Source organism: Lytechinus variegatus, chromosome 5 (genome assembly GCF_018143015.1).
Source record: "Lytechinus variegatus isolate NC3 chromosome 5, Lvar_3.0, whole genome shotgun sequence".
Classification (NCBI taxonomy): Eukaryota; Metazoa; Echinodermata; class Echinoidea; order Temnopleuroida; family Toxopneustidae; genus Lytechinus; species Lytechinus variegatus.
In genome coordinates this window covers 47389332-47515405 of record NC_054744.1, presented here as the reverse complement: position 1 = coordinate 47515405, position 126074 = coordinate 47389332, and the positions used below count along the sequence as shown (strand labels likewise).

At 34.7% G+C, this 126074-nt stretch overlaps 5 protein-coding genes across 5 annotated transcripts; 3 read left to right on the top strand and 2 right to left on the bottom strand.

The window, feature by feature from the left end:
* The first annotated feature begins 5840 nt into the window (after positions 1–5840).
* LOC121416327 (parkin coregulated gene protein homolog) lies at positions 5841–9047 on the top strand. The gene is made up of 3 exons (XM_041609889.1): positions 5841–6460; positions 7221–7403; positions 8519–9047. Exons 1-3 carry the CDS (start codon positions 6113–6115, stop codon positions 8834–8836), a joined length of 849 nt encoding a protein of 282 aa, XP_041465823.1. The 5' UTR covers positions 5841–6112; the 3' UTR covers positions 8837–9047.
* Positions 9048–13580: 4533 nt separating this feature from the next.
* LOC121416326 (neo-calmodulin-like) lies at positions 13581–22697 on the top strand. Its single transcript, XM_041609888.1, has 6 exons — positions 13581–13808; positions 18894–18921; positions 19794–19937; positions 20669–20798; positions 21079–21194; positions 22316–22697. Exons 1-6 carry the CDS (start codon positions 13668–13670, stop codon positions 22345–22347), a joined length of 591 nt encoding a protein of 196 aa, XP_041465822.1. The 5' UTR covers positions 13581–13667; the 3' UTR covers positions 22348–22697.
* A 5455-nt stretch (positions 22698–28152) lies between these two features.
* Positions 28153–73168, top strand: LOC121416325. Its single transcript, XM_041609887.1, has 13 exons — positions 28153–28842; positions 52435–52489; positions 58624–58714; positions 59977–60140; positions 61604–61652; positions 62447–62831; positions 64084–64244; positions 64884–64994; positions 68369–68584; positions 69447–69526; positions 69937–70143; positions 70660–70772; positions 71168–73168. Exons 1-13 carry the CDS (start codon positions 28450–28452, stop codon positions 71291–71293), a joined length of 2151 nt encoding a protein of 716 aa, XP_041465821.1. The 5' UTR covers positions 28153–28449; the 3' UTR covers positions 71294–73168.
* Positions 73169–77624: 4456 nt separating this feature from the next.
* LOC121416324 (serum paraoxonase/arylesterase 1-like) lies at positions 77625–90725 on the bottom strand. The gene is made up of 8 exons (XM_041609886.1): positions 90369–90725; positions 86663–86733; positions 85044–85099; positions 83437–83605; positions 80838–80961; positions 80068–80268; positions 79450–79534; positions 77625–78400 (listed from the first exon to the last, which is right to left on the bottom strand). Exons 1-8 carry the CDS (start codon positions 90431–90433, stop codon positions 78092–78094), a joined length of 1080 nt encoding a protein of 359 aa, XP_041465820.1. The 5' UTR covers positions 90434–90725; the 3' UTR covers positions 77625–78091.
* Positions 90726–98301: 7576 nt separating this feature from the next.
* On the bottom strand, positions 98302–115914 carry LOC121415489 (decapping and exoribonuclease protein-like). Its single transcript, XM_041608689.1, has 7 exons — positions 115866–115914; positions 115560–115674; positions 106528–106721; positions 105736–105943; positions 104526–104688; positions 100231–100316; positions 98302–99053 (listed from the first exon to the last, which is right to left on the bottom strand). The coding sequence occupies exons 1-7, from the start codon at positions 115912–115914 to the stop codon at positions 98882–98884; spliced, it is 987 nt and encodes a 328-aa protein (XP_041464623.1). The 3' UTR covers positions 98302–98881.
* Between the last annotated feature and the right edge of the window lie 10160 nt (positions 115915–126074).

Genomic DNA, 126074 nt, shown 5'->3' with positions numbered 1-126074 from the left:
TACATTATGAAGGGAACAGTACTGCATGAGATTATGAATTGCTGTGCACAGAAAATGAAATGAGTTTCAAGGAAATGATAGTTAAAGAGAGAGGAGGGTGCTATTTTATTTGATAAATGTAATCTAATTCAATTCAATTCATCTTTTCAAAAAATTTAGGACCAACATACAGAGAATTCTCAAAGTTCCCTTTTTTATACATTTCTTCATTATTCCTTAGTTACGCTGAACAAATAATCTCAAATTAACAGTATTATCAAAAGGATATTACTATTGCATGAAATTATTCCCAAAATAGCACCCTCTTCATTTTTACTATCTTGATTTGGCTTTATTCACAAATCATTGACCTTCTGCTAACATACCAGTACTAGAATTGTTATTTTTTGTCATGTATAAACTGTATTTATATGATGCTTACAACTGCTTGAATCCCATCTCTCTTTTCACTATACCTATTGACGGTTCTGAAATGTTTGGAACCTAAATTACTCCAAAGTGTGAATTTGTTATTTTGTTTATAAATCCAATACAAATTGAGCTTTTATACAGAATTCATAAATATATCATTATTTCTACCCTTGCTGATTAAACTTGTATATAATTGGAATAAAACTTGCTGAAATATCCTTTGAAAAAATAAATAAATAAAAACAAAAGAAACACATAAGAATTTTTGTTTAACATTGTGAAACTATTTTATTTTATTACATTTGATCACACTTCTGCGAAGAATCTTTGAAAAAAAAATCAGTTAATTAGAGCACACTTTTGATATGTGAATAATTTAAGCTTAATTATTTATCAGATTTTGGGGAGAATCACATAATTCAGTATTTTAGGCTTTCAAAAAGCTCAGTCTTTTTAATGAGGAAGATGGGATGATGGAGCTTCATTGAGTTAAATTCCTCTTAATGTCTCATTTTTTCCATTACAGTATTCAACTATTCATGTCACGATTTATGCCATTACCAAGTGCTAAACAATCCATATGGAGTGTTGGTTTTTTTTTTTTTTTTGGGGGGGGAGATGGGTTTACTGCGATATGTATTGCATTACATTGCCATTCTTTATCTTTGTGGTTAGTCTGAGACAATCGTCTGCACAATGAGCAGTTACTGCATTTAAAAAGTAGTTAATTAGTTATTTTGACTAAGAATAAGAGTAAAGACTAGGTAACTTGGTCCATTGTAAATTATAAAGGTTGTATCCTCTTACTTATGTGAATCATAGTAAAGAAAACTTGACATGTTAAATGGTGGTTTTTGTTTTATCAGAATGTAGATTTAATAACTGGATTATGATTAAGTTTTATTTTTATGTTTATGAAACAAAGTCATTCCCTTTCACCATTTTATACAAAGATAGTTGACAGTCACTTGAAACCATTGTATATCATTTCTATTGTATTTAAAAGATATTCAAAGCAATTAATGTAAATAGTTTTGATGATGCATTGCATAATTTAATCTTTCTTATTTTCTTTCATGAGAATTCTAGCTGGCAGATCAGTTCAATTGAATACTTGTAGCATATTAAATCAAATTAAGTAAACAATTTTGTTGAAATATGTGAAATGAATACAGCACTTCAAATTTTGCATTGTAAAATTGTGTAAGTTCACTATTTTTTCCTTTATATTGTGTCATACATGTACAATATCCCATACATTTCATTACAAATATATGATGAATCTTTCTATAGTATGATTAAAATCAGCTCGTATTTTAAGAAAAAAATAACCTCAAGATTTTTTCTGTAGTAATGCAAGTTCCAGAACATGTATTTTGTATTTCTGTTCAATTGTGTGTTTCAGTTTGGAAATGGGTTGGATTGTAAATATAATGTACAGGATTTGAAGAAGAAAAAAAAAGAAACACAATTATAAATATTTTTGTCAATGAAGCGTCTTTAAAATGGATGTTTGGTGTTTTTGTCTCATGCTATTGCAATTGAAGTTAGATGCTGTAACTATACTGCATTGTATTTGATTAGTTCTTCGTTGATTTGATGGATACTATTGTAAATCCACCCAAATATCTAGATTGGTGTTTAACTTATATTGTGATAAAATATATTTTTGTACTAGATCTTGATTTCACAGTAGACGTGCCACGATGCCCTTAGCAGAGAATATATATTGTGTTTACATTTTATTTCCTTAAAATGAATCATATTTATTTATTCGCAAGTATAGTTTTACTTAATTGCCATTGTTGACTGGATGCATCGATGCCTATTTTAACTTATTTTCTTGGCTATTTTTTTTCTTGAAGCATGTTTTGTATGAAGAAAAAAGTTTTCTTCATGCTGACTTTTTTTCTGCAAGCTTTGCTCGAATTTCCTATCCAAAAGACACTTGATATAGTCTTTTTATTTTGGTTACATAGCACTGCACACACACTACTTCATGTTTGGGTCACTAAAACAACACCTCAGAATGATCAGCTTAGATGATCAAATTTCTCATACCACAGCATATTTTTTAGTTAATTTACACAATACAATTTGTTGTTGTATGATGCACATTTTGATTTACAACTCAGATAGGTTCAGGAAGGGAGGTGTCATTCACTAAGATATATTTTAAAGTTAAACTATTCATTGCAATCAGAATTTTAACCCTTTTCAATGTAATAACACCTTAAATGAACATTCCAACCAATAAAATGTTGGAAATCAGAATAGAGGTGGGACTATTGAAATTGAAATTCAGTCTTTGAGCCTCTTTGTAGGAATGAAAGCAAGTTCAATTTCAAATTTTAATGATTTTACTATTCCTAACATTATACTTCTAAAATAATTTTACTTATCAGAACGGTCAAATTTCAAGCAAAATCTGATTTATTGGATCATGTAGTGTGGGCTGGGTTTTCAAGAGATTATAATTGTGTAGCAAAGACATCTAAATATGTTTTGTGATCTGAATAAAATCACACTTTTTATTGAATTACAATTGAATTGAAGATTCTGTTTCATATACAAGGTTAGAGGATTGAAATCCTGTGTTGTCGAATTATCCAATATGAATTGAGTACAATGTATTAGTATTTATTCCATGCAAATATGTATTATTCCACCAAGTTTAATACAATGTTTAGAGTTTTGGCCAAACACGTCTTCTTATTTAATGCAATATATCCTTCTCTCAGGTATAATAATGTCCTTTAAAACATGTTAAGTTTACTGTATGAGGACAGTTTAAAGGCTGATATTGACAGAATTTACTCAGTTCAAATATGCAAAATATTGAATCTCATAGTCCCATTGTAATACACATTTCTTATATCTTATCAGTGCAGTAGTCCTGGCAAATGAAAAAACAAATGACAAGGTAAGCAAATTATTGGTGTCAATTGAAATTGGAAGAAGAGTGACAAATAATGAATTTTAGGAATTCATAAAGTTTTGGACTTTCCACGGAGAGATTAGATTGAGTGTATTATGCAAATGTATTTATTTTAATATAGAATATTTTGTGCTTATTTGTATATCTTGGTTTACCCTTGCCATGCTGTGAACATTGGTGTTATTATTTGTAATGCTTAAATTGGTGTCTATGCTTGTATGTGCTGCTTTTGTAACAGTTCTATTATTATTTGGGTATAGGATTATTATAGATTTGGAGGATTATGTAAACTACACAGAATATATGGGAAGATGATTGTCTTCAGTCAAAGGATACTTACAGGTTCTTTGTCATTATCTGTTGTGTTTTATTGTGTACATGACTGTGTAATAGATCAAATGAAGTGACTGATAAGAGAGAGGAAGAAATGACTAAGCGAGAGAGACACATTCCAGTGATGTACCCCAAATTAACACACCCTCATAATATATATTTCATTGGGAAATTGCCAGCGTGGCTGAATGCGTTCTTCCACTTTTGGTGAAGTCAGAACATTTATATTTTCTTATCAGATGTGCCCTTTTAAACACATTTAGCAAGTCATTTTTAAGTATTATAATGAACTTGGGAGATATCAAGCCTATTAAAATCGACCCGAAATTATAATTATTTTTATCTATTTGTAAGGGAGGGGTAAAACTATTTTTTTTTTCTTTTTAATTCATTGTTTAGCGAGCCTTTATATATCTAAGTATACATGAAACAAATAAACAGTAAAAAATACAAGACATGTCCATGTAAAAGAAGGGGAACGGTTGTTCGCGTGGATCAAACCTTATTGACACTTACGGCCACAATGCGCTGATTCGTGATTTTGTTTTAATCCATATATGGGGATGAGACGATCCTCTCTCCTAGGCTCCTGTACAAAATTTAAAAATCGATGTACCCCTTCCCCTATCGCCGCCAATCCATTCGGTACACTAACAAAATAATGGGAAGTCAACGGATTAATATCCTTCAGAAAGATATGTAATAGTGTGTGTGTTGGTATAGCTTCTCTAATTTGTTTGTCATTAGTGTGAAAACTATGAGAAAGGAAAAAAAAATCATTTCTATGGCACTAGCTTGTATCAATCAAGAAACGAACATATCATTCAAAATCTTTCCTTTTGCATCTTTCCACCGTAATAGTTTACCAAATTCATCCAACATATGCGACACTTTTTCCAACCCCTTGTCTTTAATAGTTTATCTATCTCTTGCAATATACTATTCCGTATTAAATCGTTCACATGTTTTTTTTTCTGAAAGCAAAATGTACTCGAATAAGAAACTTTCCTTCCATCTTCTCTCTGTTTCTGGTTTCTTTTTTTCTACCTCTGAATACATGCAGGATATATCATCGTAGAAGTTTTACCTTATTTTGTCTTTTATTCCATTGGATTTAAGATAGGGATATGGTTCCTCTACTCCCTTAGAATTTAGAGTAACAAGGGGCGGTGGTGACAGTCACTGCACCTGCAACGAAGCCCCCAATCCCGATATTATTTTCGAAAAGAAAAGGGAATGTGAATAGAAAAAATGAGAAGGAAAAGTAAATTCACCCCCCCAAAAAAAAAAAAAAATAATAATAATAATAGATAAATAAATATATGAATAAATAAATAAAAAAATAAAATAAAAATAAGTTGTGAATATTCTATATTAAAAGAAGGCCTTACCCAAAACAAAGTCGGAGACTTATTTCATTTTCTAACTTAAATGTGATGAAATATCACATTTACTTTGGCGCCTTACTCAAGAGGGGTAAACACAGAACTTTTGCTTTCCCGGCTTACTCATTTTAACCGCTTTGAATAATGTGACCTTGTTAGATGTATTAATAAAACAAATTAGAGCATCCATAGTCATCCATTATGACTACTTTCTGTCTTCTAAAAATGGGATGAGAGAAAATGGCGGGAAAATGGACAGAGAAAGTGATGGGAGGGAGACAGAGAGGGAGTGAGTGAAAGAGAGACGTGTTATTTCCAAGCGGGAGATTGGCAGGACAAAACATTCAAGATACCTTCTCTTTTTGCTAATGTTTTATGTTGATGTAGGCCTCCTTAATAGAGCGATAAACAAACGTCAGGCGACAAACATACCGCGGACAAAAGAAAGAAATCATATTATGCCCGTTTTATGTTTTGTCATAGTTTTAATAATTTATCTTTGCCAATATCTCTTGAAGTGCACATTAAGCAAACATTGCATCCCATCACTTTATAAAAACAAACAAGATTTGAGATAACTTGACTACACATTGGGCAAAGGTCAGTTTGTTGTATGTGTGAAAACATTATTTTAGTAAACTTTGATATCATAATGTGTGGTAATAAAGAGAGTGAGAAAGAGATGGTGCTAGTACAGCTTTGTTATACAAGGTATGTCGTTGCTATGGCACTAACCGTCTTCACAACAAATACTGACTATAGCATGGTAGAGCATGAGATTAGTATATTAATACAGCTATTGCCTTTCAGCATACACCATACAAATGAAGAAGTACTCTACGATACACAAATAGTGTGTATCCCTCAGCAACCATACACTGGAGAACGGCAGTTCCTCCGCCGCAGCTGTGAGCTGTGATTGGATTTAGCAAGGCCATCTTGAAAAGTGATTGAAACTCGTATTTTCTGGTGGATTTAAGTATTTCGTCTTTGCATTTAACAAGCTTTGATCTCAGTATAATATAATTAAATTCAAAATTACAGTATGTCGACTCATACCACACGCTTATTGAACGGTACTACCTCAGAAGTACATACGCATCCTTGGAAAGCTCATTCATCGTCATCATCATGTTCACAGACGACTCGTCAAAATGGCGCGAAAAATGTTGGTGCTATGCATTCTATTGGAGGAATAAAGGGAAAGACTGTCCAAGCACCAGCGTTCTCGCCTCTTTCCAGGAGGGATAATGCTGTCGTCGTACCTCCACCGAAAGCTGGTGCGTTTCAGGAAAAGATTCCCCCTCCTTCTGATTTCAGTAAATTCTACGATAGAGGTGACTTTCCAATCATGGTTGAACATGATACAAGTCATAATAAAATAGCATGGAAGGTAAGTATGATCTCAAGAAGATGTTAAAATAGTCATGCTCCAAAATAAAGATTTATGAGACTTTTTTTAATTGTTAGATATTCATTGATATCGAAGATCAATTCAATAAAGTATATGTCTTGTCATGTTATCATAATAATAATCACGTTCTAATGCCATCATACTCTCATCTGCTCAGTGTCAGAAAGAAAACATCTCTGTAAACACACCATATACACCGAAAATAACTTGTTTTTTATCAAACAGTCTCAGGGTTGAGAAATCCAACAGCAGTTGCCATAGCTTCGATGAGATTATAATTTTGCTACGTTCCCATGACAACTGCCACGATCTTTATTGTGAATCCCGCTGTGAAGTATTACATGCCTGGGTGATTGCATGCTGCATGTTTGTTTTTAATATTAATTCTCATTATGCAATATTTATTGCTTGGAACCCACTATCCACTTTACACTACTTATTCTACAGTATAGTGATAACAAAACAAATCCGAAGGTTTATGCTTTTTGTCAATCAAAACTGTTTACTCAAAGTTACTCAAAATTTCGACGCTCCCAATGTCTTCATAAGGAGTAAATGACATTAATTTTTCATTGGCAAAAAGCATTCACTTTCGGATTTATTTAATTACCAGTGTATTAAGCCATAGCAATATACGTAAAACAATAAGGTTTGGACCTACTTCCACAATGTACACTATTTTTATTTTACGGTAATTTGTTTTTCATGAAATTAATTATTTTAAAATCTCTGTTTACAGGTTGAGATTGAGAAGCTAGACTTTCACCATTACCTTCCTTTATTCTTCGATGGTTTATCAGAAACACGTCATCCATATAGCTTCTTCGCTCGTCAAGGAGTACATGATATGTTAACACATGGCGGTCATAAGGTACCACCAGTCATCCCACAGCTCATCCTACCTATTAAAACAGCTCTTCAGGTATTTCAAAGATTTAATACTTTTTTATGGATATCAAGATACACAAATTATTAGGGCCTACTATCTTAAAATTTGATCCATCCTTAAATGGTCGTGTCTCACGAAGTTCGATTGTGTTAGCCATTTTCATTTTTAAAATGAATATTACAATATTTAAGTAATTTCTTTGTAAGCCAATGTATGGAAGATAAAACTGTAGGCCAGTTTTTAAAGCCGCATTATACTCTATCGACGTACCACTACAGAGCTCAATTGACTTAAGAATTATATCAATATTGTATTTTATATATTTAGATACATAGCTTGATTTTTATTTTGGGGGCAAAGTGTGTAATTACTATACGAATTCATGAAATAGTTTTATTTGAATATAGTGAGATTCCATGAGAATCAAACTGTAGGCCAACAAACTCAGGCCTATAAAAATGTGAAAATATTTAATTCAACATAGCTTAATCATATCTCCTATATACATGCATTTGATTGCATTGTTATGTTGATGATGTGAATATCATCGATAATAGACAAAAAATTTAGTGCAAATACATGTAGTATAATGATAATATATATACATTGTATATATATATATATATATATATATATATATATATATATATATATATATATATATATATATATATATATATATATATATATATATATATATATATATATATATATATATATATATATATATATCCGTATATATATATATATATATACATATATATATATGTATGTATGTATCTATACATTTTTTCGGCATCACCAATTTTTCCAAAGGGCATGAAGCCGAGATAGCTCTGGGGAACCTTGATTTAAGCTACGCCTACCATACTTCTCTTCATCCGTTTCTTTACAGTATTGAAATAAAAGAGTTGCCAAAGCTGTTGTATATAACTTCATTCAGTTATGTATGTATTATTTTCAATATAATATTTTGGATTGTGTTTCTTTTTTCATAATGTTTTTTTTTCTTCTTTATTTATCTTATTTTCTTTTTCTTCTCCCTCACTTTTTCTCTTTCTTAAATTCGTCCTCGTTATCATTTTATTTTCTCATTTCTTCATTTGCTTTTTGCTTTTTTTTCTTTCAATTCTCGCTTCTTTTCGCAGACGCGGAATGCTGATGTAATCTGTGCTACGATGCGTTTACTTCAAACCCTTGTAACATGTTATATGAACGGTGGTAAGCAGACATTGATTGGTGAAGCATTGGTACCTTATTATCGACAGATATTACCCATTATGAACATTTTTAAAAATAAAAATAAGAATATTGGTGATGGTATTGAGTATGACCAATGGAAAGGTCAGAATGTAGGTGACCTAGTCAATGAAACACTTCAGGTATTAGAACGTTATGGAGGACCTGATGCATTTATTAATATCAAGTATATGGTGCCAACATATGAATCTTGTATTATGAATTAAGAAATACATTTGTCAATAATATGATATTGATGTACGGTGCACATGTGGTTGATTTAACGATGCAATCTTTCACGTTAGACATGCTAAAGATCTATAGTCAAGCCAACATGAGGTTATGTGAGGTTCATCTCTTTAAGTGGAAAAAAAAAGAAGGGGAGATCGGGGACAATCGTAACAAAATTTACTAAATTTGAATTATCAAATGACAGCTTTGTTTTAAAAATCAAATGTTTCCACTTTTTGGACAAAATCAATATTTCTTTACTTTGGAAACAATCTTATAAAATTCGGAATAGTGTTTTATTCAGATGTCATGTGTAAGAAAGATGTATTTCCTCTTTCAATTTACTCCCTTATATACCCTCTCTGTATAGCTAATATATCAGTGTCTAACATCATGAACATAGGGATATAAGCTACTTTTATTACCATCCTGTGTATATATATTATATTGAATTTTTAACCTATAAAGATTCATGTAATTCAGCATTCCTCTGCAAGTTTGATTTCATTATAGTGAACATATATTATTTATCCATCATGTTCGAACTTATTATTTTTTATGATTCTGAGCTTATAAAAAATGTTACCATATTCAACAAATCATTATAATCATGATAAGATTGACAAAACGTTATCATGTTTTAGCTTATCGATGAGGCTACTCTGTGCTGTGCTTGTATTTCCAACTATCCTATACTCAGATTTACAATTTTGATATTTGAAGAACAATTGTCCCCGGTCTCTCACTACTCTATTGACCCCTGAGGTAACTCCTCCCGAAATGAAAAGTGGTCATGGAAGTACAATACATATTGAAAGTATATTTGATATTTAGGAAGGAGGGGTTCTTCAAATTCATATGTCGTTATACATTCGCTCGTAAATAATTCGTTATTGATGTCACTCATTGGCTCTACAAAGGAAAAATACATTTTGAAAAATTACTTTTCTTTAGAAACTGTTACAGAATCAGTTATGCACAAATAATATATAAGATTTGTATAGCGCACGTATCCACTTTTACTGGTTCTAAAGGCACTCCCATATTACCCTGGTTTAGGTGCTCACAGTGATGGGCATCGCCCAGCTATAATCACTGTAAAACATAGTGAATTCAACAGGCTTTCAATTATGATAATGATCTTTGCATACTCTTTTGCAATTACGCGTCTTTTGCACAAGTGAAGAATTACGAATGAGAAATGTAAGTTATTTTTGTGCGAATTGTTGCCTGAAATGTAATTTAGATTTGAATGTAATCATATCTTGTTTTCTTTAAAAAAAAAATAATGATTTGGTTATTATATTTTGCAAGTAAAATATTCATTATCTAAATAAATCAGATATGAAGAAAGTTTAGAAATTTTTTTTGTTGATTTCTTAAAGATTTTACCCTAACGAGACTACGTTCTGGAAATTATTTAATATTTGTTATTTTTTAATATTAATTGTTAAACATTTTTACTCATAAATCATCTAATTATCATGCACTTTTCGCTTTATCAATCTGAATTGAAATATTGATCTAAAACCAATATAATTGATGCTTATGATTAATGTGTCAATGATACAAATAATTTAGTTGCCAACATGTATATTTGCAGGTAAAACACTAATTCGCGCTATTTATTATTCAACTTTAGCTTTAAAACTTGCCCAACTCAAGCCTTTTATGCGTCTCTACGATCACCTCAATGAAACACCGTCATGCAACAGTAATTTTGTAAACTTATTGCTATTATTGTATGGTTTAAACCCCCTATACTAATGTTAAGTTCCTGAATTAGTGTCTTGTAAATTTAAGAAGTGAAGTAAAAGATGGTAAAATGTGGAGATAACGTGGAAGTCGGACGTTCAAAAAAGATTATTTTCAAGGAGGCTGCTTGTGTACACAAAACTAAATTATAAACAGCTTCTACTAATTTTAGATAACCTAATTCTAATGGGAAAATGACAGAATTACTGCAAAACCAAAGCGTTAAAAGATCAGACAAACGTGATAAATGTGATATATATATATATCGAGTATTGTATTACCAAAGAAGTTTTTTTTTTAAGTAATTTAAGAAGAAGTCATTTTTAAAAAGGTCTGATTGCAAGTATTGATAGTGTTATAAATAAGACAAAAGGTAACGATATCTCAATAATAAGTGTACATGATTTTGTCCATTAAAAAAAATATTGATGTTTTTCCAAAGTAATCTATTCTTAACATCGGATCGGGGGGGGGGGGTATTGAGAGCCATATAGTCAATATTTTTGTTATGAGAACTTATGTCGTTCATACTCAAATGAGGACCTTGTTCTTCTTCTTCTCTTGTTTTCTGCTTGTCAAATTTTCCTCGGGAAAATGTGCCCCCACCCCTTTGGAAATTTCGTATCCGCCCTGATTGTTAAGCCACAGTTTATACCAAGAACTGAATAACACGATGTTGATTTGGGTTTTTATTTTAGGTAAGTATTATATTGAAGTGTACATAGAAAATATTGTACATAGAAGAAAGTCGACACTTTTATATCTAAATATTCTTAATATCAGCTTGCAAAAAAATCATTATACCAGATATTTTTGTTATTTTTACGAATATAGTGTATGTATTGTTTGATAGTTTTTACTTATTAAATGAATGATGTTACCACTGAACATTAAAGTGCTAAACGTGTTTTTAGTGTATCATGTGTCTTTACATAGGCCAGCAAAATCATTCTGTCGACATATTTCGTATACGAAGAAGAAGAAAAGAAAAAGAAATCGAAAATGAAGAAATAGACAAAGAAGAAGGAGGAGGAGGAAGAGGAAAAGAAACAGACGAAGATCGAGAAAACAATATCAGATATAATAGAAACATTGGAAATAAACCTTAATGGTCATTGAATTTCAATCAGCCTTTAAGACAGGCCCACCCCCAAAATAATAATAATAATAATAATAATGATAATAATGATAATCATTATAAAATTAATACAAAATACATAATAATGATAAATATATAAATAAATAAATATAAAATTAAAAAAATGAATAAATATATAAACAAATAAATAAATAATAATTCATGTGACTTATAAAGTGCCAAATCCACTCTGTAGAATGCTCAAATCGCATAAAGAAATTAAGAAGTAAAAAATGTTTTAAGAACATTTTGAAAGACTCAACAGAGCTACAATTTTTTTATGCCTTCAGGAAGTTTGAAATAAATCAACAAAATTGCAAGTCTCGCCGTCCGTGCCATTGTGGGTATGGTGTATGATAAGGGATATTGGTCGAGTTTCTCGTGGCATGTCACATCTGCCATGTCTGCGGTTGGGATGTGAGGGTGGGTGGGTGTATATGAGTGTGTGTTTATAGTAACAAAGTGAAATGTGCACACACTTAAAATGTTGGACAACATACAGTCCACTGTGTTGAGTAATGTATGTTGGTAAAAGAATATTTATATTCTGGGCAATCATTATCCCTGTGAGCGAATTTAAAACCCAATACTAGCTTTTATTACCTAATTTGGACAAACTTTAACCAATAGTTGTGTGGACAGGGGTGGACAGTATGTTGCCCATGGTTGGTTAAACGTTCGACATTTTTCCCACTTATTTTAAGAGTGTATTGGATCCGATATTCTATATTATAACCAGTTTAAAATCAGTGCATAAATTGGACGATAAACTTTACAACAAAGAGTCTCTTCGAAGGCCGGTGCCTCTAATGGCGCCATCATTCGTCTTACATTCGGTCTATTTTTTTCGATTTTTCAGTTTACTTATTAATTTTTTACTTTATTTCTATCCGATTTAAATGATTAAGTTACAATGATCTGATGATGGAATTGAAAGGAATGCAGAGAATATGATAAGCCATGCTAAATCAAGGTATTTTTGTCTATAAAGAAGGAAGGGTCGGTTGGCATGATTGGTGAGATAATAATTACGAGGATTGATATATTAAAAAGAATGAGAGAAATAAAATGATATGAGGTACCATTTTACAAAATGATAGATGCAGACTGGCAGAGAACGAGGCTCTTTTTTCATATTCCTTTCTGTAGAAAAAAAAATGTTTTTACTAATCATTTCCTATAAAAAAAAAAGGTTAATGTAATTTGTAAGAGCAGCTCGCCTATGACGTCACAAATAAAAATAAATAATCAAAAATTCATCACTCTCTTAGACTTCAAAAACAACTGAGGAACACAACACCATGCAGTTAAAAAAAACAATGGGAAAATCGACCATCTTTCGTTTGAATAAATATTTGCTTTTGGAGTATTGTCCTCCAGTGTGTCACCAGCACTAAGGTCCCCCCCCCCGGCCCTCTCTCACCCACTCCCCTCTGTCTGTCTCTCTGTCTCTCTCTTTCTGCATATTCCTTTCCTATTCACCTTATATCCATATCATGATTTTTTTTTTCACATAATACATAATACACGATATATGTAGGTATTGTATCATTATTTATGAAGGAGAATTATCTATAAAACAAGGAATCCCCTTTCTATTGTTAGGTGTTTTTTTTTATTCTCGCTTCCTCATGACAAAAATAGCTCACTAATTTCCTTGTAACTGAGACATTAATAGGTTTAGACGATTTCGCTTTCAAGCCCTCATCAGTTGTGCTCATAAAACATGCGCATACCTCTCTTCATGAACAAAATCAACACCCCTCTCCCACAAAGTCATCCCCCCCCCCCCCCCCCCCCCCTCTCTCTCTCTCTCTCTCTGTTTCATAGAGGCGTGAAACGCCTGACATTGGCTTGTGAACACTGCCTGCTGATATGTACTCTTTTCTATTGACAAATTCAATAATAAGCTTTCAATGTGAACGTTGTTTTGAATGATTCATCATTCGATAGGTCGTTATTGTTTGTACGAGGCCTGTATTCTATACATAAGATTTCTGCATTTCCTATTTGGATTTCATTTGGAAAGGTGTCATACTGGAGACAGATCGCAGGCAAATATTTATTACAAAATGGTAAGTCGGAAATTTAATATTAGCATGTAAGTTTTTGCAGTTTGTTTATATCATAGTTCCGAACAAGGGGTGACCCCCTCCTTTTTTTGTTTAAGAAATAGGAAGGGTGTTCCAAAGTGGGGAGAGGCAAAAATTATTTGCATCAAACAAATGGCTTTGTTGTAAAACTATATCATGCCCTTTAGAGTTACCTCATAAATTCTAGGATCGTTCACCCCCCCCCCCTCCTTATCATTGTCAGTTATTTATATTTATAGTATATATGTGTATACATTTTTATCTTCTGTTTTTATCATAAAGCAAATGAAATACATCTGTTTTCAAAATTTTACCACTCATTCGCACGATACACATTCAACATAATTCATGTTTAAAATATTAGTATTCACATTATATATCGCAATTTTAGTAAACGATTCTTGTATAGATTTAGATGTAGATTCAGGTATATCAAAAGATTTTCAGTCCTTATAGAGCAAGCAAGACGATCATCTGCTATTGGCTGTTTTATACCGAAATTCGAGGGAACACCCCTCCCCCAGGAATCGCCGTCAAGAATAGAAGAATGCATCACGTGTATATCTATTATTCATTTTTCAGGTGGTGGTAAGTAATGTAACAAATTTATGGGCGATCGAATAATAAACGCAATAATATTCAATTACAGTTAATTAAAATATGTTTATTCAGCTGTTCTTTCAGATAAACCCCAAAATTAGATAATATATCTAAACATCTTCTAAAATCACAATTATGAATATATTTTCCCAAACAGTAGGGTGTTTTATTCAATAAAGCTTCAGTTTACATTTGCGTTCACCACGTTCACAATCAATATATAACAATAATCAGCTAGTGAGTGTTGAACAGTGATACAACAATAACTGATAATAAACAATCTTGTCATGAAATAAATCATTTACAGTACAAAAAAATCATATTTTGAAAACTCATCCAAAATATGTATAATTGAAAATCTTTTTAAAGAAATGCTATATATTCTAATTGGTGAGGCCAGGAGAATAATTCAATTCAGTTCAAATTATTCCAGACATAACTGCATAAGCAAAGGTCCATATAAACAAACATCGTAGTATACATCAAGACAGACATACAAAGATAAAACTAGATCAGTCAGAGTACATATCATTTTGCACAGTATATAGAGTATAAGCATGGAGCTATTAATAGCTCTATGGTATAAGAAGGTATAAAATACTCACACTAAAATGATACTAGAAATGGATACACAAAACGAAATGACAGCAATGTATAAAAAGTACAATGGAAATATTTACAAATGACAATATGAGTAACTTAATGATCAACTTGCATTAATGGCCCTGGGGCATGTGGAAAGGGGTTGATGTTATCATGGACCTATAGGTCCATGATGTTATACACCATGATCCTGATGATAGGCAGCACCACTGGAAATCTAATTGGTATGTTGAAATATTTACAATTTACCAAATCAACTTCATTTTGGAGTGAAAGTATCTTTTTTCTTTAGCAAGTTTGCTCCTTTAACAAGCACCTTCTTTTAATAAAATCGTTCCCAGCCCCCACGGTCGATTTATCAAGGATTTTCAAATTCTATTACAATTTGCTTCCAAGACGAATCAGAATTCTAAAACATAAAAGTACAAACTTCAATCATAAGAATAATTGTAAGAGAAAATTACATTCTTCCTCATCGTCTTCTTAATATTCTTTTACTGATTTATTTAGTATTAGTACGAACGCTACTAAAAAAATCCACAGAGGCTTACCTATTTAATTATACAACATTTGGGTCCAATGTAAAAGATACATATTATTCATTCACTTTTATCAGCTTATATAAATCACAAATAGGGGTAGAATGTATCAAATGAATCAAACCAAAGAAAAGACAAATGAAACTCGGATAAAATATAACATGCAAAAATATATAGGCATTTTAAATATCAATAAACCAAATCGAATATAAACGATGACTAATGAAATATGCATTTATAAATATAAAATATTATTCTGCCTTGTAATAAAATGAATTTGGTAAATTATCAATTGAAAAAGAATGAAAATAAGTCTCGTATATTATGATATCTATGGTTATCGTGTGTGTTTACCTTTTATATATTGTGTAATTTATTTAGTGTAAAAAGCATCCATTACCCTTCAATTATAATATCATGGTCCATTTAACAGCCATTATTTTCCCATATGGATTTCTACAAAACAAAAATATGTCATGGCCTTCAATATATTATGACGTATTTCACGAACAATTAACTAACGGTGTGCCATTGTTTGGCATGTAGTTCATATTGAGGACATTGGTGTCATTTCTGCCATAGTATGTCCACGTTCCTACCTTGCTTGTATAGACTAAGTCATAGTAGAATAAATTTTGTATGAGTTTCGGGAGAAGGGACATTCGGAAAACGAGTATAGACTGGTCATTGGAGTAGGGGAGCTCGCTTTCAAACATCCTAGACATCAGGGAGTAACGGCCGGGGGAGGTGGATTATACCTTTTATCGTGGCCAGTCGCGCAATCGCGAAACCCGACCATTCGAGATGGGGCCCCTTATAAATTCCTGAAAAGTCAGATTCAGTTTACCCGACGCTTTGTGAAAATTATCAGTCTTAATGTTCCGGTCCAATTTACCGTATATTTTGTGACAAGGTTAAGCCAAATATACAAAGAGTAGGGTAAACTCGGCCGGACCCTTTGGGAAATTAGGGGTCACTTATCTCAATTTTTCGTTATTTTGTAATAGTATTTATTAAAATCATTCAGTTCAAAATCATGTTAGTGATAAGTACATTGCAAAATATAACCAAAAATGTTACAATATCAGCAGAAACACTGTTAACAAAATTCAAATAATTATTCATAATACAGAAAAAATGTTTTGAAGAATATCATAATTTGACATATTTATACAGGCGGGTAATTTTCTTTTGAAAAAATGAAAGCATTAAGGCATTTATATGAAATCACAAAATCATGCATCAATTGTTTCGCAGAAAAATCATTGCTCAACGTTAATGAAACTGAATGATATATATTGTTTTAATAGTCCTTATTGAATTACTCACTTAGACATAATCTAAAGCACATACAAAACACATAATATAATAGAATATTACCCCTCCTCCACAAAAATAGATTACAAAAAATACAGAATATAACATTCAAATCATCTAGAACTAGGTAAATAGTCTAGAAAATATTCATATTTAATATAAATGTATATGAATATATTTAACATTAAATTGTTTACGAAGAAGTCGAATGGTGGCATTATCGCAATTGGCCGACGGGACCCGATAACCCCCATACCCTGAACGCACATAATGGGGGGGGGGAGGTTGCATGGTTATTATACATATATAGATAATATTATATTACTTTTCTCAACGTTTCTGTTTCTACCTTATGTTTTATGATCATTTTTAAAACAGGTGTTGTATTCTACTATTGCTCTTTGTGCATTTTATTTCAACACTTTACTACTGATTCAGACGATTATATTTGATTGGAGGGTTTATTTGGAAACAAGAATTTCATGTATAACATGAAAATGTGTTTGTTTTTAATGATATTAAGATTCATTCTATGCCACAAATCATCTTTCTAAACAGGGGAAGTTTTCCACAGAAAAAGTGATTGGTCCTCAAAGTTCAGGAGGGGACAAATTCAAAGCTTTCCTTATGACTAGGGAGTTTATTCCCAACTCCCTGGTATAATATGCATAGATATACATATACTGTAGTAATAAAACAATAATAATGGTGCTTTATAGGATACGTTAACACGACAAACCCCTTATTGGTTTGGATTAATGATGTCCATCATATCCAGCATAACAGAATGACACGAATAAAGCAACAGTAAATATGACTTGACAAACCAACCCTGCCTGTTTACTTGGTAAAGAAAGAGTGCCACGCCCACCTCTTTGTGTATGAGCTATAATGACAAGGCAAGCATGGCAAGGTATGAGCTATAATGATACAAAAAGGCAAGGTACATGTATGATCTACAATGACGCACCAAGACGTGACCTCTGGTTTTTGGAACCACTTTCGTAAAGATGGGGGCTTGGCTTTTAGGATATGGCCTCAAAATGTTTCACGACCATTAAATAGAAGAATGGAATAAAAGGGAAGGGGAAAAAATGAAATGTTATACTATTTTCTAAATATATTGTCAAAATCCATTACAAAACTTGCTCTTTGTATATGATATAATATAATGTATATGTAAATATATGATTTTGATAATGCGACAATGATAATAGTAATAACAATACAAATTATAAAGAAAATCATTAGAAAATAGCGTTAATAGTAATAACATGAGCAACTATGATGATGACACCAAATAACAACTGTGATAGTAAATAATACATACTTGACGAGAGCAAGTAATGATAATTTGAATGCCTCAAATCAAAATGACACATATAATTTAGAAAATTTCACTTTATGAATTACTAATACCTCGTTCCCATTGTCGTTTATGAAAGCCACGGTTGGCCTTTCGTATGATCGATCTGATATGATCTGATACGATCTGATAACATCAATACGATTGCTCCACGATTAATTATGCCGTTTGAATCGTGTCGTATGTCGTGACAGTGTGAACCAGGTATTAAGACGCATGGAATGACAAAGAAATATCATAGAAAACATAAATATCCATTTCGTATTGGTTCGCAGAACTTGTGTTTCAGTTATGATAGCTCTCTATTAAATGTAATAAACCACTGGCCATTAATTACCATGATGTGTTTGTTGATATTTTGTCCTTGATTATATTGTTCTCTCCTTTTTACAGAGAGAAATATAGTGAATAAAACAAGACGATAATGTATTCTATGGCATTCTAGAGGGTAGTTACAGTAAAGCAGTTCATCCCACTCCTAATATGTCCCTACCTTTTATTCAAAACCCTTTAGAGAAATGTGAAGCGCTTTTTAATAAACATTTTTGCATATCTTCCTGTATCCCATTCTCGTTGTGTTTTCTGCACACCTCCCATCTTTCCTTCTCTTTCTTCCTTTGTTTCACATGTTCATCATCTCAGTCGTCGCCAACAGAGAGTCAAATGAAAGGTAAGAGAATATTTATCACCCCTTCCCTCCCCACCCCTCCTCCCCCTTACCAAATAGACCTCTTCAGTCGACCAGCATTATTACTATCTTCTCATTATGTCAGTGTTATTATGTGGTTAAAGAAATTTCCATAACTCAATGAAAAAGTGAGAGAAACGCAAGAATGGGACGAGGGTTAGTTTTTTTCATCAAGTTTTAAAGAGCACCATGAAAAGGGAAATCCATATAATTCGATTCCTAATTTTAAAAGACTGTATGGTTACGATTTATGCGCACTCTTGAAACCCATTCTTTATTTTTGAACACAGGGGTATAGGTAACATTTTTTCTGGCTCTCATTTTTCTTTCGATGCAATGCCATTTTATCCATGAACTTTTTCTTGACATTCATGCTTTTTTTTCAATCTAATATCGTTTCATTTGTTTTTGGTTTTACCTAAGTGGAAGAACAATAGCCAGAAACCCATTTCGAATTGAGAGTGATTTTGAGTATACTCGTTAAATGAGATAAAGTTGAATTTGAATTATTGTAAAAATAACGTTGGTTGATAAGTTCTCTCTCCTATTTTCGCCGGCGTTCATCAGTATTTTTTAATCAATTTTGAGATAATACTAAATAGGTTCATTATTGCGGATTGAAATAATCGCTAGAGGGTATTCATTTTGAGATATTTGGGCAGAAAATCAAAGTCCTACTTTACTCATAATTAGATTTCTTGGCAGCAATTTATTTTAGTTTCTGAGATATGTGAAGGTGATGTCATACAATTTTTTAAATATCATATTATGTTTACAAATGAAATACGGATTTACATCATTTCTATTTGTATTTAATTGTTCAACTTATTTTAAAATTTGTCTATTTGATTCAGAATTCAAGGAGGCATTTGGTCTATATGACAGGGATAATGATGGCTTCATCTCTACAGATATACTTGGAGAGGTCATGAGGTCATTAGGTTCATGTCCAACGGAAGCGGAAGTGGAGGAGTCAATTAACATGGAAGACCCTCATGGTTAGTGGAAAATTGTAATACTTCAAAATCATTATTCAAGTACCTCATCAATATAGGCTAAGTCCACTCCATGTTGATTTGTATAAATATACAATACCTCATCAAAATCCAATGTAGAAATAGAATTATATAGCAGGTTTCAATCTTGCTTTTTCCAAAAAGGCGCAACAAAAATAGTGTAAATACAAATAAATTAATAATATTATTGAAATTAATCAAAATTATAATTACTCAATAGGCTGCATATCAAAATTCGAGAAATTTGGCGCCACTTGAAATTAATCAATTTCACATATATTCCTCTTTTGAGTAATTTACAGAAAATTATGTGTCGTAGCTTTAATTTTGGGCTAAACTGAGAAATTAGTGGTAGGCCTACGTTCGGCAAAAATGAGTTATATCTTTCCACTTTTGGATCCAGATATTTAAATTCTATTTTTGTTCAATGTTGATTTTGGGGAAAATTCTTCGTTCTTGAATTGATTCTCCTCTTCGTTAGTATTATAATGATTAAATGAAAAGATCATTTAAAAGATACAAAGCCAATGCAGAATAAAAATATACTACAGGAACTAGTCCTCATCGTAGGCTTCAAAATGATTAAACATTAGCTTGCGTTTGATCATAACTCTTTCTGCATTTTAACTTCAGAATATTAAGAATTTTGAATGCAATAACAGTTATGACAACGAATCCGTCCTCGTCATTATCTTTCTTCTTCTTGTTTAAAGGTAAAGGCAAACTGGACTTCAGTACATTTTCTCGAATCATGGCCCATCATATCAGCCAATCACAGGTAGATGCTGAAGAATTTAGAGATGCATTCAGAATATTTGATAAAGATGACACAGGAACACTTAGGTATGTCTTTATTTTGTTTTATGTAACATAGAATGTGTATTTCATTACCGCATGTCATTTGTTTTGTAATAACTTTGGGGGAGGATTCACGGAGATTATTTTCAAAGATAAGGGGCAAATGATTGAAAATGATTATGCCAGTCTGTTTTATGTGACAGATGAAGTATAATGTGAAGATGTAGAACGGAGAGAGTACGTTGTTCTCTGGTGCTGAAAGGGTTATAAATATAACGAGGAAATGTGGTAGACGGTTATATATTTTTGTTTCTTAACCAATCAGCGCAGCTGAATTACGTCATGTGATGACAACTCTTGGTGAGAAATTAACAGATGCTGAAGTTGATGAGATGATACGAGAAGCTGACGTTGGGAGTGACGGAAGGATTAATTATGAAGGTATTATTTTATTGCTATATAAAATGCATTTGATTAAATTTCGAATGTACAATCTGTCAAAATAAAACGTGTTGAAAATAATCTATACAGGCTTAATTCGGCAATTAAGGCCTTTGCACCGCACACCCTAACCTATAATCATGTTGGATCCTCCAGATCTGTTCTTTGCCTATATACGAGTTTGATGCTATTACGCAAAATGTCAGCAAAATACGTCTGATGCGGAGGACTACGAACAGTGAAAAGTAATATATTGACCGGTTGAAAGCCAAACCAAACAAAGAAGAATAAGTAGTCTGCGTTGTCTTCAGACGTATCTGTAAAACTACAGTCTCGCCTAGATTATAGGCTACCTACCGCATGCATTATAGTTTATCATCTGATCTTGGGACAAATCGCATTTTGCTTATTTTCTGAAAATATGAACGAATAACACTTGTTTTTTATTGTTTAAGGTTAAAATGCACAGTAATGATCATATATACTAATAATAAACAGTTCTTGTATAGTGCATATTACGTTATGATATAACGTCTCTATGCGCGTCCAAACAACTTGGATATTAATACCCCGACTTTATAGCTTGGCTGCAGTATACTTGCAGCGCACACGCATTTCAAAGAATTAATTCCTACCGGTATTTACCTTACCTGGGTCGAACTGTGGATGAATTCCTTGCTGAATGAAACTACGCCTTGGCTGGGATTTGAAACCACGACCCTCTCTTTCAAAGTCCGGAGACTAATCCACATGGCCACACCGCTCCACAATAATGCTTAAATCGAATTTTGACTAATTGCAATGAGCTAATTTATTTTGGAGTAAAGGCACTTTTATTCAAAATCGTTGCCAATCGTATGATTGTTATATGATGTCACAATAAGATATTGAATTAACTTTTATTATAATAAGGACACTCAATTGCGTTTCATATAGAATTACCACTTATATGTATAATGACAAACATAGTGAATGATCTTCCATAATGTTACAAGTGAGTAAACATGTCAATAAAACGTGATTATTATTTTCATTATCATTATTATTCTTTTGATTTTTTTTAGTTTGTGACAGCATTATCTGACATGATCTTTTATTCTTCTTTCTTCTCTTCCATGCAGAATTTGTACAAATGATGGCTCAGGCGCATTGAGAAAACGCATTATAGCCTACACAGTGCGTATATTAAAATATTCTTATGATACATTTGTAATATTCTAAACCTTTTCCACATGCACATAATTATTGCAGGTCTATTGACTATCGGCAAATCTTTCGTATGAGTGAGCAACATTTCATTTTTTTTTAAAGTTCGTGAAAATGATTTGCGAAAAAATAATCAAAGCAGACTTAAATCACGAAAAGCGCCAATGCCCCCCCCACACACCACACAAAGCTAGATCATCGTGATGATTTACATGTAGCAGTGTTTCTCATGAAATCGGATTTGGCACGGAGTTCCTCTTCACTGTCATGCCTGAGAAATGTGTGAAGAAACAAGTATTAAGTTAAAAAAAATACAAGTCCCCTTAAATGACAAATATTCTGAAGATATCTTAAATAAACTTATATTTACATTGTTTTGCTTCATGTCTGATATCGTCAGAACCATCTGGCTATATAGGGTTGAAATATTAATTTGAGAGGCAAAGTTGTTACAAAATGTTGAAATGTACATTACCAAAACGGATAGTGCTCACTAAAGTGTTACATTCTGTCAAAAAATTTTTACTTTCATTAAAAATATATGTGAAAGAAATATCCACATGTATATTTTTCAATTCCCAGGGCTTTTTCCCGTGTAAACTTTTTTATTAACACGCACTGTATAGTCATTCAAGATGTGGATTATTATACATAAAAGGGTAATCTATTTAAAACCTTAAAAATGGTAGATACTATTAAGTCATGTATGCCTAATGAAACAGTATATTTACCGCAATATGAACTTGTGCATCTATGACTTACCACACTCTAAGTAAAATTGATTTATTTTGTTAGGTGTCTACTAAGTGTATATAAAAATGGAAGTGGACGTAAATCTACACTTCATTAAATTTGCTTCTCTATATTTTCGAATATTGTTGTTGTGTGGGATTTTCATAATGTATTGTCTTTCGTTTAGTGTGTGAAATGTAAAATCATCTTTTAAAGGAGCTCTCTCACGTTAGAGCCCCGGAATCCTTTAAATTTTATGAGTATCGCTCCTTCAAATTCCTGCGAAACTAGATAATCATCTCCGTGAGTCGAGGGATGGCAAGAATTGTTTTTTAAAGAGGTTTACGTTTTGGGCATATTGATCATGTTAATTATGCATGTATGTACTATTATTCAATAATGTTGTTTTCACTATACATGACGTTAGATGGAATTCGTATTCTTTTATTCGTAAGAAGACGAGAAATAATGGCCATTTTTTTTTACATTTCCAATCAAGTCGTCATATCGCCCTCTGTTGACGTGACTAGATGTAGTTCGTCCTCACTACAATTTGGCACGTTGATCCACATCATTTTCCACCAACATACATTTCATGAGCCTTTTTCTAATATAAGTTACTATTTTTCGGATTTTCAAATACTGGAAATGAATATCGCATCGTTTCTGTTTGCGATGGCTCATTGATTTTGTAAAAAACAAAAAAAGTTTAAAAACACATAACATTCGACTGTCAATTATAGAACATACCTAAAGTAGAATTTTGTTTCCAAAATATATTCATATACTAAGAGTTTACTTGCAGAAGGGGTTAGGTCCATTTTTCATCAAATTTAATTTTCTTTTTTTTGTCTCAATGTACAGATTTTTAGTAGCTATAAGATGACACCAAAGAAAAGTTGAAATTGCCATTAAAAATTGAGATAAAGTGGCAAAAAAAAATACTTTTTTTTAAAAAGGGGTTAAGTTCATTTCAGTTTGGTTGCAAAAGGGGTTAGGTCCAAACATATTTTTTTTTCATAATACTTTAAAAATATGAAGACAAGTATATTTTTTATATCTAAATTTTATATTCTCTTCGTTGGGTATCATGAAAATTTAGTTTCACATATGAATATTGCAATATGGGAGAATTTAAAAAATGATTTTTTTTGGGGGGGGGTGGACCTAACCCCTTTTGCAACCAAACTCTTCTAAAAGAGCCCATTTGTCAAAAGAGGTTAGGTCCATTTTACATAAATTTTATTGTTTTCTGTCTCAAAACCTCCGAATTTTTAATCGCTCCGATGATACGAAGGAAAATTTGAAATTCAATAAAAACATGAACAATAGTGGCACAGCAAAATCACTCTTTTAAGTAAAAGAAATTGGATTCATTTCAGTTTCCTCGCAAAAGGGGCTATGTCAACAATGATGTTTTTTTAATATATAGAAAAGAATTAAGACAGATACAACTTTTTAAAACTCAATTTTATGTTACATGAAAGGGTAGTACATCATGACAATTAGGTTTCTCATAAAAATATTGCAATAAGTGAGAATAAAAAAAAAGTTTTTACTTGGAATTGTCCAAAGTGGACCTAACCCCTTTTGCAACCAAACTCGTCATATTATATTATATATCTAGGGTTAGGGTTAACCCTAACCATATGTCGAATTTTATGTGTTTTTCAACATATTTTATTTAAATAATCCAATAATGTGTTTACATTTATTGCCAGAGTGAAAAGTTGTTTACATGTATATGATGAATAAACCTAATAAAATTAAACACATCTTGCGTTGTATGTTCATTTCGGGTGATCAGTCGTTGATTAATGACCGAGTGGGTAGGAATAAGGGCTCAATATTATCAGAGATGAAAAAAATGGTCTTAAACAGATTTTCGCCATTCTTACGGTTCTTTCCCCCTCCCACCCCATCTATCGCTATATCTAATATCACATACATGAATGTTTTGTCGTTGTTCATTGGCTCAAGGATTAACCCTATTGATATCAAAATAATTAGGATTATGCTGTATACCAAACCACTTCAAGCACGCAATCGACTTAATTCTATTCAGATGTAATATTGTTGCTAGGTAACCGGTATGACGGCATTGAAATGGAATGGTGCATAATGTTAGAGGAGAGTGAGGGATATGAATGAGATAGAGGATCGTGGAGAATGCCTGTGATATACAGAAGGGGCGGATAAGGGCCCCATTTTTCATTCTATCACTCTACAGTGTACTGCAGCATTGAAATGTTCAAAAAGACAATCGCACTTTTTGGCATAAAATAACCGAATTCCGATAGAATCCCCACACTCCGTCCCCAATAAATAGGTAAAGAGGAAGGATGATGAGGATGTGAGGAAACCTATTCTGGGTCATAACCAAGACCGTATTCATGCATCATAAGATTACACGAGGGATATTATGAAATGAAGTGTTGTGCTGCAAATGGAGTTGGCGCGAAGCGCTAGCTGAAATTTTTATATTCCACTCTGAAAAGCGGAAAATTTTAGCACGATTTAAATTAAGAACGAGTTGTGTATCTCAATCTTGCTTCCCCATTTCTGTGTAATATTATCATCTCTTTTTTTTCACATCCAGAATTATGGGGGGGGGGCAAAACGTTATGTTTGCCCCCCCCCCCCAATATTTTTATTGTTGGGGCGATCGCGCCCTGCCCCCCCCCCCCCCGGATCGAGGCCTCTGATTTATGCATTCCTTGGACAAAATCAGAGTAGAATTAGAAGAATAGCTTTCAGATATTGTATAATTCGATACTATTTCTTTTACTTTATTAAAATAATTAAAATAACTATAGACGTTGAATAGATAATTATTCCCGTATTGCCAGTGACTGTAGAGTGTACATGTGATTAGTGTTTTGGGACAAGACAAGCATGAAACTATTACGGAACAAGCCACATATTACTGATGGTTGTTTCATTGACTATCTTTTCAATGTCATATTGAAAGCCCAGATCGCTGAGCCCCGTTAACGTGCTTTATCAGATTTCATGAATGCCACCTGCTCAACAGAGAGTCTTGTTTCTAAGGACCACGGATGTCGATGATAACCAAGGGGAATTATTAAGTTTCATCATGTTTCCATGATTGAGAGAATCAGGAATGGACTAATGGGGAGGAAGTGAGAAAGAAATAAGATGACCTGTATCCTTATCCGTTGTGTTAAACTGAAAACCAGTGTCACATAGCCGCCCCCCCCCTCCCTTCAAAACTACGTGGACGCTACCCATGTCGAAAATAGAAAAAAAGTGCAATGTTCAGTAGAATAATACAAACGTAGCAATATGTTGAAGATAAGTAAGGTCTATGATTTTTTTCTTGTAGTCCTTTAATTCGAAAAAGGAAATATTCAAAAATTAAAGTAAAATTGTCGACATGTTTACAATACATGTATATGCACTAAGTTAACGAAAATAAATCGTCAATTATAACTTACGACAAGTTGGAATCTTTGAATTATATAACTTAAGGTTTTCGCTTTTTTAAGCGTCATAATTTTAACTCAATATATTCATTAATGTAATCTCCACACTCAACATAATCTCAAAGGGTTAATTTTTTTCTAAAAGTAAAGATATATCAACGAAAGGCATTAATCAGCTACGTAATTTGTCTGTAAATACGGTTGTTATTTCAAGAAAAATAAAAAAAAATCAATATTGCAAAGAGAATAAAATCTAGTACAAACATCGCGTTTGATCATGATTTCCATTGTAGTAGCTAGAAAACGTACTCATCTAATCAGATCAAGATAACACTGTGTTTATCCTACCATCTAGGTATACTGTATCATTTATGCTCACCCCCCCCCCCCCCCCCCGGAAGATACCTGAAACTTTGTACATGAAGGTATTTAGCAATGTCATTGGCTTTATGGCTGATCTTGGATAATGCCATAATTCGTTCTCGTTTTCCCAACTTTATTCATCGGGTACACGAAGGAAGCTTGGCTGACTACTTGCTCTCCTAAAATAACTCATCCCGCTTAATTTTCCACACATCCGATGTAGCACCGAACCCAATGCATCATGATGATCACTGAAATTTGATCGTGCCTTTAGGAGGAGGAGTGACGTCATCGTGAAGACCTGTTCGAGCGGTTTAAACTAGTTTTGTTTCGCAGACCATTCATCAAACATACCGGAAACACACATTTTATTTTATCATTTCATGTTTGTTTCTTTTTAATTTTAGGAGTTTAATAATTTGGGGCTGGTCCAGGATTTTCCAAGGGGGATGGGCATTTTCGTTCATATAGTAAAGGTATTCACTCCAAAATGAAGGTGATTTTTGTAACCGTACGAAGAAAGTGATAAGCAGAAAGATAAGATAAGATTGATTTTATTTATACACGGTTAAAAAGCCCAAATAGTTCACAGACTGATTTCCATTGGGGCCGTGTGGAACACAATATACAATTGACATAGTAAACATTTTAAAACCAGTGTTTAACGAACAATATATATGAAAAGAATATGTTAACCTAAACAGAAGCATCAATGAAATATTACAAAGGAATCATTGAAACGTGAAGAGGGGGGGGGGGGGAAAAAAAAGGAAGATGAAGAAGGGAAAAGTGAGGAGAAGAAAAAGATTACAGAGAAGATATTAGAAGAAGAAAAGAAGAAGAAAAAAGGAATAATAATGATATAAGAAGACGAAGAAATTATATACCGTGCTCAAAAAACATCAATAACATACAACATGAAATATCTAAAGCAAAACAAACAAAAACATAGAAATATTTTTTCATGCGTGTGGACGTAATTTTCCAATTTTAATAAATAAATAAGTAAATAAATAATATACAAATTAGGGTTATCAAGGAGGGGGGGATACTGGTCTGAAGTTCATCCAGCTGGATTGATATTTCGTTCTTTTATCAGTTAATAGTTGTGCGGTACAGGATAATGTCTCAATATCAAGACTACAAACCCTAATTCGACAGAGCTGTGGCCACTGTGCGCAGACAATCCCTCCTCAACCAATGCGATCTTCATTAGATGCCGAGTTGTTTACAGAAAACCACCCGCATATAATCGGTCCGGCGTTTCGCTCGTTTTCTGTAATAATTCACCATACCTTTTTCTAAAACACGTCGATTGCAATCATCAATTACATATGCCAAACGACCAAAAGATTTTCGTGTTGGTTTGCATCTGTTTTGACTACTCATAAAGGACAGGATTGTTCTCCATCTGTTTTAAGAGACTCCATCTGTTATAAGAGTAGGGAGGAGAGGATAGCATCACTAGGGAGGTCATCTGACCAAGCAATCCTATTGTTCCTCTGTGCATGCACGTAGGCTCTGATTGTGCACTACTTAGCTACGCTCATAGCCTGCATCTCACAAACATGGTTTCATCTACTCCAAAATGGCTGCTGGTCGGTGGTTTTCTCATAGCGACTCTCGCCACCATCTCTTACCGGGAAGCGTGGGCGGAGGGAATTCGGGCTGTGGATGCGATGGAGGCAATCAACTCTGGGAGACAGCAATTCTTACAGGGGCTTAGGGGGGCCTTAGCTGCTGTAGCTGCTCAAAAAGATAATCTGGTAGAAGAATTACTTGCTGATGTTGAAGATGAGGAAGAAGATGTGGTGGAGAAAATTGAAGAGGAGTTGGGTGTCTTAGATCCTCCTAATGTAAAAACAGTTGAGATACGCCTACCCAATGCAGATATACCAGAGGTTAGTTATCAACTACCTTTATCAAATTATTGATGTAACCATGGTAGCCATAATATATCCAATATGGAAAATACTACTTTTCCGTAAATAATTGCAATCTTACTGTAAATATTATTACTGTTATTCTATCAGTCATCTTCACCTTCGTCATCTTCATCACCATCATTTTCAGTATCATCATCATCACTATCGACATCATCATTATGATCATCATTATATTATCACATGATTATAAAAACCCTTATATTTTCTGCATTCATCTGCAATCTTTTTATTATTTCTGATCGTCATCATCATCAACAACAACATCATCATCATAATCGTCAAGACATCAACATCAACATTAATAGTACCACCATCATGATCATACCATTATTATGACCACCATTACCGTCATCACGATTCATCACCGCCATCAACGTCGCCACTATACCAACACCGTCATCATTATAATCATCATCATCATTCATTCACTATCAACATCATTTTAATTTCCATTGTCATCAACATCTATATTACTATACCATTACGGTCAATATGACCATCATTGTCGTGAGGGTCATCATCACATTACATCACCGGTATCACCATCATCATCACCACCAACACACTACTACCACCACCATCATCGTCATCATCATCATCACAACCGTCATCATCATCACCATCATCGTCACCGTCATCATCATCATCATCACAACCGTCATCATCATCATCACCACAATCATCATCACCACCATCATCATCATTATCATCATCATCACCATCATCATCATCCTTACAACCGCCATCATCATCATCATCATACTGTATCATAAACGCCCTCATATTTTCTGCATTCGTCTGCATTTTTTTTTATTTCTGATGAAAGTATATATTTTCATGAGCATAGTTTCTTCTTTCCTCATTCTCTCCTTACCCCCCCCCCCCCCCCCCTCTCTCTCTCTCTCTTGAACTTAAATTGTGTTGACAACCAAAAAAGGAAATATTATCGTTTCATTTCATTACGAACGGAAAGACATTGGGATATACATGATCCCTTATATTTAGCAATAAGCAAAGTGTTATTCTTATACCACAATGTAATATACATTAGCAATTAATGTTTTTATTACAATCACTGGGAGGTGCAAGAGAAAAAAAAGGTGTGGAGTTCACTCGGCTCGTATAAGTTTACATGATAACTTTCCCAATGCTTAGGATAATACTACATTTATAATATATATTTTCCGCATTTTTTTACACAATATACTGAACTTTGGGACCAATCATATTTGATGTGCAAACTGTGACTTCTGTTCATATTTTGGAAGTGCCCCCCCCCCCCACCTTGATAGAAAAAAGTGATGGTTATGGTGCATGGTTGTGTACTTTAACGATGTTGTCTAACTATTTTTTTTTTCAAAATTAATTCGTTTTTTTACCAAACAATAACCACGGAAAATGAAAAATATCATAATCATTTTGCGACTGCATTTCTTTTCTCTTGTAGTATAGCCCCTATCGAAAAAGATAAATTTATTCAAGTTCATAATTATTTCAAACCTCAAGTTTCACCACAAATCGTATTAACTGTGTTTAAAATCTGACTGCAAATATTTTTGCTTCTCCTTGGTGTCATGTTGCAGTCTGTGTGTGTATACTTTACATAGATAGCGACAAACAATGAAAGACTGCGCAGCATATTAAATCAACCCACCAGTTTGATCGTATTAATCATTGTTAAGTCCCTCTTTTTAATTTCTAACATAAGTACACAGCTTTTTATTGCACTCTAGATTTCAATATCAGGCGTTAAGCTGATAAAGGATGCTGAGACCATTGGCATGTATGGAGCAAAATCTGATGTTCATTAAGTCCCCACCGCTAAAATACAAAAACATCCTTCCCAGTTTCAGGTGGAAATACTGGTCTTAAAATGTCAGATATTCATGGTAATTGATATAAAGGTCAATCAGCATTAACTATCAATAAAATTCTTTATTCATGGCTTTCATTTTGAGCAAAGCAATATTGGTCTTTGCGTGGGCAAATTTATTGATTAACTAATCAAGATGATTTAGTCTTGTTCTTTACGCACCTGTCACCATGTGATGCTAATTGATGCTGAATGATAATAAACGCGTTTGACGTACTAAATACGAAATAATGGTCTTGGAAATAAACCGCTTCAAAAACAAAGCAGTTTTTAATTAATTAGATAAGATACAAGTAGTTTTGGTAGTCTCTTTAATATTGTATTATCATAATCATCGTCATTATCAGCATCACCATCATCATGTTCATCATCATCACCACCACCGTCATCGTTATCACTATCACCATCATTTCGTGTTAAGAAAAGATTACAGGGCAATCGTCTTAAAGCCTCTGCATGAAAACCGAACGATCTCTTTACGATATTGCAAGGTAGACCGCAGGGCTACTGTACGATTCCTTTACGAACATGCAGCCTATATATGTGCATGCTTTACTGCCTACCCTCGTATGGTCCATAAAAGGTAAGTAAGCCTAATTGGAACACATATGCCGGAACTATCAACGTAATTAATATGTCCGAGGTCAACTATGACTTACAAGTGTAAAATTAAGTGATAATTTCATCGGACAGTCCATCTCTTTCACCAATAACTTCATATAGTTTCACTAATATTTCGTATTCTCCAACTATACTGACTATGGGGCCTCCCCATTCACTTTAGATACATCGTATTTTAGTATAATACTCCCCTTCTCTCTCTCTCTCTCTCTCAAATTTCACCTCTTGAATCTTGACCCCCCCCCCCCTCCCACTCTCTAGGTTCTATCCTCTCCTTCACATTCATATATCTTTTTAGAGTTAATTTGCTGCTGTAATGCAAGGCTATATCGAAGGTGAACCTAAATTGAAGGAATATGAGCTTTCAGGGGGGAAGCTAGATTGAGATGCAATCCATATTGTGATATGACAAACACCACAGGCACGTTAACAAGTGCCGTGACATTAGGGATAGTCAGCCATATTTCCGGACACAATTTAATCGAGAATTATTTATCGTTACACCTGTACACCGCCTGTCAAATTGATAATTGAAATTAAATGAGTTATTGAGAAAGAAAGTCACGTATCATAACAAAGTGATCCTACTACATTCTTTATTTCATGAATGTGGTAATGGTGTAAACTCACAGGGTGGAATACGAATGTTATAAATAATCTTGCTCAATTCGTCTGGTCTCTGCCAATAAATTTAGAGATATTTTACACTTTAGGACCTCACTCGATCACGTTTCATAAATTATAAATAAGACCTGCAGTTAAAATGAGCCAAATAAACCTTCTGGTTAACGATCTCATTTGAGTTTTTTTTTAAAGATGGCTTTTTCAAAGAGGAAATATCATCATGATTAGGTTACAATTAAGATTTTCATAAGTTCAGCTGATTATAAAAACACCGATTTAGCAATGGAGTTCTGCGAGAAATGAAAATTATTCAAATTGGTAAACATGTAACGTAAGCAAGATTTCTCACTGTTTTGAAACACAGTGAAACGAAGAAAAACATTCACTGACTGCCTATAAAAAGAAGAGATTGCTTTCGAGTCAACATTGAACTCTAAAAATAGTATTAAGAACGAGCCAGGCATTAAGATCGAATGCTCTCAACTCAGTTAAGCTTTTACCCGACATGCCATGCAGAGGTTGAGAAAAGCTTGAATCTCTCTTCCCGTCAAGGTACATGTAGCATTCTCCCCCCCCCCCCCCTCCCTCTCTCCCTCTATGTCTATTTCATGTTTTCTTTTTCGGTCCCATCTTTATTCCCCGCACACATAAATTATCTTACGAATAATAGAACACATGGGAAAGGAGGTGGTGTCGCAATGTATATACATAATTCTTTGTCTTTCAAGAGTAGAGCTGATATTTACTTCCAACAGGAAAGTGCAGAATCTTTTTTTATAGAGGTTGAAAATATAAATGGAAAAAATCATATTTTAGGAGTATTATATAAACCTCCCAACACGAATAATGATATATTTTTAGAAGAATTAGAATCATTACTTTCATACATCACTAGAGAGGGTAAAACTCTTCATATATTAGGGGACTTTAATATTGATTTATTGTCAAACGAGCGAATACCTCTTCAACTTGTTACTACTCTTTATTCAAATTCACTCGAACCTCTCATAGATAAGGCAACTAGAATAACAACACAAACAGCTACCCTCATCGATAACATTTTTACGAATATTGATTGTGATCTGATTTCTTCAGGCATTATATACTCAGATATCTCTGACCATTTACCTGTTTTTTACTATCTTTTCTGAAATCAGCCAACGTAATAGATCACGTTACAAAAGAAAGGACACCAAATTAATACGTAAATATACTCCTGATAACATTTCCAACCTTAATTCAGATCTTAGCTTAGAGACTTGGCAGAATGTAATATCAGAACAAAGTGCGGAACAGGCGTTTAATACCTTTATGTTAAGATTTAATTACTACTTTGACAAAAATATTCCCAAAACGAAAACTAAACTTTACAGACGAAATCGTCCAAATAAACCCTGGATAACAATGGGATTGTTGAATTCTATAAAAAAGAGAAATATATATTATAAGGCTAGTATAAAATATCCTACTATGAACAACATCAATAGATATAAAACTTATCGTAATAAATTAACATCTCTTATTAGATTATCGAAAAAAACATATTACGGAAGAAAAATAGAAAATAATAATGGTAATATATCGACAACCTGGAAAGTGATTAATGATATTCTTTGTAGATCAAAAGACCCTATTCCTACAAGTAGGTTTTCTCATGAAAATAAAGTATATGAACAACCTAACGATATTGCAAATGCTTTTAATTCATTTTTTGTAAATATAGGGCCTGAGCAAGCTTCAAAAATACAGAATACTACTGTAGATTTTAAACAATTCTTAAAAACACCTTGTGATTCTTCCTTATTTTTCACCCCTACAACATTCATTGAAATTATTCAGATAGTCAATTCCTTTAAATCCAGTGATTCGATAAGTCATGATGAAGTCAGTAATAATCATTTGAAGAAAATAATTTTGAATATCGCTTCACCACTTACACATGTAGTAAATTTGTCATTAAGCACAGGAGTTTTTCCAAGCAAAATGAAACTTGCAAAGGTTATTCCTATATATAAAAAAGATGATCCTTCTTTAATGAGCAATTACAGACCCATATCTATTCTTACAAGTTTTTCCAAGATCATTGAAAGAGTCGTTTATAATAGATTGTATAGTTTTTTAATGTCAAATAATTTACTAGCCTCTTCTCAATATGGTTTTAGAAAAAACAATTCATCAGATATAGCACTTATTGAACTTTGTGATAAAATATCGGCTTCTCTTTCTAGGAAAGAACATGTAATTGGTGTATTTATGGATATAAGTAAAGCTTTTGACACACTTAATCATTCTATATTACTGGAAAAATTGAAATATTATGGTATACGTGGAACCCCCCTCTTTTGGTTCTCTAATTATCTTTCAGACCGAGAACAATACATATCTTATAACAATTTCAACTCAAATATATTACCTATCAAATGTGGAATTCCCCAAGGTTCAATCCTTGGTCCTTTGTTGTTTCTTATATATATAAATGATATTTGTAAATCGTCTTCATTACTTCAATTCATTTTATTTGCAGATGACACGAATGTATTTTTTTCTCACCATGACCTTCTTTATCTTATTGAAACTATGAATACAGAACTACCCAAAGTCTCCACGTGGTTCAGAAGTAACAAGTTATCATTAAATGTAAAAAAAGACAAATTATATATACTTTAAAAATCAACGCTCCAATATTAATATTCGGTCCTTTGATATTTTTATTGATAATATGAAAATTGATCAGAAAGAAACAACAAAGTTTCTAGGTGTAACTGTCGATGATAAATTAAACTGGAATACACATATAGCTAATATTGTTATTTCGGTTTCACGTGGAGTCGGTGTATTATATAAGGTCAGATGGTTTATTCCTCGCCAAACATTATTTACTATATATAATTCTATCATACTGCCTTATATTTCATATTGTAATGTTGTATGGGCTTGTCAAAAAACAAAAATCAACTCTTTATTTCTTCTTCAGAAAAAAGCTGTTCGTATTTGTACAAACTCAGACTATCGAGCTCATTCAAACCCATTGTTCCACAAACTTAGAACCCTAACCATACATGACATTCATTACCTTCAAATTGCTCTTTTCATGTACAGATTCCAAATCCGCGAACTTCCTGACAACCTTTTAAACATGTTCCGTTTCAATACATCTATTCATAATTACCCAACCCGAACCTCCACAAATATTCATTTAGAAAACCCAAGAACAGCTCTTGCCCATAGATCTATTCGACATACTGGCCCCGACATTTGGAATTCCCTTTCTATTTATATTCGTTCATGCCCAACAAAAAATTCCTTCAAGAGGCAAGTTAAACATTTCCTTATTTCAAAATATGAAACGCAAGGTTGATAATAATGTCATGTATGTTTATTACCACTGCATGGTTACATAATGTACCACCACACATATGAAATTCATTTTATTTACTATTGTTTATATTTATTATACAAACAAAATAACTCACGAACGAGTCTTCGTTATCAAACATGTCTTGTTATATATTGTTAAAAATTCTCCTCATATTTCTCTCTTTCTATTCAGTTCTTTCTTTCCCACTCTGTTCTTTTCACCCCTCACTCTATCTCTCTTGCTCTTCTTTTTACTCTTTGTTGATGTTCGCATCATTGAATATATTATTTTAGCCAATGTATAATTATGTATCTTTGTATTCTTTTTTTTCTCAATGGAACATCATTTTCAAGCTCTTAGAGCTTAAGATGCTCCATTCATGTATATATATATATATAAAATGATTATACTAGTATGAATATAATGTAATGTTTAAAATGATGTATATATATATATGAATAAAATCAATCAATCAATCAATCAATCTTATACATAAATTATATTATATACGCGTGAAACTCGTCATTTTCTTTGTGCCACACGGTTCCGCCCTCCCCCCTCCCCCAGGCGCCTTGCATCCCCTCCTTCGCCGATTACTGCTACAGCTGTTTGTTTTTACATACTACTTCTTCTGAGCTCCGTCTTCGATTGGACCCCCTCTCTCTCTCTCTCTCTCTGCTCCGTCTTTTTATCACCATAATTTTTCAAAAGTGTCAATAGTATGTATATTTACTTAGCATGCTTAGTCAAGTTCGTATTCAGATCCATGAAGACAGATTCATTCCGTCCCATCTAATATGTATGGAAGCTTGAAAGTGCCACCAAGATGTTCATATAATCATCTTATAATGTCTACATCTTTTAAAAGAGATAATCAGATGACAAGATCTTAGATCTCGTCATGTCTACATGTTTTGGAAGAGATGATCAGATGACAAGATCTTAGATCTCCTCATGTCTACATCTTTTAGAAGAGATGATCAGATGACAAGATCCTAGATCTCGTCATGTCTACATCTTGTGGGAGAGATGATAAGATGGTAAGATCTCGGATCCAAGATCTTGCCATCTGATGATCTCTTCTACAAGATGTAGACTTGACGAGATTAAATACGTGTTCTCTTTTTTTTTCATTCACTCTTTCATCTCCAGAATAAAATTCAAAAAATGACCTTGCCAATTTATATGTGATAGTCCTAATGGTTCTCGGCTTTCATTTTTTTAACCAATTATTTAGAAGAATATCTTATTATTAGAAATATGTGAAGTATATCGGCTTATTATTATTATTAATAATATTATCAAAATATCCTCAAAATTATATTTTGAACAATAAAGTTATTTTGTTCATGGTATAAGTAACTGATAATGAAAGAAAAATCATATAGACTAGAAACATTCTGGGAAAAGAGGCCTATATAAACTTTAAGAAGCATTTTGGGGGTAAAAGTTGGGAACCGGACTTTTTTACACAATTCAAATATGCTGAATCTGAAAAGATCAGTTCCCAAGCTGATTTCTCATGTTTTGACCACCTAATTTGCATAAACAAAATGGCTACCAATCTGGCCATTCAGAATATTATTTTTACAATGTTCTCTAATTATATTCGCTTTCACAGACATGGATACTGCAAACTCTTGCATACATAACATGTACCATTTGGGAAAATTGGCTATTTCGGTTTGCGGCTAATTAATTATGCAAATTTATGCATAGACTAGAGCCATTCTGGAAAAAGATGCCTATTATTAACTTTAAGAAGAATTTTTGGGTAAAAGTTTGGAACCGGACTATTTCACACAATTCGAATATGCTGAATCTGATAAGATCGTTTCCCAAGCTGATTTCTCATGTTTTGACCAACCAATTTGCATAAACAAAATGGCTGCCAAATTGACAATTCAGAATATTATTTCGACAATGTTCTCTTATTATATTTGCTTTCACAGACATAAATACTGCAAAATCCTGGATACGTACGTGTACCTTTCTGGAAAATTTGTTATTTTTACTTTTGGCTAATTAATTATGCAAATTTATGCATATTTTGGATCATTATGCTATAATTTGATAATTTCAGCTCAAATGTTTATATTTTTGGTACAAATAGCATTTGCATCATTACAAATAATTGTACGACCCTTAGAATATGATATCCAAGTGAATAATAATGTATTTTATTGTTTTTTCAATTTCTCATGTAATTCTTTGTATTTTGTACCTTTTTTGTACATGTTTGTTATGGGATCTGTCAAGGTATTGATTATCACTGGAAGAAAATAATCAGCTTCGATGATTTAATTATGTAATCACTTTTTTACATTTTTTTATTCGTATATATCCATGGGCATAAACAGATGCACCCACATCTGCAAAGGTAAATTCGTGCAGGGAGTGCCTTCCCGTTTAAAAGCAAACTGGTGGAGATCCATCGAATTTCAGGAACCGATCAGTATTCAAGCGAGTGTCACTACTGATTGCTTAAATTTTTATTATAAAATGGTATCTTGAATTATGATATCAATCAATTTATTCATATTTACAATTTTAGATGATGAATTATTAAATTTGAGTTATGACAGTACTGTAATTCTCAACTCCTAATAGTCAATCAGTTGCATTTAATATCCTTTGGAGTAGTTATGTTCCCCTATACCAACAGAATCTGATCACACAATGACATGTATATATATTTAGTGTGTTTTTCTTTAGCAAAATGAAGTGAAAACAGTCTGCTGAAATGAGATGTCCCGTGTGTTTTTTCATTATGCTTGTCAAATAGTCCCAATTCTGAAAAAAAATTCTCAGAACTGAACCCGCATATAAACCATCTAATATCTCATTTTACTTATCAATTAGACCGTTTTCCATGTTTTAAAAGCCAGACTGTGATTTCGTAAAGTTCCACAACGAATAAGTCTCTGCATATCCTTTCAATAACAAATTTTGATAATTGGACTTCATTAACAGATTACTTGTGCATCTCCATAATATATCTTTTTCAAAGCAGTACTGCACCTTTCCTATCACGGTTTTTCGCTTCATCCAACTTAGACAGTGTTAGAGGCGTCCAGCCTCCCCCAGCTTGATCCTTCGTGGTGTTGAATGATCACTGTCAGCTCGATTTGTTGTTTCATATTTCATTGATAGGGCAGCCTCATATCATAACAGTCATCTCTAATTGTTGAAATCAAACCAATTTCGTACAAGTATTCTGCGGAGGCAGTTCGTATCGAAGTCATCGTGTTTGTGTTCTTGAGATATGTCCGATTCTCATGTCACAGATCCGTAGAGAAACATAAACTTCTGTCTTGAGCGAGAATCTGCTGTCTGACCAGATCTTGTTTCAGGTGTTGAAATGCTCGGAGTGTACCTTTTTAATACCGCAGTGAATCATGTAATGTCCCTTTGGCCATTTATCAAACTTCTAATATTCACACAACTTCATATCTTCATAAGATAGACTATTTCTAATTGATAACGAAGATATCTTTCAGAAGATGGTGGGTACCTGACATGTTTGGCATTCCTGTAGGTTATTATTAATCCACTTCTTTTGATCGGTATTAAACTCAACAGCATCCAATAGCTTACAAAGCTCTGATAGGCATGCGAGTCTGATATTTCACCATCAAAGTCTAGGTCGAGAATTTTCTTTGATTGTAGAGCCAGGATATCTGTTTCTATGAGGAAAACAGTTGCCTAAGTTATTTTTAACTTGACAACCGGTTTTGATACCACTGAACATGTCATTCTTTTTGGAAGACTGACAGTCTGTTTTGGAATTGATGATTCTGCACTCCAACCTGTCCAATGGCTTTCCTCTTACCTTGCCAACAGAGCTGTATGAAGCTGTATTCATCACTGGCGTGCAGTATCCTGTGACTACCCTTTGCTGTGGCGGATCCAGAGGGGGCGCCCCGGGCGCGCGCCCCCCCTATTTTCGCCGGATTTTTTTTTTTTTTTTTGATGGTTATATTTATTGGATTGGTACAATGTAGTCAATTTCAAGGGCTAGATCTAGTCAAAACTATATTTTAACTTATGCTCATGGCCTTTGTGTTCGCACAAATGCACCTGTCATACTGTATTGCAATGTGTAAATTCCGGAATTCCAGGGCGCGCAAGTCGATTGGTTGGAAAGTTGCACCACTAGTGCAGTGACCAGTGTGAAGATGTTGGATTGGATATCATTTTTTCCCGAAATTTTGTGTTTTTTGTAACATGCGTTTGTCCGTCTTTATGGCAAATACATGTAAATTGTAAGTAACAGATCGCGAGAGAAAGTGTCAACGATGCGAATGATAATGTCTATCCCCGAGATTATTCTTCACTCAAAGATGAAGCCCTATATCGGGCGCCACGTGCGCAGCATTATCATTCTGCCTTGGTCATGTATACGTTTTCACTGAAATGTATAGGTCAGACATATTTGTATTTAATGTAAACTAACTTTTACACTTTCTGGTAGATTCAGAGGCATATTAACCAGGGCGCCCCAACTAAGTTTCGCCGAAGCAATCATTCCAACGAATTATCAAGGAGCAAAATTGTATATTCTCAATCACCAGTCGATCCCACTCCGCGTTTGCTGTGTATAGGCAGCTATATGTCAGCGTAAGGAGCGAAGATTTTATGTGACGGGGGGGGGGGGGGGGGGGGGGGGGGGTGGGGGGGGAATAAAAATACTTTCGTGCTGGGAAAAACGTCCCGAGGACACATTGTGTATTGTTAAAAAGTAGAAATTGTGACATTAACCCCCCCCCTTACCCCATTTTTAATGTTTGATAATCTATAGGTTTGCTGATTACAATATATCTTTAAAAAAAAAAATTGCCAGCAAAAAAAAAAAAAAATAGTTTTAAAAATCTAGGGGGGGGACGACCTCCCCCGAAATATTTGAGGGAGAACACTTCCCCCGTCCCCCCCCCCCCCGATCGCTGCCGATGATATGCGCGTAAACCCAAATCCATCTGACCAAGGAGGTTGGTGGAAGACAGATTTCCCCCTCCCTGATGTGTTACAGTGATTTAAGTGTGCATTTCTCTTCTAAAGGTGCTCTCAAAATACGACTTTTGGACATGATTTTTTGAAAAAGTCCTTGCCGTGGGAGGGGGGTATCCCCCCTCCCACACCCTCCCCCCGCTCGGTCGCTTCGCTCCCTCGCCGCTGGCGCCCCCCCTATTTCAAAATCCTGGATCCGCCCCTGCTTTGCTGTGGAGTTCCTTGGGAGTTTGTCCTTGGTCCCTTACTCTTCAAACGTACATCACTCCTCTTGGCTCTATAATGTGGCTTCATGGCCTTGGTATACACTTCTATGCTGATGTCATCCAGCTGTATACCTCACTTTTGATCCAAAGTTAAAGATACAGAGGTTCGTGCAGCTGCCGTTGTTGGTGCTGCCATTGAGGATTCGATTTTGGATGAAGGTCAACTTCCTGGAGCTTTAGGATAAAAAGCGAAGTATCTTGTTCTGTCATCTCCATATATGCGTAATTATTATGACAACAACTCCAGTCTTAAGAGTTGAGGAAGCTATATATCTCCAGTATGCAAGGCTAGATCTCTTGGCGTAGTCTTTGATAAAACAATGAGCATGAAGAAATGCACATCAGATGTCTGCCAATCTGCATATTACCAGCTCCACAATATTGCTGAGATCAGACATTGTCTTAAATGAGGTGGTGCAGAAAATATCATCCATGACCGGATAACCTCTAGACTGGACTTCTGCAACTGTCTACACGCCGGTTTACCTTCATCAGGCATCCCTAACACTTTTTAACCATAGGACGCAGTGTGAAAACTTGTTCTGCATTGGGCAGTGACTGGGCTGGAAGCCTCTTCGTTTCGCCCATTTTTTTTTACCATGGAGCTAATCTGTGTTTAGCCCCATGTTTTTATCATTTCCTCTTCTGTATTCAGTATCGTTTGTCAAAGAATCTTCCAAGGCAAAGATTGGATAGAATCCGTGGTTTTCAGTTATCACTTTGATGGTTGACTTGGGGAAAATGTACCGTTGCCAAATAAATGAATAAATCGGTAATGACCTAAAAATTAGTAAGTGATCCAGTAATACAGACCCTTTGCATTTTCACAAATTGTTCTTTGGTTAACTGCTATGATTGTAATTCTGATGATCTGAATCAAATGATATATAATTTTGCTACAAGGGTGTTTACAATGTACTGATACTTATATCAGATTGATAAACTACACTACTTAAGTCATACATTTATTTGATTATTACATCTGTTATAAAACATTATATTTCTTTATCAAGACATTTAATTTCAGCATGATTACAGGTTTTCCAACTCCTAAACTGTTCTTTTCGTACGGGTTCATTGAATTGGTAATTGGCATGATTATAGGATAGGCATCAAAGTGTTTTTATATTGGGTATGTCTACTATACCTTGCACGCATATTACTTTCTATATACAGGTGTGGGGGTGGGAGCGTGGGTGTGGAAGCATGTGTGTGTATTTGTTCCTGAGTACAATTAACATTTGTGGCAAAAGAAGTTTATCAAATGATTCAATCATTGAAGCTTAATATTTATCTGCTATTGATATTATTTTTTAAAGATCTCATATCAAACAAATCCAAAGCAAATGGTAGAAAATACAGGAACATAAAGAAAAATCAAAGAACGATAAAATACATAGAAAAATTGGCCTAAATAATATATTTAAGGGCCAAACAATTGTCATAATGATGCAAATGCTATTTGTACCCAAAATGATAAACGTTTTAGGTGTAATTATCAAACTATAGCATAATATTGCAAAATATGCATAAATTTGCATAATTAATCAGCCGAAAACAGAAATAACAAATTTTCCCGAATGGTACATGTTATGTATGCAGGATTTTGTAGTATCCATGTCGATGAAACCGAGTATTATAAAAGAATATTGTAGAAATAAGATTTTAAATGGTCACTTTGGCAGCCATTTTTTTATGCAAATTAGGTGGTCAAGACATTAAAAATTGGCTTGGGAACCGGTCTTATCAGATTCAGCACATTCAAATTAGGTGAAATAGTCCGGTTTCCAACTTTTACCCCAAAATGCTCCTTGAATTCAAATTCTCCCAATATTGGTCTTGTCTAATATTCAAAATTGTCATTTGAAATACATGTTACTTTCACCTTCCTAAAACAGGACGTTGTGTGACGTTGTGTCTACATCAAAATAGGCCTTTAAATAAGAAAAACCCGATCTACTTGTCATTATCAGGCTTAATGTGTGCTTTATTAATAACCAGACTAATATCATCATTACACCTTCATGGATTTATGCCCAGAATACACGTTATCAGATTTCACGTTTCATAACTCGCTGGAACCAAATTTCTGCTACATTCGAAACAAAAAAAAAAAACAACATCCACTTCACGGTTATGGCTATTGATAAGTAATTTCTGCTGTTTTTTATCTTCTATTTTCGGTTACTTATTATGATGACCACCGCACACAAATTCATATGATTATTCGCATGTTGTCATTAGTTGTCATTAATTACGGATTTAAATTGGTTTTTGGTTAGGAGCGTTCTTGATTTATACACAAAGGAACCCGATTATGGATGAGTCTAAAAAGGGCCTCCCCATAGTAATTAGGCTATAATTACAAAAAAGGATTATAACATCCATCTCGATTGAACATTATTGTGGAAAAAAGTACACATTCGTACAGTTGGCCGACATGATGTAATAATCAAGTTGTGGGTAAATGACGTGAGCGAGTGCCTGTTTCTTTCTAATATTGATGTACATTTTTATTTCGATTTTTTTTCTTTCTTTTTTTACTCTAATACACATGTTTATTGTTACACTCGGTTATTATTTGTTATTGTTTTAAAAACTCCATAGGACTTTAAATCGTGTTTTTTGTACCCAGTAATATAAGTTTGCAAAATCATTCATTTACACGGGACAGTCATATAGATACTAAAATGCATATAGAAGTTGAACAAGACCAGTAGGGGTATAAAGAGCCGGTGGATATTACATATAGAAGTTGAACGAGGCTATAGTAGGGGAACACAAAGCCGATGGATATTACTTATAGAAGTTGAACAAGGCTAGTAGGGGAACAAAAGGCCGATGGATATTACTTATAGAAGTTGAACAAGACCAGTAGGGGTATAAAGAGCCGGTGGATATTACATTGAACAAGGCTATTATAGGGGAATAAAGAGCCGGCAAGGTCAATTCATTATTGAGTGCCTATATATCTCTCACTTTTACGTTTCTTTGAAAATCATTAATTTCATTTTATCATCGCGTTTCCCTTGTCGACGCCCTCGTTACCCTGTATACATGTATTAATTAGCTAATTAATGTAGAAGCATGATATTGTACAGTAAGCGGAAAAAAGGCTGCGAAAATATAATCATGGCTTTTATATTCGGTGTTTTATATAATAGGGTACTTCATAATGTAGCCAGACGACTAGTAAATGTCACATTATTTTCATTTCAATACCACAGGGTTATGTGAACTCTTATGCGTTGTTTTTCTTATTCCTCTTTTCTATTTTTCCTCTTCTTATTTTATTAGCGATTGTCCCGCATTGTGCAGCGCAGCCTTGCATGAAAATGGAATAATGAAATTAGTTTTCTTAGAGGAATTTAGGGAGACTGTAACATCTGATTAATGAAGTCATGAAGGTCATTTATAATCATAGTTATAATGATTACTATCTCTTAATCTTGTTCATATAATCCCAGCTCAGTCAGCCTTTAAAACTTAGAAAGGAAAATTAATCTTTCTACCTGCTCGCTATCTAATCTCCGTTTCTTTCCCTTTTCCTTTTTCAGTACTTAAAAAAACAACCATGGTGGTGTTTCCTGTTCCCCTATATCGCCTTCCTTGATGCTGTCAGGAAAATGTATAAAAACCCTCAATCGGGCAAACTCTTGAAGTTCATGCAGATCATAAGATAGATAAAAGTCTTATCTAGGTTGCATTTGATTTTTCCTGATATATCGAGATGGCTGTTTAACGATGGATCACCGGCCGCATGCCAATTTTACCTTTTCCAATATAATCTTTTCAGATTTTCATTGTAGGTCAGGTACAATCTAGGGTAAATCTGAAACGTTTGCCGGTAGATTCTGGAGAGTGAATTAATAGTCAAGAACTACAAGGGTATATAAAGTACACAATGATACGTGACCAGAATATACTGGGCTCGGCAATTCAGATATGTTTATATGATTAATACCAGCACTGACTATCGCTAAAGTTCATAAAGTTGTTGAATATCTTAACGCACGACTGGTATTAGATTATATGCCCCAAAGTTTCAACAGTGTTAAAGAATCAGCAGTCGTGCATAAAGCTTTCTGTTAGACGAACAGCTTTTAACATGTTTAAGAAACGGCCCGCTTATCATATTATGTTCAATGCTAAAAAAATAATGGGATTTTTTTAGCTGATAAAAGTCGAAGGCATTTTATAGTTGTAGTAATGAAGATTTATCAGATGTATTCTAACAAACATTGTCCAAGAACAGACGAATTTAATAAATGTGATGTAGACTCTCATACATTTGTGCATTTTCATATCGACATTACTTAGATTAAGCGCAAAACAGGGAATATTAGGGGTTCAAACGAATTAACAACGTCATATTTCAATCATAATTAGTTTTGCCTTTTTCAGGCTTTTTCATGATCATGATAATGATTATACAATACACTTTATGGGCACAGAATTATTGCGATGTTTGCATTAATTTAAAATAATACACGGATAGGCCTAGATAGGTCCCTGAGAAAAAAAAGTAATAGTTTGATAATAAAAATAATAATAAAAATGGAATGTGATTTCCTATACATAAAATACTCCAGTCAATATTGAGACAAACTACGCAAGCTAATCACACTACCTCAAACGATATTAAGATATATTCTTCGTATGGTAGTCTTTGGAACAATTATAATTGTTTTGGCAAGCATGGTGTGCGTTCAAGGTAGCCCAGGCCTGACAGAAGAAGCAGCAATTCATGACGTTACAATAGGTTTTCTTTTGAGGTGTATCATGTCTTACGTAACAAGAATTTTACTCCCAGTCTTCACACCCTCGACTGACGCAAAAGATAATTGGTTTTACATCATAAACAAATGCTATCTTTAGATAGCGTTTTCGTAGTATTTTTTTTTCTTTTCATTTTTCTTTTACAGCAAAATAAAATCACGCAGATTCGTTTTAAGCATTGTTATAACAGCGGTCTTAATTTCTCCAGTTTTATTGAAATAACATGGAATAAACATGGATCGAATCAACCAAGAGTAAAATCATTAAGTACATTAAAATTATTACAGTCAGGAATTAGGAGAACGGTTATTGGTTTAAGATTTTTAATTCTTATTCGTTAATAGATAGATAGATAGACTTGTAATAGACTTCCTCCGTATTCACCAAACTGTAACTGAAATCCATGAACAAAATGAAGTATAAATTCCATTCGACTTTTCTTATTCGCAATGAAATTACAAGAAAGTTTGTGAAATCAGGGAAGTGGGAGGTCTAATCTCCTACTTCCCTGGTCAAATCGATATCTTTGTGACATTTTGTAAACGAATCCAGACCCATTCTTGAGATGGTCATTTGTTGTGAAGACAAGAAAATTGCTATTATTTTTAATAATGACGTACATCTTGGACTCCATTGAAGACCATATTCATGATCTTTATAAGATATTTTAAGGGTTTTTTCATGAATGTGATGAAGAAAAAATCATTTGTTTTGCGTCATGTCCATTCATACGATATTGACTGGATCCGCCTCGTTCTACAGTGGGTATCACCGAGGCAAATAAACATTTCTCAAATTGCCCGTGGCCTCAGTGTGATTTCAAGACTACGTAATGGAGAAAAATGTCTCCGAAAAAGCGCACTGAACATAAGGGCAAATCAACAACCCCCAAGCTTGAATGGTTTTTTTTTAAGCAAGCAGTAATCATACTCCACATTAATCGCATGCCTTTTTGTATGAATATTATCATATTTATACTCAGAAATTACTAATAGGCACCTCCCCCCACCCTTTAGAAAATTACGAGATGGGTTTTGGTAATAGTGGAAAATGTCTATTTGCAAATGAAACAGATTATAAATGACTTTCGAATAAAATATTTTGTCGTCGACTTGTTTTCTGTATAAGTTTACCTCTCCCAGTCTCTTCCTTTATTTGTTCACTGGAATAATGTTACCATTTTGTGTCGGAATTATTTCTTTCAAATATGTCTGCATTTAAAAAAATGGAGTGAGCTTCACCTATAAATGAATAGTATCTGTGAACTTCACCTAAAAATGATTAAACAAAATTTGATATCAACCTTTAAGATGGATAAATGGACCCCACCCTTTTAGATTCATAGTCAATATTTTAGATATAAATTATAAACATGTCGCTCAAACACAGGTGTACCTCCCCCCCCTCATATTTCTAACTTGGGGACCCCCTTTTTTTTGCTTGGTAAATTTTCCTTGGGAAAGTGTGCCCCATCCCCCTATTGGCAGTTTTGAGAACCCTAGATCCACCCCTGTAAGCGTGAAATCGTGCACAACTTAAGGCCTGGTCACACCGCCCGAACGTTGTTGGAGCGGTCGTGGAGCGGAAAGAAAAAAATCATCACCGTTCACTACCGCTCACCATTTTCGATTTCGATATTTTTTTTTCGATTTTTTTTCCCCCAATTTTGTGAGCGAAATTCGTCTCTGTTTCCCTTCCACTCCACGACCGCTCCAACAACGCTCTGGCCTTTACGAAGAACTTACCACATGGAATTGTTATCTGGATCTTAACGTCGAAACGGCATGCAACTCCATTGCATTAATACTGGTTAAAGGTTTCCCGGATTACCCATGTTAACACTGCGCCTTGCCGGTCCTCTATCTTACGTGATTGGCTGGTTTCTCATGTCACGTGTCACAGCTCCACCAAAAAATGCAATCCGAATATAAGGCCTTTGCAAAATACACCCTCTCTCCGGCTCTTTGTTTGTTAGCATCAATCAGCATAGAGTAAGAATTCCACTAATAGTAACTGTATACTGAGAGGGTGAATGCCTGTTCTATACAATAACAATTTCCAATTTAATGCATAGCTCGTGTAAATCGTTGACATTTTACTAGGTTTTCAATTTTAGGCACTTAAACATTGTTTAGGAGGCTATAGGGTGAGCAAGGGTTTGGGTTGGACATTGACTTCCAATGAATGGGTTGGAGAATTACTTTGATTTGGTAAATTTAAACCCGAAATAACAATCGCTGACGGATTTAAGCTTGTCAAATCCTTAGTCAATACAGATTGACAAGAACTTCAGAATGGAAAAAAGGAGAGGAGGCATAGAGTTAACCAAATCTTTTGCACGATGACACGATATTTGATATATACATTTATGTTTATATAAAAGGCGATTGATTAGTCATCGATAGGGTACATTGAATAACTACAGTGTTAATTCCTTAAAAGTTGTTTGTATTGCCATTGTTTTTTTCTTTGCTCTGTTATTTTCATACTTGAAGGGGAACCCCCCCCCCCCCTTGATCTCCCGACAGTCTCCCTCTGATTGCCACTGTCGTGACTGCTAGACGATTCTATTTATAACATGCCCTCTCCTCCATTACTATACACTATTGCTTTTGAAGCTGCGAATGAAGCCTAAAGCTTAGCTTTTAAAAGGTTATTCGTTGACTTAGCAGAGTAGCAGAGGTATAAAGTACATCCCGAGGGAAAGATTTACATCTGGTATCCTTGTCAACAAATCAACAAGAAGGTACTGCAACAACCCTTGATCATTAGAATAACCAGAACGAAGATCAGCTAAAATTAAAATTGTATATTGTACTTGAAGAAATTGGATGACCATGAGAATGTAAGAGTTCAAACACTCTATTTCAACTCGATGAAGAGTGGTAGATTTCAAGGACAGCTTAGTTCTTAATGTATGAACAAATTCAGTCAAAGCAACAAGATATAGTTTACCATTTATTTATTTATTTATTTTGTTTTATTTATTTTATACTGCAGGGTAGGCCTGTTCAGTTCTTAAAACTGCTTTACAAAGGCGCCCTGCAGTTTAAAATACATGTCAAGATAACTATAAAATATGTCATCAAAAAACAATCAACGTCAATAATACAAAATACAAACTATTTAACATCAGAAACAATTAACACCAAAAATATAGAGTGGGAAGTGACAATTTAAACATACAAGTACATAGCATTGTAAATCAATGGAATATTATTTCGCTCTTCATCAATTCGTATGAAAGGCTTTGCATAATTTTTTAAAAACTAACAAGGAGGTACAGGCTTGTAAATTTGAAGGAAGTGCATTAAATAATTTGGGTCCGAAATATGCGAAAGATTTTCTTTTATATTCAATTTTAGCTTTGGGAAGCTGAAGGGGGCATCGCAAAGAAAACCGTGTCCTGTATTTCACGGGCCGTTTACATACTAAAGGTTTTAAATAATTTGGAACTAAATTATTCATTATTTTATATACAAGAACACAATACTGATATTTTATACGCTGATCTACTGATTGCCACTTCAGTGACTGCAACAAAGAAATTTGTGATGTATTATAATCTTTTTTTCAAAAGCATCCTGGCATATTTATTTTGAAGTTTTTGTATCTTATCTAAATGTATTTTTGCACTGCTTCCCCAAGATGTACTACAGTAATCAATGTAAGGTAAAATCATAGAAAAGTACAGCTTCTTCATGATATCAAAGGACAGTAATGCTTAATCCGCCTTATACAACCTATTGCTCGAGATATTTTACAAACGATATTAATAATGTTCACACCAAGTCAAGCCCGGATCGAGCATGACACCTAAGTATCTAATCTTTTTTACATTTTCTAATTGTATGTTCCTGAATTTCACTGGCAAATAAGCACCCCTCAACTTTTTCTTTTGACCAAATACCATGGCTTTTGTTTTTTGCGGGTGTAAATGCATTTTATTTAAGTCTAACCATTTACATATTGAATCAAAATCATCTTGCAAATACTTTTGTACCTCCTTAATTGATTCACCGTGATTAAAAATGGCAGTATCATCAGCATAAAGAGACATTTTAGAATGTACATGCAATTTCAAATTACACATGTCATTAATAAAAAATACAAAATATCAATGGACCCAATATAGATCCTTGTGGAACACCTGATTTTATCTTTAAAAATTCACTGCGACAATTATTAATCATTGCAAATTGCCTTCTGTCTGTTAAATATGATTCCATCCAGTTGTATTCATTGCCAGTAATACCATAAGTGTTGCAAGTATAAAATTGTAAGGAATAGCATCAAAAGCTTTGCGTAGGTCCAAGAAAATACCACCAGTAACATGTTTTTGGTCCATTTTATCATACAAAAAGTCTGTAATCTCAGTTAGACAAGTGGCAGTTGAATAAGACGGTCTGAAGCCAGACTGACAATTTGCAAGTAGATCATTTACATTTCAGTACTTATACAATTGATCATGTATTGCTCTCTCTAGTATTTTAGACAGGATTGGAAGCACAGAGATTGGTCTATAATTGTCAATATCAAAAGATCCTCCCTTATGTACAGGAGTAATTCTTGCTGTCTTAAAATCTTCTGGAATAACACTAGTTTGTAAAGTTGCATTAAATAAATGGGTTAAAGGTCCAGCTATAATCTCTGCTGCCAGCTTAAGAAACTTAGGGCGAATGACATCAACTCCGACCGCTTTCGAACAATAGCTCTTTCAAAACATACTCCTTTTTGATTGCACAAAATTTAAATTCACAATATGGTGTTTTTCTTTTCAAATTCGATTTGCTTCTCTTTTAATTCAACTGACTTATAGAGTTTTAATTTTTAAACATTATTAGACTGTCTTCAGACTTATATAAATGTAAAAAGTAATATAACTGATTAAGATTCTGTTGCCAGCACTATTCTTGTACTTGCACCATCGTGCCTTAAATATTCTCTGTGATTAAAAATAAAGTGTATTTTGTTTTAATGATTGTCTGTTATGATAACCAAAATAATGAATCACACTTCTATATTTCATGGATTATATGGATTTTTTATCAGATCTCTTAAATCTAACTTTTTTATTGCATAAATTATAATGATGTATAAGATACATATCAGCATGTTTAACCTGGCATGGGATTAGGTTTCATATGCAACAATGTCTCTATTGTACCCTTAAGAAGCACCATAAGATTCGTACACATTCAATTTCCAAAGATTTTTTAGTTCATGAAATCTCTCTTTTGATATCACCAAGCATTGCTTGATTTGAGGGAGATGTGACGTAATAAGCTCGAGGTTAAAACAGACAGTCTGGCTTAACAGATGCTCATCAAGTATCAAGATGACATTTATAATATGGAAAACAATCAGAAAGAAAGAAATAATCAATGTTTCACTGTTATGTCAAATCGAGTTAATGTTTATCCTTCGATTCAAAAGAGCTAGTTGAAACGTCGATATTTAGGGCTCATTAAAATGAAACTCAGGCAACGTAATTATTCATCATTGGCATGATAAGGAATTGTGCACTCATTGTGGCAATTTGTAATACACTGTAAAAAGCGACTAATGCATTCTTGCTCGAAATCAGCATACACCATGACAACCATACACCAACGACAGTTACGACATCAAATTTATTATATTGTAGGTTCATGGCGAAAAGGTAGTATATTTGGTATACATTATTATATTTGGCTAGTTCATTGAGGCGCACCTTATATCACCTAGCAACGGTTTCTAATGAGCAGGTGTATTTTTATACACTTCACATTTAAAACGGAATCAAATAGAGATGCCCTTTTTCCAGTTGTTGCTATATTACACATTGGTATTTCTGCAAGGATAATAATGTTATGCTTAACACCCCCTCCCCCGCCCCCTTCATCATGTTCATGAATTTCTATAGGTGAAGTGTTCACATTTTTTTTGAAAATCGACTCATTCCCAATATCATATTCAGACAACGTCTAGCCATGTATCCTGGTCTAACAATTTTAATATTTTATCCTTGGGCATCCACTCAGATTTTATTCATAATAAAGTCTCTGCTCAGTTTTTATTCATAGGATATATTTATATCATAGACGTCGGTCCGATGCTCTTTCCATTATTGAATTAGAAGACGATCGAGATGCATATCTTATTAATTTTGCCTACAAGGAAGTGGACGCGGAGCAGAGTTTAGGACTCGTGAAGAATTAGGGGAGTATGTCAGTGGATGTTCATTGGAAATGGATGGTAGGGTCTTGTTGGTTTTATTATCTCAATATCTTTAAGGAGATCGTCAATAAACTAAAAATATTATCGGTTTTTAAATAATTTAGAAGGGTTTGATGTAAGATGGTATACGCATGAATTTCTTTTCCATTATTGTAAGATTTGGGGGAAAACATGAATCACAGTTCACCTAACAGATGATGATACTTCTCGTATCGCCTGGAATGACATTTAACCCCCCCCCCCCTCCACCTCTCTCTCTCTCGCTCTCTTTTTCGTTTCTTTTGTTTTAGTTCATCCGTTCGTTCAATATGTCTGCAGTTTTTCTCTCTACAGCCCGTCCGCACAAAAAATTCCCTTTGGCATAGAGCTGAATTAATTCTAAAATGTGGTAGCATTCTCAAATAAATGTTCATAAGTAGTAAGCTCATTTCATGATCCATATTCTGTGAAAAATTCATGGGTCTCGCTTCAGCGGTTTGAATACACACTCTGTTACGTAACAGTGGCGCATTTTAGCCCATTCCAAGTTTGCAGCATTGATGCATTTCTGCATTGTCTGGCATGTTAACCCCCATTTTGACATCCAGAATCTGAGCAGGGACGTTTCCCTAATCTGCTAATCATATCCAGGCTCATCAAATCATAAACTTAGGCATATCCAGAAGAAGAAACATAAAAAATAAGTTTGTTTGATGATTGATAATATACGTTTGCGTTGAGAATGCCCCCCCCTTGTTATTTTAGCTATTTTGCCACTTGGGATGATATATTTTTTATCATTCTCTCATATTCGTATTCAGACTGGAACCACATTATGCACATCTACGTCATTAACAGAGGCTCTACAAGATATCGGTAAGTTATTTCTTGATTTCTGATATTCATTGATCAAACAAAGTATATACATATTGTTGGGTCACACAGATGTTTAGAATGAACCCCGTATAGTCTAGAATTTTTGGTGGGGAAGATTTGACAAGCTTATCCGGGGTAAAATTGTGCGCTGATTCCAAAAATGTCACTCTTATTGACCGTACTCACGCCATTTTGGTCATTTTGGCCAAATTTTGACCAAAATGACAATTTTGACCACTCTTTGGAAAAATGGTCCCTTAACAGACTGCTTTTGTAGCCACATGCAATTAAAAGGGTCTATCTTAAGTAAAAATTCGAACAGATTTCAGATAAAGTGCTTTCATTTGCCATTTGCCATTTTGGTACTTTAGACATAACTGACCATTCGCACAAAGGCAGGAATTTGAAGTCTTCAGTGTGTTTTATCTTCTTCCCTTATAAAATGGGAATACATTTAAATGTCCATCTTGTATAGAATATTATGCTGATTCTAAATATATCAGTCTTAATGACCCTATTGAACACCTAATGATCATTTTGGCCACTTATGGCCATAAAAATGACCAATAACATCAGTTCAATTTATCCAAAATACCTCAATGTTACCAGAATCGTTACCAGGATGTGCTTAGACATCTAACATTGGTGTATAAATCCTTTAAAATGAACATTTCAAAAGTATTTTGACCTCATGTAATTTATATCATCAGTTTTGACCATTTTGGGTAACTGACCATTCGTGCAATTTTGCATAATGAACTGCAAATCGGCAGGAATTTTAGGTCTTCAGTGTGCTTTATCTTCCTCCTTTATCAAAACGGGAATGATGCATATGTCGTTCTTGTGTAGAATTTCATGCTGATTCCCAATATGTCAGTCTTAATGACCCAATTTAACAGATTATGGTCATTTTTGCCACTTTTTGGCCCCCAAATGACCAATACCATCTGTTCAATACTTCAATTTATCCAAAAATACTTTGAATGTTACTATAATCATTACAAGGGTGTGCTGTGACACCTAACACTAGTGTATTAATCATTTAAATTGAGTGTTCCAAAAATATTTTTGACAACCTTGGTCATTTTGGCCAGATTTTCCCCTGCCCAATGTGTATACTAAATTAGCCTATAGTGAACATAGTGAGGAGACAATTCAGGATTGTGTATTAGCATCAATTATTGTTAAATTGGAAAAGTTTGAAAGCTTTTGGGTGAAAATCAATGCAATGATTCCATATAAATCAGTGTTATTGGCCGAACTATTGGACTTTGTGGTAATTTTGATCACCTTTCCTCAATAATTTCTTGTGACCACACATTTGATTTAAAAAGGGCTCAAATGTTGCTTAATATTTTTTTCAGCTTGAGCTACTACACCAATAATCAAGAGTTTAATGAATGTGATAAAAACCTTTACATCAAGTACACATAAGGTTGTTGACCATGCACTTTGGTCATTTTCATGATTTTAGGCACATTAAGCATTTTGTTTATTCATGGAAACGAATTCAAGAATGATGTTAGATAAGACATATTACAAAAACTTTCTGCACCAGATTAATACAATGATTTAGAATATATCAGTCTTAATGACTACTTAGTGGTCATTTTGGTCCCTACAATTAGCAATGACAATTACATGTATCAAAAGTATTCCAATGTACTTGCTCTATATTTTTGTAAGATTTGTTGTATCAATCATAATCAGTGACAAATTAATTAATTCAGTATATTACTAATAGTACATAATCAAAATGTGACCATTTTGGCTACTTTGACCGTTTATCCAATGTGTGAATTTTGAAATAAACATGACTTAGCAGCAATTGTAGGTCTATAAACATAATGAAATGCGTTCAATCCCTTTTCATGGGAAATATTAAAGGCTCACCTTGAGTAAAAATTGTGCCAAATATCATGTGACTGTCTACTGTGGCCCCTTTGATCACTGTATGTTCCTAAATAGCCAGAATTATTTTCCTTCTTTAAAGTCAAATTGTACTGAGAATCATTACAAAGCAAAATAGGTCACAGTGAAGTTCACAAAGATTTTTGACTATCATTCATTTTTACAATCTTTGTTTTTTCTTGTACAGTGATTCACAAAGCTCACATTGGCGTGATTGGTGAGCAGCAAATTTACCCTTAATTCTTTTGAAGACGTACTGGGTAATAAAATACATTCTCTATATGAAATTATTCTCTGTGCCGAATTTTGGTCACTTTTTAACAATTTAGGGCAAGTTTTCCACTTTCAACTTTACCAGTCATGCCAATGTGAGGTTTGTGAAACATTATACAAAATGGCAAAGGTAATGAAAATGCATCATGGTTAAATCTATTCGTGAAATCCACTTTGACCAATAGCTTTGTAATGACGCACCTTTGAGTTCAGGATTAGTGCCTTCCTCTAGAATAAAGTTATCTGTATAATTTAAATAAAAAAGGAGGGAATGATGTTAGGGCTACTCAATGACCATACAATGACCAAATGGTGAAGTATTTGGCAATTTTTTTTTACTCAAGGTGAGCTTTTAATATTTCCGATCGAAAGGGATTGAACGCATTTCCACAATTGCTCCTGTCATGTTTATTTACAAAAGTCATACATGCGATAGATAGTCAAAATGGCCAAATTGGTTTCAAAATTTTGATAATGTGCTATTAGTCATATCATATTGAAATCAATAATTGATATAATACATCTTATTAACAATACGGAGCGACAACAACATTTGAATCCTCTTTGATACATGCAAATGTGATTGGTCATTGTCGGGACCAAAAGCGACCAAAATGACCACTAGCTCATAAATGGTCATTAAGACTAATATATTTCGAATCATTAATCTACATTAATCTAGAAAAGTGTCTTAAAATAACATGTAAATGATGCTAAAATGTCTCATTCCTGAATTTGCTGCCCCATATATGTGAGGTTTCCATAAACATTTACTGTGTGGTCAAGGTGGCCAAAATCATGTAAATGACCACAGTGCCATGGTCAAACAACCTTATGTATGCACGATGTAAAGGATTTTATCACAATTATCAACACTCTTCACCGATTATTGGTAAATGTTGGTAGCTCATGCTGATAATGATACTGACCAGCATTTGAGCCCTTTTTGACCCATCAAAGCATGCGAGGTCTCTCTCTTAGCTGATCTCTCCACTAATTGGAGATTCCTAGGGTACATGGTCACTGGTCAATAATGAGGGAAACGTGGTCAAAATGACCACAGGGTCCAATAGTTATGGTCTGTGTGGAATAATTTCATTGATTTCCACAAAGAAGCTTTCAAACTTCCCCATTTAACAATAATTGATGCTAATATTAACGCATTCCAAAATTTCTCCTCACCATGTTCGATATCACCTGAATTAACATTCACAATGAGCAGGGCTGGCCGGGGGGTCAAGGTGGCCAAAATGACCAAAGTAGTCAACTTTGGGGATGCTCAATTTTAAGGATTCATTCACCAGTGTTGGGTATTACAGCACACCCTTGTTAAGATTCTGGTAACATTCGAAGTATTGCTGGATAAATTGAACTGATGTTATTGGCCATTTTTAGGGCCATAATTGACCAAAATAACCTAAAGCTGTTAAATAGGGTCATTAAGACTGATATATTTGGAATCAGCATCACATTTACATAAGATAAACTTTTGAATGCATTTCCATGTTATATGGGAAGAAGATAAAACACGCTGAAGACCTCAAATTCCTGTCTATGTCATGTATGTGCAGTTTATTACATGCAAAACTGCGTGAATGGTCAGTTGTGGCTAAAGTACGCCAAGTGACCCTCATAGGTCAAAACTGATGGAATAAATTGCATGAGGTCAAAATACTTTTGAGATGTTCAATTTCAAGGATTAATACACCAATGTTAGGTGTCACAATATGCCCTTGTAACGATTCTGGTAACATTCAAAGTATTTTTGGATAAATTGAACTGATGTCATTGGTCATTTTAAGGGTCATAAGTGGCCAAAATGACCTTAATTTGTTAAATAGGGTCATTTAGACTGATACATTTGGAATCAGCATAAAATTCTACACAAGGACATTTAAATGCATTCTCATTTTATAAGGGAAGAAGATAAAACATGTTGAAGACCTCAATTTCCTGCCTATTTGAACAGTTAATAATGCAAAACTGCGCGAATGGTCAGTTATGTCTAAAGTACCCAAAATTACCTTCACAAGTAAAAACTGACGGAATAAATTACATGAGGTTGATGGTTATGATCCAGCGCACATTTTGAAAATAAATGTGGATTTCTATAAACATCCAGTCGTAGCTCTGATCAATACTTGTAACAGATTTCGGCCAAAAAAATCATGAAAATTGTCATTTTTGGCCAAATTATGGCCAAAATGACCACTGCTATTGTGATTTGGCAAATGAAAGCACTTTATCTGAAATCTGTGTGCACTGAGTTTTACTGAAGATAGACTCTTTTAATTGCATGTGGCTACAAAAGCAGTATGTTAAGGGACCATTTTCCAAAGAGTGGTCAAAATGGTCATTTTGGTCAAAATTTGGCCCGAATGACCAAAATGGCGTGAGTACGGTCAATAAGAGTGGCATTTTTGGAATCAGCGCACAATTTTACCCCGGATAAGCTTGTCAAACCTTCCCCACCAAAAATTCTGAATAAAGCCCCCTGTCTCCTAGACTAGTAAGATTGACATCCATCGTCAATGGCTGTGGATGATGCAATGTGTGTACGCCTATATATTCATAACATGAAAAATTGGACCCTTATCCCTGAAACCATACTACTTCACAATGTTTGTATACTAATGAATCCGGGAGGGAGGTCTTTTTACAAAGTGAACTCTTTTCTTTAGCCATAATCAAAACTGTAAAAAAAATTATAAGTTTTGAACTAAGATGCTTGTTAAAAAAAATAAAATCTCACTAGATCGCATTGAGTTCTAGCTAATATGAATAGAAAGGATACAAAATTTCGATTCAACACTTGACAACATTTTCACCTTATATTTCTGATTGTTGTTGAATTTGTAGCTATCCTCTCCTTTCATTTTTGGTGTGTACATTTCATCGATGATATTAAGTTAGCAATACATATATCTGATCTCCGAAGCTAACAGAGGAATCGCAAGATGAAATAGATGTTAAATTTAAACCCTGGATAATGATAATAAAACCATGAATTACTACACTCCCGGGTGAGGTTTGAACCGGGAATCAATCAATTATTCTTCTGTACATTTATTTTCGACTGTGGATTTATTTATTTATTTGGAGGCGGCAACAACGCCAAGACCCATCTTTTCAACAATGTTGAACTTTTCGATCACTTTTCCACAATAAAACATTGCATCCACCAAAAATAATTTTATGTTTAATTCATATATTTTCTGCCAGTCTATTTTTTCTTCACATGCCCATTAGCGCATTTGATTTCTAATAGGCAGGTGTAAACATTGCTCGGTTGCCAAGATTTTTCGCGCCACAACACCTTGCCCGATCAATATCGTATAACATTGCGATTATACACTTTCTGTTAGTCTTTATGGTATATATTCATGGCGCTGAAAGCTAATCAGTCTGATCATGTGACATTATATAATGGAAGAGTAAAATGCACATGTAGAAATTGATTGGGCGCGCGCGGAATTCGTGAGGTTCAACTTCATGAGCGATGATCGTGGAAAGGTATTTGTGCCCTTATGGAGATTTCTTCAAAACAGATATACTTTGAAATATATAGATGTCAATTTTGTCCGTTATTTTATATCGAATTATTGGATTCTTGTGCCTTGACGTCCCCCCCCCCCGGCAATAATAATACTCTGTACTCCAATGCTAATCGCAGACATTGGCAATACTCATTCTTGAATGTTTATTTACGGAAATATTCCCTTTATAAATATTAAACATTATTTCCTTCCATATTGCGAGCACATTATAGTATTATGTTTGTCCTACGTATATAAAGACGATTATAAGGTTGGTTTGTCATGCATTAATTCTATCAACCTGCCGTCTAATTTCCAGTTAAAGCTCCTCAAATGGTCTGCACCCAAGTGTAAAAAACCTCTCAAGATTTGACGATGTGTAATAATATTAGTCTTTCTCTTCCATCTCCCCAGTTGGTTTCAGCCCACTAATCAACCAAGACGCTGTCATACATATGGAGCTCTACGGCTGTCCGGACGAAGCGGCTAGTACAAAAGACTACTGGTAATGTCTGATGACTTGAAGAAATTGGTTTTCCTTGCATGAAATATTTTGCACAATTTTGAGCTTTTTCTATAATGGGAGCATTTTGCGATTTCTTCGCTGTGCCGCATTTTATTCATGAAATCATTGACTGAGGAGGAGTCGATGATAGTGTTGACTATTGATTAATTAGATGTCCAATATGCAAGTAGGAAAATGCAATTGGGTCTTCACATAATATTAAAATAACGTTATGACTATGATGAAAAATCAACCTAGTTTGTTGATTTGATTTGATTATTTTTCCCTCTTAATTTGATGCATGATTATTTTATCCATGCCGTATCCCGTCAACAGCAGTAATTATGCTGCTATCTAAATCCTGGATTGATTTGATTAACATCTTGTTTGGATTGACCAAATGACCTCATTCCTTAATAGTTATGGTAGCTTATTAATCTAAAGTAGTTTAAGAAGTAGTATACTGTTTTTACCTGCACTGCAAAAACTCCAGTGATTTAATACCAGTATAGAAATAACACCAGTTTGGAATCAAACCAATGCTGTTTTAATACTAATTGGTGTTGTATTAAAACATATAATCATTATTATTAGTAGTATATAATGGTGTTAGACTAAAACCAAACTGGTGTTGTTTAACACTTCTCTGGTGTGGACATAATAGATTCCGGGTTGGTATCAAATCAACACCGGAGTTTTTGCAGTGCAGGTAAAGTAGTTTTTAATCTACTTTAGATTGTATATGTCTTGTATACGGAGGGGTATAAATGGTAATTACTAGCTAGAAACAGTCAAGTAATTACTCAAAATGCTATTGCATCAAAACAATAATCTTCCTGTATAGCTTGTCATAGTATGCAAGCTGACATGACAAAATAACTATGTCTTTTAATATTCATTATTTTGTTCCACGTTAAAAACCTTGCAGAAAATAAATACAGAAACTCAAAATAAATACAGATAGAAATTGTTAAAAAAGTATTTGAATATTCTATTACTTGGATTTAAAAAGTGCAATTTTGCACCCTTTAGGCCTATAATGGATATTTGTTTGTTGCTGTTTTAGTGTTCAACTATGTTTCCTTCATGCAAGTGCCTTTCTGTAGGCCTAACTCTCTAAGGGTACATGTAATTTACATCTTCGGAACACAAAGATTCCTTGTTGATGGCAACAGGCATTTCCCTTTAATCAATTTGTAATGATATGTATTTTTGGAACTAGTTTTGATAAGTTTATCTTCTTTGACGTTATCTTCCATTAGGTCATGTAATACTAAAAACACGAGTGGTATATGTCAAGGACCAATCGCCATGATGTTCCAATGGTCACGGGATCGTTGTGATAACTACTTAGCCATGGGAGATGCTATTACCGTAGGTGGCGCTTTCATGCACAATGTGGTCCTAATGGTTCAGTACAAGAAAGGTAAATTTGAGTTTCAGTAATCATTGCTTTAAAAAAAATCGGTGTCTACAAACAAACGTCTCAGGAACAATTTTGGCTACAGAATAACCCTAGATAAGCATTACAACAACTCCAGTCAGTGTTGATTTTTAACTGATGGTGCTATTTCAACACTTCTATTCCTATAAGCAGAGCGGGATCGCATCGATAATACCAGCTTGTTTTGCAGTGTTAACTCAACATATGACTATGCTCGACACGTTCAACAGACGCTTCTTATTTATCCAATTTGACAGGCCTAAGGATTGTAATTATGCTAATTAATTGAACTGCGGGCGTTAGAGTCCGTTATCTTTCTGTCGAATCTCTTGATTACAATACAAAACAATTTCTAAATATTTAGAATTTCCTCTCCTAGAAACGGTATAAGAGATGATAATTAGGTTTATTAAAAGGAGAGGATATCGAAAATATTAGAGGAAAGAATATAAGAAATACATGGGATTTGAATGCTCTCAGTGATGAATAATGTGAGACATCTTCTGTTAAACCTATTATCCATCTGGAATACATCACAGGGAAACATACATTCATAAAGACGAATAGTACCAGTAGATATACTTGTAACCATCAAGATTGTATACTTATGAAAAATTTTGCAAAGCAACATTACTAATAAATAAATAAATAAGCTAACAAACAAATAAATGTAGATAAATATATTGATAGATAAATAAATAAATAGATAAATAAATGAATAAAGAAATAAGTAAATAAATAAATGAAAAAATTGAAATAATGAGTACATATAGAGAAATTGTTTTAGTGAATTGCCGTCTGAGAAAATATTGAGCGGTATGGGCGCTATAAAGGAATAGATAAAACAAATAAACAAATAAATAAATACATAGATAGATAGATAAGTAAATAAATAAATTGAAATAATGAGTACGTATATAGAGAAATTGTTTAAGTGACTTGCCGTCTGAGAAAGAATTGAACGATATGGGCGCTATCGAAATTGTCACATTTTGGAAATGACTTTGTCAAAATAAAGTGAGCAAAATCAACTCAAAGTCAACCAAAGAAAATTTCATTATCGCTGTTCCTTGACAATTTTCGCACTACCAAATAGCGATTTTGCCCCCCCCCCCCCCGGCTATGAATCATAATCACTCATTGCCATTCAACAGCAATGATCCTTACATTTGTATGTTGTGTCCCATATACCAAGAGAAATGGCCATCTCTAATTTTTAAAACTATTCTTTAAACTCATGAGAGAAAAAAAATGATAAATTTTGCAGACTTTGATTATTATAGACGTTGAATTTTCGAGTGCAAAGATGACTAATATTCCGGTTAGAAACTACTGTAATAAGCGCTATATAAATGTACATTATTATTATTATTATTATTATTATTAATATTGTTGTTGTTGTATGTTACGTAGATTATGATTAGGATTTCTTTCTTCACATATAGGTGGTTTTGCTGATGACTCTGGTCTGGCGCTTAAGATAATGCCTTCTAGGTATGTTTCATTAAAATTTCGATTAAAATATTTTTTCTTAGATTTGAGTTACGAAATATATTGCGCAAAAATTACTATATTAACTCTAGGAGGCAGAAAGGAAAGAACTGGACAGGTATTTAATTTGGATGGCTATTAAGAATTAGTTTCTTCAGCAATGCAAATGTAGAACTTTTGCCGTGTGTTTCTGTGGTAAGATTTATATTATTGTAATTATGACTTTTTGTATCCAAGTGAGTCATATAAATATTTACATGTTCCTCCCAAGAATTTATATTTTCAAGAATATACAAAATGCATTTTGTGAACGATCAGTAATCGACATACTAAATTAATTTTTAAACATAATATTTTTTTTGTTCCATTTATTCAAAATAAAGTACTGTTAGTCGATGACTGATTAAGCTCAGTGCACTATTGTTCACATTGAAACAAAATTCAAAATTTGTATTTCCATTGTTAGTTAGCGATACAAACTACTTCAAGTCAGAAAATGCTCATTAGACCTACACGTGCCTCTGTTATAACAGTTATCCGGGATGATCCATTTATTTCTTTTAGACTCTAATGGTAACTATCACTTCATTGCGTTCACACCTGCCATATTTCAGAGAAGTACTCCACATTGGTGGCTTTATTCTTCGTTCAGTAACTTAATTGGATTGTTATCTGTTAATGCTTTTATGCACGGATAATTTTTTTTGTAACTTGTGTACGTTTCATTGTTTTTTTTTCATTTTGTTTGAAGTGATTTGTTTAATACATTGCTCTTACCATGCTCTCTTCTCTTTCAGTGATGAGGATAAAGGCGTCATCAAGGCGGTTGAGTACTACTCAGAAGCACTTAAAAACCCGAAATGCGAAACAGAATCATCCCAATCAAACGAACTCGACAATGAACTGAACAACGAACTTGACAACGACGTTGCATTAAGCAGCAGCTCATCCCTAGCCATTGAAGAACCGATTGGGAGTGAGTACTCGACTGCTGACTACCTACAATCTATCTTAGAGGCGAACTCAGAGTGGATGAGTAGTAGCGAACCACGGCTCGATTACGGTGTCGATGGCTCTGTTATGCAATCATCTTATCAGTATAATGAAGGTTCATACATCGACAACGCACTCAACGAGAATTCAGACTACTCACACTCCTCAGATTGGGCTATGAAGCTACAGGTTAGTTGTATCCCATCATTAATTTCGTTAAAGATTAATAATGTGAACTCTAACATTCCAATCTTACCAAAATGAATAGGTAATGAATCTTCATTCAATTTGTTGATTCCTTGTGAGAATTTGATTGTTTCCTGCGGGTTTTATCCCCATAATTTAGAACAATTATAATTTTATTTTAATTTGTAGAATGGATATTAGAAAGGTACAAACTTTGTACTATCTTACGAAATTCTCGCCCATTCCATGATTATGAAGAGACTTCATAATTGATGATAATAATGATGATAATAATGATAATAACAATGATAATAATAATAATGCCAACATGATTATAGCGCATATCACTGCCAATGCATCCTATGCGCTTTTGAAGGAGACATAAAAAGCAAAGAAAAAACCGAGAAATTTGCTGGAAATCGTGGCACTAACTCATTTAAAAGTCTCTTTGAATAAGTATATTTTCAAAGTAGATTTAAACTTGGGTTGAGAAGAGTTCTTTACATATATGATGGGGTGGTATTCCAAGGTGAAGGGGCAGCATGTGCAAATGATCTTTCTACTTAAAACTGGGTCTGAACACAAGGGAAACTTTAAAAATCCTTCTGAGCTGATTCAAGATTACGAGATGGCACATACTTAACTAAACAATCAATAAAATTGATAAGATAAAATAGTCATATACTATGGTTTCATGAAGTTATGGCTTTTTAAAGATTTGCATTATACCGGTGAAACAGTTTTAGGCATGTCTTCATGAATATTCAATAAGCAAAGTGATGATGTCGTATCCCCACTTGTTATTTTGTATTGTATGAAATTATGGGGGGGGAGTTCTTCAAGAACCCCAAATTTGGAATGACAACTGATTTAGTGCGTTAATTATCAATTGCTGAACTTTTTTTGATACTAGAGAGACATATCAATCACTCATGTATGAACAAGTGAAACATTGTAATTTCATGTAATAATTATGATAAAGAGGAAAGTGGGAGTGTGACATCATCAGCATACCTGTAAGGAATATTCATGACGAAGTGCTTTTGGGTTTTTCACAATATACTGCGAAACTTCAAAATTCAATAACTTCTCTATTTGTTATCAGATTTTGATAATTTTGCCTTGTAAACTTTATTCTATTTATTTACACATAACATTTTCAGCCCGGAGTACCCCTTTATGAAGAAGATAGTTTTTCTATTTTTTATGAGAAAATATAAAAATATTTCACAATCTTCATACCACCATTTTTCAGGAGCTGTGGGACTCTGCCAGCGCCTTGGCCTATGGTATGATACTCCGTGGATGGTGGCCTCGTGAAGATGATAGAGTGATCGGTCAAGTAGCTGGTGTTGATACAGATTCTACAGGTCAATTATCATTATTACATCGTGGTGATAGGAGATGGGGAAATGGGTAAGATTAAGATTAATCACGATTTTATTTTATCATTAAAGAAAAAATCATAACCCAAGCAGTTGATGTTGGGCAGTATATATTATCATATTTGACCAATAGTCTTGTTAAAAACATATAGGCCTATATATATATATATATATATATATATATATATATATATATATATATATATATATATATATATACATAATGTCAATTCATATTGTCATCCATCGCTCTTCTCTGTCCTCGACATAAAAAAGGAAGTCAATTTAGATCAGAAGAATGTAAGTGTGGTTAAAGTCTGAAGTACTGTCAGAAGACAAGAGCACGCATATGCGGGTGGCGTTATGGGGGTATGCCCTGGAGTAGAACACTTACTATATTTCAAGAAATGAAAATCAAAACAAAAAGAAGAAAACATGACGAAAGGAATGATGGGTGACGAAAAATGCCTATCGATAAATAGAGTTATGAGTCGTATAATAATCTCACCCCTACTTTAATTCCATATTTCATCAAAATACCCTGACGTTAAATTGATGGCATGTAATAACTGGACACCCTTCATCTTTTTTCATCATTATCACCATTTAATACGTTCATTGACAATAAAAACATGTGAATTTAATACACTGTATTTTCATTCTGTTTTAGTGACTTTGACGAGGATGACAAATTCTTGCTGGAGGAACCTATTTCAGATGAACTTGTTTTGACCCTTGATCCGGCTACTGGAAATGTTCTTAACTCATGGGGAAGTGACATGTAAGCTCATATGAATTGTATCCTACTTACAAAATGTTCTTGTCACAAGAAGTGATATTAGGTCTCTATAAGATACTTCTTACCTCTAAAATGTGTGTATTTCTTATTCCTCTGAAATCTAAGGTAGATGTGGACATAACTGAAGTACCTGTTTGTTTCATGAATAGTATGAATATTGGAACAATACATTCAAACAAGTGTTACAGTCCGTCATTCAGAAGGTTCGTTATTCGGAAGGCTCTTTATTCCGATGGTTCTTAACTCTGAAGCACGTAAATTGCCTATATATACCTCGATGTTTGTAAGTCCGAAACCGAAATGAGGTTTCTCTTCCGATTAATGAATTAGTCCGTGGCGAAGCCGGGAAAACAGGAAGGGCAAGCGTGGTGAAGGAGGGGGGGGGGGAGAAACACCGTTGCTGTTCAATTGTTATTAGGATGATAAGGGAAGGGGCGGCGGAACATGTCTTATGGGGGGGGGGCAAAGCATGGATATTTTCACTATGAGATCATCATCTCCGTGAAGTCTCAGTGTGTTTCGTAGTAATTAAGCTGGTGATTGTTTTACCCCAATACCAACCAAAAAAGGGGAATCGATGCCCGATATTAATAAACTTTCCACCTCTTTCCTATTTTGCAAGCATGGCTGTTTATTATGGTGGCCCTGAAGGGACATCGCAAGACCAAATCGCGAATATTAACGACGTCACCAATTCCGTCGTGAAATTCGCGACGATATATACGATGTCGCGAATTCCGTCGTGAATTCATTTTGCTTGCTTGGGCGGTACGTGCATATGGAACTCTTTTCGAGACTTTTAACCATGCTTTTTGTGAAAATGGTAGGTTTTAACTTCAATTGTGATCCTTTTGTACTTAGTGGAATAAGTATGTAGATTTGTTAGATCTAAGACTGCCATCGCCTAGACTATCTAATTCTAAGTAAGTTGTTGAAGACTACCGGTAGGTTAGAGCGATATGTCTCGTTTCTTAATTCAGTGCCAAGCCCATGCCAACATGCACGTGTTCGAATCAAAATAATAGTCGTCTCTTGGCGCTTTTACGAGGACCGCCAAGCGAGTGAAACAAATTCAAGACGAAATTCGCGACGTCGCACAGTGGGCCGGGGCGAAACAAAAGTGCGCCAAAAGTCATTTTGGGCAATTTCAGATTTTTAATTTTTATCATGCCCAGCTGAAAGACAATACTTTGAAGAATATTTCAGCAAAATATTTCATTCCGGAATTTGCATAAAGGTTGTTAATTTCCTACCTCAAATCGTAAAATGTGACATTTTGCGAAATGTCACGTATATGACATCCTAGTTGGAAAACAGGCCCATTTCTCAGGAGGTTTTTCATGTAGGAATCTGAAATGGCTCCCACATAATCCTGATATATTCTTTTTACATTTGAAAGGGTTCAAATGAGATAAAAGACACCTTTTAAGAGGTTTGTATGATGATTTTTCCTCGAAATAGGCTGAAAAATCCATGATTTTTGCATTTACAATAGAATCGTTTAGATTTCCGTGGATTTCCGTCTAAATTCTATAAGAATCATTTTTTCCGATGTCTAAGCTTTAAGTCGATACCAAATTTAGCTGCCCGTTTTTGCCCGTTTTTATGTTAGAGCCGATTTTACTTGCCACAACAACCCCAAAACCTGTTCGAAAACGGTAATTTGTTTATACCCCGCAGTCATCGTAGCGCACCGCATGCGGGTACAGTGCCGTCCGCTTTTGCACGAGTACGATTCCCCTTCCATTCCATGAAAATGACATGAATTCCGGGCATAATGTAAAGAAAATAAATGTTGCTTAAGCAAATAAGGGCTATACCCACAACTTTTCCAGGGATAAAACTGACTTGTAGAATAATTTCATCCCCAAATCATCCTCACAGTGATACATTCATGGTGTATTCTGCGTTTTACACATGTCAACACAGCTTGATAAAGCACGGTTAATATTTTTTAGATTTTGAAGTTTATTTTTTTATAAATGTAATTGATAATTTTGATGCAATAAAAATATTTTTGGCATCTCATAAACACTTTTTAGGTATAACCCAACATTCACTCTGGCCAATTTTAAAGTAGCACATAACACAAAGTTTATAGACTACACAATTTGCTTCGCGTAATTTGTCTTTTCACAGATATTTTAAGTAGCCAATCAAAATGTGGCATCAAGGTGACGTCATATCGGCTTTAAACTATGTTCAGTCGATTCTACGCCCAAAATTACCCATAATCGACATGTTAAAGTAAAAATCTAACACGGAATATAATTTTGGCGCACTTTCAACTCATTCTGGCCCACTGTGCGTCGTGACTAATTCGCAACGAAATTGGTGACGAAATTCACAATGTCGTGAATTTCGTCTTCAATATTCGCGATTTGGTCTGTTTGCATGTCCCTTCATGGTCACCATAGTTTCTTAATATTCATAAACAATTAAAGGAGAATGAGAACTTTCGAACAAGATAGCTTGACAAGCTATTTATTCCAAATGTGTGAAAACAGAAAAATCAAAGAAACAGATCAATGAAAGTTTGAGAAAAATCGGAAAAATAATGAGAAAGTTATGAGCATTTGAATATTGCGATCACTAATGTTATGGAGATCCTCAAATTGGCAATGCGACAAAGATGTGTGATGTTACTTGTGAGCAACTCTCCCATTACTTTAGTACATTATTTCACTTAAAATGCCTCTTTTATCCCATATATCAGTAGATCATGACTATAGGATAACATGTAATGCAGATTTTGAAAGAATACATCATGGAAAAAGAGTTTGTATTACCATAAAAAGTAAAAAGAGAAATTTTTAGGGTATTTTATAGTCCATCAAAGGGAAAGTTGTTCACATGTGACCTCACACATCCTTGTCGCATTGCCAATAGAAGGATCTCCATAGCATTAGTGATTGCATTATTCAATGCCCTTAACTTTCTCATTGTTTGTCCAATTTTACTCAAACTTTCTTTGTTCCTATTCTTTGATTTTTCTTTTTCGACACAAGCCTATTTGTTCAAAAGGTTTCATTTCCCTTCAATAACACGGTGTAGGACCTGAATGAAAGTGTTTATAAACGGTACACGGAATAATTCAAACTATAATTGAGGAATTAAGCTTATGTCAAGTCCATTTAAGTTCACCATGAACGAGGTATTACATAAATAATTCAAAAGTTGCTCTGTGTATACATTTAGAGCTGCTACTCTCAGAGGTGCATTTTGATAATGAAAAATAATTTCTTTACTGCTAATAAAGGTGTTCTATTTTATACACATTTATCTATGATATTTTGGTGCCTGTTGTTGATGTAGATCTTGTTAACAATATTAAATCTGTCTCTTTCTTCCTATAGTTTCTACATGCCACATGGCTTGTACATTGACACAGAAGATAATAAATGGATTACAGATGTAGCCTTGCATCAAGTCTTCAAGTTTTCTCCCGGATCTGAAGAACCATCTATGACTTTAGGAAAGGCGTTTGAACCTGGTCAAGATTGGAATCATTTCTGTAAACCTACAGATGTAGCTGTTGATAGCAGGACTGGAGATGTCTATGTCGCTGATGGGTAGGAAATTATGTTTTTCTTTTCTTATAAAAGGAGAATGAAACCCTTGAAGACAACTGAGCGTGTGTGAATACAGAAAAAAATCAATTAAAGATTTAGATACAAATGATTGAATAAGAAATTTGTCATGGTTATGAATAACTAATGTTGACTAATGTTGATAACTGAAGTACTTATGATGTAGACATCCTGCAATTGTAATTTTTAAAGTTTGTTTTAATCTTTAATGAAGAATGAAACATAGGGGGATTTAAATGATTAAAAATTGAAATGAACGGAACCAAATTTCTAGGAGCATATTCTTTAGTGTGCAAGGAGGAGGGGGGGGGGGGTAGTATAACGTCAAAACTCTTGCTCGCATTGTCAATGGAACGATTTTCATAGCATCAGCGTTCTCGATATTCAAATGCTCATAACTTTTTTTTTACTTTTATGTACATGTACCTTATTCTTTGATTTCCTTTTGGTCTTCTGATTTATACGAGCTTACTTGTTGAAAACGTTGCATTGTCCTGTACTCTGCAATGTATCCCCTACAGTAAGATGAAGGTGAGGAGAGGTTAGAAGTATTATATCGAAATATCTTCAGATGAGACTCCATGAAAGTGCGAATAGATTTGAGATTATTAAAATTATACAAAAAGTCGTAATAAATCATTGAATATCATTTTTTTCACAATGATTTTATTACTTTTTTTAGAAAGCATATTTTTTTCATCATGAAGATTGTGATTTAAATAAAGATCATCAATATGTTCCACTTGGGTATTTTGGTGGTATTTGGTTCAATCGGTAACAAGAACAGGATTTTAACTATTTAAAAGCTCGTTGAACATGATTTTTCTCTCTTCGTTTGATACAGATACTGTAATAATCGTATTCTCAAGTTTAGTTCAAATGGAACAGCATTACTAGAGATTACAGCAGGAATCATACCTGGAGGTACGTATATAGCATAGCATAAAACTATTTTAAGAAGAGTTAAAGATTTACAGCTGATTTATAGAATGGTTTTAATGAGGAATTATGCATGAGTTAATCATAGGTAATATATTTGTTTAAATCACCCCCCCCCCTCCCCTTCTTGTAAGACTATGCTCAAGTGTATAATGAGATGACTATAGTATGACATGACAGTGAAATGCAGATATCTATTCAATTGTTAAATCATAGACCAATGTGATACTTTCATACAAAAGAAAAGCCCGCAAGCATGGCAAGTGACAATGATTGTGACTATGATTGGTACCATTAATTTCTATCCAGTTTATGATTGGAATTCTTTCAGACATAATTATACCATGAGAGGGTGGTTTTAACCAATGAACATATCTACATGATTTTCTTGATAGAAAACCTACCAGAATGGTCACCGCTGAGGAAACTACAGATCCCCCACAGTCTTGCTCTGATTGAAGCACGTGATATCATATGTGTAGCTGATCGTGAAAATGCCCGGATACAATGCTTCAATCTGACCAATGGCGAGTTAGAAAGACAGATCGCATCACCGATGTTTGGAAAACAACTCTTTGCTATTTCTTACAACAGTGAACAAGGTACCTTTATTTCTAACAAACAGAAGCACTCCCCGCCCCAGCAAAAATAATGCGATCTTAACTGCAGTGATTTCTCGTTTCAAATGAAATTATAATTTCTTTCGATATTCCTTCACTGCATGGTTTAAACGAACATAATTTATTTTAGTTATTCCAATCAAAATATCACCACATTATTAAGGTCATATTAACAAAGATAGATAGATAGATACGAACAAACAATCATTGTCGTTATTTTGGAGAACTCCTCATGATACCTAAAAGAAAATGTATTCATTTCAACATGGAAAAGCATTTGAAAAGTTGTGTTTGCTTTTACTATTAGTTCTGTCAAGGAAATTCTACCTTTACGTACTTTCGATTTACAGGACTATGGTAGAAGAAACATTTCTCGTTGGCAGTGAATCAATGAGCCCTTCAATAGAGTTAATGATTCACCTCATGTTTACTTGGTATATGTATTTTTAATCATGATCCAGATATTATGAGATATATTTTCACTTTGTTGCAATGCAGATGTATTGTACACTGTAAACGGACCTAATGAAGAAGTAGGAGTGCCACCCCTCGCATTCACTGTGGATCTTGAAACTGGTGAAATATTGAGCACATGGGATCCCTACCCTAAAGTAAGTATGCAGGAACGGATTTACTAGGGATGGAGCACTTTTATTTGTACACCCCCCCCCCCCAAAAAAAAAAAGTTATTACCATTCACAGACTGATTTTTCCCGATAGAAATATTTAACAAGCAGATGGTGTATCTGTATATGGGTGTATACTGCGTAGCTTATGAACTTATCGATCTAATTTAGCTGTAATTTTCGTAATTAGGCATCACTGTTCATGAAATAACTTTGTGAATGATTTCTTCTTTTTCCATGTTTTCATGCTTCTCTTCTCATCCAGAAAAAGTATGAAATGTATGATGACACAATTCTGAGGGATTACTACGCAATAATAACATTTGTTTTATTCTCAAAACAACTTCTAACATACCTCGCTATGTTTCTTTCTATATCAGGCATTTGGAGTGGTACATGATATCGCCACATACTCTCCCGATGGGTCCGTGTACATGGCTGATATTGGACTTGATCGAGTCTGGAAATTTGAGACTACATCAAGCAGTCTTAGCAATGAGATCTAAGATATTGGACTTGATCGAGTCTGGAAATTTGATACTACATCAAGCAGTCTTAGCAATGAGATCTAAGATCAAATAAATCACTATAAATTATCAAAGTTTTAAGAGTTGTATACAGAGATGAAATATAGTTTTATGACTTGGCATAAAGCGTGGTTAAGCATACATTATAAGATCCATTGAAGTGTAATTAAAACTAATTTTATAGGCCTAGGTTCTCCTTTCATGACTAATAACCATCCAAAGGTTTGCTGTGTAAAGTCAATGAATTTGAATATTGACCTCTGATTGGCTAAAAATCAAGCTGTGATTGATCCTACAATCAATTGGATAGTTTGTGCAACACGCCTCATCTGATCTAGAAACACACGGGTTAGACAATTAGAATTGTCAGAAAATAGATTATGACATAAGTTTGTGCACAAAATTCATAATATTGATATACCATCATTTTCAAAGTAACATTTCAGCGATTTATTTAGAATGTAGTATTTTCAGGTATATCAGCTTAAATAGTAAGGAGGTAGGTTATACTAACCCAAGAAATATCAAGGGCTTGAATAATTTATTCTTAATGTGGTTTAAGAAAAAACAAGTGAATCCCTCGACAATTTATGAACAAAAAGTTATTCAAACCGAATTAATCATCTGACAAAATTTAGTTTCTTGGTTTCAAAAATGAAAAAAATTCAGTACTCATGTGATTTTTTTAATTCTTATTTTGATATTTACTCGATTTGAATGAAGTTCGAAGCTTTATACATTTCCCGTCCAATCATTATAAATTGAATACCTTGAAGTAGAGTTGTTATTCTTCAATCTTCCTTCTCATAAAGCAATTCTTTATTTTTATTTTTTTTAAGTGCCGCGAGTAATGATGTGCAAGGTTTGATAAAGTTTTCACAGCTAGCTCTCGCATGCACATTTACAAAAAAAAATACGAAACGATAAGACCAATAAAATATAAGCATCTGCCGATTGCAGAAGAAAACTTAATTCTATTTGTAAATATTACTTGATTTGGTAGTGAGATTTAAAATTTGCTTACGAAAAAGTTGTTGAATAACGATCCTCCTCAAGATAACAAAATTCATTGTCATCATGGTGCAAGCAAAAAATTACAAGTTTGATTAAGATATGGTGTTTCCAGGCTTGTTTACTTATATCAACTCACTGATCAGTTAAGAAGATAAGCATAATGTGTGCTTACAATGTAAATATAAATTACAGAAAATTATCTTGAAAATGGGTAGATATCGTATTCAAAAAGGGAACATCAACAGTGTACAGCGCTATGAATTATACTATAGCCTTTTAGCTTTTGAATGCAATTTGCTTAGACAAAAACCTTGCTGTAGATAAATTAAGCTTGCTCAGTCATTTTATTTGATGTGGAAAATAGTTCACAAATATGTTAAATGCCTTATTTGAACAGTTGTACTTCACTGTAGTGAATGGTTTGTTCGAGATTGGAATTCATTGCAAAATCACACAAAACTTGCTGTAATATTTTATTTCTTTTTATTATAATTCTTATTTCCTTTTTGTTCTGTGTTTAGTACGGAAACAAACTATTTTGTCATTTTTTTCAACGAAACGAATTTTGCTTGGAAATAGTTTGGGGCTTATTTTGATTGGTTTTGCATGGCTAGAATCACAGTCATGTGTTTAAGCTATAGACAATAGCCATGATAGTATTCATACATGTTGTGTATGATAATCATTGTCGTGTACATGGTGTATTAGCGTATTTGCTTCATTTTGTCTAAGTACGCCTTTTATTACTTTTATTTCAGTTTGCGATATTTGTGGAAAGAGTTGTATAAATTTGAGTTTGATTATGTAATAAAGTCGCAGAGAGAGATATATATATATATAGCTAATAGTGTGAACTGTTACTTTTGTATTATTTGTCTTTGCTAAGTACTCTCTTTCATCCACATTGCGTATCAATAAAAGTCCTGGGGATGGGGATAATTTCTTTCACACATATTCTTGGGTTTGGGTCTCATCTATCACATGACAGTACAAATTTCGACAAAATGTTACACTTAAGTGAGCACTGTCCAATTTTGTCTCACCTGCATAGCAGAGTGAGACTATATATAGGCGCCGCTTTTCCGACGGCGGCGACGGTGGCGGCGAAGGCGGCATCAACATCAAATCTCAACCGAAGGTTAAGTTTTTGAAATGACAACATAAATTAGAAAGTATGTAGACCTAGTTCATGAAACTTTGTCATAAGGGTAATCAAATATTACTTAACATTCTGTCCGATTTTCAGGTCACATGACTAAGGTCAAAGGTCATTTAGGGTCAATGAACTTAAACAATGTTGGGGAATCAATATCGAAATCTTAACATCAGGTTAAGTTTTTGAAATATCTCATAAAGTATGTAGACCTAGTTCATGAAATGTGGCCATAAGGGTAATCAAGTATTGCTCAACATCCTGTGCGAGTTTCAGGTCATATGACTAAGGTCAAATGTCATTTAAGGTCAGTTAACTTTGGATTTAATTGTTAAATTGGTGTTGTTTGTGAATAATTATTTTATTGTAGTTTTCAAAGTCAGCACTGCTGCTATATTGAATCGCGTTAAACAAAACTCTTTTTTTTCTAGGAAATGTTTTGACGTTTGTCTATACAATTCTACCCATTCATCCCTGTTCTTCTTTTATGGGCATATGTCTTCCCTTTTCAGGGATATTCCCAACAAATCTAACTGACCGGTATAAGACGTTTGACCATCGTCATAATTAATAGGAAACCTTTCACAGGAAGTTTCTTTCTTCATTTGTACGACTTATATTCATAACTTAGGAATCTAGTATATAACGAACATCTGCATAACCGATACATAAAGACGTGTAGGGATATTCTACTAAAAAAGTTTTACTCTTTACACGAATCCATAAATTGACTGAGTTTATTCTTCTATATCTTTTTCAATTCTTTCTTCCATTCTCTCTCCATCTCTCTCCCTCTCTCTCTCACACACACATCCACACACACACACTCTCTCTCTCCTATTCCTTTCTTCGTTTCTGTCACTCTCTCCGTCACCAAAATTATACGGATAAGGGGTAAGGAGTAGGAGTAGGGTTTGGGTTAAATGTTAGGATCAGGTATAGAGAGACCCGCTCTCCATATGAATTTTAAACTAAATTGTAACATTTTTTATTTATTTTATTCCTGTTGTTTCTTACATAGATATTGTGTGTGCTGAAAGTTTCCTTTGTGACGGTCTGATTTTTGCATGTTGACTTTATCTAAGGCAATCTAATCTGGGGGAAAAAGGGGGGAAGGCTTATTCTGTTTGTAGCCGAAATTAATGAATGTTTTTTCATTTATCTATTTTGTATTATAAATAATTCATTTCATGTTATTCAGTACTGAAATAGTGCCGCAGATTTAAATAAAAAAAAAACCAAAGAAAACAATAATGAGAAAAGAACAAAGAACTACGTGAGAAATAAAAGAAACAATAGAAGACATGAGAAAATAATCCATTTTTCTTTTCAAATATACATATAAAAAGAGTCCTAAAAGAATGTCTAGACAAAAAAATGCAGGTTTGGAGCAATATTCAATGATTTACAGCCAAGTTAGATTTTATTTTTATATAAGAATAGGGTTCGCATTAGGATAGACACTTGTCTGTATTGGCGTATGCCAAAACCGTACTAGTCTATAAGCTTGAACACTGATGGATTTTTTCTTAAATTAGTGATTAATTTTGTATCCTCCCCAAATAACTATGGACCTTCTACTCTGACTACTCAGAGTAGTAGTAGTAGTAGGTCAACCCAGTCAGGGAAGTTCATTTTCGAAAAGACTACCCTTTCGTTGTTGAGGAACAGTATCATCAGATGAGTACATCAACCCAGTTGATACTTTTATTGAGTATCCCCGATAATTCAAGGTTTAATTGGGGGAGCCCTGAAGTTGAGCAGAGTTTTGACGCCACTTTAGGTGGACTAGAGTACTTAAGCTTACACTCGAATTTACTGTCTGAGATAATGTATTATTTCATATCGTTCCCCTTTATCTTTTCAAATCTCTCTTCTTTTCACGCTCTCCTCTCGCATTATTCAGTCCATTTTTTTGTTTACTTTAACCTTATCCCTAACCATAACCTAACGAACATTTATTAATTTCGGCCACTAAAAGGTTTTACCCCCCCCCCCCCCTCCCCTAATACCCGCCTTAGATTGACACAAAGAGAGTCAACGTGTAAAAAACAAAATAAATCAAGTACACACAATATCTACGAAAGATAAAATAAAGTAAATAAACAAATTATATAAGTTTCCAAAGCATAAGAAAAAAATGGTGACGGGATCCACCATTATAGCACAAAGTGTCTATAACCCGAATGGTGACGGGATCCACCATTATAGCGCAAAGTGTCTATAACCCGAATGGTGACGGGATCCACCATTGTAGCGCAAAGTGTCTATAACCCAAACCCACTAGCTCTAAGGAGAGTAGAGGTGGTTTTTACTACAGTCCGTCTCCATGAAACACAGTCCAATCTGAGCTAAATCCTGCGACCCTTTAGGGCTTCCCCAATTTAAAATTGATTTATTGGGGATTTCCCAACAAAAAAATGTCAACGATCACCACTCTACGGCGGCAATGCCCTACCACTCCCATAACCAATGATATGGTAGTTTTTGTTTGAGAGAGAGAGAGAGACAGACAGAGAAAGACAGCGAAGTACTGAATAAGACTAGAGGGGGAGGGAGTAAAAAGCATATACTGAAAACATGGAAAAGATGAAGGGGAACGATACAAGGGAGTACATTCTCTAAGACAGTAAATTCAAGTAAAAGCTAAAGTTTTTTAGAAGAACACTCTAGTTCGCCTAAAATACCGCCACAACTTAGTCTGCAAAGCACAGACTGATATTTGACACTTCAACCAATAGCAGGTCTAGAGTGAAGACTAGGTTCCAAAGACTCCCTGTGTCAAAGAAGAGCCAGCCGCAGTATATATTGAATCTAGTCTCACTAATTCAGACTCGGCATTATGCAGTATGCAAATTGCGAAAAGCAAGGGTCTGTGCCTTCAGACTAGTCAAAATTCTACCTCTCAACTTATGGGCTTCTCGTCTCCGTCATCGTCGGTCCATGCTTATGATTGTTGTTTGTTTGTTTGTTTGCTTTGTTTCAGTACATAAAATAACAATAACAAGGTACACATAATACATACTAATACCTATAAAATGAAATTATAAGGTCAAGGTTTAAAAAAAGGTAAGAAAGAAAGTAAATTATACGGCTAGTACTCCATTTGACACAAGCAAATCGTATACAATACTAGTTCATGTTTGCATCATGTAAGCGGGTGGTTATACTCAACTCAATTTAATTGATATCAAATTCATGTGCAGTCTCATGATAGTATTTTTTTAAAGTAGCCACTCAGTCATGAAGGGAACATATTTCTGTAATTTGATATCGAAGAAACCTCTCAGTTTGTTCCATAAATATATACACATTTTATGAAAAATAATGCATAAGATTTTATTTAGGAGCTTTTTCAAGAGTGATAACTTTTGAGGAGAGGGGGTGCTCGGTTAAGCCCATGATTAATTACAGTGGCGTAACTACATTGTACGAGGGCACGTCCCCCCCCCCCCCAAGCGGCTCGGAAAAACGATGAAAAGTAGAAAAAGAAATTAAAACTGGGGGAAGAAAAAATGATTTTAATATTACATTATAATAATTATGCTATACCATATTAGATGCTGTATATAATATCATATTACATGATAATGTACATAATATGAACCTCACTGTTCAAAATGACGTGTCGTGACCAACGGTACGCCACTGTTTAATGATGATTAGCATGATTAAGATTACATGATATGATAAGTTTATAGAAAATCAGCAATGCTAATATAAGAAAGACCATTAAACCAGAAGAATACAATTTTTGATTGGAAGAATACAGCTGCGCACAATATTATAACACGTATGAATTCTAAACAATATACAGATATGAATAAAAATACAAATGATAATGATGTATTCATTCATGTATACAGTACGAAGAAAACATTCTCTGGTCCTTGAAATCATTCCTGGGGCCGCGGAACACCTTTGAAAGTGTGGGGGGCGCTGACCAGATGCCTACATGAAATTACAGCTTTATGTTCATTTTCGCGTTGCACGTACATGGTTTCAAAACTGAAAATGATTGGAAATTTAAGCACCCATCCCCTTCATATTAATATTTGAGATGAAAATTTGACTCATTTTAGAGCAAAACATTAACCGGAAAGCTTCGTTGCGAAACATCTCTGAGTCTGGGTTTTCTTTTCTTTCTGCCTTTGACAATTTAAAGGACTTGCAAAGAAAGCTTCGTTACGAAACATCTCTGAGTCTGGGTTTTCTTTTCTTTCTGCCTTTGATAATTTAAAGGACTTACAAAGAAAGCTCTGGAATTATGAGAAGCACTAAAGCGGAATAATGAAAGAACGGTAAACAATTTTGAGCAAGACTGAAAGTGATATTATTAACCATTTGGTTTTCACCATTGTCTATTGTTATCATTGATTGTAATGAATAGATAAAATACATACATTGACTTCGTTTATATTCGAGCACAAAATTATTGAAGGGAAATAGAATTGTCAGATTAGTTTAATAAATCAGTGAAATATTATTGCTATTTTTAATGTTACAAATGCAAAATCAGACAAACTTGGGTACGTTGGGTTATTAGTCATTTTGGACCTTCATTTTCCGCTCTCTTCTAGAATTGATAGGTTGATAACCCTTCAAACTAATCAAATAAGTGTAGTTACTTGGCAACGCATCATTCGTTCATGCAATGATCCAATGAGTAGGACACCTCTATGGTAAATAGCACTAGTTGACATGGTAATATTCCTTCCATCTTCACTGTAAACTTCAGACATTTCATAATCGTCGGATCCAACTCTTATTCGTAAGACCTGAGATGGGACGATGCCTTGTTTTGTATCCATATAATGAAGAGCCTTGGATGGTACTTTTATACAGCCAGCCCATATATCACCAGATTCGTCCACGTAAATATTATCTGATGTGGTTCCCAGATTGATAACGTCAACACCCTACAATAATCATAAAATTAGGATTTGGGTGTTTTATGTTGAAAACATTTTAGGCGAAATAAGATACTTTCAAACATGTTAATTACAATTCGTAATCCAATGCCTACCGATCTGCATACTGTTTCTAACAGAATGTGAATTTGATCTGATGTCAATCACACATTTTTAATCAATCCAAATAGGGGGAGGGGGACACGCTAAAATGTTAAATGAACGATGGTTGGCTAAGTGACAACTTTTTTTCCACACATTGTATTTGCCCAATTAAAATGGTTTAATCCACCATGCAAGGTTTGATATAGACCAGTTCGTAGTTACTTCATGGACAATTTTGGTCAAATGACCTTTCATTTCTTTCATTATGATAGGCAGATTTCAAAGCAAGATATTACGTAAGCATGCCTTACATAGCAGGATGAATAGATTGAATAGACCAGGTGACCAGAATCGCACACCAATGAACACTTTATGAAAGTATTTGTTGCATTCCTACTTTGCATGCACATCATAGCATGTTGCACAAAGTACTTGGCAAACTGTGCGTTCGTGGACGCATTGTTGTTGTTTTTGGATGTAAATGAAAAACACAATTCAAAAGAATAAATGAATAATCAAGACATCTAAGTTGGTGCTTATCTCATTAGATTTTAAATCACCATGTCATTTTAGTACAAATGACCTTCCTCTGATCATGCGCAGAATCTTTAGATCATGCGCAGAAAAGAACTACGAACTGGCTTATTGGAGAACTTTGTTATTCCTCACACATTTTAATTTCTGAATAACATTTCAGTTTTTGGTGTAGGCATGGTGGGAGTTGTAATCTGCTTGGAATTCTAAGAATCTAGAACATAAATGTCATTTGTCATTGTTGAATACATCTTGGAATCATATGATCATTGTTTCAAAAATCACTTTACAGCTTAATATTTGCACTATATACTTGACTAATAGCATTGGATGTTGTTTTGCTGTTGCCATGGTTGTTAAATTTGCCCCACTCTCACTATATCCTCCCCTTTAAATAAAGAAAAAGATTGTCTATATACCTTGTTTGGTGTAAGTGAATTATCAGCCAGGTTCCTTTCATATATACGGATTTGTCTTGCAAACGGCTGGGAAACGTAAAGAAGCCTAAATAAAAAAATAAAAAAAAACAATTAGAACATTGGTGTTAAAAGTATAAATGATTAATGCAAAGTCTCTTATGATAAACCATCCCTTCGCAAACATACAAATATAAACAACATTTATGAAAAAAATGACGCACTGAGAGAGCGTGCTGTGAGGAGAAAATTGAATTTGGCAATGATACATTAATGAGAAAGAAAGAAAGAAAGAAAGAAAGAAAAGAAAAGAAAAGAAAGAAAGAAAGAAAAAAAAAGACAGAGAGAAACAGAAAAAAGGTAAGAAAGAAAGAAAGAAAGAAAGAAAGAAAGAACGAAAAAAGAAAGAAAGAAAAAAAGACAGAGAGAAACAGTAAAAAAGGTAAGAAAGAAAATGTATGGCGGGTTTTTGTCTTGCTTTTTTTAATGAATAAGAAACTAAACAATGCTTCAATATAGTGATATGAATGGACAAAAGACAATGTATTTTAGATATAGTCCATAGTCCAAATCAAAAATTATAAAAGATATAGGAGGTGTATATAACATTAATGAACATACCTCCCATCCCTGGAGAGATCGATGCCATTAGGATTGTTTAACGATTCCGAGACTTGCTTGCAGCCAGTGACATCACAAAAGAGAATGTAACCCGATCTTAATAAGAGTGTATCTTCCAGAAACCTCATCCGTGGATGAAGGAAGTTAGCTTCGTTAGTAATGAAAAACGATTCAGGTCCAGTCGCTATCAAGTTGTTCACACTGAAACCAAATGAAACAAACAAATCTAATTAAATATATATGGTTTATTCCATCAACAGATATAATAGACACCCTCTTACTTTCCACTGGGTGAACTTATTAGAGAAATAATTCCTAAATCGTGGGGTAGAATTTCAATAGGACCCTAAACTTTCCCAAAGGAATACTTATAAAAATGAAAGAGGGTTTTCCATCTATTTCCGTCCTTATTTTCGATAAACAAAATAATCATAAAGATAAATCGCGAAATTATATTTTTCCATAAAAAGACCCATGGAAATGGCTTTACAATATTGTGCAGTGTAATGTCGACAAGAAACTGTTGTTGACATATAGGAACGATGCAGAGAAGATGACACGCACAATCGTGAAGCGTTCATAATAAAACAAAACAATATTGATTTTTATAAGATATTGCTCTGCAATAAATAAAATACCTATAGCAGTGTATGTTTTCTGATCGAGCAATTCAGTAGGATATAGGCTGCTTTCCAAACATTTCACCATCAGCTTACCAAAGATTTAAGAGTAAAATAGATTTTTAAAAATGATCTGGATTTGACCCTTACCTTCTGATCAAAGGATCTCTCTTTGACTTGATGAATGATAAAGACATTGTGTTTCGATCAAACTCAAAAATATCCACAACATCAAATCCAACATGGTGGTTTATGACAAAAATAAATGTCTTAGCTGTGCAATCAAAATAAAAGAAGAAAAGAGAATAAGAAATCATAAAATTCGGTTTTATTAAAATATACTCATCAAAAAGTCCGAAGGCTAACAATGTGAGTTCACAGTAAAATAAAAAATTAATATACGAAATGCAGACCATTATTTGACCAATTACAAAAAGAAAAAAACATTATATTTACTTTAGAGAGGAAATTATGTGGTTCAAAACAAGACGGCGCCAGGGAACTTCCATAGCGGTGGGGCAAGATGACAGAAAAGTGATATCACACCACCCCCCCCCCCCCTCAACCGCCTCATTTTAATCACAAACATGACAAAGACAATACAGTGTCAAGTGAACACTTATTTCTACACTTTATTCCCTTTCATTTTTGTTCTTGTTTTCTTCATTCTATAAGTACTTGAAAATGAAAAGGTGTTGTTGCCTTCCCTGCTCGCCATCTCTCTGAAGCACTAATCGCGTGGCCAAAATAAAATATCAAGTATAAAAACATCCCGGTCTTGTCGAAAAAAATAGGTGCATGCGTCAAAGGCAACAGCTATAAATTCATGTAAAGTTTGCGTTGTTCATATGGAATTACTCTATTTGAACATCAAGACGCGTATATTATGTGTGATGTTCTAAGGCACCCATAATAATTGGGAATGGAAAGACGGAGAAGGGGTGAGGGGTTCTCATTTGAATAGGGGTGTTATAGACAGGACTATCTGTTCTCTAAAATATTCCACCCCAGCCCTCCCCCCCCCCAAAAAAAAAAAACACAATCACATGGGGATGATCGACCCCTGCCCCCCCCCCCCAGCAACTTCCATGCACCGCCTTTGTTTATTGGCCATTCTATTATTGATTACAAAGATCTTGTCACATTTTCCCTACGTTGGCTTTACGACGAATCGATAACAGCCGTTTTAACCCCGCGGGTTTTAACATTTTTTGTACCAGCATTAACTTTAGATGGTTTGGGTTAAACGGCTGTTTTTTTTTATTCGCGGCCGCCGTATAGGGGATAGTGGCCGCACCATAATGTGGTCTATCGTGACTAACACGATAATGCAAATATCCAGTAAATTGTAGAACTGACAGGGGCTGATCCAGCTTTTGCCAATAGGGGGGGCGAAAATATTTTCATGAACATTTTTCTCGATTGGCCGCTATAATCTGATTTTTTTGTTGGTTTTTCAGGGGGTAGTCCTATAACTAAAGACTGAAGTTTTAAGTATATGTTAGCTTTTATTGTAATAAACAAGAAAAGGTATCTCATGTGGTCTTAATATATAATGCAAGCGGGAAGCGCGAGCTAAAATTCTTTGATATTTTATGTCCTTATAACTGAAGATTCTGAGCAGTTTTAATAATCATGAATAAAGATAAGTATCTAACAATGCGAGCGCGAAGCGCGAGCCGAAATTTTATTATAGTAATGTGAAAGGGACTCTATTGGGACTGTTTTTAGTGATTAATGAATAGGATACATGATCACCAATTAAATGAGAGTGCGAAGCGCGAACTCAAAAGTTTTAATCTTCCGACCTAAAAACTGGACAGTCTGAGCGCATTTTTATTTAATAAAGAACAAGCTGTGTGTCTCAAACAATTAAATGCGAGCGCTAAGCACGAGCTTAATATGTTGATATACTGACATGATAAAGGAGATTTTTGACAAATTTTGACAATTTGTGGAGGCGCGATAGCTCAGTCGGTAGAGCGGGGGATTCGTATTCAGGTGACCCGGGTTCGATTCCCACTTGGTGCGCTATTGCCCTTTGGTAAGGCATTAATCCTCAGTACCAGGTCCTTCGGATGGGACCTTAAGCCGTCGGTCCTCTGGTTGCTTGCTTACAAGCATTCATGCTTTCTTAGCAATCAGGTAAAAAAAAATCACCAATCACCAAAAATCACCAAATTTCCAAAGAGCATATGTATCTCACAAATCAAACAATGCGAGCGCGCAGCGCAATCTGAAAATTTTGATATAACAATTTGTGTTAATCAAACAAAAGATTGAAAGCTTGATGTGTGAGCTAAAATATTGTGTGCAAATTGATTTCAGAACTGGATATATGAAGTGTGATTTAATCCTCTTGAATGGGATTCATTACACGGGCAATGCAAGCGCGAAGAGCGAGCGAAAATATTTATACATAGTCTATTTTCCAATTCTTCCCTCACCTTTTTCATGTTTACTTTCGGGGTCGGGCCGGCCGGCGCGAGGCTGTAAATTACACATCATGGGTATAATACCCCTTTCTTACTTTTCTTTCTGTTTTTCGTAGTTTCTATCGAGATAAAGAGTACCCTTTTTCTGCAGGTTGTCAAAAAATAGGGGGGCCGGGGCCGGCTCGGCCCCCTCTTGGATCCGCGCCTGACTGGAATTGAGTTCATATCAAACCTTTCAATTTCAAAACCTGTTATCCACATCAAATCAATAATTCAAGCTAAAAGATTATGAATTTGTAGAAATAAGTTTTTACCTGTGGTTTTATCTTCAAATGCTGTAATGCCATGTGGGTGAAGTGTGTTGACATCGTAATCACCCTTGATCTTCAACTCGATAGCTCCCTTATTATGATTGTTGATATCATAAGCAAATAGATGACCTCTTGGTGCTCCTTCGACACGGTCTTTGAAAGTCAAATAACCCTAAGAATAGAAACAATTATCTGTCAGTCTCGCCTGCAATACGCGATTCATAGCAGCAATATCAGCAATACTGACTTTGAAAATAATATAATACTAAAATAATTATCCACAACAAAAACACCATTCATATAATGATATACTATACGTTCATTGACCTGAGTCATTTGACCTGAAACTCGGGTAGGATGTTCAGTAATACTTCATTACCCTAGTATGTGTAAGTTTCATGAACTAGGTCAAAATACTTGAGTTACTGATTTCGATATTGATTCCCCCAACATGGTTTAAGTTCACTGACCCTAAAAGAACCTAATCTCAGTCATATAACTTGAAACCAAGGCAGGGTGGTTGATTACTGTCCAAGTTTCATGAACTAGGTCCATATACTTTCTAAGTTATGATGTCATTTAAAAAAAATAAACCTTAGGTTAAGATTTAATGTTGATGTTTTTTTTCAATTCAATTCAATTCAATAATGGTTTATTAAAAACATGCCTCGCAGCCAAAGGCTTAATAAAAAACATGTGTACAATTTACAATAGAAAAATACTTATTTTTAAATACAAACATGCAATGACATAAAATTACTAGAACTTCTTATTGTAATACAAGGAAATAAATTGTTGAAAGTAAATTAAATCATAATTGTACTGAACATAATAAATATCAAGTATGCAAATTATTACCACTATAGTGAGTCCGCCGCCGTCGGAAAAAAGCAGCGCATATAGTCTCGCTCTGTTTGGTTATGCAGGCGAGACAATAAAAACGGAATAATCACATGGCATTCTTTGTATGGGATAGGTCGTCTGATTGGATTTTTAAAATTCTTATCTGATATTACTATTGAGGAACCTTGCTATTTGCCGACCTCTGTTTTATTTGAATATGTGGATATTTTTTGGAGCCTCTGTAACAAGCTCAGATGAAGGATTTACAAATTACAGTTCAGCACTTGATAGCAAAAACAATGGATTGATTTTGCCGAATTCAGCTTGTTTTGTGGTCCTCTCGACTCTAAGGTCTGAGTGGGTGCGGACATTCCGTGTATGCATATGCTGTAAACATGATAAAAAGTATATCTAGTTGAAGTTTTATTCCAGAAATGGGTGGGGAGCAACTTGATATATAAACGCGAATACACGATATATTTTATGGGTCAAATTGTGTAACCGTCCGTCAAAGGGACTTGATTATTTCAATAATAAACATTACTGTATTTATAATCACATATGTTTATAACTGATACCTCTACCTCGGTCGGTCTACGGCAGCCGTACGGCGAGTCGAAAACAGCCGTTTTATACATTTTTATTCAAACCACTTATGTAGCTGGTACAAAAGCATGTTAAAACGGCTGTTTTCGACTCGCCGCACGGCTGCTGTAGACCAAATGTGACCGAGGTATTACACAATGCACCATGAATTCATTGCTTACCTCTGATACAATGACGATGCCATCTGATAAAAGTTCTAGATCTTCCGAGCCATGTTCTAAAAAAGAAAAATGCAAAGATCTCAACAATCCTTTTGTCTACAAAGCAGTAGAAGAATGCATTAATGTACAGGTCCATTTTTATTAGATTGATTTTTCATGGCATTCTGAATATTATTGTAGGATGACAGGATAGTATACAAATTGTTTGAATAGATGGAAATATAATAATAACAGAAGTAAGCAAACTCTTCGCCACACTGGCCCCTTTTTATGGAACTCTTTAGACTTAACCTTATTCAACCTCCAACACAATAATTCGTTTAAAAAGCAATATAAGACTCACCTTTTAAATTCATACTAGTACTCCTCATTATACCCCCTTGTGTTTGTTTATTTGTGTCATTTCCTGTCATTTAATGTTTATTTCCTATTTGTTTCCGATTCTTTGGTTATTCATTTCTCTTGGTGTATTTTATACAAGCCATGCCTTGGCTTTCTCATATACACCATTTTCCAATCAATGAAATACGCTGCATTTTTTTGTGTTAAATTGTACATTTGTTATGTTTTTCTGCTATTTTTTTTAAACCTATTATTGTACATTTCTGTTTATTTGTGATTATATGTTTTTTATCGATTGCTTTGAATTGATTTGGAAATAAAGTTTACCTTTACCTTTTAAATCTACAGATCAACATACACCAATGCTGGTTTCTAGTAATTAAATGTGGCTATACCCCCCCCCCCCCAGGATAGATTATACTGAAAATAAAGTGTATATAGCGAAATGTAAAATGAATAAAACAGTATTTTCGTAAGGGTGGGAGTACGTGAGATAATACATGAAATATGAGATGTTTTCAGACCATATATGGAAATATGCTGGTTATTTTTTCAAGTTTAGTTTGGATTTCACTATTGATATCGTCAATCATTAATCCTCAATAGACATGATAGAGCGTTTCTTCCTACTGATTGTTTTCTACGGCTGACCAGGTATTGTTAAACTGTACATAAAATATGCAATTTCATCACAAATTTTCAATTTCCTTTACATAATAAAAATTGACAAAATAGATATAACCATATTTATGTAATAATGTAATTTCATCTAAACCTGTATATCGAACAAAACAGGGCATAATGTTATCGTGTGGACAAAACTTGTCAAAGGATATGTGCGAAATATATTTACATTTATATTTTTTTCAGTGTAGAACACTACGAATCTTGACAATATGAACACATACAAATAGAGCGTTTTATCATAGTGAATCTCGTCTCCGAGTGCTGTACTGTATTTGAACACTCAAGCTATGTCTTTACACTGTTCACTGCTGTAACCGTGTAAATGTTATATGAACATTTTGCGTGACACTTCAGCGTGTCTAGTGGTTTGTCCTAGGTATCTTCTGTGAATAAAAAAAGAGTTTGATGTAGTCCTATTTCCCTTTTTGGTTGCTTATTTAGTAGATTTATGTTCTTGGTTGATTAAAATTGGTTCCATTTATCTATAAACACGATAAAGCTGATAGGAGTACATGATATTCTTTTGCAATGTATGTAATGATATGAATATCACCAAAATGAATGAGCACATATTCCAAAAGGAAACTTACCGATTCCACGAACAAAGTGGCATTCCCCCGGTTTGACATTGTAAATGGTTTTCTCTAAACCTAGAATCTTTCTGAAAGAAGAATTTCAAATTTGTGAAGTAAAAACAAATATAGGTGACCTTAAAAGTATAGGTACATTAGGGGCAAGTGACTACACTCCTTTCTTTCCAACTGTTAACATATCATATCAGTGTTCAACTGGCCTCAGCATACTTAAGAGTCTATGAGCGAATATCATTACAAGAACATTACAAACATTACAAAAATATTCGAATTTCCAAGAGGAAATAGAATTAAAAGGGCAATACAATTTTTAAATGAACCCAATGGGTACAAAAAAGAAAACACTTAGAAGGCGGGAACAGAGTGAAGGAATGAGAGAGGGTGAGAGATAGATGGGGAGAGACGGAGGGGAGGGGGGGGGGGGCTGGCGGGTGGGAAGGACGGAATTTGACAATAATTATTGCAGATAATATGATTTATGGAAAGATTGCAAGGGAAGAAGAAATCTTTTGTCAATTATGAATCCCGGTCTGACCTATGATACTACGACGTTCCACTCAATTTTGAAATCAAGATGATTTGGGTCAACTTAGATACCTGAAGCATTAAAAACCCAATGGGATGCAGTTCACAGACATCTATAAGTTTTGCATCATTTTGTGAAGCAGTGATATTCACTATTCCAAAGAGTTAAAAAGAAAATACAACATTCCAAAGAGTTGAAATAAAAATACAACATTCCAAAGAGTTAAAATGAAAATACAACATATTTGTTACAAAAATGACAAGCAAGTCACAATGTCATAGTATTTTATTATCTATAAAATTATGAGGCATTTGCATGTTATCAGACAAAATTGAAATGACATTATGACTTGCTTGTTACTTCTGTCACAAATATGTTGTATTTTCATCTAACATATACGCTACAGAAAGTAAAGGTGTTATGATATTATTTTCCACACATGAGAATGCATCCTCTATAGAATGGTGAATCTATTATCATTATCCATGTTCATTTTAATCTGATTTTTTTTTTAAATCATATATTGGCTCTCGAATCCTTCAAAAGAACCCAGAACAAAAAGAACAACGGTGCTTCCCCCAAAGAATTCAATTCGTCTCTTCAGCATGTTTAGTCATTCTAAAGAAACTTGAAAACCTATCTGTATGTCTCACAATGTCTCTCAATACCTTATTTAAGATAAATATCAGTTGTGGTAACGATCTCAAAATAAGTTTAAACAGAATCCAATAAAATTATCATCAAAGTGTTTGTACATGTACATGTATGTATAAACATAACAAATTATGTGCCCAATGGCTCAGGAAGAAAATTCGTAATTGCTGATAAATGAGCAAAATAAGCACAGAATTCCATCCGAAATATGTCGGGTATTTTTCCCTAGCAACTATTAATACAGTGTCTAACATATGCTTTTCTATGTTAGTGATCATCATAATTATCGGTTTTAAGCTAAGATTTCATGATTTCACAAAGATAAGTTTACATTCATGTACCGGTTCTAGATGCATGTGACACTCCCGCCGCCTATGAATTGCAGTATAACTTTCTTCATGAAATGTTTTGATTTTGTTCTACTTCACTGTTTATTATGTTAAATTTATGTTAAATTGCTATGCGCCTTGATAATTTGCTTAGAGTGGATATGCGCTTATTAGAAATTTAGTTATGCCTACTATGATTGTTTTTTATCATCAACCACCCTCCCCCCCCCCCCCCCTCCCCTTCCCGCTCGTCTAGCCCCACCCTTCCATATGTGTAAACGGCACATGAGTGCTCACTATATAGTACACAAGTACTCAACAAACCTTTTATCATCTAAAATGAGCAGGTGTACCGTATATCACGTATTGATTCGTTTCAGACTATTGTACTATAATGCATCGACGCAGTACAAAGCAAAACATGAATTTACGAGCATATATTAATCAAATTTGTGTATCAATACGAACGTTAAACCAGTCGATACTAAGCAGATATATCTTGATAAGTAAGTACTTATCTTAGCCATGTTATAGCTCTGGTCTACAATGTAACACATTTAATCAGGGCTTTAAGCAAATATTTGATGTTATGCTATGCAAGCTTAAATTCTCATCAATCCATTGAGACGTGAGCCTATATACTCGTCGATCATCAACATGGTCATGTACAAACTAATAACTTTTACAATAAACTGAGGGGGGGTCATAAATCATATAAAAATCCTCCATTACTGGAAGAAATTTGATCACCTTCACTTGAACTTATAACCTCATACGTGGTGAAAATATTCATGTTCCTCCGGTGTACTGAGATTGGAGAAGGATCCATGGATGAAGTACGCATAGTCAATAAACCTATATATATGCATGTACATCATTATGAGGGGGAATTGCCGGAGCAAAGGGCAAGCCATTGTCAAAAAAAATTAGTTGCATCCAAATTCAAAAGGAACTTAATTATAATTGACTGGGGGATGGTATCGATGACGTCATGTTAGAAGCAGGGTTGAATGCTATATGGTATTATTAATGGCTGGGTCCTAGCACATATACATACATGTACGTATAGTACATTCAGTATCAGAAAAAGGTACGTGCATATAGTAGCAATAGTAGCAATATCAGCAGTAGTATTAGTATATAATAGTAGTAGTAATAGTAGTTGTAGAAGTAGTAGTAGTAGTAGTAGTTGTTGTTGTAGTTGAAGTAGTAGCAGCTGTAGAAGTAGTATAGTAGTAGTAGTGAGTAGTAGTAATAATATAGTAGTAGTAGTAGTAGTGAGTAGTAGTAGTAATAATAATATAGTAGTAGTAGTAGTAGTAGTAGTAGTAGTAGTAGTAGTAGTAGTAGTAGTAGTAGTAGTAGTAGTAGTAGTAGTAGTAGTAGTAGTAGTAGTAGAAGTAGAAGTAGTAGTAGTAGTAGTAGTTGTTGTTGTTGTTGTAGTAGTTGAAGTAGTAGCAGTAGAAGTAGTATAGTAGTAGTAGTGAGTAGTACAGTACTGTATTATTATTATTAGTAGTAGTAGTAGTAGTAATAGTAGTAGTAGTAGTAGTAGTAGTAGTAGTAGTAGTAGTAGTAGTAGTAGTAGTAGTAGTAGTAGTAGTAGTAGTAATAGTAGTAGTAGTAGTAGTAGTAGTAGTACACTCTAAAAAATGAAGTGCTAATTCAGCTCTTAAAGAGCGTGTATAGTGACTGCACTTCGGAGTGCTGATTTGTCTAGTTCAAATTTGAACGAGAAAAATCAGCACTCCGAAGTGCAGTCACTATACACGCTCTTTAAGAGCTGAATTAGCACTTCATTTTTTAGAATGTAGTAGTAGTAGTAGTAGAAGTAGTAGTAGTAGTAGTAGTAGTAGTAGTAGTAGTAGTATTAGTAGTAGTAGTAGTAGTAGTAGTAGTAGTAGTAGTAGTAGTAGTAGTAGTAGTAGTAGTAGTAGTAGTAGTAGTAGTAGTAGTATAGTAGTAGTAGTAGTAGTAGTAGTAGTAGTAGTAGTAGTAGTAGTAGTAGTAGTAGTAGTAGTAGTAGTAGTAGTAGTAGTAGTAGTAGTAGTAGTAGTAGTAATACGTAGGCCTAGCAGTAGAAATGCCATCCCTGATAAATATCGTCGCGTACAAATTCAAAGCCCCGCCGAAACATCGCAAAGCTATATATTCCGATCAGTCACTGTGAAATGTATAGTCTAATAAAACTTACATGAAAGTTATCATATGACGAACAAAAGCTGCAACAAGCACCGCAAGAATCAGACGTTTCCACATATTCAGTTTTACTTTCAGTCCTCTTTGAGTACAGCTTGAAGTCAGGGATTCAGAATGCGACTGAACATGAAAATTACTGAGGGTAGCAACATCATTTCACCTCAACTCGACCCTGGTGCCGAAGATTGGTTGAATTACAGGTCACTGAAGACTCAGGTCACCCAATTCCAATGCATGTGCTATTGTTGAAAATCACAATCCTCCCAACGCTCGTCAACAATAAATGACGGGCTTGTCATGCCTGGGCTTTTTGTTTGTGCTGTTTGTGCACGTGTATTGAGCAGTGCTATATAAGACATATTTAATGGCGCTGTCACACCTTGGCGTTTTAGACAGCGTATGCCCGACGTATGAGGAATTTGGCGAATACGCTGGCGTACGTCGAATACGTTACGGGTAAGTTTTGCATACGTTAAGAGTACGCTAAAACACGCTGGTATACGTCGTGATACGGTGAGGTCGTCGAAAAATTTTGTGCAAGCACAAAAATTTTCGACGTATGCCAGCGTATGGCTCATACGTCCCGCATACGCGGGCCATAAGTTGTAGGCAAGTTACGCGATCGTTGATACACGTTGACACACGTTACTCGTAAGTTACTCATAAGTCGATGTACGTCGAGATAATGTCCAGCGTACCCTAAAACTTACTTCTAACCTATGAGTAACGTGCTTTGAACGTATGTGTAACTTTACTCCAACGTATATTGACGTATGAAGACGTGCTCCGGACGACCACAAAACTTAATGAACGTGTTTATAACTTACAGCTACCGTATAATTGCGTATTGACAACGTTTATAGGAATTTGTATACAAAGGTGTGGTTCACAGGAGGCAGCGTTCTTCGAAGTTTTCTTCGGCATGGCGGTGGTGTTGATAGGTGATGTATCGTGCGGTTATGATTTGAATAGTCGAGCGGCAGCCTTTTTATAGGCTACGACACGTGTTCATCAGCGATACGCTGCCGCGCGCTATGCGTAAGTTAGGCTATCGTAGGGCATAAGTTGTGTACGCCAGCAATACGCTAAGCATTCGTTGGAATACGTTACTTATAAGTTAACGAAGCGTTCGATATAAGTTACTAATACGTTATGTATACGTCCAACTCGTTATGAATACGCTAAGTATACGCCAAGAGTTGAAAAAAAAATCAAAGTTCAGCGTATGCCGACGTTTTCGAGAAATTTTGATACGTCGGGCATACGCTGTCTAAAACGCCAAGGTGTGACAGCGCCTTATGGACAAATTTAGACCCCGGATAATGCCGGTATCAACAAGGACCTCCCGGTTCCTACAGGGAACCTCCGGGATGCGTTCGGTAGCAACACGGATGTACAAGGTGGCTACACGGATGGATGCGGACGATTATCCGCCCGTGTGCTTTCGACGAAAAGTTTAACGTTTTCAAATTTTCTCCCTGATATGCCTGCATGCCTAGGATGGCGCCGGGTGAGTAGCCAGTGTTCACACGGTAATCCCGGACTGTACACAGATGACCCCGGATTGACAATCCGGGATGATCCGTGTTGCTTCCGTAAAGGTACATGTAAAAAAGGCTTTAAAGGATACTCCAGGTTGAAAATAATATGATTTGAACAGATTACAAAAGAGTAAATAACAACAAAACTTGACAAGAAACACCAAAGTTATGACTTTTTAAAGGTGAAACAGTTCTAGGCATGTCTTCATGAATAACCAATGAGCAAAATGATGATGTCATATCCCCATTTTTTTTTCTTTTGTATCTTATACAGTGCGTATCAAAAAAAAGTTTACACTTTGAAAAAATCCTGTAAAATTATACATTTGTAATTTCCTGAAGATTTTCCCACACTTTAACATTGGTACAGATCCATTTGAGAAAATACGATATAACTGTCGAAAAATATTTCCGCTTGAGTGAGCACCACTCACTTTTGAAAAGTTAGTGAAAAATGATTTGCGCAGAACTTTGAAATAGTAATGCGGATAGAAGTAGACCTTAATCATGAAGAACATGTGGAATTTAGCTAGGAAACTTGATTTGAAGATATTTTTTACCTTTTTAAACTTGTTTCCTTGCCAAAAACACTTCGAAGAGTGCATTGCGCCCCACCCCACTTCCCCACACACTGAGGCCATCGTGACGATATTTGCTTTACACTGAGCTGTAATTTATATGAAATGGCTAAGGCTTAATTTTCACTTTGATACTCATTGTCAAGCTTTGGAAAGGTGTGGAGAAACAAATATTAAATGAAAAATGAAATGTAAACCCACTTTTAATGATAAAACTTAGTGATAAAATGCTGGAGATGTCTGAAATAAACTTTTGTTCAGATTCGGTCATGTCCTGGATCCAGCTGGCACAAAAAGGTTAAAGGTTATGCTTACTAAGTGTTGAAATGTCAACTTGGGCGGTAAAATTGTTACAAGATGCTTGAATGTATCCGTTTTATTTCAATGGACTAAAAGTGCAAGTGACATGTATGAGAAATGTGTTAATTTTGCCCTTTCCACTTGACACAGCGTGAAAACGAGCATTTCTGCGCAAAGAGATTTCTGCGAGCTTTACAAAAATGGACAGTGTTCACTCAAGTGTAACATACTGTCAAAACTTTTACTTTCATTGGATAGATGAGACCCAAATCTAAGATTATATGTGAAAAAAAATACCCACATGTTGCATATTTTTTAATTCCCAGGTCTTTTTCAAAGTGTAAACTTTTTTTTTGATACGCACTGTATAAAAAAATGTTTATTCATATTTTCCTTCAAGAACCAAAATATTTAAATGAAAACTGATTAAGTATATTAGATATTCATTGCTGCAACTTTAAGGGAGACATATCATTCAGACATGTATGAAATAATGAAACAATTATTGTGATTTTATGTAATAACATAATAAAACGGAAAGTGGGGATGTGACATCATCAGTCCATCTAATGCATATTCATGAAAAACGCGCATATAACTGTTGTCACAATATATTGCTAACGTTTAAAATTCCATAACTTCGCTATTTGAAATCAGACTTTGATGACATTTTCAGCATTTTGCTCTGTAAACTTTACTCTACACGCCAAAAACTCCGGTATTGATTTAACACCAGCCCGGAATCTATATTATGTTCACACCGGAGAAGTGTTAAACAGCACCAATTTCGTTTTTGTCTAACACCAGAAAGGTGTTTATACAAAACCAATTAGTATTAAAACAGCATCGGTTTGATTCCAAACTGGTGTTGTTTCAATACTTCTCTGGTGTGGACATATATAGATTCCGGTCTGGTGTTAAATCAACACTGGAGTTTTTGCAGTGTATTTATTTAAATATGAATACTTTCAGCTCGTAGCATCCATTTAATGGACCAAATAGTTATTAGACGAAAAATGGTGAGTGGACGAAATAACAATATTAGACCATGTGGATAGTGGACGAATTGATGTTAGACAAAATGATAGTAGACGAGTTGGTAATTTGACGAATTGGCATTAGACCAATTGAACCATCTCCAACAAAAACTTTGAAATAGTCAGAATGGTTGAATGAAATTAATAAACAAGAGGCAACAATAATTTTACACAGAACTATTCTCTTATTGGAGATTTATTTCTGAATGAAAATGATAACAGTGATAAAGTTCAAAGGTTCCTTTTAACAAAAATGTTTTGCAAATTGGATTTTTTTGTATCCTAAACGTAAGAAGTGCTGTAAATATACATTTGAATATTAAAACAAAATAAAAGATAGGCATGGACACACACGATTCGAGGAGAAGTTTACAATATGACGTTAAATTACTTTTTACAAGTTAAGGCATGTGATTCTTTCTGTTTTTTTCTTTCATTTTTTTAGAAACGAACATAAAACATTCCTAGTCCGTATGCCAGCGATTCTAATTAGTGATTTCAAACATCCATATTATTTCATTCCTTATTCGATTTTTGAAAAGTTTTCATTGTGCTTTTGCTTTACTCTGTGTCAACACAATTAGATTTAATGCACACTACAGATCTATTTCTTGTCTGTACGGGTGTGTGTTTGTGTAATTGTGTATGTGCGACTGTGTTTTTGTGTGCGGGTGTAGTTTTTATATACATGTAGAGAAAGGGCAAATGAAACCATCAGGAAAAGAAAGATAAATTGCCACAAATTACTTGTTTTTATACCCTGAATAAATCGTCCTCTTGTTTTATGTGAACATGATGAAGTAGTCATACATCAAACATAACAGATATGAACAAGAAGGAAAAAAATGATCAAAACACAAAACCAATCTATTAAAAGCTATTCAAAATCTTTATCTTAGCTTATATTATTATTGTATGATCGTGTTATCCACATTAGAATTTAAATCGCTAAATAGTTTTTTATATAAGTAATTTTAATGCTTATTTGATTAAAAATACTTGTTGGTGTTAATGTATACATTTCTAAATATCTGACTCCCTTTCCAGGCAACCTAAGTGCTATGATAGTCTATTAAAAAACACTTTTAAGAACCGATCAAAATTTTGCGCGATCTTTAAGAATCTCTAGATCCTTGCTGTTTGTAATTATTGCTTGGGGTCATGATCTTCAAGATTCCCTAGATCCATGGTGTTTGTAATCATTGCTTAAAGTCATGATCTTCAAGAATCCCTAGATCAATTCTGTTTGTAATCATTGCCTGAAGTCATGATCTTCAATAATCCCTTGATCCATGGTGTTTGTAATCATTGCTTGGAGTCATGATCTTCAAGAATCCCTAGATCCATGCTGTTTGTAATCATTGCCTGAAGTCATGATCTTCAAGAATCTCTAGATCCTTGCTGTCTGTAATCATTGCTTGGAGTCATGATCTTCAAGAATCCCTAGATCCATGCTGTTTGTAATCATTGCCTGAAGTCATGATCTTCATTAATACCTTGATCCATGGTGTTTGTAATCATTGCTTGGAGTCATGATCTTCAAGAATCCCTAGATCCATGCTGTTTGTAATCATTGCCTGAAGTCATGATCTTCAAGAATCTCTAGATCCATGCTGTTTGTAATCATTGCTTGGAGTCATGATCTTCAAGAATCCCTAGATTCATGCTGTTTGTAATCATTGCCTGAAGTCATGATCTTCAATAATCCCTTGATCCATGGTGTTTGTAATCATTGCTTGGAGTCATGATCTTCAAGAATCCCTAGATCCTTGCTGTCTGTAATCATTGCTTGGAGTCATGATCTTCAAGAATCCCTAGATCCATGCTGTTTGTAATCATTGCCTGAAGTCATGATCTTCATTAATACCTTGATCCATGGTGTTTGTAATCATTGCTTGGAGTCATGATCTTCAAGAATCCCTAGATCCATGCTGTTCGTAATCATTGCCCGAAGTCATGATCTTCAAAAATCCCTAGATTCATAGTGTTTGTAATCATTGCTTACAGTCATGATCTTCAAGAACCCCTCGATCCATGTTGTTTGTAATCATTGCTGGGAGTCATGATATTCAAGAATCCCTAGATCAATTCTGTTTGTAATCATTGCTTGGAGTCATGATCTTCAGGAATCCCTAGATCCATGGTGTTTGTAATCATTGCTTGGAGTCATGATCTTCAAGAATCGCTAGATCAATGCTGTTTGTATAATCACTGCTTGGAGTCATGATCTTCAGGAATCCCTAGATCCATGCTGTTTGTAATCATTGCCTGAAGTCATGATCTTCAATAATCCCTTGATCCATGGTGTCTGTAATCATTGCTTGGAGTCATGATTTTCAATAATCCCTTGATCCATTGTTTTTGTAATCATTGCTTGGAGTCATGATCTTCAAGAATCCCTAGATCAATTATGTTTGTAATCATTGCTTGGAGTCATGATCTTCAAGAATCCCTAGATTCATAGTGTTTGTAATCATTGCTTGGAGTCATGATCTTCAAGATTCCCTAGATCCTTGCTGTCTATAATCATTGCCTGAAGTCATGATCTTGAAGAATCCCTAGATCCACTAGATCCATGTTGTTTGTAATCATTGCTGGGAGTCATGATCTTCAAGAATCCCTAGATCAATGCTGTTTGTAATCATTGCTTGCAGTCATGATCTTCAAGAATCCCTCGATCCATGTTGTTTGTAATCATTGCTGGGAGTCATGATCTTCAAGAATCCCTAGATCAATGCTGTTTGTAATCATTGCTTGGAGTCATGATCTTCAAGAATCGCTAGATCCTTGCTGTCTGTAATCATTGCTTGGAGTCATGATCTTCAAAAATCCCTAGATCCTAGCTGTTTGTAATCATTGCCTGAAGTCATGATCTTCAAGAATCCCTAGATCCATGTTGTTTGTATTCATTGCTTGGAGTCATGATCTTCAAGAATCCCTGGATCAATTATGTTTGTAATCATTGCTTGGAGTAATGATCTTCATGATTCCCTAGATCCTTGCTGTCTGTAATCATTGCCTGAAGTCATGATCTTCAAGAATCCCTAGATCCATGTTGTTTGTAATCATTGCTTGGAGTAATGATCTTCATGATTCCCTAGATCCATGGTGTTTGTAATCATTGCATGGATTTATGATCTTCATGATTCCCTAGATCTATGTTGTCTCAGTTTCAGTTTGGTTTATTTTCATATCTCACATAATATTGAATACAAATAAAGTTTAACGTCCAACCAAACACAAGAAATCAATAATAAGATGATACCATACATCAGTATAAATAAGACTATAATTCCATGAATGTTATGATTCATCTAGTAAACTTGAAATATCAATCAGTTATGAATCTTTCACTGGAATTTTGTGAAAGTTGTAGAAACTCGCTCTGTGGAACCAAGTGGCGTTACGGTCTACTGATCTGGAAGCAGTTTCATTTAGAAAAACGTGCTGATGTTTCATTCGCCTGATGAAGCCAACAGCGGTTGGTAGCGACTACAGAGAATTGTGAGTTTCTTTTACAATTTTCAAAAAATTTAAGTCAAAGATTCAAAACTGAGAGTAAGACGATGGTTATACCATTTGAATCAGTAGCGTAACTACGGGGGGCGCATGGGGGGCACGTGCCCCCCCCCCCCCCCCATCGGCTGGCCAAAAAAAAAACGGGGAAAAGGAGAAAAAAGAGGGAGAAAGGAAGAGAAAAGTTGTGGGGAAAGAAGAAATTATTGTTCATTATAACATGTTATATTACATTATGTTATGTTATATCCCCAAAAAGCATTTTTTCATCACTTTACGAAACATTATTTGCTCAGGGCCTATGTCTTCATTGTTCGTGTTGCTCGCATAGACTGTTTAACGAGATCTATAACCCTGCTGTACTAAAACCTCCCGTTTTCATATCAATATACTGTACGCCAAATATATTTCCTCTCAATTCGAGTTATTGTTTTATGTAGTGACATTTGCTTACTTTCATGACCACTTAAAGTGATTGCCCTATTTTAAGGTCTTAATATAAAACATTTCCTGTTCGTGCTATAGTTCACATTAGATGATTGGTGAGATGTCTGCTCTTCATAACTTCCTAAAATCAGTCCTTAAAATGTCAACTTTTCTGATCTCAATATTAAAAATTTACAGCTCGCGCTTCGCGCTCGCATCATTTGGTAAGTGAAATACGTACAGTCTTAGTGAATCCCTGCAAACAAGCCTCTTCAGGTCTGAATTTCCTAAATTTTCAGCTCGCACTTCGCGCTCGCAGTATTTTATTAGTGAGATGCGCATGACTATGACAACAAAATGTGCTTCATGTGTTTAGATGTAATTCTAACAAAATCAGAAAAGGATGGCATTAAAGTATTAGATGACTATGATGAGATATGTATACTCTTAATGGATTCCTAAAATATATTCCTTAAAATGTCCCTGTTTGGGGTCAATATATACAAAACTTTCACCTCGAGCTTCGCGCTAGCATTGTTTGTTTAGCGAGAGGTACTAATTACAAACAAATTGCTTATAATGCCCCTTTTCAGGTCTGAATATCAAAAATTCACAGCTCGCACTTTGCGCTCGCATTATGTAATCAGTGAGGTACATATCCGTTTAATGGCACTGTATGTCCTTGAAATGTCTCTTTAAGGTCAGTATACCTGGCAACTGAGCGCGCCCTAAGTGACTCCAAATTTTTGCTGGTGCCCCCCCCCCCCATGCCGTGACCCACGGTACGCCACTGATTTGAATGTTTCATATTGGGGACAGATTTATCAATAAGCTGAGGATGTGTAGGGTAAACTATTAAAAGCAGTGCTTGTAATTTAAATTTCCTAATTTAATTTGTTTTGATATCTATGAATCTCCTCATTACTTCTAGATAGGAAAGACACAGTGGTGGGTATTTCTCTTCTTGAGTGTTAAAACATTAATATTTAAAGGCTAAATGTCTGAAATCATGTCTTGGAGTCATGATCTTCAAGAATCTCTATAGATCCTGGTTGTCGGTAATCTCGGGGCAATGCTCTTCAAGATTCCCTATATCCTTGCTGTCTGTAATCATTGCTTGGATTCACGATTTTCGATCCACAAGACTTCACGTAGGTACCATTCTGGTAGAATGGCGTAATCATCTTGGCGTTTCTCCAGAAGTTTGAATCTTCTAGCTTGAAGTCTCTTCTTTACACCCTTTCCCTTCATCACCTCGGGCAGCTCCAGACGGTGGACGATTCTTAGCAAAACAACAACATAAAGTACAATCAAACATTACTCTTTTTTGTTTTGATTATTGATGTATAGCATATTACACGCATTATGGCCCGTATTTTGAAGTCAGGTTTAAGTTAGACCACGGTCTAACTCTGTGCTAAAATTATGAGAAGCCAAAATTTCAAAAAATCCGTTAATATTGTATATTTCTTATGTTTACTATTTCGTTTCCTAATGAGGAAAAATACTAAAGTTATTTTTCACAGGCAATTATGAACAATTTGAGTGTCAAATGAGTTAAAGTGGATTTGTGCACTCATTAGCTATCCATAGTTAAACCACAACTTTAGATCACTAATCCGAAGTTCAGAATACGGGCCATTGTGTATTCGGATTTATTTATTCGGATTTATTCGTTCCTATTTTTTTCTTCTATTACATATTGTGTGTTTGTGTTTGTTGTGTTTTTAGCTCCTTAAATGTTCAGAGAAAAAATTTCATTTCAATTATATTCATTTCACCTTTGCATCAAATGACAATTCATATAATTACAGTAATAACATATTTATAGGATCAAGCAAAATACAGAGAAAACAAATACAAATGTGTGGAATTCAACAAAGGACATGAAGGCAAACGGCCTATCAAAGGCAAATATCCCACTGCGGCTGTAAACAGACAAAGTGTTAAAAACAGATAGGCAAATAAAAAAAAGCATGTATTTCGTATCTCCATGGCTTGTGAATAGTGAGGTCAGGTGTCTGTGAGATCCAGTTCCAATAGAAGGCTATAATTAATGTGATATGCACTGTGAATAACATCCCTGCAGTGAAGCATTTTTTACTACAATTTATCATTCAGTTCTTAGGAAGCATTGTCCAGTATTATTGGATGTTATCATGCTCTTGGGGCCCCATTCGGAATAAGAAAATTTTTGTTAATAAACACGTGATTCAGGAGAAAATCACATGAATAAAAATAAGGGGTTATTGGAGAAGGTATAGGTCCCAAAGATACGTCTTATTCAAAAATAAGCATCAAACTGAATGAATTCATAAATGAGATAGAAGAGGTTAAATAGCATGCTTCAAGAAAGCATGGTATACGGATAGAAAAGCTTTAGGTTAAGGCGACTAATATGCCAACCATAATTTATTTTCTGTCTTTTGGTGATATATCAAGACGTCATTATCATTTACCTCGGGTCATCTTCTTTGATCAAGTCCTTGATGTTATCAAGGAGAGTTTGAAAAGTTTCAAAACATGCATCGGCCTCCCAGAATCTCTGCAAAAGAACAACGTAATGAAAATGAATGAAAATAAAGAATAAAACAGGGGGGTCATCATAAGTTGAAAGGTTCTATTCGATTGTTAACTACCCCGCCCCATCCCGACTCTCCCTCATCTTCCAACATTCTGTGTCAGAAACTAACCACGCTCTTCAGGGAATACGTATGATGGTGTAGGCCCTTGTGGTCTACGTTGTAGTAATGATGATTACGGCGATGATAATGATGATGATTATCATTGTTTTCATTTCAATCAGTTTTATTAATTTTCATAATCTCATCACTGCTAATTGCATTTCAAAAATATATTTTCTTAAAAAAATAATATCCATTTCATTAACGATACCATTATTAATTGTTCCATGATTTTTATTGTTATTAACGTCATACATTCATCATCGTCACACCCGATATCTACCAGGACTTGACATAGCATGATACAGGGGTGGCGGAAATGTGCGTGTGTGGGGGTGTAATCGCCTGCAGTATAAGTTTTTAGGCAATATAAACTTTTGTACTTGTCATGACAAGTGTAATAAATTATACCTTAGTCACATTTCCCGTACGGTGGCCGTGCAGCGATTCAAAAACAGTCGTTTTTGTCATGTTTGTCTCGACTGCATAGCAGAGACTATATGGGCGCCGCTTTTCCAACGGCAAAAGAGGCGGCCGCGTCGTCAGCATTAAAATCTTAACCAAGGTTAAGTTTTTTGGAAATGTCATCATAACTAGTATATTTTCAAGTTTAAGTTTAATTTATTAAAAAACCACACATATTTGTACAAATCAATGAACAGACAATACAAAATGATAAATATACATGATAGGCTTTCGAAGACCCCTAAAAAGCAGAGCTTGTGAGTGGGGCCTATAAAATCAGACAATAAATGAGTCGTAAAAAGTAAAGGAAAATACTGTACATAATAAGAATAAAATGCAGATATGTACAGAAAAAAGAGAAAAAGAAAAACAAATATGCAACACATACGCACCCACACACACACCCTCACACGCGCGCACACACACGACTAGGCTGGCCAGCGACGTGATAACTCGTAGTTTTATAGAACAACATTTTTATACTTGATTTAACCCAGATTATCAAAGAGATATATTTAACATTGTACTTTAAACCGTTAAGGAGTACTACAGTTCCTAATATCAGCAGGCAACTGGTTCCACTTTTAATACAAGATGTTATGAAAGAATTCAAGGAAACATCAGTTCTTACATAAGGTCGGTGGATAAGATTTTGTTGACGTGTATTGTAATTATGTATTTGGGAATTAAGGGGGAAGATGTCTAAGGTGGCAAATTTGCCGACGAAAATGAAGACAAAACATTAAAATCAAACAATTAAGTGCAACTAACTCATCAAGTGAAGCGACTTTAACTGAAGGAATTAGGGTTTACTAGGATGTCTGAAAGTTGAATCGGTGATAAGCCTCAAAATTTTCTTCTGTAAAACTATTCTTTAGTTTGTCAATTTAAGTCTTAAAATTATCGCCCCATGCAATATTGCAGTATGTCAGGTAGGAAAGCACAATGCTGGTATATAAAGTTCTTAAATTACCCTCAGGTAAAACACATCTTAATCTACATATAACACCAACACCTCGAGAAACCATTGTACACACTGACTCTAAGTGGGGTTTCCAAGTCAAATGCTCATCGATAATTACTCATAGAAATTGAACATGCTCACTACGAGCAACATTATGACCTCGAGATTATCATCGAGATTATCCACTGTTTCTGGAATAGTTTTGCCTCTTGATCGAAAAATAATACATTTAGTTTTTTGACATTCAGCAAATGTTTACTATTGGTGGAAGCGCCGTGGTGTAGCAATTATGACTCTCGCCCTAAAATCAGAGGGTCGTGTGTTCGAATCCCACCATGGCCTAGCGCCCTTTGGCAAGGCGTCAATCCACACATTGCCACTATCACCCATGTGCTAATTGGGTACCGGTAGGAAACAACCGTCATTGTGGTTGGTTTAGCAAGTGTGCGCGTAACAGGCTGCTTGAAATGCTATGAATCCAGTGGCCGGGTAATAATAATTGTGAAGCGCTTTGAACAGTCGTAGATTCATAAAGCGCTTATATAAATGCCAATTATTATTATTATTACAACAGAACCAAGCTAGTAACTTTTTATTTCTATATTCGCGACTGACATAATAACAACGTTTTTATGAGAGAATAACAAACTGGTGTCATCAGCAAACAGAGACTACAAAAATATATATGATGAGTTAATGATATCATTGATGTCGATTAAAATAATAAAGAACCGAGTACCGACCCCTGGGGCACACCGTAGTGAATATTACCAGATTGTGATTTTACGCCATCAACCATGACTATTGAGTATAATCATGTAGTATGAACCAAGCCAGTGCTACTCCGCGTACTCCTTAGTGCTCAAGTTTACTGAGAAGGATGACATGGTCAATCGTATCAAATGCCTTTGACTAATCAAGGAAAATTCCAAGGTAAAAAATACCATTATCAAATGATTCTAGAATACTATTTAATAAGTTGAAAAAACCCATGCTAGTAGAGAATTGTTTACACGGAAAAAAAACAAATTGCTGAGGGACCAAACTGTTTCTTCTCAACAAAAACTCATTTAACCGCTTGTGAACAATTTTCTCCAAGATCTTAGAAAACATAATCAAAAGAGCTAGATCTGTAATTAACAATATTCTTTTTGTCATCTTTTTTTGGAAAACGGGAACAACCTTAGCTACCTTTAACTTCGATGGAACTATTCCAAGAAATAAAGAGTTAATAAGAATAACACATAATGGTTCAACAAAAGTAATGAATACATTCCTTAACAACCCTAGGGGCTATATCATCAGAACCACCTGACTTTGATGAAACAAAATTAATTATTTAAGAGACAGAAGTTGGTCTAAGAAACAGAGAAAAAATATTTATGAAAAGACTTTTATAATTTCAGTTCTTAATTTTGCAGGCAATCCAATAACAATGGATATCTAGAGGCGTTAAAAACAAAAAGTACCATAGCGCATATAATGTATGAATGATAATTTAACATTTGCAATAATAACCACAATATTCAAGATAAACAGGGAAATTAATTATTAAGGAAAAGGGTATGCCTTAACGGTGGTCAAGTATTACTGAACATCTTGTTTGAGTTTCAGGTCACGTGACCGAGCTCAAAGGCCATTTAGAGTCAATGAACTTAGACCATGGTGTGGGAACCAAAGTACATGGACCTAGTTAATGAATCTTGGACATACTTAATCAAGTATTACTAAATATCCTGAGCTTTAGGTCACATGACTGAGGTCAAAGGTCACTTAGGGTCAATGAATTTTGGCCAAGTAGGGGGAATTTGTGGAATTGCCATCATAACTTTGTAATTTTATGGATCTAATTAAATGAAAATCGTACATAAGATCAACCATGTATCCCTAAATATTCTGTGCGTTTTAGGTCACATGACCAAGGTCAAAGCTCATTTAAGGTCAATGATTTTTGGCCGTGTTAGAAGTATTTGTTACGTTTTTCTAAATGTCATCATAACTTAGAAAGTATATTGACCTAGTTAATGAAACTAGGACAAAGGGTAATCAAGTATTACTAAACATTCTGAGTTTCAGGCCACATGACTAAGGTCACATATCAGGGTCAATGATCTTTGGCCAAGTTGGGTATTTGTGGAATTGTCATCATAACTTTTAAATTTTGTGGATCTAATTCATGAAACTTGGACATAAGCATGATAAGAGCATCCATCTTTCCATGTAAATTCTGTGCGCGTTTCAGGTCAAAAGACTAAGGTCAAAGTTCATTTAAGGTCAATGAGTTTTGGCCGTGTTAGGGGATTTTGTTTAATTTTTGAGTAATCATTCAATAGCTGTTTTCAAAATCAGCACTGCTGCTATATCAAATCGCGTAATATGCAGGCGAGACTGTCAGAGGCGTTATTCAAACTACCTAAATTTATATCTTGTAGCTGGTACAAAAAAAATAAAATAAACGGCTGTTTTCAAATCGCCGTAAGGCCGCCGTAGGGGAAATGTGACTGAGATATTGATTGTGTAAATAGGCAAATACATAATGATATGTAATTAATAGGAATAAACACATACCGAGGTAATGATTTGCTGGGAAATCAGAGAAAAAAATCAACAAAATATAAATGATTTAGGAATATATTCTTACCCTTCCACTGGTCATCATGGGTGCTCTGAGAGGAAGGTGTTCCGTTTTCATTAGCTCTACGGAGGAAAGAATGACTTGTTCCTTCTTATTCTCTCGCCACCCACATATCACCTCAGGAATTCCAGCAATTACTGCCTGGGACCACCACTTAAGAGTGGTATACCTGTATTTGGGAGGAAACAGTACTTTCTGGTGTACTTGTATTTAAAGGTTTCCTACCAAATTACAATAATAAGATATTGAGAAATTTAACATTTTCGACATTTTAATATGCAAATACTTTCTTATAGGAAGCGGCATGACCAACCAATGATTTTAAGCCCCTGTCTTCCACGTCCAAATTAACTATAAACATATATTTTCTAAATGCAAAACTGGCCATTACTTAACAATATGGTTTCTGTAAAACAAAATCTTTATTTATCGAGTATATTAAATCCCTTACCAAATGTTTCGGCATCTTCCTAAGTATTTAAGAATAGACATGATAGACAACGCAGTGGACACACCATAATTTCAGTCATTTTGTCCGAAACATAATCCATTTAAAGGTCAATTCCACCCCAGGAAAATGCTGACTTGAATAAATAGAGAAAAATCAAACTAGCATACTGCTGAAAATTTCATTAAAATCGGATGTAAAATAAGAAAGTTATGACATTTTAAAGTTTCGCTTATTTTCACAAAACAGCGTTATGCACAACTAGGTGAGTCAGTCGACGATGTCCATCACTCACTATTCTTTTGTTTTTTATTGTTTGAATTATACAATATTTCATTTTTTTAATAGATTTGACAATAAGGACCAACTTGACTGAACAATATAGTATTAAACAATGCTAATTCCACATGTTCAGTGAGGAATTAATCATTGTATCATTGACAATAAGAAGAAAATTAGAATATTTCATATAATAAAATACAAAAGAAATAGTGGATGACGTCATAGTCTCCTTATTTGCATACCAGACAGGATGTGCATATAACTATTTTGTGAAATTAAGCGAAACTTTAAAATGTCATAACTTTCTTATTTTGCATCCGATTTTGATGAAATTTTCAGTGTTATGCTTGTTGGATTTTTCTCTTTTTATTCAAATCAACTTTTTGTTGGGGTGGACTTCTCCTTTAAGAGAGGGGTCTTCTGTATAGTATACCATACATCATGTACATAGTGGGGATTTTCCATTGGTATATACAAATTAGTTACCTCCTAAAATTGTTCTTGTTCTGTTCAGAATTGATTTGATATCTTGTCTTGATATCAATGTAGTTTCCAGGAGGCACTAAGTCGGGATTATCCCGTTCGGCATCGACCCCGTAGCTTAGTATCAGTTTATACCGCTCACATTGAGTCTTCATAACAGCTGAATAATAACTGTCATCGGATAAGTTAATATCTGGGTGTGCTCCCTCGACTAGAAATCATGATTGAAATAATGATTTGAGATAAATAATTTATTTCCACGATAAAATAAAAACATTTGATACATATACAATTATACAAATACAATTTGGATGAAAATCAAATATATGACTTGATCCCAAAATATGGTTACAAGCTTTCCTTCTCCTATCGCTTCATTTCCCTCATTTCCTCATCCTTATTCTGCTCCAGGCTCTTCATATTCCCCGGTCATATTCTTCTTCTTCTCCTCCTCCTCCTTTTTCTTCTCCTTCGTTTTCTTCTTCTTCTTTTTCTTGTTCCTCTTCTTCAGGCTTCTTTTTCTTCTCTTCCTTCATCGTCTTATATTCAGTTGGGTCGTAAAAGACCTAGACTTTGATGACAAAGTTCTGGATGGAAGGACCTTTAGTAAGATATTTCCTGTTGTTGTTGTTTTTATTGCTTGTTTAATGTATTTAACTATATTATTTATGGAATTCAGTATGTATAATTATCACGGGGGGGGGGGGGTCGGGGAGGGGTTTCTTCAAATAAACGCGTATTTCCAACATAAATAAAGGATTTTTGAGAGAATTATGATAATATACATCATCTTACCAAGTGCCAAGTGTCTCTTAAAATTCTTAAAGCAGTAATTCGCGTCTACCGCAGATGTGGGTTTGACTTTGAACGTTTCCATATAGTAGGTACCATTACAAAGAGTGACGAGAATTTCCATGCGATCAGGAGTCTCAACTGCACGAAGAAGACGACAGAACACACCGCGTTGACCAAAGAAATCGATATCCAGTCTATTTTGTAAAAAAGAAGGAAATTATGCCCTAAATTAATTACTACGAAGTAATATAATACCGGGAATATAATACCACTCTGGACAAATGCATATAGGTCTAGACATATTCCAGTGCCTTCTGTAAGGCCCCGTCTTGATTACAAAGATTTGCGATTGATGCGATCAACCACAGCCATGAAAAGCAACGTCAACATCTAAAATGCATGTTTGTTTAAAATATTTCCTAGATAATGCTGTTTATTCATATATCATTTAGGCCATTCTTCATAGGCGGATCCAGCTTTTGGCGAAAGGGGAGGAGGGGTGCCGCACTGCCGAGCGGCGCACATATTTTTGCACTTCACCGGCGCCATAAAAGAAAATGTCGAAAAAGTCTGACCCTGTTAAATACTCTTTTCAAAATGTCGAACATATATTTGAAAAAAATAAAAAACGATAGAGTAAACGGACCGAGCTACAAAAGTATTTGGTGCACATCTCACAATTGCACATTTTTCATAGTTTTAAAGGAAAGAAATGTGTTTTCACAACAGCTGATCAGGAATCACGAGTTGTTTAGCTCAATCACGTTTGCTGATTTCTGTGTAACATTCCATCTTATTGTATTTTTGCACATACGGAATTATTGGGGGAGGGCGAAACGATATGTTTGCCCCCCCCCCCCTACACAATGATGCTACATCATGAAGCATTTGGAATACATCACCAATCCAGGTATATATATATTATCATTCAATTTTCATGTACATGAGGCCTATATACATAAATTTGGTATTTATATATAATGTGATTCTAAATGATGAGTAATTTTTATCTAATTACTTTGATGAAACTGGATATAATGCTTATGACCAGAATTCAGAAAGAGATCCTTCAAGACAGAGCTTTGGAAATAGATCTCCAGTTTTATAGATATCGTTATCTTTGTTTTAAACTTCTTCCAGAGTGATCAGATGAATAATATCTCACTTAATGGAAGATGAAAATAATCAAATTTTGTGGCGTAAACATTTAAACGTTAAAACAAAGGTATTGACAAACTGTATTTATACATTGAAAATTATATTTAGTGGTTTAAGATCTAACGAATATACGTCTGGTTGCGTAATTATACGCTCCTGGTATAAGCAACGGGTTTTAGCAAAGTTTTGGACTAAAATATCGAATCATCTTCATAAAACACTATAGTAGCTGTCTTACACTAAAGGCCAAAGAGGTGGCACAATGTGGAATGTGTAAAGAAGAAAGGTGACTGACCTCTTTCCTACTAAAGCATCAAATTAAATGATGTGCTCTACACTTTTGTATTATTTTGGGATTTTTACAGAACAAATTAAAGATTTCATGACATCTGTGGGCAACTGTCCCGCCCCAATCCACTCTGTAAGGGCATGCGATAAGCTTTGTTATTCGTTACGACCATTTAACAATAAAATGTATAACCAGGTGCCGCTTGACCGGTGCCGATCTAGATTTGGTTGGCCATAGGCCCTTCTTCATTATTCTACTGGCGCCAATTTATTGGAATCAGGGGACGCTGATCATTCTTGACCGGCGCCGATTCAAATTTAGGTGGCGCCGGTTAAGACAAAGGCAGCGCCGATTTGTCTTGACCGGCGCCGATTTAAACAAGTAGTGCTGATTATTTTTTCCGACGTCACGTAAGATTCAGACAGCGGCAATTTATAATCGACTGGCACCGATTAAGAACCAGGAGACGCGGATTTATAACCAGATGGCGCCGATTTAGATAATAGATGGCGCTGATTATCCTTGATCGGCGCCGGTTAAGAACTCTGGCAGCGCCGATTGTTCTTTATGTAAGGGTATAATTTTAAAGAAAATTAAATGATCTATTTATTGATATTAATTACACAATGATATGTACTAAAACCGAAGAGGGATCATCGATCAAATTCAGAACTTTTTTGAGGAGAGTTTATTATTTTATTTCATATTGTCTGGTCACGTGACATTTTAGAGGGTCACGTGTGACATACAGGTTTAACCAAGATTCAGTTTTTGAAATGCTATCATAACTCTGACAGTGTATGGATGTAGTACATGAAACTTAGACATAAGGGTAATGGTGTATCACTAAACATCCTGTCTGATTTTTAGGTCACATAACTAAGGTCAAAGGTCATTTAGGGTCAATAAACTTTTGCCATGTTGGAGGGTTGTTTTTGTCTCACCTGCGAAGCAGAGTGAGACTATAGGCGCCGCTTTTCCGACGGCGGCGGCGACGGCGGCGGCGTCAACATCAAATCTTAACCTGAGGTTAAGTTTTTGAAATGACATCATAACTTAGAAAGTATATGGTTCTAGTTCATGAAACTTGGCCATAAGGTTAATCAAGTATTACTGAACATCCTATTAAAGTTTCATGTCACATGACCAAGGTCAAAGGTCATTTAGGGTCAATGAACTTAGACCATGTTGGAGGAATCAACATCGAAATATTAACCTGAGGTTAAGTTTTTGAAATGTCATCATAACTTAGAAAATATATAGACCTAGTTCATGAAACTTGGACATAAGGTTAATCAAGTATCACTGAACATCCTGCATGAGTTTCACGTCACATGACCAAGGTCAAAGGTCATTTAGGGTCAATGAACTTTGGCCGAATTGGGGATATCTGTTGAATTCCCATCATAACTTTGAAAGTTTATGGATCTGATTTATGAAACTTGGACATAATAGTAATCAAGCATCACTGAATATTTTGTGCAAGTTTCAGGTCTCATGATTAAGGTCAAAGGTCATTTAGGGTCAATGAACTTTGGCTGAATCGGGGGTATCTGTTGAATTACCATCATAACTTTGAAAGTTTATTAGTCTAGTTCATTAAACTTGGACATATGAGTAATCAAATATCACTGAACATCCTGTGCGCGTTTCAGGTCACATGACCAAGGTCAAAGGTCAATGAAATTTCGCCGAACTGGGTGTATCTGTTGAATTACCATCAAAACTTTGAAAGTTTATGGATCTGATTCATGAAACTTGTACATAAGAGTAATCAAGTATCACTGAACATCCTGTGCGAGTTTCAGGTCACATGATCAAGGTCAAAGGTCATGTAAGGTCAATGAACTTTGGCCATGTTGGGGTTTTTCGTTGAATAACCATCATATCTCTGTAAGTTTATTGGTCTCGTTCATAAAAAGTGGACATAAGAGTAACCATGTATCACTGAACATCTTGTGCGAGTTAGAGTAGTATTCAAAGTCAGCACTGCTGCTATATTGAACCGCGTGATGCAGGTGAGACGGCCAGAGGCATTCCACTTGTTTAATTATTACCATAACTTTGAAAGTATAAAGATCTATTTCATGAAACTTGAACATCAGAGTATAATCAAGTATCATTGAACATCCTTCGTGAGTTTCAGGTCACATGATCAATTTCAAAGGTCATTTAAGGTCAATTATCTTTGGCAAGGTTGAGGATATTTGTTGAATTGCCATCATAACTTTGGAAGTGTATGGATCTTGTTCACGAAAAATTGACATACTGAGGGTCATTATCACTGATCGTCTTGCAGGAGTCTTAGGCGAATGATCAAGATCAATGGTTATTTCAGGGTCAGTGAACTTAAAGTTTAGTATCATTATGAATGGTGTTTATTGTGAATAATTATTCAAAAGTTGTTTTCAAAGTCAGCATTGCTGCTATATAGGATCATGTCATGCAGGCGAGATCGCCAGAAGCATTCTACTGGTTTATAGTCAACATCTTTAAAAAAAATGTTCCTGGGCAAAAAAAAAAAAAATCATATTCATGGAATAGGGACTTGGAAAATCAAAATCTTAACCTTGGTTAAGTTTTCAATACCTGAAATTACATGTCCACAAGGTCAAAGTGACCTAATGCGACCTGAAACTTATGTTAATTAAAACATGATGTTGATGTCCAAGTTTCATGAACAGAGTTCTTAAAATTAATAATAATAATAATAATAATAGCTGTATTCATAAAGCGCTTTTTGCCTGAGGATACAAAGTGCTGCTAGCATTGCCCCGGCTTTAGCTCGAGCTACCATCACCGGCGCTCAGTGCATTCAAGGATATAATCCTGCCGGGTATCCCATTCACCTCACCTGGGTCGAGTGCAGCAAATTGTGGATAAATTTCTTGCTGAAGGAAAACACACCATGGCTAGGATTCGAACCCACGATATAATTTACTAATGAAGTTATGCCATTTCAAAATCTTAACCTGTCAAGATATGATGTTGATAATGCCACCAGATAAAAAGCAGCACTTACACGTAATATCTTACACATAATATCTTTTGTTTTTATTTTGATTTGTGATTCATGTTTGTGATCACTCGCTTTATAGAAATTGATCAAGCAAAGCCTTGATTAGCTAGAGAGGGTTAAAGAGTCCAGTCATTCCTGCAAGAGCATGATTTGTTTTCAAGCAAAAACATTGTAAGTTACACTCGTGACCAATTGTCAATCTTATTAACACTTATTATGAGTTCATATTTGGTGAGATGCAAGGTAACCTAGATTTAGCTTTTGAGAAAAAAATGATGCTAATACCAGAGCTTGAGGACACATGTGTGACATTTGAAGGTAATTAATTTCTTTTGTTAATTATACCTATGGATACCTAGGGAAGTATCTGAATGTAGGCATGTTATGCCTCTGTATTCAGTTCTAGGTTTTTCCTCCTCAAGATGGCTGGCTCACTTCCGTGAACAGGGCTTTCATAGTCATATTTTATTGGCTCGTTTTCCCAGCATCTATCCAGGGCAGCTTCAAAACTGTGCACACTTGGGGCAGTGACAACATCATTATTTAGGCTGTTCCATGTCTTACGTATTCTAACATAAAAATAATTCCTATATTTTTGGGTCTTTGTCCTTGGTATGAACAATTTTTTACTGTGATATCTGGTATGCTCAATATGTTTTTCTTCTAGATTAAGTTTTGTACATTGATCATAACTACTAAAGCATGGGTTCTCAAATGGTGGCGCGCGCGCCACTTGTGGCGCTCCGAACCTTGTGGAGTGGTGCTTGGGAGCCGGTATCATAAAAAAGTAAAAATAAGGAAAAATTGGGGAGAAAAAATGTATCTACTAGTAACCTGGAAATAAGATTTTGGTGATCATTTTAATACAAAGAGAAAACAAAAACTCTTTACTTGATACTTATTGCTAATTGAATTGTAGGATTTCTATTTCAACGGTGAGAAATTTTGCATTTCCAGAGTATACGTTTTGGTTAAGAGTTAAACATCAAATAATATGATATTCCGGGTGATATTCAAAGAACATCCTGATCATAAAAGATTATGAATTTAGGACATAACAAGTGGAAACTCTGTTTCCGGAGCCGATTAAAATCCGAAGTTGTAAAAGTGAAATACATGTATGCTCAGATGCATTGCCTGCTGTGATTGCCTGCATGCACTCTTGCTTGACATGAACTGAATGAATGATACTGCATGTGAGTTGTAGAGAGAGAGCGGGGGGGGGGGGGCAGTTGGGACGTTAGTGCAGCACAACGCCTAATATTCATCCCTTGCAAAATCGGGGAACGTAACTTAACCACTGGCGTACAGATGGGGTGGGGATTGGGGGCCGGCCCCCAAGTGTTTCATGGCCAAGAAAAAACAAAGGAGAAAGGGGAAGAAAAGGAAATGGAAAGAGTGGAATATTGTATTATTTTCTTAATATAATGTCAAAATATAGATATTTGTATTGAAAAGTTCAACATTTTTGCTTCAGCTGCCATATCAAGCCCCCTCATTTTTTTTACTCATTACGCCACTTGCTTCAGCCAATAGATCTGGTGCAGAACAGTCTGATCTAGTGGTATCATTGGTATGTTTTGAAAAAATCACTGGTCATTTTTTTTAAATATTAATATTGTGTAGTTTGTTGGCATTTGTATTTCTTCTGTTGATAGTAATTAGAGCCCCTCTGGGAAATTAAAAAGGCCTCATATTCCAAAATTTCTGGGGGCTCTGCCCCCTCGACCCCCACCAGGGGCCTCTGAACCCCCTCCGCTGATACATTGCTGGTTTGCGTAATGGCTAGTGGAGCATTACAGATTCTCAAAAAGAAATGTGGCGCTTCAAAAAAAGTAATTGAGAATGGCTGTACTAAAGTGTTTATATGTTTCAATCATATCACCCCTAACTCTTCGATACGCCAGAGTTGGGATTTTTAACTGTTTAAGTCGTTGTGAATAGGTAAGCTTCCTTAATTCAGGGGACTAATTTTGTTGCCCTTCTTTGTACGTTCTCTAATGCATGTATATGTTTCTTCAGTACAGGGTTCCATAGGTCCATGGTTCTACACAGCATGGGCATACTCAACTTGTGGTCGGACAAGCGACTTATATAACAGAGCAAAGTTATTTTTGTCTAGTTAAACAAAAGTTCGTCTGATCAAGCCCTTAAGCCTGTTGGCCTTGTTTATCTTTGATTGCATGTGTTCTTCAAAACTGAGTTTATCATCAATTACAACACCCAAGTCCCTTTCGGAGGTGACATGTTCAAGCGCACCATTCATTAAAGTGTATGATACAATAGGCACTTTTGTTTTCCATTTAAATTTAGAGGAAGTAGAGTCATATTTTGACATTATAAAATTTGGGAAACCAGCATTCACAATCCATATGCTGTTTAATGTATGATTTTCATATTTTATTATCATATATGTTGTATTTATGCAAATGAGCATGATAAACTGTTAAATCTTGAAAACGTTTATTTCATGAAACTTAAGACATTGCTCTTTTTGAATATGCAGCTTAAAATCAAGAAGCTTAAACTTTAATTTTTGAAAATAAAATACTTTTCAAAGAATTGCCAAATTGCTTTCTTGAAAAGTTAGGGTGACTCTTTGTTAAGAGATTGTACAAATCTCCTGTCGAAAAAAAGTATGACACTGCATGGATTTCCATACATTTAATTGTAGCTCTTCTAAAGACGGGCCTGTTGCGTATAGGTCGTGTAATAATGGTGGGAGGGGGGGGGGGGGGTACCAATCACCAACAAAAAATGAATCCAAATCAAATTCATACAATAAATTTTATATACAAAATACTGTGATATTGTTCAATTTTCAAATATACAATTCAAAGATTATGAACAGATAAACAGAAACAAAATAGTATTTCGTCAAAAAAGACAGTAACTTAAGTTAAAATGCATTAAACACATTATGAATTAAATAAGTAACATGCTATTCCCAGGGGACTGATTTATTTAGTTATTATTTATTTATCTATTTATTATTTATTTATAAACTTATTTATCTATTCATTTGTTTATGTATCTATCTATTTATTTATTCTCGAATATTCAAACAGGTTAAAAAATGCCCAACCCTTCCCATCTATATATATAAGATAATCAGCATACAAGGCAGTTTAACCTCGTCTTGCCCTACTATTATAGGGAATGAAACCTTTGGAACAAGTAGGCTTGTGTCGAAACGGAAAAATCAAAGAATAAGAACAAAGAAAGTTTTAGAAAAATCGGACAAATAATGAGAAAGTTATAAGCATGTGAATATTTAAAGCACTAATGCTGTGGAGATCCTCCCATAGGCATATGCGACAAAGATGTGTGATGTCACATGTGAACAACTTTCCATTTGATGGACTATAAGATACACCCAAAATGTCTCTTTCTGCTTTTTCTTATGGTGATACATACTATATCCATGCAGTATTCTTTAAAAAATTTTATTGCATTCCCTCCTGTAGAAAGAACACATGATATACTGATAGATTTGATAAAAAAAGGCAGTTTAAATGAAATATATACTAAAATAATGAAGAAAGTTGTTCACAGGTGACATCACACATCTTTGTAGCATTGCCAATATGAGGAACTCCACAGCATTATTGATCGCAATATTCAAATGCTCTTATTACCTCTAGGGCGCTGTTTTTGCTGCTGCTGCCTTCATTTTTGCTCTCCAAAATCTCACATTTTTCAACTGTTTTGTCAGTGCATTGTGATATAATTTCTATGTCAACTGTTACAAGTGGAATCACTGATTCTGGTGAACTACTTTGCATTCTGGATTGGTGCCTACTTTTTTTCAGAATTTTGAGAGAAAATTTCTGCGCAACTGCTTGGTTTTGAGAAACCAAAAGGATATAGCTCTTATGTACAGAGTCAATGTGGACTTTCAGCCCTTTGTTATCATGGTTATTGTAAAACCAGCCCAGATGGGAACAATCAAAAGTGATCTTGCCTGTGGACTGTGTCTTTCGTGAAAGGATTATAATCAATGGTAGAAGAGATTATCATTGACTTTCACAGTGTTAATGATGCACAGGTCAGCCTTTCAATACAGCAGTGCTGAGCTTCATTCACTGAGACATGCATGTGGTACCAAACATGTTGATGCACATGTGTTTCAGACTTTAAAAGAACTTAACTTGCTTCATCTTCGTAGTCGACGGGCTGGATCTCACTTACATAAACATCATCGGGAGAGGCCCCACGTATCATCAAGAACACATAGGTCTGCATCTCGACCTGTGAACCAAAGGAATATCTGCCCAACAGTGTATCCTTTTAAAACTCAAGCAAACTTCTGCTCTATCAATTCTCAGTCACTGCGGAATAAAACAACAGAATTTATTGAATTTGTGTTAGACAATCAACATCGATATCGTGGCCATTTGTGAAACCTGGCTCAAGACCAGAGACGATATTGTCAACGGAGACATCACGCCAAGTACAGGTTATACGTTCAAGCATTTTCCACGCACAAACAACAAACGAGGTGGAGGCCTTGCTCTCTTATACAAATCTACTCTGAATGTGCGTTTTCCTGAATTTATCGCTAACCCCAAGTCTTTTGGGGTTTTCTCAGCTGAAATTGTCAGTTCAACATTATCACTCCTACTTGTTGTAGTGTACCGCCCACCAACTAGATCAACTGGTTCTTCATTCGATGCGTTCACTGCAGAATTTGAGTCACTTATTGAAGATGTATGTTTGAATCAACTATTATCATCACATGTTATTTTAATGTTCATGTCGACTCAGCGTCAAATGCAAATGTTTGTGCCTTCTAGAATCTCCTCTCTAGCCACAACCTTAGACAAAGTGTTACCTGTCCTACGCATAGAAAAGGTCACACTCTGGACTTACTGATCACCAAGGAATCAGACCCAACCTTTTTCGATGATCTGCATGTCATTGACGGGATAGCTGATCATTCAGCAATAACCATCAAGTTGTATCTTTAGCGCCCTCAGAATCAGAAGGTTGAAGTAAAAACAAGGAATGTATCAGCCATTAGTAAGGAGGCTCTCTGTGATGGTATAAAGTCTTCCAAGCTTATACCAGTACAGAGTTCAAACTTAACTCATTGTCATCACAAGCTGAGCAGTACAACACTATCCTTGGAAATATTTTTGATAGTCATGCTCCAATGAAGACACGTACAGTGGTACTGAGACCCCATTCTCCATGGTTCAAGAGCAGCTTTCATATTGAAAAGCGGGAAAGACGTCGCCTAGAGACCTTGTGGAGAAACTCTGGACTTGAGATTCATCGGCAGAACTATACATCGCAGAAGCAGAAGGTCAATCGACTCATTCGTCAATCAAAGTCAACATACTACAATGACCTGTTCACAGAGAATGCAAAAGACCAGAGACGACTCTTCAGTATTGCTGATAAAGTCCTTCATCGCAAGAGCAAGTCTCCTCTCCCACAGTACCAGTCAAAGGAACAGCTATCCAAAGAATTTTGTAAGTTCTTTGATGAAAAGATCTCAAACACCCGCCAAGGATACCAGATTGCTGATGACCTAAGCCTTCCTTCTGCTGGAATACTGTCATCACCTAGTAACTTGTCGGTTTTCGAAGAGGTAACAGAGGATGAGGTACGACGCATTGTATTATCTTCACCACCAAAATCATGTGATCTTGATCCTATCCCAACTCTGTTGCTCAAATCCTATTCTTCTACTGTGATCCCTATTGTGACATCAATCATTAATACCTCTTTACAATCTGGAGAAGTCCCAGAAGTTTTAAAAGTTGCACAAGTTAATCCAGTGCTGAAGAAGTCAAAACTGGATCCAGAGAACATGAACAATTATCGCCCGATCTCCAACCTCAGCTTTTTGAGCAAGACACTAGAGCGCGTCGTGATGAACCAGTTGAGTTCCTACATCACAGATAATTCTCTCCATGATACATTCCAGTCTGCCTATCGTGCCAATCATAGTGTCGAGACAGCGATCCTCAGAGTCCAGAATGATCTATTTTCCGGCATGGATCAAAAGACGATATTGCTTCTAGTTCTACTGGTCCTTTCAGCAGCATTCGACACTGTCGACCATAATATTCTTCTCCATCGACTTAGTGACCTATATGGAATCAGCGGAGTCGCACTACAATGGTTTCGGTCGTACCTGACAGGAAGGACGAGCTATGTTTCCATCGATGGTGCCAGATCCGACTCATCAACGCTGAAGTATGGCGTTTCCCAAGTCTCTGTCCTCGGCCCGCAGTTGTTCAGCATGAACACTTGGCCCATATCTCACATCATCAAGAGGCATAGACTCCAGTACCATCGATATGCAGATGATACACAGATTTACTGTACCGTCAACTCAATTCAAACTGAGGTCAATATAGGACTTCAGCGCACTGAATCCTGTGTAGCTGACCTCCAGGAATGGCTGTATAATTTTTATCTCAAGATGAACGAGGACAAGATGGAATTCCTTGTTGTGGGATCTCGTCAACAACGAGCCAAAGTTACAATAAACCATCTAAGAATTGGCAACTCTTTAATCAAGCCTTCTGATCAAGTGAGAAACCTTGAAGTGGTGTTTGATTCCTCACTTACAATGGAGCAGCATGTCACAGGCACTTCCAAGGCTGCCTGTATCTCTATCCGTAATCTTGGAAGGATCCGCAAGCATGTAACTAAGAAAGTTGCTGAACTCCTTGTTCATGCCTTTGTAACAACCCGACTGGACATTTGCAACTCGATTCTGACTGGTTTGACTCAACATCAACTGCACAGACTTCAGCGTCTGCAGAACATGGCTGCACGTCTTGTGTCCCTTCAAAGAAAGAGTCTACACATTACTCCAATTCTGCGTGACCTACATTGGCTGCCTGTCAACCAGAGAATAGCCTATAAACTTGGGGTCCTCGTATTTAAAGCGCTTAACGATAAATCTCCACCCTACATATCGGAGCTCTTATCTCAGCATAGACCAACACGCAGTCTCAGATCAGCAGATAAAGCATTGCTGACAGAATCTCTCAGCCACACAACGTGGGGTGACAGAGCCTTCTACATCTCTGGACCAAAGCTGTGGAATAGCCTTCCCCAATTTATCAGGAGAGCAGAGACCCAATCAACTTTTGAGTCTTACCTGAAGACCTTTCTGTTCCCCACTCCAACATTATTGCAAGAATAACTAAATTGTAGCATTACTAGGACAGTACTTGAACTGAATGATGATCCTAAGCACTGTTTGATGACGTTGAAATTTTTGAGCAAGCGCCATGAGCGCCCAGCCATGCCAGCTGAGGCGGATACCGGCGCTATACAAGAACCCATCATCATCATCATTATTTGTCCGATTTTTCTCAAACTTTCGTTGATCTGTTTCTTTGATTTTTCTGTTTTCACACAAGCTATCTTGTTGCAAAGATTTCATTCTCCTTAAATATGTGAATTGAGTCTGGTACAAATTAATGAGTATCTATATATCGACTTCGCTTAGTGCGTGGTCGTGGACTCACAAACGAATTCCCGATCGATTGTAGTTGTAATGGATAGACAAGGGGTGTGCAGTGGCATAACAGGGGTCGGTAGCCGGGGGGGGGGGGCAAGAGCCCCAAATTCCTGGTATGAACAGGCGTAATGGTGTAATGAGGCGACGATTTTGAGAGGGCCAGACAATACGTATCAGGCAGAATTTATCTTTTTAAAAAAGTTGCGAGCGAGCAAAAATTTTGACATTTTTAATAAAAAAAAATCAAATTTTGTGATAGATTTTGACATGATTTCCAGAGAATTTCACTCTTTTTTCTATCCGTTCCTTTTGTTGTGGTCTGTGTGCCACTGTAAACGTGTTTTTTTGCGGCAGTAGCGTGAAGAGTAAACAAAACGAGAGGCACAGAATGGCGCATTTGCCGAGCGAGAATAAAATCATTTTTTTAATGAGAATTTAACTTTGAGATATTTTTTTACGTTATATTCAGTAAATTAAATCAAATCCTAAACTTTTCCTTTGCTTTTCTTTCCTTCTTTTTTTTTGTCTTGGTTGTAGAATTTCTTGCTGACCATGACCCAACCCTTATACTCATATACGGCAGTGTTATGCGGTTGGGGTCCGTCTGGAGCCACCAGAACTTCTTGATATCAAAGCCATTTAAACTTCGCAGATTGCCGCAATCTTTAATCAAATCGCGGGTATATACATGTAGCTTTTACACAATACATTTATTAAACCCACTTGAACCAAATATTTTGAGGGGGCAAACAAAGCAATGTGGGAAAATTTGTATGAAAAAAAAAAGTCGCCAGCGAGCAAAGCGAGCTGGAAAAAATGCCTATTGAAATTAAATTTAATTAAATTTTAATAATGTGATATATATCCATTATATTCAGTAAATAACACATTCCATTATTTCCATTCATTTCATTACACGTTGTCTCCTGTAATTTAATTCATTTCTTTTTGGGTGTGGAACCGTGACCATACCCCCCCCCCCGCCTATACGCCAGTGACTGAACGTAAAGCTTAATGTAAGAACTTAAGCTATCAACAAATGTCTGACTAGCAATAATTGACTCAGGAATGGCTGACTTCATCCTATAGCCCGTAACTTCCTGTAAGACCTTTTATGCTGTTTTAGGGTTGTTTTCTTGAAAACTTCTTTCAATTTTATCTTTATACAACTGCTTAGAAACAACAATCTGTCTTTTGATTTCCTTTTACACTCTTTTCATAGGCGGATATAGGGGGCGAGGGGCCCGCCCCCTATTAGCGGAGCAAAAAAAGAAAAAAGGGGAAAGAAAGAAAAAAGGAAAAAGAAGGGAAAAGAGAGGAGAAAAAAAGAAGGGGAAACATAAGAGAAGGAAGACGAGTGAACAAAATAAAATGAGGGGGAAAATAATCAAAAAATCTTTCATGTCACTATATAAAATTTTCGCTCGCACTTCGCGCTCGCATTGCCTTTTAGGTGATTTGCATATTTTGCTTAAAGGACAAGTCCACCACAACACAAATTTGATTTGAATAAAACGAGAAAAATCCAACAAACACAACACTGAAAATTCCATCAAAATCGGATGTAAAATAAGAAAGTTATGACATTTTAAAGTTTCGCTTAATTTCACAAAACAGATATGTGCACATCCTGGTAGGTATGCAAATGACATCACTCACTATTTCTTTTGTATTTTATTGTATGGAATATGAAATATTCTAATTTTCTCCTCATTGTCCTTTAGAACAAAGTTTCATTTCCCTCTGAACATGTAAAACTACCATTGTTAACATTTTATGGTTCAGTCAAGTAGGTCCTTATTTTGAAATCCGTAAAAATTGAAATATTGTGTAATTCAAACAATAAAAAACAAAATATTGAGTAACATCATTGATACTCTCATTTGCATGTGACTATAAACAGCCTCTAAATTGTGCATATTACTGTTTGTGAAAAATAAGCGAAACTTAAAAATATCATGACTTTCTTATTTTACATCCGATTTTGATGAAATTTTCCGCATTATGCTAGTTTAATTGTTCTCTATTTATTCAAATAAACAATTTTCTGGGGTTGACTTGTCCTTTAATATAAAGCTTCAAATATCAAATTTTGAAGTCAATATACAAAACATATTTCAGCTCAGAAATCGAACCTTCATTATTTTGTTTGATTTACAAATTGATTTTTCAAAAAGTGCTCTGTAAACATATATATGTATATTAACATTTTCTGCTCGCACTGCGCGGTCGCAATATTTGATTTGTCAGGTACCTATTATTTTCCTGTATTCCAAAAAGTTCTCAAAATATCCTTATTCAGGTCAAATTGTCAAAGCGTATCAGCTAGCGCTGCACGCTTGCATTATGATTGGTTATTTATATCTCAATATTAATTCTAAAACAAACTACTTAAAATCCCCATTTCATGACAGTATATCAAAATTTTCGGCACGCAATTTGTGCTCGCATTGATTGTTGAAAAGACATTAACTCCTGCATCTTATTCATAATTACAAAAGTGCTTTATATGTCCACTTTTCAGGCAGTCATATTAATAGCCTTCGCGCTCTGATTTGGATTATTAAATTAATTAGATATTAATTTAATAACCAAATTGTCCTTTTTTTTCAGAATGGAATATTGACTAGTTTAATCTCGCGCTTAAGAAGAGAAATTTATTTATTTTATTGAAATATATTTATTCAGGAAAAACACAAGATCAGTATAAAAACACTGTTTTTCATCAAGGTCCTGAAAAGGTTAAAAAGGTTACATCAAAATTCTAAGCTGATATAAGAATACGACCAGCTGCATATAATAAGCTAAAAAAAAAGAAAAGAATGACTATGGCAGTTCGTATTACGCAGTTTTATTGAGAATCAGTATTTACAAGTTAAAATGAGAAAGAGAAAAGGAACCAGGAACCATTTGCAAACCTCGTAATCCATTTAAAGAGTAAGCCTACACACTACGCACCCATCCATCCATCCACCCTATCACCCAAAACACATTCACCCACAATTAGTCACAATCAATCGCAATCAGTCAACCCCACCCAGATTGATTCATAAACTCTCAAACAATCACAGTAGACAGATCACCCTGCAACAACACATGAATAGAAACAGTCCACACACGACTCATTCACTGATTGTAAAAAGGAAACGAAGCTTGCAATGTCCAGGTCCCCTCTCAATATAAATGATTGCACAAAAGGTTTAAAAGAGACTAAAAATAAATGCAGCTGGACGTTTACATTGGTAAAAATACATAAGGCAACACTTAGTTAAAAAAACTTTCTTATACAAATGCTTAAAAGATAGTACAGATGTTGAAGTTTTTGTGGCGTATGGCAAAGTGTTCCAAAGTTTACCTCCCGCATACATAAAACCATGTTTGAAACATTCTAGATTAGGTTTTGGCAAGATTACATTAAAAGAATCGGCAGATCTTGTATTAAAACCATGTCTATCAAAGGTCATTTCAATATTATTGCACATTCTAGTGGGAGCAAATCCATGAATACATTTATACATCAGTAATGCTAAGAAATAATCCCTTCTTTGTTCGAAAGTTTGCCATTTCAATGACTTAATTAGATCTAGACCATTAGAATTTTCATAATCAAAATTTTTGATACGATCCTTGCAGCTCTTTTTTGTAACCGTGTGAGTATCTGTTTATTTTTTGCTGAGCAATTACCCCATACTGAGCATGAATAGTCAAAGTTGGGTTGAATAATTGTTTTATATATTAGATTCAAAGCATTCAAATCCAAATAAAAGCTCATTTTTCGCAGAGCAAAAAGTTTTTTGGCAAGTAACTTGGCAAGATTTTGAACATGAAAATTCCAATTTAACTTATTATCGATCGTTACTCCAAGATATCGAATATTATTCACCTGTTCTATTTTCTTGTTATCTATGAATATATTAATATGAAAAGAAGATCTTGGACTTAACGACATTACTTTGGTCTTATCGATATTTATACATAATTTATTATTGTGGTACCAAGAGGTAAGTGAGATTAAATCATTTTGTAGTGTATCTATGGCTTTTTCAACACTATTGTGAGAGAAGTATATAACTACATCGTCAGCAAAAATATTACATGAACAATATTTCAAACAATCTGTAATATCATTAATAAATAATAAAAATAAAATGGGGCCAAGGACACTACCTTGGGGCACACCTGTAATTACATCCCCTGGTTCAGAGAACTGATCATGACAATAAACGATTTGCGTTCGCTGGGATAAATAACTTTGAAACCATTTTATTTCTGACCCATTGATCCCATAACATTTCAGTTTTTTTAACAATAATTCATGGTTAATAGAATCAAAGCATTTTGAAATATCAAGAAAGCAAGCTGTGACAACTTCATTATTATTAAAAGATTCCAACCAGTCATCAACTACTTTATGTAGGCAAGTAGTTGTTGAGTGGTTGGGTAAAAAGGCAAACTGATCAATATTTATCAAGTTATTTTTACGAAGATAGTATAGTAATTGATTTTGTATTTCTTTCTCAAAGAGTTTTGAAATATGGCAGGCAACAGAAATCGGTCGATAGTTAGACGGATCACTTTTGTCTCCCTTGCCTTTGTATACAGGGGTTGTTTTAGTACGTTTCCAATCAAGCGGAACAGTGCCTTCTTCCAAACTTTCGTTAAATAAATAACAAAGAGAAATTGCGATGTAAGGAGCCGCTATACATAATAGTTTCGAATCGATATTAAGTATATCATTATTACTTTCAGTGCCGAGGTTTAAAAGGCATTTTGAAATTTTGTTTTCATCAATATTTTCAAATTTAAATTCATAAATACAGTCAGGATGCTTCCATAAAAATTGACCAGTTTGATTATCAACCAAATTCCTACCAATGTTAATGAAAAAATTGTTAAGAAAATCTGCGTCAATGTTAGACGGAATAGTATCCCGTCGTTTACCTCTGCCTGTAATTCTATTTAGCTCACGCCAGATCTTTTTAGAGTTGTGCTTATGTTCACTGACAATTTGACTAAAGTAATCCTTCTTACGTTTACGGATTAGTTTCGTAATATGATTTCGAATCTTTTGGAAATCTTTCTTCAAATTGGGATTTGACTTACTCTTATCCTTTAAATAATCTCTTTTATACATGAGTTTAACAATATCACTAGAAATCCATGGGCAACACCTTTTTTTAACCCTCCTTTGTTTTATGGGGGCATATTTATTACAAATAGACAGAAATTTAAATTTCCAAAAGCACCACGCCTTTTCAATGTCATTAAATTTTTGTAAAGTATGTATAGAGGAAAATTCAGTCTGTAGGTCAGTTACAAAAGCAGACTGATCAAAATTTTTAAAGTCACGGTACGTAACTGTTTTATGTTTCGCCTTTATTTCATCTTTAATACTAATACAGGTATAGACAAGATAGTGGTCACTAATAGCTATTTTTGCAACCTTACATACCGAATGTTTATCAGGACAACTAGTCAATATATGATCTAGGCATTTTTCTGAGTTTTCTGTTACCCTAGTAAATTGTGTAACAATTTGTTTTAATAAAAATAAGTTTTCTAACATAAAAATAGGGTTACAGCTTAAGTCATTATTAGAAATAGGAAGTTAGTCATCATTTTCATATGATGACATAATGTCCTTATAGAATGTCCTCGTCCTATCTCAAAACTCAAAGAAATAATAATGAAACATATCAGCACTTTTCCATCTCCACCTCACAATTTTCCTACAAAGTACTTGAAATTCAGAGCTTTAATCAATTCTTTTTCAGATCGGAATATCAAATATTTTAAGCTCGAGCTTCGCGCTCGCTTTAGTGATTTTCATGATAAAAAAGCTATTCAGATTACCCAAATTCTAGGTCGAAATTAGATAAGCTTTATGTTATCTAATTAAATCATTCAAAAATTATCTGCTCGCGCTTTGCGCTCGCATTATTAATGTAGGTAGATTTCCAATTACTCATCGTTTTCATGATTTACAAAACATGAATATAGTGTCCCATTTTTCGGTGTAAATCTCAATTTTTTTCCGCTCGCGCTCACATCAATTGTTTAGTACTTATCATTTTCACGATTACAAAACGTGCTTAGAATTTCCATTGTTCAGGTAGAAATGTAAAAATTTGATAATTGAAATATGTAACGTTTTTATGGCTAGCAAGCAGCTGTTAACAAATCTTTTTTATCAGATAAAAACGTATATTACAAATTAAACATTTTCTACGCGCATTTTTACGCTCGTATTATTAATGTAGAAAGATGTCCAATTACACATCCTTTTTATGATCTACAAAACATGAATAGAGAGTCCCATTTTTAGGTGTATATCTCGATTTTTCCGCTCGCAACAATTATAGTGATATACTTATCCGTTTTCACGATTACACAAAGTGCTTAGAATTTCCATTCTTCAGGTAGAAGCTCACGCTTTGCGCTCATATTATTTGATAGTTGAAATAAGTAACGTCTTAATGGTTTACAAGCAGCCGTTACTAGATCCTTTTTTTACCAGATCAAAACGTATATACAAAGATTTCTGTTCGCGCTTCGCGCTCGCAGTAATTATTTAGTTGAATACACATATCGTTTATGGTCACAAACATTGCCCAGAATGTTTAAATTTTAGGACAAAATACATTAAATTAATTAAAAGCTCGCGCTTCGCGCTCGCACTATTCAAATAAGGCTTATAAGATTAGTATATATTTATGTTGATCTATAAGAATAAAGCTTAGAAGTGACCGTTAACATGGTTAAGACTACCCCTTCAAAGAAACAAACAAAATTCAACTTTGAGCTGCCGATCGGGGAAAATGCGGATAAAAAAATCCCCCCCCCCCCCTTATTGGCGAAGGCTGGATCCGCCCCAGCATTGTAGTTTGTATTTGTGATGCCGTGCTTTGATTGACATGTCACCGAGGACACAATACCGCCTTTGCTCAGGAATTCGAAATTCAAATCACAGTTTTCGAGTGAACGTGTGAATGGTCATGATGGTAGTGATTCTAAAAACAATTTTAATCATCGTTACAGTGATGATTTAAGATTCTCGTGTGGATCAAGGCCCAAAATATAAAGTAATTTAATTAATTTCATGTACTATTCATCATATTACTCTGTAAATAGGCTTTGTGATTCATGAACATATTTTCGAATACTTTGTGAAAATAATTGCTTATGAAATGATTTTGAATATGTCATGTTCTATGATAGTGTCCCAAACACCCGAATTAAAGTGACAAGGGTTAAATAAAATCAATTTCATTGTCATCGATCGCCATTGTTATGGGAAAAATGACTGGAAACATTTCCACATACAAATGTTTGTTTTTTAGAAGTTTATCTGATGCACGAAGAGGATAAGTAAATTTTATTTATATACATTAAAAATATTGACTTTGACCCTCACGGGAGGCGGGTGTTCCACCCCCACCCCACCCCCCCCCCCGGATCTGCCACTGTGTTACCTTCTATCTCTTCCACTGTCTGATATCTGAAGTATATCATGTTCTTCTAGATCTGCCTGATGACGTCGCATCCATTCCAACAGTGATGTCATGGGCTGTAACTCTCCTTGCCCTGATGTT

Bases quoted from the DNA above. Each gene is read 5' to 3' on its own strand.
- LOC121416327 (XM_041609889.1), top strand. From the start codon at position 6,113: ATGTCGACTCATACCACACGCTTATTGAACGGTACTACCTCAGAAGTA. The intron at 6,461-7,220 runs GTAAGTATGATC...CTCTGTTTACAG, and splicing joins ATAATAAAATAGCATGGAAG to GTTGAGATTGAGAAGCTAGA. The intron at 7,404-8,518 runs GTATTTCAAAGA...TTCTTTTCGCAG, and splicing joins CTATTAAAACAGCTCTTCAG to ACGCGGAATGCTGATGTAAT.
- LOC121416326 (XM_041609888.1), top strand. From the start codon at position 13,668: ATGATTCATCATTCGATAGGTCGTTATTGTTTGTACGAGGCCTGTATT. The intron at 19,938-20,668 runs GTTAGTGGAAAA...TCTTGTTTAAAG, and splicing joins TAACATGGAAGACCCTCATG to GTAAAGGCAAACTGGACTTC. The intron at 21,195-22,315 runs GTATTATTTTAT...TCTTCCATGCAG, and splicing joins CGGAAGGATTAATTATGAAG to AATTTGTACAAATGATGGCT.
- LOC121416325 (XM_041609887.1), top strand. From the start codon at position 28,450: ATGCACGTAGGCTCTGATTGTGCACTACTTAGCTACGCTCATAGCCTG. The intron at 64,245-64,883 runs GTAAGATTAAGA...ATTCTGTTTTAG, and splicing joins GATAGGAGATGGGGAAATGG to TGACTTTGACGAGGATGACA. The intron at 68,585-69,446 runs GTAGGAAATTAT...CGTTTGATACAG, and splicing joins GATGTCTATGTCGCTGATGG to ATACTGTAATAATCGTATTC.
- LOC121416324 (XM_041609886.1), bottom strand. From the start codon at position 90,433: ATGTGGAAACGTCTGATTCTTGCGGTGCTTGTTGCAGCTTTTGTTCGT. The intron at 83,606-85,043 runs GTAAGCAATGAA...TTCTATTCTTAG, and splicing joins GCATCGTCATTGTATCAGAG to GGTTATTTGACTTTCAAAGA. The intron at 80,962-83,436 runs GTAAAAACTTAT...TTGATTGCACAG, and splicing joins ATTTGAAGATAAAACCACAG to CTAAGACATTTATTTTTGTC.
- LOC121415489 (XM_041608689.1), bottom strand. From the start codon at position 115,914: ATGACATGCAGATCATCGAAAAAGGTTGGGTCTGATTCCTTGGTGATC. The intron at 106,722-115,559 runs GTTAGCGATAAA...TTTACAAAATAG, and splicing joins AAAACCCCAAAAGACTTGGG to ACTGGATATCGATTTCTTTG. The intron at 99,054-100,230 runs GTAAATGATAAT...TGTTTTGCTAAG, and splicing joins ATCAAAGAAGATGACCCGAG to AATCGTCCACCGTCTGGAGC.